The 110,160-nt window shown below is 42.6% G+C and overlaps 1 protein-coding gene across 2 annotated transcripts; it reads left to right on the top strand.

Moving 5' to 3' along the window:
• Positions 1-44,372: 44,372 nt before the first annotated feature.
• Positions 44,373-105,901, top strand: CCDC39 (coiled-coil domain 39 molecular ruler complex subunit). Of its 2 annotated transcripts, XM_069973804.1 has the most exons (20): positions 44,373-44,644; positions 49,960-50,079; positions 52,310-52,456; positions 53,199-53,357; positions 53,805-53,897; positions 58,210-58,338; positions 59,023-59,214; positions 68,377-68,480; positions 69,222-69,354; positions 71,103-71,297; positions 72,886-73,050; positions 74,442-74,579; positions 75,707-75,915; positions 90,570-90,693; positions 91,066-91,225; positions 91,339-91,445; positions 93,946-94,086; positions 103,680-103,859; positions 105,376-105,458; positions 105,684-105,901. In XM_069973804.1, exons 1-20 carry the CDS (start codon positions 44,555-44,557, stop codon positions 105,820-105,822), a joined length of 2,808 nt encoding a protein of 935 aa, XP_069829905.1. In that variant the 5' UTR covers positions 44,373-44,554; the 3' UTR covers positions 105,823-105,901. The 2 variants fall into 2 exon arrangements, with proteins under 2 accessions (XP_069829905.1, XP_069829906.1); XM_069973805.1 differs by lacking the exon at positions 103,680-103,859.
• Positions 105,902-110,160: the final 4,259 nt, after the last annotated feature.

The following is a 110,160-nucleotide window of genomic DNA, read 5'->3' on the forward strand; positions in this document are numbered from 1 at the left end:
GACTTTTGGGGGGATTCTATTCTGTAGACACTACAGGGGCGCTGCAAACGCACCTGGTGCTCAGAAACTTCTTCAGAAAAATCTGCAGAGAAAATGCTAATTGGCACTCCTTCCCTTCTGAGCCCGGCTGTGTGCTCATACAGTGGTTTATGCCCACATATGGGGTACCGTTCTACTCAGGAGACCCTGCGTTACAGATTTTGGGGTGAATTTTCTCTCCTGTTCCTCGTGAAATTGAGAAATTTCAAACTAAAGGAACATATTATTGGAAAAATTCGAGTTTTTCATTTTTACTGTCTACTTTTGAATACTTTCCTCTAATACCTGTGGGGTCAAAATGCTCACCACACACCAAGATGAATTCTTTGAGGGGTGCACTTTCCAAAATGGGGTGACTTATGGCGAGATTTTACTCCGCTGGCACTACAGGGGCACTGCAAACCCACCTGGCGCTCAGAAACTTCTTCAGCAAAATCTGCATTGAAAAAGCTAATTGGCGCTCCTTCCCTTCTGAGCCCTGATGTGTGCCCATACAGTGGTTTATACCGACATATGAGGTACCTTTTTACTCAGGAGAACCTGCTTTACAAATTTTGGGGTACTTTTTTTCTCTTTTTCCTCGTGAAATTGAGAAATTTCAAACTAAACGAACATATTATTGGAAAAATTCGAGTTTTTCATTTTTACTGTCTACTTTTGAATACTTTCCTCTAATACCTGTGGGGTCAAAATGCTCACCACACCCCAAAATGAATTCTTTGAGGGGTGCACTTTCCAAAATGGGGTGACTTATGGCGAGATTTTACTCCGCTGGCACTACAGGGGCTCTGCAAACACACCTGACGCTCAGAAACTTCTTCAGCAAAATCTGCATTGAAAAAGCTAATTGGCGCTCCTTCCCTTCTGAGCCCCGCTGTGTGCCCATGCAGTGGTTTATGCTCACATATCAGGTACCGTTATACTCATGAGAACCTGCGTTACAAATTTTGGGGTACTTTTTTTCTCTTGTTCCTCGTGAAATTGAAAAATTTCAAACTAAAGGAACATATTATTGGAAAAAATTTGAGTTTTTCATTTTTACTGTCTAATTTTGAATACTTTCCTCTAACACCTGTGGGGTCAAATTGCTCATCCTACCCCAAGATGAATTCTTTGAGGGGTGTACTTTCCAAAATGGGGTGACTTATGGTTTTTTTTCTCTCTGCTCACACTACATGGGCACTGCAAATGTACCTGGTGCTCGGAAACTTCTTCAGCAAAATCTGCAATGGAAAAGCTAATTGGCGCTCCTTCCCTTCTGAGCCCCGCTGTGTGCCCATGCAGTGGTTTACGCCCACATATGGGGTACCGTAGTACTCAAGAGAACATGTGTTACAAATTTTGGGGTGCTTTTTCTCTCATGTTCCTTTTGAAAATGAGAAACTTTAATCTAAATGTATATATTATTGGAAAATTTTAATTTTTCATTTTTTTACGGCCTAATGGTGAATACTTTCCTCCAGCCCCTGTAGGGTTAAAATGCTCATTATAACCCTTAAGGTGTCTAGTTTCCAAAATGGGGTCACTTATGGGGGTTTCCAGTATACAAGCCTCCTAAATCAACTTAAAATAAGAACTGGTCCCTAAAAAAAATCAGTTTTGGAAACTTTCACGAAAATGTGGTAATTTGCAGATACATTTCTAACCCCCGTAACACCCTAAAAAAGTAAAATATGTTTATGAAATGAAGCCAGAATAAAGAGGACATATTGGTAATGTGACTTAGTAACTAATTTATGTAATACAACTTTCTTTTTTTAGAAGCAGAGAATTTCAAAGTTCATAAAATGCAAATTTTTTCAATTTTTCATGATATTTTGATGTTTTTCACAAAAAACACACAAAGTAGTGACCAAATTTTGCCACTAATATAAAGTGCCATATGTGACGAAAAAACAATCTCAGAATCGCTAGCATACGTTAAAGCATCACTGAGCTATAAGCGCATAAAGTGAGACAGGTCAGATTTTGAAAAATGAGCCTGGTCTTTTAGGTGCAAATTGGCTTGGTCTTGAAGGGGTTAAAATATGGCAGGGGGCAATCCTGATCCTCTGCATTGAATTACTATGGAAAAATAAAAAGGTTTTTCATTAATAGAAAATCCCATAATAAAAATTTTAATCTTTTTCTATTTTATAAGTAAAAACATAAGAAAAGGAAAAACAAAAACATGGTTTCGCTGCCTGGGTAATCACCCGAACTATTAAATTATATCATTATTGATCTCGTACGGTAAACGTCGTAAATGTCAAACTGCTAAAACTGTAAAACAAAAAGTCAACCTCCTAAATTGCAGATTTTTTTGTAACATAAAATCCAGAAAAATTGTAATAAAAAGCGATCTTAAAGTCGCTCATACGCAAGCAAGCTATCAATAGAAAGAACATGTCGAAAACACGAAACCCCTCAAAATGTAAAAAAAAAATGCTTTTTTTTTTTTTTTTAATTTGACAGTGTAAATAGGGTTCCCCCCGGTTGTGCAGCATATTTTATAGAAAAATGAAGTCCGTCAATGCAAAGTACAGTTGGTGCTGCAAAAAAATAAGGGATTGTTTGGTTCTGTAGGTGAAATAATACAAGTGCTACAGTCTTTTAAGCATGAGGAGGAAAAAGCAAAAGTGCAAGAATGAAAATTGGTTTTGTCCTTAAGGGGTTAAGCTGCTAGCACCACGGAAATGCCACCCAAGGATGAAGGTAAGACATGTACCTTCTTCCTCAGCGCCCCGTGCGCTATAAGGATACATCAATAGGTTACAACAGGTTAGTTTCTTTTCACTCTCACCTGCTGATAGTTTCCATTTAAGAGGTTTAAAGGGGTAGTGCGGTGTAAAACATTTATTCACTAAATAACACACATTACAAAGGTACACAACTTTGTAATGTGTGTTATTTAAGTGAATGACCCCCTTCCCCGTGTTTCCCCACACCCACGCTAGACCTGGGAATGTGGTGCACTATACTTACGTATTCGCTGTTGACCCCGGCTGCCATCTTGTGACAATCACTTCATCTTCAGGAGGCCGACTGGACCATTCCAGCCCTCCCTTATGCCTCTCCAGCGCATCATCAGCTGCTCAGCCGCGATTGGCTGAGTATAACTATGCTCAGCCAATAAGCATTAATCAGGAGCGTTGTAGATGAAGCAGTTTAAATTCAAATCTGCATGGCTCTGATAATGGCCGTTATTGCAGGAAACGCATTGAGAGTAAGGAGCTTGGACTGTCCACAGAACCGGTAAAGCTAGATAAGAAGTACTACTGAATCACGGTAACCCCTGCACTGCATGTTTGTATTGTATATACAAGGACACATTGATGTCGACCTAGGACTGTGCATTAAGGGACCTGTAGTTCATCTGCTATATACACAGAGCTAATACCATATCTGTTGGACTTTAACCCCTTGCCGCAATACGACATTCCGGGACAGTCATGTAATGCAGGTAGTTCCTGCAAAATGACATTCCCGGAACTTCATTCTTTCCCTGCCTCCCCCCGCTGTCCCTAACAACGATTGGGCTGCGAGAGGAGGCCTCCTCCTGCTGCCCCTGCCCGAAGGGAAGCTGCGCCCCCCCCCCCGGGCAGATAACCCCATAGGCACCGCGATTCGTGGGACTGCAGTGTCTATGGGCAGCCATAGCAACCCAGACGCTGCCCACTGCGTCTGGGCTGCTATGGTATAAGACGATCAGGCCCCTGCACTGAGGCAGGGGTCTGATCGTATGAATGAGCTGTCAGGTTCTGACGGCTCATTCATTCTATAATACATTACAGCACTGATCATGTGCTGTAATGTATTATAGATACACCTGTAAAAGTTAAAACACACACATACATTAATAAATAAATACACAAATAAATCAATTAATTAATTAAATAAATAAATAGTTATACACATTCCCCATCCCCCTTTATAAATGATCCCCTATAAATGAGATACATATATTTGGTATCGCCACATCTGTAACGACCCCGTCTATTAATCCATCACATTAATTATCCCACACGAATAACGCCGCAAAAAAATAAAATAAAAAATCTAATCAAAATGACAATTTTTTGTTAATTCCACCCCCTCAAAATGTCACATGTACCCAAAAGGTGTACCACTAAAAATGTCAGCTTATGCCGCAAAAAACTCCATAACTCCATAAAAAATTATTACTGCTCTTACAATATGCAAGACACAAACAGTTTTTATAATAAAAATGCCACAAACTAACAAAAGCTATATAAAATGGATATCACTGTAATCGTACCGACCTGACGAATAACGATAACATGTCATATGTAACGTATAGTAACCGACGTACAAAAAAATGATGAAAAACAGCTGCTAAATTGTGTTTTTTATTCGTACCACCTCATAAAAAAATTTATAAAAAATGATTAGGGTGTCACATGTCCCCCCCAAATGGTACCGATGGAAACGTCAACTTGTCTTACACAAATATTTTGGCACCGCAAGGCCTCTGTGACATGATACAATGGCTAAAAAAAAAAACTGAAATAAAAAAAGGCCCCAAAATTCCCCAGGTATCTGTCTGCTGTCTGCTGCCTGTGGTTGAGTCAGGTGATGCACTGCGGCCACATATGGGGGATTTCTAGAAACATTGGAATAAGGGGAATAAATAGTGAGTGGTATTTCTCATTTAGCATTTGCTGTGTTAGAGGAAACAAATTAATAAAATATAATATCTGCCAAAATAATGAACATTTTAAATTTCCCCTCCAACTTGCTTAAATTCTGCAAAACACAAAGGGTAAATAAACTTATGAAATGTTACTTTGAATACTTTGAGGGGTGCAGTTTTTACAGTGGATGGATTTATGGGGGTAACTAACATACAGGCCACAAATCCACTTCAGAACTGAACTGGTCCCTATTAAAATCAGAATTGAAATTTTCATGACAATTTGAAAAATTGCTGCAAAATTTCGAAGTCCTCTAACATCCCAACAAGTAAAAGGACATTCACCAAATGACGTCACCATAAAGTAGACATGTTGTAGATGTTACATTATTAATTAGTTCATGTGGCATGACTATTTTTCTCAGAAATAGAGAATTTTGAATATAAAGAAATGTAAATTTTTAAATTTTTTGCGCAAATGTGTTTTTTTTTAACAAAAAACTACTGAGTGCATCAACCAAAGTATACCACAAACATAAAGAGGAACATGAAAAAACAATCTCAGAATAACCACGATAGTTAAAAGCATCGCAGAGTTATCACTACATGATTGGTACAGTATAGCACCCTTTGGTGCGTACTTCCTATACTGTAACGAATAGTATGCAGTATTCTACACTGTAAACAAACCTCACTTGTTTAAAAGCATTAAGTTTTCATGTACCACAAGTCTCTTATTACATTTAAGAGGTTTAACCCCTTAAGGACCGGGGCAATTTCCATTTTTGTGCTTATGTTTTTTCCCCCTTGTGCTTAAAAGGTCATAGCACTTGCATTTTTTCACCTAGAGACCCACATGAGCCTTTATTTTTTGCGCCACTAATTGTACTTTGCAATGAAAGGCTTAATGTTTGCATAAAGTACGCTGCGAAACCAGAAAAAAATGTGTGGTGAAATTGAAAAAAAAAAAAGCTTTTTTTTGGGGGGGAGGTTTTGTGTTTACACTGTTTGCCCTAGGGTTTAAAAAATTAAAACCCTTTTTTAAAAATAAATGTTCTTTAAAATTGCTCTAGCGCTTTCATCCTTTGGTCTATGGGGCTGCACTTTCTATCAGTACTGTAATTGTGCATATGCGACTTTTTGATTGCTTTTTATTACAATTTTTCTGAATTTGATGCGACCAAAAATGCACAATTTTGCACTTTTGAATTTTTTGGGCGCTAACGCCATTTACCGTGTGGGATCAGGAAGGAAATAAATTAATACTTCGGGCGATTAAGCACGCAGCAATACCAAATGTTTATTTATTTATTTTTTTTATAAAGGGAGGTGATTCAAACTTTTATTAGGGGAGGGGATTTTTATAAATAATTTTTTTTTTACACACACACTAGAAGTCCCCCTGAGGGACTTCTAGTATTACTACTTTGATCTCTCATTGAGATCTATGCAGTATAGATATACCAGCCCGGTAAAAATGCGGGGATCGCTCCATCGCGATCATGTAGCGGCAGGCGATCCCCCCCACTAGACATCAGGAAAAAGGAAAATACACATTTTAAATGCAGCTGTCAACTTTGACAGCTGCATTTAAAAGGCTAATTAGCGGGCGCGTCGCAAGGGCATACATTTATGGTGCGTTTACACAGGCAGATTTATCTGACAGATTTTTGAAGCCAAAGCCAGGAACAGACCATAAACAGGGAACGGGTCATAAAGGAAAGACTGAGATTTATCCTCTTTTCAAATCCATTTCTAGTTTTGGCTTCCAAAATCTGTCAGATAAATCTGCCTGTGTAAACGCACCATTACCCTTGCTCGTTAAGGGCTAAAATGCTTTTCCTCTTCCAACTCCAGTCATTGTTCTTTTAAATCAGTCATGTCAAACTCTGTCTCGTGGGTCAAATATGGCCCGCGGTGCCATTATTTTTGGCCCGCCGTGCTTTTCCATTTCTGTGTTAAATTTGGCCCTCCTTACATCGCGGCAGATTATAATATGGGTGGTCCGGACAGCTGCTCGGACCGCTCCTATTATAATCTCGTAGGCCGCAGGCAGTTTTTAGCCTGTGGCCTCAAAGTATGTCAGTAGTGCCGTGGTGATGTCATTGCGTGCGTCTTTCACCGGGCGCCTCCCGCAGCCTCAGAAGACACAGGAAGGGTGAGTCCAAGCTAATGGGGCAGTCATGAACAACTACAGCAGGGGCTGGCTTTTATTTTAGAGACTATTCTGGAGGGCTGACTTCTACTTAAGAGAGTTAGGGAGAGCTGGCTACTATATAAGACTATTGAAGAGGGCTGTCTACTATATTAAACTATTGGGGAGGGCTTGCTAGAGACTATTTTAGGGACTGGCGACTATATAAGAGACTATTGGGGAGGGCTGGCCTTTATATAAGACAATTGGAGAAGGCTGGCTACTATATAGGAGACTATTTTAGGGACTGGCTTCTAAATAAGACACTATTGGGAAGGGCTGGCTACTATATAAGAGACTATTGGGGAGGGCTGGCTTCTACATAAGACACTATTGGGAAGGGCTGGCTTCTATATAAGAGACTATTGGGGAGGGCTGGCTACTATATAAGAAATTATTTGGAGGGCTGGCTACTATATAAGACACTATTAGGAGCGCTGGCTACTATATTGGTCACTATTGGGAGGTCTGGCTACTATAGAAGACACTATTGGAATCACTGGCTACTATATAAGACACTACTGGAAGGGCTGGCTACTATATAAGATACCATTGGGAGGGCTGGCTACTATAGAAGACACTATTGGAAGCACTGGCTACTATATAAGACACTACTGGAAGGGCTGGCTACTATAAAAGATACCATTGGGAGGGCTGGCTACTATATTGGCACTATTAGGAGGGCTGGCTACTATATAAGACACTATTGGAAGGGCTGGCTACTATATAAGATACCATTGGGAGGGCTGGCTGCTATATTGGGCACTATTAGGAGGACTGGCTACTATATATGACAGTATTGGGAGGGCTGGCTACTATATAAGACACTATTGGGAGGGCTGGCTACTATATAAGACACTTGGCTAGTATGTGGGGCACTATTGGGGGTGAGGGGCTTCTACATGGGGCACAATTATGGTGCTGCCTACTGCTAGAGGGTAATAATGGGTAAATACCATTTGGGGACAATTACTTTAAGATAGGCAATGCCAGGAACACTGCATGCTGCTCTGACAGTGGCAGAAATGACACATGCACTCTTCATTAAATATAAAGGTTGGCCCGCGACTTTGTCCATTTTCTTATTTTGGCCCACTGTGTATTTGAGTTTGACACCCCTGTTCTAGATGGTGAATGTATGCCCTTGTATCAAATCTCTGGCAGAGTCAAACAGGTTTTTTGTAGAAAGTAGGAAACCAAGACGAAAGGACATCCATGAAATTCCTAGTACATGAAAAGAACCATAACTTGTATATTCAAACAACATGAACTTGTACAACCAGCCATATCCCTTTAGTGACAATATAGAAAATCTTAGCAGTTTATCCTCCTAAATTGAATAATTGTTTATTTTAAGTAGGCCCAATATACCAGATACCAGCATCATCCTCTTTACGATACCATGCGCTATGTTTCAATTGGGCCATCATAGATTTTCAATCTGAAGGGGCTAACATCTCAACTATTACAGGTCTCCACTTCTCGTGGCAGAATAGGGATGTCCCAGCGCAATAAAGAATATTGAAAAATAATTAAATACACAAGGGATAGGAGCATCAAGTTAATACACCAAGTGGAGTTATTTACATCAGTCCAACATGTATGGAATTTTGGGCATCTCCAAAGTCTGTGCAATAGGTCTTCTTTTAGTAGAAGACATTTGGGTCAGCATCTCAAATAATGAGCCAGGGCATTTTTCACTGGGAGATTGAAAAGACATTGAGCCTTATGGAGAATGCTCAGGTGCATTCCTCTCAATTGTTCGTTATTCGTGACATATATAACTGCCCAAAGACCAATCGATAGTTCTGATGAAGGTTTGAATCAGGGAAATCTGATTCCAAAGATTTGAAGACTCCCCTTCACCTTCACCTTCTGAAGCATCTTTTTTAGGAACATCATAAATCTCCCTCAAAGATAAATGTGAATTATTTGATGGTAGCAACTTGCGGAAAGTAACAGAGGGTGTTGTGGAATGATAGTCAATCACCTGGGAATGACAGAAAGGTTTGATACATGTTATGGGGGGACTGGGTAATTGGATGATCACTTGTACAGTCTTGGACTGTGTAGGAGAGACTTCACTTCTTTCACACATCAAATGTAGGTTATGCCACCTACACATAGAAATGAGGAAAAAAGAAAACAGAATCTACAAACTAGGAAAGAAGAAGTGATCCCTTAAACAGACATAAACATGTGTGTACATGAACACCTTACTGAATAAAGGAGAATAGTATGAAATAGGCAAGAAGAAAAGAGGAAAGGAAGGAAAAGTTAAAAGGAAAATATATGCATCCTTTTTACGCTGGAGCAAATATGCTAACAAGTATCAAAAATCACAAGCATAAATATATGTATTAGCTAATAGAAAGCAATTGCAAATATATACTTTTAACTCTCCCGAAAACTAACAAAAATACAGCTACGTGATATCAGAAGAAGAGCAGCTAGCATGGTCAAGTAGATAGTAGAAAGAGAAGATCAGTATCAGGGTTTATGTTGTGCATATTTGAGTACCCTTTTGAGGCCTTTTGAAGTTTAAAGCTAACGTTATCCTTTAACCCCTGCCCACATCAGAACTTAACTGTACACCCTAATGCGGATGGGTGCGACCCTGCTCTGAACCGCCTTGATCTTGGGTGCTACCTGTAGCCCAGGACCGCAGCGCCCGCGAATTATACATTTAAATGCAGCTGTCAAAACTGACAGCTCTATTTAAATGTATCATGTATTCCCTGAACCCTATTTAAATGTATCATGTCCCCCTATCCCTGGTGTCTAGTGGGAAGATCTCCCTCCCCCCCCCCACGATGCGAGATCCCTTCTCCTTACCGGGCCAAGGCTCAGCGTCGCACTGACACTGATCCTGGCTCGGAAATCGATGAATTTGGTCTTAGTAATACAGAGTAAGGCTATGTTCACACTACGTAAAAGTACGGCCGTTGTTGCCATCGGCAACAACGGCCGTACTTTTCACGTTGTGGATACACTGCCTCTGCTTCTATGGGATCCCGACCGGAGCATATACACATCGTATACGCTCTGGCCGGGATCCCATGTGGCGCCGCAAATAACTGAAATGTACCCTGTCAGTTCACACAATGAAGCAAGCGTCTCCGGCCGCTTGCTTCATTGTGAGCTGTGGGAGGTTCTGATGCGGGCGCGCACTAATGCGCCCGCATCAGAACCCTGCGGCCAAAAGATCATCCAGCCGGTACTGCATTACCGGCCGGGATCATCCGTGCAGAGACTGGCCGTTCCGTGACCCGGCTGGGACACTGAACGGCTGGGTTCTTCACGTAGTGTGAACATAGCCTAATACAGAAATGATCTTATCGATCATTGCTGTATTAAGTATACTGCAGTGATCTCTATGGGAGATCACTGCAGTAATAATATAAGTGCCTCAGAGGGACTAAAAGTTAAAGTGAACAGTTAAAAAAAAAAAAGTGTTGAATCACTCCCTTTTCCCTTTTTATAAATAAAAATAAATAAATCAATAAATAAATATGTTTGGTATCGCCAAATGCGTAATTGCCCAAACTATTAAATTCCTGATCATGCACTGTACACTGCGTAAGCCCGCTAAAGTGCAAAATTGTTGATTTCTTGTCACATCAAATTCAGAATTTTTTTTATAAAAAGTGGTTAAAAAGTCGCATATAGGCAAGCAAAGTACTAATAGAAAGAACAGACCATGGTGCAAAAAATGAGACGTCACTCAGCCCCATAGACCCAAAAATGAGTGTTATAAGGAGGGAAAAAGAGCAATTTAAAACACATTGGGGGACATTTATAAAGTCCAGCGTTTTTTACGCCTGGCTTAAAAATGTCCCCTCAGCTCCGGAGCTCAGGAGATTTATGCCTCTACATAAATCCCGACTGCACAGAGCCTCTCTGTGCGAAAATTTTGAAACCTACGCCAGCTCAGAGCTTGCGTAGGTTTCAGTATCATTTTTCGTAGCAAAAAATGATAAATGAAGCGGACCCAGAGTCTGTGCCCCCCATTCTGCCCCCTCCCCGCCCCACTGGCGAAGGTGGCGTAAAATGTCCAGATGCAAATATTTTATTTGCAAAATGGTCATTTGCAAATAAATTAATTCGCATCTGCCCATTTTACGCCAAAAAAAATAATAATAATTTGTTTAATAACTTTCCCCCGTTAAGTTTTTTTTTAAAGGTTTACATTTTTAAAAGCAGTCAGATAAAATAAAAGTTATATAAATTACATATAGTTGTAATCGTACTGACTTGAGGAACATATATAACATGTCAGTTTTACTATAGAACAAATGGCGTGAATACAAACCCCCCCCAAAATGAAAACAAATTTTCTGGTTTTATAGCATATTGTATGATAAAATTAAGTCTGCCTTTGCAAAGTGGGTCTTTCGGTGAAAAAGTGCAAGCGTTGAGGAGGAAAAAACAAAAACGCAAAAATGAAAATTGGCTCGGGAGGGAAGGGGTTAAATAGTATATTTTTTTTTTTGTTACCACAATTAATAAGTAAGGATATTAGCATATGACAGCAACAAGAAACTCATCTCAGTGGGACTTTTATAGGTATTCAGCCACCCACAGCTTCAACCGCTGAGACTGTAGGACTGTTCAATCTTCTACACTTATTGGTATCTTGAGAGATGGTCGCTGTGTTTTGTACACTGGAAATGAAGTTGGTCGCATGTAAAAGTAGTAGAACCTCCATTTCCGTTTAAGATTTTCAGGGTTTCTGGGTATTGAAGGGCTAGTCATAGTTGTGCCTTTACCAACAGAAAGCAGATAGATGCAAAAGCCGTGTGATGTTTAAAAACCTAGAGAAATCACTGAGAAATCATTGAAAAGAACCGATTTGGATCTTGCCAGTCTCTGCGTTTGGGACTTCAGTGCCATAATTTCGTCCCCAGTTACTAACTCTTGCTCAGTTCAGTTATCTGAGCAGTGTGAGTAGATATTTCTGTCTGTATCTGAGTAAATATAATGGCAATTGTGCTCCCAAGGGATGCCTTGATGTCCGGAGCTAATATTTTTGCTACTTCTACTGTCAAAACTTTACATGACAAGTTGAGCCCAGGCAGTATAGTATCGTCTGGTTCTACCTCAGCATACTCCTGCTGACAGGTGATAACAGCATTTAGGGGCAGTTAATCAGCTTGCTGAGGTGCGGCCGCTATCTTGGGTCCTCTTTCCTCATGCTGTTTGTGAGGCATAATGGCGAAAGCCTGCTCCCCGCACTTATGCAGGCATGTGGTCATAAGCAGAATTTGGGAATCTGTGGGCTCCTAGCCCACGGAGGGAGCAAAAGTGCCGGAATTCCACGGCGGAATGCAGCCAGCCTCCGTGTCATTATGACGCTCTATGGGAGGCGCGCGCTGCATCTCTCAGGGTCTTTCCGTGCTGAAGAATGAACATGTTCATACTTCAGCGCCGAAAGATGCAGTGTGCGAGCCTCCCATAGAGTATCATTATGACACGGAGGCTGGCAGCATTCCGCGGCAGAATGCTGATACGTATGCACGGGGCCATAAGAGTTGGTTTTCTGCAGGGAGCGATGGTATTCACGTCTCAGGAATTAGCTCCTCCGGCTGTCTCTTTACATACGTTCGCCAGAAAAGGAAGCCCTCGTTTTAGCTTTTGGCTCATTTTCATCACAAAAAATACCCCTAGGATTACAGGGTCAAATCTGATGCTGCATATGTACTGTACACTAGTCTGCATTTAAAACTTCATACGTGCAGGACATAATATAAACAAGGTTATTTAAAAATCAACCCATTAGAATCTATATTATTGGGTTTAAGGCTAGGTTCACACAGTAAAATAAAATCTAAATACAAGTAATTTTGGATGAAATAAAACAAAGTATGAACAGAAAATAAATCTGTATTTTGCTTAAGCAGGTTGTTAATAATGAGCATGTTCCTTATTTGGACGGTCGTAATGAAATATGGCCATTACTCTATATGGTGTGTGTACCATTGCAGAGCACTGATTAGTGAGATTGGTGTTCTGCTACTAGAGTCTGCCTGAGGCAAATTCTAGGAGCAGATTGCAGATCGGATAACAAGGTAAGTGAGAGACATTATTGCAGTCACACTGTGGAGGTGAGACACTCCTGTCAATGACACACTTAAAGTGACACTGTCACCCCCTTTTTGCATTTTGATTGCTCTCCACAGATGTAAAGGGTAAATGTTACAGCTTTCATTACTTATTTTATATCACACCTCATGATGCTTGTTCTGGTAAAAAGTTTTTTTTTTTTTAATCACCTGTGGATTGGTATATGTGGGCGGGGCCTCGCGGCCTTTGTGCCACATCGCTCCGCCCCTAGTGCCACATAGCTCTGCCCCCATCCATGACGTCATCGCCACATAGGGCCCGCCCCCTCAGCGGCCATTGGAAGGACCAGCCTAAAGCTCTAGGCCCCACCCCCCTAGATTGTCCCACACCAATGGCCGCTGAGGGGGCGGGGCCTATGCAGCGATGATGCCACGGATGGGGGGTGGGGCTAAGTGGTGCTAGGGGCGGAGCGATCTGGCACAAAGGCTGCAAGGCCCTGCCCACATATACCAATCCACAGGTGATAAAAAAGACTTTTTACCAGAACAAGCACCATGAGGTGTGATATAAAATAAGTAATGAAAGCTGTAACATTTACTCTTTACACCTGAGGAGAGCAGTCAAAATGCAAATAGGGGGTGACAGTGTCACTTTAAAGTAAATTTGTAACCGAACTGGGAACACAGCTGGATACAATAAAAACATTCACTACATACCTTTGTTGCCTGTATGTGTTTTTATTTTTTCACAAAATAGAGTCAGAGAGGCAGATCCCCTGGGTCATAGTACTGCTACACTTTAGTATGCACAGTGCTAGGACCCAGGGAACAAGAGGCTTCTTTGACACTTTTCAAATGAAAAATAAAAGTGTTTTTATGAGAATGTAAACACAGACATGGGCAAAAATGGTGCGTTTTGAATGTTTTCAATAATATCTATCCAGCAATGCCACTAGTTTGGTATGTGGTCAGGAGGCTACAGATTTTTTTTTTTAAACACTGCAATTGCAATAGTGGCATTTAAGAAATTTAATGGTGAACATCAGCATGATTGCTGGTGTTCATCATTGTACCAGCTTCTGGCACTTTAATGCACGTGGCGCTCCTCACACTGTCCCCTCCACACCTTTAACGTATATATACATTCCAACTACGCGAGGCATTGGTAGTTGGAACGTATATAGCCATATGGCTAACATGAAGGAGTTAATGACATATTAAATATATTATATAGGGAATAAGAAGCTTTATGTCCTATTACCTTATGGGTAACATATAAATACCTTCTTCTGCATGTTTATTTGAAATCTCCATAGTAGCATTACAAATTCAATTCAGTAATTTCTTAGTTCTTAAACTTAGCTGTTTTACAAATATGTCAGCAGACTCCTACATAGCACTGATTTATCTAGGCTGGGAAAGTGGGGTGACAAGTTCCGTGGAGCAGTCATTGTCCAAGCCAATGCATTAGCCAATAAGGGAAGAAATGCATGCTGATAAAAAAAGACAATTCAAGAATTTAGATTTTTTTTTTCATGTACAAATTTTCTTTAAAGTCTGGATATTTGTTAGACACTTTTCTAGCAGTGCAGAAATTCTCCTTATATGCATCCTATCTACTTGCAGTAAGAATTTACTTGTGCTTGTCAGAATACCTTATGCAGCTCTGCAACACATTATGCTCCCTGTTATTCTCATATGCTCAGCTATGAAATGGCTTCTAGGCTTTAAGAAGTGCCATGAAGCATGAAGTGGCCATTCAGTACAGTGAATGTTGATGTTGAATTTAGCATGGGTGTTTCTAATCAAATATGAGTAATATGTGCCATTAATTCTTGTGTATTTTTCTATACACATTATATATATATATATATATATATATATATATATATATATATAAAATTAAAAAATATTTTCTACATTTCAAGATATACATGGACACTATCATTTGCCTGGAATAATGATATTTCTTTATATAGCACCAACATATTCCAGCACTTTACATTTCAGAGGCTACTCTATAAGGGTATGTACAGTATGTTGCTACGCCGCTCCATACTAGTTTAATAGACTCCTACATGACTTTTAACTTCATTGTTCAAACAGAAGAACATTTCCCCATGTAAAGACATGCTGAAAAGGCTGTTATATCTATTTGATAATGGATTTTACTCAATTGTCATGTACTTCACTCTGCCTAGACAGGCGTATGTTAGCAAAGAAAAAAAACATGCTTTTATGTGTCTGGAACAAAGGGGAAAAAAATAACAGCAAATTTAAAGTAATTTGCTTTTGTGCAAATAATACTAATCTGCTACGGTGTTTTCTAGTTCAGACCCGTGTTTAAAAACATTAATGGCCCTTTTTGTTATGTCTGGAAATGGGAGGATACATTGAAAGATCAAAAATCAAAGAAAGTGGATTTTTTTTTTCTTGCCTTATTATGATTCAGAAGCAGTGGCTTTCTCTCCGCAGGTCCATATTTTTCTGTTCATCCCTTGTTCAGAAATTACCTTCATGTTTACCTTGGCATAAATAAATGAAATAATGTTACATGTAATGTTCCTTAAACATAATTGAATAAATCGTGTTGGGGCAGGAGATCTTTGTATGTTAATAGATTATTGTGTCCTCTTCACACCGCGCATCTAAAGAACTTTGAGTTTTTTCTACATATATAAGAGATATGGAAAGAAAACATAAATCATTTGACAGGAGAGGACTTAGAGTTCACTGTCTATGGATAGCCTGTGGATGAAGGCCAAGTGTCTTCTCATGAATAAGGTCTTAAGCCATTAAATCTCAGGATAACACAGGATATTGGTCATTACTTTCCACATGAAGAGTTCATTTTGCGACTGTACAATGTGATGTGAAGGAGTTTTTGATCAGTGTCTGTCTTTCAAGGATTGATCCCTGTTTTATGCCTGCATCATTTGCTTCTCCACTCTCCAGCTCATCTCCTCCCCTCATTGTGTTTTGAATGCATCAAATCTAGAGAGGCACTGATGCTCAACTGAGCTTAAGAGCCGGGAACAGCCTGCCCAAGTGAAACACACAGATATTGCCATCCTATAATGTACACAAGTGAAGAGGTCACACTTGCCAGGTTTTCACTGAATGTTTCTCAATTCAGATGACATGAATGCTAGGTATATTACATCTCCAATGCTTTTATAATACAAGGATGCAGTTGAATACACACATAAATATTATGTATATGTTTATCACAACTGACGGACTGTGATGGTAAACCAGGAAGGTTATATGCATAACTGCAATATGCCTTTCAAGAACCCAATAATCCACACATTATGCATGTCATTTTAGTCATGTAATCCTGTTGTACTATTTTCTTTAATCATGTAACAGGGCATATGTCAACTGAATGTGATGCCTTATGTAAGGGCAGCATATTACAGCTACAGGTCCGCAATCCTTTTAGCCAAATTGGCGCTCCTCTTATGAATACAGATGACTCTGTAGATTTCATAGGCTGCCCTCACATAGAACAGCATAGTCAACTGGCACATCCACTTTAAGGCCGGGTTCACACGCTGTATGACACCAGCCGTGTCACAGAACGGCCGGTGCCAGTGAAGTTCACCCCGGCCTGTGTGGCAGTACCGTCCGGATAAATTTCATATTTTTAGAATTGGGATGCAGGCCCGCATCCCAATTAACCATAGCAGACAATGCAAATTGCATACTGGCCGCAATTCAATGAATAGCGGCCGCACAGAACTGACATGTCAGTTTTTTCTGCAGCCGCAAGGAATCCTGGCCGGAGTGTACAGAGTGTATACACTCCGGCCACGATTCCATTGAAATCAATGCAGTGTATTTTTTCATTTAATAACGTCCGTTGAACCAACGGCCGTTGTTTAATGAAAAAATACATCGTGTGAACTTCACACGTACAGGATCCACAGCAGATTTAATGCTGTGTTCAGTTATTAAGTTACATTGATATCAAATCTGCTGCGGATCCTGTGCCTGTAAACGCATCCTATAGAAGTAGTTCAAGATTTTTGCTTTTATAATGCAGCATAGGCTAATATTACAGAATAATGTTAATATCCTTGTTCTTACCTGTTTTAGCAGATGTGACAACCATATTGATTCCTATTTTCTTACTGAAATGATAATGCTGCCTATATTTCCTGTGATGCCTCTAGCTTTGCAGTAAAGTCTTATTACTGCACTGCTCTAATAATAATTCCTTTATTTATATAGCATCAATTTATACTGCAGTGCTTTATACCTGTTGTCACTTAAACCAATTCCTCTCCCCAGTTGGGTTCACCATCTAAATCCACCTATCTGTACATTTGGAGTATGGGAGAAAACCATAATACTGAGGAAACCCACGCTAGCACGGGAAGAGCTTACAAACTCCTTGCAGATGTTGTCCTTAGTGGCATGCGAACTCAGGAGCCTAAAAGTGCTAACCAGGACAGAACATCAGTACAGTATCAGCCTGTCTCCTTTTCTCCTTTAGCTATAGTGCATCCACAAAAACTGTTCTACTGGTTGTTTTCCCCTGTGTTGGCCAAACCTCACAGATACTTGTATTTTGTTCTGTAATCATATCGCACAAGATGACTTCAAACACATGTATTTTAGAACCTGACTGGGGCTTTGTAACGAGTGTGGTTTCAAATACTTGTTTGCATGCATGAGGAAACACAGGCAAAAAGGAAATGTGTCATCAGAAAATGAATTTTGTTTAAATTAAGTTTTTATACATTTTTCAAGAATTTTTTTTTTCTTCTAAATTTCCATCTTACACTTTATACTTATGTTGGCTAAACCTGCTGCTTGCCGTAATATCAAGTCCATGGGGGCTTACCGAGACTCTACTGACAGATGATGTTGGTGGAGATAGGGGTTGAGCATGATGGAAAATCATGCTGAACATTTATGAGTATGGGGAGGACAGGTGAGTTAATTGTTGGCCGAATGGTGTATGGCCACCTTAAGCTGAGACTTCCTGCTCTGTCTGTAAAGATCCTGTAAAGTGATCTGTACAGCATTACAGCATTAAGCCCCTATTACACAGGCGACTGTGACTATGTGACTGTAATGGCGCTGGCAGCTTGTTTGCTCCTCGTTCCCGCTTGCTGCCGGCGCTATGACATGCGCTGGCAGCGAGCGGGTAAGTGCAGGGGAGGCACGGGGAGGTGCCCAGGTGATCACTAGATCGTCTGGGCAGCCCACACGGGATAGCGGCGGTCTGCTGACGCCGCTCCTATTCCGTGGGGTGACTGCAGCATATTGTGTCTTCATGTCGGCTGATAGTTGTTTTCTATTACACGGAACGATTATCGCCCGTAACGATCGATAATCGTTCCGTGTAATAGGGCCTTTAAGTGACATTAGTAGATAGCATAAGACAATAGCAGTTCCCTGTGGAATGACCTCTTCAAAGGTCACAGAGGACACACAGTAATTTTTAACATTTACCTAAAGGGGACATGTCCTGTCTACTGATATCTGTGTCCATGAGGCTTGCTGTAAAGCATGTCACTAAATGCTGCTAAAAACAGCTCAGACAAGATAGCAGCCTCCATAACTATGTACAAAAATGAAATAAAAAACTAATTAAAAAAAAATTAACATGTTTTAGTAAAAGAAAGTCTAGTTGATATATTCTTGAGAAAGGTAAAATGTCTCATTTAGAGGTGCATTTCAATTTTGAGACTTCAGAGGCTTGATAAGAGTTTGATTCCTTCTTGCGATCTCTATTTCAAGATTGCGTGATGTTGCATGTAATGTTATTGAATGGTGTTGCATTGCGACATGTGATATAACTCAACTAAGGTGCAACAGTCATACAAATTCTATCCTGGATGGATTTTTGGTGGCAGATCGCAAGTCACGTGACTTCTCCCCATCATTGACCTCAATTCTAGCTGCATGCAATTGCAACAAGCGTTGCAACAAGTAGTGCAACAGCAAGTCATACAAATTATTTTGGACATTGACCATTCAGACCCTGGCTGATCAAAACATTTGATGTCATGCATGCTTTGTGAAAGGATTCTTTAAATGGGCACTGTCATTGCAAATAAATAATAAATATTTTTTTTATATATGAGATACTATGCTATAAATCAGCCACTAGATGTCTCATTCTTGGAAAACTGCATTCGAGGCTCTGTCACTAATGCCATTTGGTCTTTAGTAACAGTTGTCCCTCTGCTCTGTGCAGACTGACTCAGTGAAGATGGGTGAATACTGATTGGATAGTGGCCGTGCATGCCCCTGTGCACTGCTGCAGCTGAGTAAACAAACTGATTTAGGGGTCCGCTTACCAGCTCAGAGTGATATGCAGAAGCATGAGCAGCACTATATGGCAATAAATGGACCAATGGAGCAGCAAAATTAAAATCAAAACAGTCAGCAGGCAAAGCAAGCATTATATATATGATCTGTCATAACAGGTACACCTTATTTGCATCTACTTTGTCTGGTGTTCTGTGGATTTCTGCAAGTAACTAGGCTAGAGAAAAAAGCATTTAACAGAAATAAAAAGCTGACGTTTTTTTTTAAAGCATTAAAGGACAACTCCGGTCAAAATCTATTTTTTTTATATGTTATTTCATAAGCAAAGTTAGACAAATTCCTAATGTACACTAATTATGGGAAATGCACATATAGTGCTATCTCCCTCAATTTAGTAGACCAGACAGGCTACAATTTCTCTAAACGAAAGGTGTCATCACGACCCAGTCTATATCTGAAGGGCCCAGCAGGGGGCACAGCAGTTGTATATGTATAAATTACCTGTAAACAATTGCAGGGCACAAAATTCAGCTAGCTGCCACCCCCCACCCCCCCTTGCCCCCATGCCCTACAGCTCCCCCAACTGCATCCACACCCCACACCCCCAGGCCACCCTACTGCACCAGAAGTACCAGCCCTGCCCTGTGCAGCAGGGTGAATGAGATCCTTGCCGTCTCTCCCCCACTGAATCTGATCATTTATTGCAGCAGGAGAAAGGCAATGTTCACTCCGCTGCAAAGGACAGGGTTGGTGCTTCTGGTGCGATCAGGCAGCCTGGGGGGGAGGGGGGGTATGGGGGTTAAGGATGGTTGGGTGGTGGTTAGCTGAATCTTGTGCCAAAAGCCCAGGAAGGGCATGTAATTTCTACATATGCCCCCTGCTGAACCCTTCTGGTAAAGAACGGGCCGTGATGTCACTTTTTTTTAGAGAAATTGAAGCCTGTCTGATCTACTAAATTGAGGGGAAAAGCACTCTATGTGCATTTCCCATATTTGATATACATTAAGAATTTGTCTAAATTTGCTTATGAAATAACACATTAAAAATTTAATTTTGGCCAGAGTTGTCCTTTAAGCCAACAAGAAATCAAAACAAATATATGTGAAGGAATCCGGTGGGGGCAGGGAACTTAGACTAGATGTTGGGGGGGGGGGGGGCAAAAATGCCATGTCTACATGTATATTGGTGTTTTCTTCCCCAATTTTTCAATATAAAGCCTGGAGTCACATGATAAAGAATCACATTAATTAATAAACTTAATAAAAAATGGAAGGATAATATAAAACAGAATGCAGAGAAAAAAAAACCTACAGTAATTTACATTAAAATGCTGGCAGTTTTCTGGACATTTTCGTGGTGTTTTTTCTGTCACAAAAAACGCTGTGCAAAAGTTGTGTCTGCAGGAAGCGTAAAGGTTCTCTCTATAGTTTGCCACAATATCTGTATTCTTTGTTATAACTTAACGGAATCTCATTGAAGGATACATTTATATAGATGTAAAGATGTGCATATATATGTATAGTTATCGTTTGAAGATATATTAATTGTATAAGAATGTTTTATTTTGAACTATTCAAACTTACAGAAATGTTATGAGTCAGACGTTAGCCCATAGGCTTCAGAAATGCATGTTCAATTCTTGGTAATAGACTTAATAGCAAGCTAGATTGGTCACTTACTATTTTACCTCCAGATATTTTACATTTTCTTCAGGAAACGCATAACTAGGCAAGTGACAAATTGTAATATTCCTTCATAGTTGTACAGTGTGTTAGCACCATCTACTGGATATACATATTCACTGAATCTGGATATAAAAACCTTAGAAATATAGAAAACATCTTGTTTCTAATCTGTTTGCATCTATTTGGTATACATAATGTTTCACTACATTTTTGTAATTTCTTATTCTAAAGACATTTTTGTGCCATGTTCAGCCGAAATAATAAAATTTGTGTCACACTATTAGGGTACAAACACACTGGGCGTATCCGCAGCAGATTTCTCGCTGAGAATTCGCAGCGAGACCCTCTGTGGATCCCTGCTCTGTACACTCTATAGGAAGACAAACTCGCAGCAGGATGGACATCCCGCTGCAAGTTTGTCAGCAGCCCGCCCCGTTAACCCCCCGGCCGCCGGAGCATATACTGGACCCCAGGTCCCCGCTCCGGCTTGCTTCGGGGCCCCCGGTGTCTTCACATCCCGCTCGGCCAATCAGTGCTCTGCGGTATTCGAAAGCTCAAAAATCGAGTTGAATAGACCGCCATACTTGACTATTCGATCAAAAATCAACCCCCCCATTAAAGTCTAAGGGAGAAAAATGCTTGTTTCTTGGAAACCTAAATTTGACAACTTGGAGGTCAGCAATAGAGATGAGCGAACCGGTTCGCCCGGTATGGGATCCGGTTCGGATTTTCCCAAAAATCCAAATCCGCTCCGATTTTTTTTTTCTTGCTTTCTAAAATGGCAGCCGCCATTCTAGAAAGCAGGAAGTGTTCCGGACGGGAAAATCGCTTTCCCATGATGCCTGGAACACATCCAATCAGCAGGGATCTTGTACTAGCCCACCCCCTGTGTGACGTCGGTATTGCTTTAAAAGGAGCGGTCACATGACCGCACCACGCAGTGTGTAGAGGGAGAGAGAAGAAGCAAGCTGCTGTTGTTGTGGTGTACTACAGACTACTGAGAAGATATTGTGGAAAAGGAAAGGAAAGATTAGGAAAGCGGAGAGGAGAAACATCTAGTAATTGAGAGAGAAATATAGAGAGGCTGAAAGATAGATAGATTATGCATTGGAAAAGGGTGCACAGAACCAAAACGTGCAGTACAGATATACAAGTCCTATATATTACAGAAAATACTGTTCTCATCTACGAAGTGTAGAAATCAAAATTTGAATACAAAGCCATGGCACAGCAGCAGCAGGAAACCTCACAAAGCGTTTCAGGCAGAGGGCAGGGCAGAGAGTCTGGAAGTAGCGCAGGAAGAGGGTCCAGTGGCAGGCCTGAGCTTCCTTTGTCACACCAGGGTCGTGTCCAAACGTCTAATTCCACAGTCCTGCAGTGGCTGGCTCATACTTTGACGTCCACAAGGATGAGTAGTGAGACAGCCAGCCAGGTATCTGTGGGTACCTCGGACACGACCCTGACTTGGCACGAGCACGCAGCAATTCCTCCACGTCCTCCATCTGACATCCTCAGCAACATCCCGCTAACTTTTGACCCACCACCTGCAAGGGAACTGTTGGCGTCTATGAGCAGCGAACTGCTCTTTGATGACGATGAGCATGAAGAGACAGGGGACAATCAAGTGCAGGGCATAGCTGTATCGGAGGCGATATTAGAGCAGGCCCATGTTAGGCCTGGCAGGAGAGCAGTAGGCGAGAGAGGGCTGGGCAGGAGCCTGATGAGGATGATAGTATGATTCTGGAACAGGATGATGCTACATCGGATGTTACATGGGATCCACGGCAGGATTTGGCTTTTTCAACGGATTCGTCAACCGGGAATCCGTCCGCCAGCAGGCCACAACTAAAAAGCAGACAGGCAGCAGTAGTCAACTAACAAGTCGGAAGCGTAGCCGGGACAAGCAGCTGACCACTGGGGAAACCTCCTCCACTGCAGGTCCTAGTATCGGCAGCGCCCGCCCATCCTCGCAGCCTGTCGGTACTAGACTCTACACCTCGCCTGTGTGGCAGTTTTTTAAAAAGTGCCCGGGGGATACCTATGTGGTCATCTGTTGCCTGTGCGACAGGCGCATTAAAAGAGGCAAGAGTTGCCATCCTGGCACCAGCACCATGGCTGCCCATATGAAGCACCACCACCTTTCCACCTGGGAGAAGCGGGGTGATAGTGGGTCACAGCAGGCCCTGGCAGAGCCACGGTCAACGGCAGCAGGAAGCAGCAGTAGTCAGGGGGGCCTTTTAGAGTCAGACCTCCTCTTTGGAAGGGAGTGTGGCTTCACTCCCTTCTTCGGCTGGTGGCCCCTGTGTTGCTAGCAGTAGGCAGCCTATCATCAAGGAGCCCCTATAGCAGAGGCAGACATATGCACCCAGCAATCCCGCAGCAGTCAAGCTGAACGCCTACCTAGCCAAGTTGCTGGTGCTCCAGGCTCTGCTGTTTAAAGTTGTTGACTCGGCACCTTTCCTTTGAGTCAACACTACTTTTCCAACACAGCTATCCCGGCCATGTACAGCTATGTTCGCGAAAAGGTTGCTGACTCGCTGAGCCATTCAGTGAGCAGACATGTACATTTAACCACAGACATCTGGAGCTGTAATTACGGGCAAGGGCAGTATATGTCCATTACTGCTCAGTGGGTAAATGTAATATGGCCGGCGGATCTCCAGCAACTTGGCTTCTCCCTTGTACCACTTGGGTGTAGCACGGAGGTGTCACGCTATGCTGAATCTAGCCAGCCTGGGTGAAAGGAGACACACAGGGGAAGAGCTGCACCGCCTGCTCGAGACGGAAATCCTCTCGTGGCTGACTCCACGCCATCTTAAAGTTGGGACGATGCTGAGTTACAATGAGAGCAACATTCTCTCCGTGCGGCATTGAGGAGGTATGAGGCACGCCCCGTGTATGGCCCATGTTTTAAACCTAATAGTTACACACTTTCTAAAGTCTTCATCCCATTTACAGACTGTGCTGTCAATGGCTCGAAAGCTGTGTAACCATTTCAGCCATTCAAGTCGCTCTCACCACATCCTCCTCGACCTGCAGCGGAGGAATGGTCTTCCCAACCATCGTATCGTCTCATTTGCGATGTAGCCACGCGGTAGAACTCCACCCTCCACATGCTGGACCAGCTCTATGAGCAGAGGAAGGCCTTGACTGATTTCCTCTTGATGCAGGCAGACACGGCGACTCCCCTATGTAATCTGGAGCTCGGCCAGTGGCAGCTCATGTGTGACACCTGCCTCTTGCTACGACCCTTTGAGGAGGCAACCTTTCTGGTCAGTGGGCAAGACACAGGACTAAGCGCCATCATACCCATGCTTCATGTACTGGAGCTGATGCTGATGCGAGCGGGAAAAGGTCTTGCCACTGTCGCAGCCTGGGTCGCTGGAGAAAGGCTTGGCGGAAGAGGAGGGAGAGGAAGTTGAGGAGGAGGAGGACCTGAACGCACAGGAACTCTTAGGGGAGACGGGTGGAAGAGAAGGAGATGAGCCTTCCTGCCAGACCAGAGGGGGGCCAGAGGAGGATATGCAGGGCTATGAGGAGGATGGAGGCAGTACCCATTGGCAGTACGCTGTGGAGACGGAGGCGGGGACTCCTTCCCACTCCTTGGTGGAAATGGCTAAGCGCATGTTGATATGCTTTCAGGCCGACCCACGCTTGCAAAGGATTCGTCAACGGGACAAGTTCTGGCTGGCCACACTACTGGACCCACGGTATCTCAACAAGCTGTGTGAATTTATTCACCATTCCCAACGGGAGGAAAAAATGAAATATTATAGAGAGGAGCTGGGTGCACAGTTAGAGGCAGCCTTTGGAACACAACGCTCTCATTCACTCCATTCCCACCAGGGCCACACCAGCAGCGCTGCCTCCTCCACATCTTCCTCTAGCAGTTTGGGTGGCATGAGCAGCGGCACCAGTCTGAGCCTGATGTCCATGATGCACGCTTTCATGCATCCACAGGCCGGGGTAACAGGAGCACCCGCACAGCAACAGGACATGGCGGCACACCTCAAACAGCAAGTCCAGGTGTTTTTGGACTCTACGTTGCCACCTAACGTCCCCGAACCCCTGGACTACTGGGTGGGAAAATTAGATGTCTGTCCACGACTCGCTGAATTTGCTTTGGACATATTCTCCTGTCCGGCCAGCAGTGTGTCATCCGAGCGAGTTTTCAGCGCAGCAGGTCATATTGTCAGTCCCAGGAGAACCAGATTGTCCTGTGATAGTGTGGAACATCTGACTTTCATCAAAATGATTGCCACATGGATAGATAAAGACTTTGTGACACCTGCTCCTGATACCACAGAGTAGGATTTGGTCCTGTTGTCACCAAGATGTAGGACCTTTTCTTCATCTATTATGGCCTATATGTGAACTAGACCTTACTGGTCATTCCACCTTTCCTGCTGCCCTGCTACCTCTCGCCTGTCCATGGACCTCATTATTCTGCTTCTGCTGCTCATGTCACCCCATTACAACTGCTACTCCTGCCCTGGCCTCCATCCTGGCTACTGCTGGGCCTTCATTGGCCTCATAATTGGCTACTGCTGGGCCTTAACTGGCATCCATGTTGACTACTGCTGTGCCTGCCCTTGCCTCATTGTTGGATACTGCTTGGCCTTGACTGGCATCTAGGTTGACTACTGCTGTGCCTGCCCTTGCCTCAATGTTGGCTACTGCTGGGCCTTGACTGGCATCTAGGTTGACTACTGCTGTGCCTGCCCTTGCCTCAATGTTGGATACTGCTGGGCCTTGACTGGCATCTAGGTTGACTACTGCTGTGCCTGCCCTTGCCTCAATTTTGGCTACTGCTGGGCCTTAACTGGCATCTAGGTTGACTACTGGTGTGCCTGCCCTTGCCTCAATGTTGGCTACTGCTGGGCCTTAACTGGCATCTAGGTTGATTACTGGTGTGCCTGCCCTTGCCTCCTTGTTGGCTACTGTTACTCCTGCCTGGCCTCCATGTTGGCTACTGCTGATTCTGCCTAGCCTCCATGTTGGCTCCTGCCTGGCCTCCATGTTGGCTACTGCTGATCCTGCCTGGCCTCCATGTTGGCTACTGCTGCTTCTGGCTGGCCTCCATGTTGGCTACTGCTGATCTTGCCTGCCCTCCATGTTGACTACTGTTGCTCCTGCCTGGCCTCCATGTTGGCTACTGCTGCTCCTGCCTGGCCTCCATGTTGGCTACTGCTGCTCCTGCCTTGCCTCCATATTGGCTATTGCAGATCCTGCCTGCCCTCCTTGTTGACTACTGTTGCTCCTGCATGACCTCCATGTTGACTACTGTTGCTCCTGCCTGGCCTCCATGTTGGCTACTGCTGATCCTGCCTGCCCTCCATGCTGACTACTGTTGCTCCTGCCTGGCCTCCATGTTGGCTACTGCTGATCCTGCTTGCCCTCTATGTTGGCTACTGCTGTTCCTGCCTTGCCTCCATGTTGGCTACTGCTGATCCTGCCTGGCCTCCATGTTGGCTACTGCTGCTCCTGTCTGGCCTCCATGTTGACTACTGCTGATCCTGCCTGCCCTCCATGTTGACTACTGTTGCTTCTGCCTGGCCTCCATGTTGGCTACTGCTGATCCTGCCTGCCCTCTATGTTGGCTACTGTTGCTCCTGCCTGGCCTCCATGTTGGCTACTGCTGATCCTGCCTGCCCTCCATGTTGGCTACTGCTGCTCCTGCATGACCTCCATGTTGGCTACTGCTGATCCTGCCTGGCCTCCATGTTGGCTACTTCTGCTCCTGCCTGGCTTCCATGTTGGCTACTGCTGATCCTGCCTGCCCTCCATGTTGACTACTGTTGCTCCAGCCTGGCCTCCATGTTGGCTACTGCTGATCCTGCCTGCCCTCCATGTTGACTACTGTTGCTCCTACCTGGCCTCCATGTCGGCTACTGCTGATCCTGCCTGCCCTCCATGTTGGCTCCTGCTGCTCCTGCTTGGTCTCCATGTTGGCTACTGCTAATCCTGCCTGGCCTCCATGTTGGCTACTGCTGCTCCTGCCTGGCCTCCTTGTTGACTACTGCTGCTTCTGTACTGGCCTCAAATGACTATTGCTGGACCTCCACTGGCCTCCAATGACTACTGCTGCTTCTTCACTGCATTTGTGACCTTTTTCCTGTATAGACCCTGTAATGGTGAATTACCTGCATAGATCCTGTAATGGTGAGTTTCCTGCATAGACCCTGTAATGGTGAAGTCTAGAAAAAAAAAATTGACTTTGAAATATCGAAAAGATAATGATGTTACTGACATGTTGAGCCCTAAATTCAACCAAATACACTACCCCCGTATCATAAAGATGCTTTAAACCATGAAATCCGAAGAAATCCGAAATTCGGTCGGACCGAACTTTCCGAAAAAATCTGAAAGTCCGGTCGGATCGAACTTTTGAAAAGTTCGCTCATCTCTAGTCAGCAAGTCCTCAATGACACCTCAGAAAATTATGCAAACACCTTTGGAATGCAACTGGGAGAACAGAGGAAGCATGCCTGGGTGCATCTAACATGCCCATGTTGCAGTATTATGCCACTATTACAGTCTCTCAATAATACACTCCAAACACAATATAACCTCTATGTAAAGTGGAAAAAACACCAGGATACCTTCTTTCCTCTACATTAGCATGGACAGAAAGACAAATTTTAAGAAAAATAAACATTTTCATGCACTCCTTTAAATCACGTTGCCTATGACAACTGCAGTCGGCATAGGCAAGGAGGGAAATCAAACGGCACCCACTGCTAACTGTCATTGTGTGTGTTTGTGTGATGTTGTCAGACACGTCTTACTCATAAAGGGGTGTGGGTCTCATGGAAACAATGTAAAAATTTAAATTGAGGCCCTTGAGTAAGGTGAGTTCTTTAACCCCTTCACGTCAGCCATCTGTATATATACGTTCCTATTGCACATGCCCCGTGCAGTAGGAATGTACATATACGTTCCTGACTGACAGGGGCTTTGTGATGAGAACGGGATCGCTGCAGGGACAGCGATCCCGTTCTCATCTGTGTACAGCACCGGAGATAATGAGGATTACCCCCATTAACCCCTTAGTGACCGCCGAAACGGCGGTAACTAATGGGCCGGTGCCGCCGCTGTATTTCATCTCCCCCCACCGTGGATTCACGGTGGGGGGAGATGAAATAAGTAAAAATCAGACCCCAGATCAGCCCCCTAGTGCCCCAGTCACTAACCCCCCCCTCCCGCGGCGGCCATCGGATCCAAGATGGCCGCCGCGATCACTGTGAACAGACTAATGTCTGTTCACAGTGATCAAAAAAGAAAAATGAATGAAAGCCCCATGCTCTCCGCCACCGGAGGTAGCGGAGAGCATGGGGCAGTCATCGGGACCCCCCCTGTGGGGTCCCGGTACAAGCGATCAGCGGTATATACTATATACCGCTGATCGCTTGTGCCATGTGCCGCCGGCACTTTTTATCCCCTGTCACCATGAATGATTGGTGACAGGGGATAAAAAGTGATGTCCCCCCACCCCCCAAGTCGCCCCCCCACCCCCCCTGTCACCCCCGTCCCCCAGTCACCCCCCCTTCCCCATATACTCACCGGATCCACGGAGCTCCTTCCTCCTCGACGTCCTGGCTGGTTATGAAGTGCGCATGCGCTCCACAACCAGCCAAGCTCTGAAAATTTAAAGTGACAGAGACCAATTTGGTCTCTGTCACTGAACTATGATTACTGTGATAGAAAATATCACAGTAATCATAGTAATACAGTGAAAATTAATGTATAAAGTACAAAAAGTGACAAACATACAAAAAAATAAAACACACACTTTTTATTATAGTAATAATTACAGTTTACTCCCAAATTACCCCTAACCCCCCCCCCAGATTACCCGTAACCACCGCAGGTTGCCCGTAACCACCGCACGTTGCCCGTAACCACCCAAGGTTGTCCGTAATCACGTCAGATTGCACGTAACCCCCCAGATTACCCGTAACCACCGCACGTTGCCCATAACCACCGCACGTTGCCCGTAACCACCGCACGTTGCCCGTAACCACCGCACGTTGCCCGTTACCACCGCACGTTGCCAGTGACCCCCTCCAGATTGTCCGTAATCACCCCAGATTGCCTGTAACCACCCCAAATTACATGTAACCACCACAGATTAGCTATAAGCACTTCACTCTATCCGTAACAATTCTAGATTGTCTGTAACCCCTCCAGGTTGCCCCTAACCACCGCAGGTTGGGCATAACCACCGCAGGTTGGGCATAACCACCCCAGATTGCCCGTAATCATGCCAGATTACATGTAACCCCCCAGATTGCACGCAACCACCGCAGGTTGCCTCTGACCACCGCAGGTTGCCTCTGACCACCGCACGTCGCCTATGACCACCGCACGTCGCCTATGACCACCGCACGTCGCCTATGACCACCGCACGTCGCCTATGACCACCGCACGTCGCCTATGACCACCGCACATCGCCTATGACCACCGCACCTTGCATCTGACCACCGCACCTTGCCTCTGAACACTGCACCTTGCCTCTAACCACCCCAAATTGCCAGTGACCCCCTCCAGATTGCCCGTAACCACGCCAGATTACAGGTACCCACCTCAGATTACCTATTAGCACTTCAGTTTATCCGTAACCACAGCAGGTTGCCTGTAACCACCCCAGATTGTCCGCAACCACCCCAGATTGTCCGTAACCACAGCAGGTTGCCTGTAACCATACCAGACAGGGGTGATTCTAGCCTCTCTGCTGCCCGAGGCGAACTATAGAATGACGCCCCCCCCCCGTCAATCCGCCCACATTATAATCCACTACTGCCCCCCCCCCACTGCTGTCCCCAATAAACATAATGTTTGGTCCCTTTCTGCACAGAGGATGTCAGGAGAGGAGGGGGCTGACTTTATAGGAGAGGTCCCAGCAGCACAGAGGATGTCAGGAGAGGAGGGGGCTAATCCTATAGGAGAGGTCCCAGCAGCACAGAGGATGTCAGGAGAGGAGGGGGCTAATCCTATAGGAGAGGTCCCAGCAGCACAGAGGATGTCAGGAGATGAGGGTGCTAATCCTATAGGAGAGGTCCCAGCAGCACAGAGGATGTCAGGAGAGGAGGGTGCTAATCCTATAGGAGAAGTCCCAGCAGCACAGAGGATGTCAGGAGAGGAGGGTGCTGATCTTTTAGGAGAGGTCACAGCAGCACAGAGGATGTCAGGAGAGGAGGGTGCTGATCTTTTAGGAGATGGTCCCCCTCTTCCCCCCTTATAGATGGTCCCCCTCTTCCCCCCTTATAGATGGTCCCCCTCTTCCCCCCCTTATAGATGGTCCCCCCCCCTTATAGATGGTCCCCCTCTCCCCCCTCCCTTATAGATGGTCCCCCTCTCCCCCCTCCCTTATAGATGGTCCCCCTCTTTCCCCTCCCTTATAGATGGTCCCCCTCTTCCCCCCCCTTATAGATGGTCCCCCTCTTCCCTCTCTCCCCCCCCTTATAGATGGTCCCCCTCTCCCCCCCCTTATAGATGGTCCCCCTCTTCCCCCCCCTTATAGATGGTCCCCCTCTTCCCTCTCTCCCCCCCTTATAGATGGTCCCCCTCTCTCCCCCCCCCTTATAGATGGTCCCCCTCTTCCCCCCCCTTATAGATGGTCCCCTCTCCCTTATAGATGGTCCCCCTCTCCCCCTCCCTTATAGATGGTCCCCTCTCCCTTATAGATGGTCCCCCTCCCCCCCTTATACATGGTCCCCCTCTCCCCCCTCCCTTATAGATGCCCCCTTATAGATGGTCCCCCTCTTTCCCCCCTCCCTTATAGATGGTCCCCCCCTTATAGATGGTCCCCCTCTTTCCCCCCTCCCTTATAGATGGTCCCCTTCCCCCCCTATAGATGGTCCCCCTCTTCCCTCTCCCCCTCCCTTATAGATGGTCCCCCCTTATAGATCGTCCTCCTCTTCCCCCCCTACCTTATAGATCGTCCCCCTCTTTCCCCCCTCCCTTATAGATGGTCCCCTTCCCCCCCTACCTTATAGATGGTCCCCCTCTTCCCTCTCCCCCCCCCCCCCCTGCACAGCAGATAAAACAAAAACAAAAAACAGCACACAACTCACCTGCCATCCGTTCCCCCGTTGAGCCTCTCTGGTCTGGTCCCGGCTGATGTGCGGCTGCCCGGGGTGTCCCGTCCTGTCCCCGGCAGTGCGCGCATCAGAGAGCTCCCCGTGTGCCTGTGGCTGTGACTTCCGGCGCACGGGGATCTCTCTGATGCGCGCGCTGCCGGAGACAGGATGGGACACCCCGGGCAGCCGCACATCAGCCGGGGGACTAAGGCTGCATTCCCACGTTCCGTGATCCTGACGGATCACGGACGTGGAATGCATTTACCGGAGTCCCCCCTGCGCCCGGACAGCATCTGTAATGAGATGCTGTGAGCGGGGGGAGACTGTATTCATAAGCGCCGCGCTGTAGTAACAGCACCGCGCGGCTGATTCATTACAGCGCGGCGCTTATGAATACAGTCTCCCCCGCTCACAGCATCTCATTACAGATGCTGTCCGGGCGCGGGGGGACTCCGGTACATGGTACAATCAGTGGCGGATTATAATGTGGGCGGCCGCCCGAACCGCTCATATTATAATCTGCCACTGAATGCCGCCCCCATGAAGACAGCTGGTGGCGCCGCCTGAGGCAGACGACTCAGGTCGCCTCATGATTGCGGCGCCCCTGATACCAGATTGTCTGTAACCACAGCAGGTTGTCCGTATTCACCCCACGTTGCCCATAACCACCCCAGGTTGCCTCTAACCACCCCAGGTTGCCTCTAACCACACCAGGTTGCCTCTAACCACACCAGGTTGCCTGTAACCACCCCAGGTTGCCGTTACCACAGCAGGTTGCCTGTGACCACCCCATGTTGACCGTATCCACCCCAGATTATCCGTAACCACCCCAGATTACCCGTAACCACCCCAGACTGCCCGTAACCACCCCAGACTGCCCGTAACCACCTCAGACTGCCCGAAACCACCTCTAGATTACCCGGAACCACCCCAGATTACCCGTAACCACCCCACATTACCTGTAATCTAATTTTTTTTATTGTATTTTAGTAACTGCGCTATTCTAATAACCATTACTAGCTGCGGTTTTGCTCCAGCAAATTGGCGCTCCTTCCCTTCTGAGCCCTGCTGTGTGCCCATACAGTGGTTTATGCCCACATATGGGGTACAGTTGTACTCAGGAGAACCTGCGTTACAGATTTTGGGGTACATTTTTTATCCTGTTCCTTGTGAAATTTAGAAATTTCAAACTAAACCAACATATTATTAGAAAAATTCAAGTTTTTCATTTTTACTGGCCAATTTTGAATACTTTCCTCTAATACCTGTGGGGCCAAAATGCTCATCCTACCCCAATATGAATTCTTTGAGGGGTGTACTTTCCGAAATGGGGTGACTTTTGGGGGGATTCTATTCTGTAGACACTACAGGGGCGCTGCAAATGCACCTGGTGCTCAGAAACTTCTTCAGAAAAATCTGCAGAGAAAATGCTAATTGGCGCTCCTTCCCTTCTGAGCCCGGCTGTGTGCCCATACAGTGGTTTATGCCCACATATGGGGTACCGTTCTAGTCAGGAGACCCTGCGTTACAGATTTTGGGGTGAATTTTCTCTCCTGTTCCTCGTGAAATTGAGAAATTTCCAACTAAAGGAACATATTATTGGAAAAATTCGAGTTTTTCATTTTTACTGTCTACTTTTGAATACTTTCCTCTAATACCTATGGGGTCAAAATGCTCACCACACACCAAGATGAATTCTTTGAGGGGTGCACTTTCCAAAATGGGGTGACTTATGGCGAGATTTTACTCCGCTGGCACTACAGGGGCTCTGCAAACACACCTGGCGCTCAGAAACTTCTTCAGAAAAATCTGCATTGAAAAAGCTAATTGGCGCTCCTTCCCTTTTGAGCCCCGCTGTGTGCCCATGCAGTGGTTTATGCTCACATATGAGGTACCGTTGTACTCATGAGAACCTGCGTTACAAATTTTGGGGTACTTTTTTTCTCTTGTTCCTCGTGAAATTGAAAAATTTCAAACTAAACGAACATATTATTGGAAAAAATTTGAGTTTTTCATTTTTACTGTCTAATTTTGAATACTTTCCTCTAATACCTGTGGGGTCAAATTGCTCATCCTACCCCAAGATGAATTCTTTGAGGGGTGTACTTTCCAAAATGGGGTGACTTATGGGGTTTTTTCTCTCTGCTGACACTACAGGGGCACTGCAAATGCACCTGGCGCTCGGAAACTTCTTCAGCAAAATCTGCAATGGAAAAGCTAATTGGCGCTCCTTCCCTTCTGAGCCCCGCTGTGTGCCCATGCAGTGGTTTACGCCCACATATGGGGTACCGTAGTACTCAAGAGAACATGTGTTACAAATTTTGGGGTGCTTTTTCTCTCATGTTCCTTTTGAAAATGAGAAACTTTAATCTAAATGTATATATTATTGGAAAATTTTAATTTTTCATTTTTTTACAGCCTAATGGTGAATACTTTCCTAGAGCCCCTGTAGGGTTAAAATGCTCATTATACCCCTAGATTAATTCTTTAAGGTGTCTAGTTTCCAAAATGGGGTCACTTATGGGGGTTTCCAGTATACAAACCTCCTAAATCAACTTAAAATAAGAACTGGTTCCTAAAAAAATCAGTTTTGGAAACTTTCACGAAAATGTGGTAATTTGCTGATACATTTCTAAGCCCCGTAACACCCTAAAAAAGTAAAATATGTTTATGAAATGAAGCCAGAATAAAGAGGACATATTGGTAATGTGACTTAGTAACTAATTTATGTAATACAACTTTCTTTTTTTAGAAGCAGAGAATTTCAAAGTTCATAAAATGCTAATTTTTTCAATTTTTCATGATATTTTGATGTTTTTCACAAAAAACACACAAAGTAGTGACCAAATTTTGCCACTAATATAAAGTGCCATATGTGACGAAAAAACAATCTCAGAATCGCTAGCATACGTTAAAGCATCACTGAGCTATAAGCGCATAAAGTGAGACAGGTCAGATTTTGAAAAATGAGCCTGGTCTTTTAGGTGCAAATAGGCTCGGTCTTGAAGGGGTTAAAAATTCTTGGAGTTACAGGGGAACTGATGACAATACAGTGAATGTTCACACTTGAAATCCTTTAGAGAGTATCTAAGAGAGGGCAAATATGGTAGCTCTAGTAAACCAGGATACCTTTTTATTTTTTAGGCGCTTTTGATAAAAACAAAAGACAAAAATTTTAATTGAATTTGATGGAATTTAAAATTGAAGACAAAAAAAACACCCACTTCTACTGCCTCTATCGACTTGATTGATCCTGCCTGCTAAACAGTGTGTTCTTCCACCTAAAGGTATAAAGAACAAAAATTAGCACTCCCGACTCGGAAGAGCAGTGACAAAAAATAAGGTTAGCGCACCAAAAATAAAGTTTAAGGCCCTTGAGGTGATCTCTCCAAAAATTAATTTTGACCTTGACGACTCCGACTTGAATCAAGTTATTTTGATCATTTCAAAAGCCAATTTTTGATGGAGGATGATTCCATCCTACTCTTGTGGAACCAGCGCCTATCCCCCCCCCCCCTAGAAATTTGGTACTTTGCAACAATAGTGCAAGCTTTGCCCTTCTTGTAAACAATATTGAATCAAGGTCGTCAAAGAACCACATCGAAATGCAGCCCATAATTTCCTTGGGTCAGATCCATGTGCCTCTGGATACCAAGGGCAAAGTTTTTGCTGTGTCAGGCAACTTCTTCATCATCAGTTCCTATTCTCTGACCTAAAGGCCTTTCTCAAGAATTTCTTTTGCATTAGCTCCCTGAACTGTACAGTCAAGTGGATCTTTTCTCTTCTCCTGATGCCAAAATGCCTGACGGTTTAGAGAGCTTGGGCCTTCCGATTGAACCCTTCCAGTACTTTAGCGGCTTGGGTCTGCTTGTCGCCACTCCTACTAGCACAGATATTGAGGCTCAGCTTCAGCATTGGATTTTCCCTCTTAAAACTCCACCATGTTGCGAGATTGGAAGAGCATATACCCATTTTTGAGACACTTTTAATTTAAAAAAATTCAATTAAAATTTTAATTGAATTAAAGTTAATTTGAAATTGAAGATTAAAAAAAAAAAACAGACACAGTTGACTGGATGGCTTCTGAATTTGAAACAGCAACTAAATCCAAGGAAGGTCAGAAAGCATCAAAATTATCAATACCAACTTGGAGGAGCAGTGACAATAAACATGGTGAGCCCTCTAAAAATTGATTTAGAGGCCCTTCAGGTGAGCCCTCCAAAAATTAAGTGTGAGACCCTTGAGGATTTTGACAAGTTAGATTTGAGACCAGCACCAGCAATTCCACACCCTGTCCCTTTGCATCAGCCTTATGTATTGCCAAACTTTTGTACAGTTATTTTTTAAACCTGGCGCAGAGCCAAATGAAACACTGCGACCGTTGCTATCACACAGTAACTAGACTAAACCAGGCGCACACTGGATATATTTGAAGTTTTATGTATGCCTGCTGGCAATACGTTAGAGGTGTTTTTGTATCTTATTTTTTAACAGGCACGGAGCGCAATAAACTGTCCTGCAAAAATTCACCTGTAGGACAAAATAGACAAACACAGGTCTATGGCAGGAGAATTCTAAGCTGAATGCGTGCCTGACAGTCTGTCTAACTAGCTCATATGCTGCTAGTCTATGCACTGTATAGGCTGATGTATATGCTATGCTGTGTAGTAGCCCTAAGAAGGGCTTTTGGGGTCTTTCCTGCCTACAATCTGATAAGATGCTCACTGTCCCTACTGCAATCTCTTACTTAGACTGTAGAAGCAAATAGATTAACTGCAGACAATTCTTCACAGTGAGCAGATGCCTGTCTATGAGAATGAGCTGCAGATGCGGTGGTAGCCGACCTATTCACAGGGAATCACTTCATACATGCTGTGATGTGTATAATTGTAGCCCTAACAAGGGCTTTTGGGGTCTTTCCTGCATAGAATCAGCTAAATACTTACTCTCCTAGCTCCAGCCTCTCTCCCAAACTAGCTACTTGCAGGAAATGCCAACCGCTTATACTCTGGAGGTCACATGAGTAAGCCAGCCAATGAATGTAGACGCTGTCCTCACAATGCCAGTGTGCTCCTAGGGCCTGTCACCCCCCCCCTCGGATTTAGAATATTATAGTATTTGATCAAATAGCTATTCGATCGAGTATTACTCCCTAATCTCTAGTACATACATATACATGTACATATAAAAACTCTTTTTTTTAAGGGAGCCAATCATCTCCCTCCGACACTGTCCAGCAGACTCTAACTGGGCGGTATTTTTAAAATATCAATCTTTAATCCTCCTACTGCCAAAGTCAAAGTCACAGCTGCATGCAGTTATGCTGTCTCTGCCCTCTTCCCAGCCACTCATGCTTGACTGGCAGCTTGAGCACAAGGCTCTTCATTAACCCCTTTAGGTCTAAAGTAGGGATGGTCCGAACCTGCCGAGGTTCGGGTTCGTATGAACCCGAACGCTCGGCATCAGATTCCCACTCTCTGCCCGCTCCGTGGAGCGGGTGGATACAGCGGGAGGACCGCTGGCTATGGCTGTATCCCAGTTTTCCAGGCGGTCCTCCCACTGTATCTGCCCTCTCCACAGAGCTGGCAGACAGCGGGAATCATTACTGAGGGTTCGGGTTTGTACGAACCCGAACCAAACTCAGTTCGGACCATCCCTAGTCTAATTTTCTTCACATTAAATCGAGAAAAAAATTAATAAAAAGTGATCAAAAGGTATCAAGTAAGGTACCAAAAGAAAGTACAGATCATGGGACACCTCACTCCTCACCTCATGGGACATCTCACACAGCCCCATAGACCAAACAATAACAGTGTTATAAGGATCATAATAGAGTAGTTTTAAGGAACATTTAGTTTTGTTTAAAAGGTTTTAATGTTTTAAAAGCTCTCGAATAAAATAAAAGTTATTCAAGTTACATATTGTTGTAATCGTAACGACTTGTAGAACATAGATAACATGTCAGTTTTACAATAGGGTGAACGGCGTAAACACATAAATAGCCTTTTATTTTCAATTTCAATTTTTATTTTATGCAAAAAGTAAGTCTGCAATTACAAAGTACAATTAGTGGTGTAAAAAATAAGGACTCCTGTGGGTCTGTAGGTGAAAAATGGCCTTTTAAGCACAAGGATGTAAAATGGAAGGTGCAAAAAGAAAACTTAAGGGCTCGGTCCTTAAGGGCTTAAAGGGGTACTCCAGCCAAAATCAATATATAACTATTAAATGACCCCACAAAAGTCAGATAACATCTAAATATACTTTCTCTACTGCTTCTGGACGCATAGTACTATATTATCTGCACTTACCACAACTGGAAGTCTTGTACTCCATAGGACAATGCTTTTGTTACGTCTGCTTGGTGGGCCTGGTCTTTGTGTTAGGGCGGGTAAGAGGCTAGGAGGTTGCCTTCAGTCTTGCAAGACTTGGTAACTGCACAGATACTGATGGCCTGTCGGCTACATAAAAACAGTGCACAAAAATATATAAAAAAGGCCATAAAATAATTTTTGTTCCTAATTTTTTTTTATAAAAAAATATATAATTTTTCTTATGCTGTTTTTTTATGTAGCTGCAGTACTAACCACTACATGTCTTTATGCTTTTGAATGTTTTTTATGTAGTTACAGCTGTAGTACTAATTAATTGTATATGCTTTGGGTCAGCTTTTTAGGAGTTAACTTTGATGGGTGGAGTAGCTCCACCTATCTTATTGACATCACTATTTCTTTTTGGTATAAGTTGTGTTGTGTGTCTCTCCTGTAATGCTATGTGACTCTTGAAAAAGGAACCGGTACGGTTCTAAAACACGTTGGGTATTATAAACTTTTATAGTTTTACATTATTCATCTGGTCACCATTAGTCGGACCTGCACTTGTTGGAGGAGTTTGGTGGTGTTTTCCTCATTATTCCCTTGCTGGAGTTCGGGAGTGGCTGCGGTTCGCAGGTTTATACTTTTCATGCTATTCCGAGAGTTGTGCCTCCTGGTCAGCACAACTCTATGAGGTGAGCGTTACAATATTCTATCCCTTCACCCCTTTTAGTTCAGCTGATCCGCACCATGGAGCGATGTCCCTTGTTTTTCTTTCTATATTCATAAAGTGGTTAAAGAAGGCTACAACTTAAAGTGGCAATGTCACCACCTTTTTGCATTATAACTTGTCTACACAGGTGTAAAGGGTAAATTTAGCAGTTTTCATACCTTATTTCATATTATACATCATGGTGCTTGTTCCAGTAAAAAGTGACCTTTTATCACTTGCGGATTGTGCTACCTGGGCCCGGCCTCATGACCACAGCGCCACTTAGCCCAGCCCACATTGCCACCGTAGACTCAGCCCCGTCCGTGACATCTACACATAGGCCCCGCCCCCTCAGTGGCTATTGGTTTGGGCCAACCTAGAGGGGGTGGGTCTAGACCATTAGGCCGGCCCATTCCAATGACCGTCGAGGAGGAAAGGCCTATGCGCCAATGTCGTCACCGAGGGGGAGGGACCTACAGTTGCAATGTGGGCGGGGCTAATTGGCGCTGTGGCCGTGAAGACCCGGCCAGGTAGCACAATCCGCAGATGATCAAAGATCACTTTTTACTTGAACAAGCACTATGCTGTATGATATAAAGTAATGATGAAAACTGCTAAATTTACCCTTTACACCTGTGTAGAGAAGTCATAATTAGAGATGAGCGAACCTCGAGCATGCTCGAGTCCATCCGAACCCGAACTTTCTGCATTTGAAGTGGCTGCTGAAGTTGGATAAAGCCCTAAGGCTATGTGGAAAACATGGATATAGTCATTGGCTGTATCCATGTTTTCCAGACAACCTTAGAGCTTTATCCAAGTTCAGCAGCCCCAGCTAATCAAATACCGATCGTTCGGGTTCGGATGGACTCGAACCTGGTTCGCTCATCTCTAGTCATAATGCAAAAAGGGGGTGACAGTGTCACTTTAAAGAGATTTTCCAAGATTAATGACATAGTTCAAAAAACATCCAGCTATATCAGCTTCTTCTATGATACAGCTCTGTTTACATTTTGGCTGTTTATTTACAAGCTGCTCATTCTGTTTCCTTACAGAGCAGTGGTGGCCCGGGGTGAAAATGCAGTGTATTCAGAGATAATCACATAGATCTGCTTTTGTAGCCCTAGCTTCTTCCCACAATGGGTCTCGCATACACAATTTTACAAAATTCTGCTCACGAACGATGTCCTGGACGGGGTGGGGGGCGTGCGCAATATACTTACTTGACCTTACTGCACTGTTTCGGGAGACTGCCAGTCTGGTCATGTGAACCTGTCGGCCGCAATCTTCGTTCTGTAAGGTCCCACATCCCCCTTTCTTCCGGCTACGCTGATGTGTTTGTGCGTCGTATTCTCCTTCTCATTGGCAACAGAGTACTGAACCCTGATTGGCTGGTACGTGCCACCCAGCCAATCAGGGTTAAGTGCTCTGCTGCCAATGAGAAGGAGAGGCGGGCGCAAGGGCAGTGCAGGTATGGTGACGTAACCGTACTTGCACTGCCCAGACGCTGGAATCCCTTCAGCCCACGTCACCAAAGGAGAGAGGATCCGTGATGTCACAGGAAGCAAGATCGGTGACCGGAGGATTCCGTGACCCGACCAGCGATCTCCCAAGGCAGCCAACTAATGACAGGTAAGTAGATAAAGAAAGGGTTAACCTTATCAATTATGAATTTTCGCTGTAATTCTCCTTTAGGGTATGTGCACCCTTCGGCATCTGTGCGGATAACCCACAACGGATTCTGCTGCTTGCACACAACTCCGCCCTTACCATAGACTCCGTTCTATGCACAGACGAATTCCACTGTTCATCCAAAGAATGAATAGGTACCTTCTTTGGGCGGATGGCAAAATCTGCCTGTGCATAGAAGGGAGTTTATGGAACAAGCGGAGATGCGCGCAGGGGCAAATGGCAGAATCTGCGGCGGTTATCCACCCTGATTCTGTAGTGTGCACATACCCTTAGGCTATGTTCCCACTAGAGATCCACGATATACCGAAATATCGATACTAATATCGATATTCCGGGCAAAAAGAACGGTTCAGTACCAGGATTTCCTGGTGTTCGATACTTTATGTTAAGGTGCCTTATAGTGCAACTTAACACAAAGTATAGCGCAGAGAACACGGCCGGTGGCTAGCTGAGCGCCAGCCATGTTCTCTGTGTTGCCTTCAGTCCCCTAGCGTCACTTCTGCTGCCCGCGCGCACTCTGCTCCCATCAGCACCAAATTCAAATAGCTGGCTCGTGTCGGCTATTTTACATAGTACAAGCCGCTGTCACAACTGACAGCGTCATTTAACCCGTTCTGAGCAGCTCCTTATGCAGCAAGGACTCTGCTGCATATGGAGCACCCCCCCACTGCCAACGACTGTGGCAGTGCAGGGACTTAAGGATCAGGTGATAGTGTCGATGTGGGTGCTGGAGCTGTACAGTGGGATCGGGGGTCTCCACTGCACCCCCCGATCCTGCTGTGAAGCTCCAGTAACCGCAGCGACACTATCACCAGATCCTTCAGTCCCTGCAGCCTCCTCCGTGGACTTTCATGTGTGGCCAGGAGGGGATATTTGTCCCGATATGGGGGCAGGTCAGCGGCGGGGAGTATACACCTCCATGTGCAGCTGGGAGGAGAGTGCAAGTGGTGGAGGTGTGCGCCCAGGCAGAGGGGGAGGAGAGTATACAGGTTATATGCCCCCCCCGGTCTGCCCCATCTCCCCCCCTAGTGTGCCCCTTGCTCCCTCCCCCCGGTGTGCCCCTTGCTCCCTCCCCCCGGTGTGCCCCATGCTCCTTCCCCCCAGTGTGCCCCATGTTCCCTCCCCCCAGTCACCAAGTTTTAAAGGTTTCATGGGGCCCCATGCTCCTAGCTATGTCCCTGGCCCTCATCTGTTGCTGTACTAGTACTACACCCCTAATCTTTACCTGTACTACTACTATACCCCTCATCTTTACCTGTACTATTACTAAACCCCTCATCTGTTCCTGTAGTACTACTACACCCCTAATCTTTACCTGTACTACTACACCCCTTATCCACTATACCTCCACAATACAGTTGTCTCAAACATCATTAAAATAGTATCTGACACTGCAAAGACAAAAATGTTGTTTATTTAGCAAAAAATAAATAAATCGAGATTTAAATTGAGAATTGTCCCCCCAAAAATTTTTTAATTAAGATATTATTTTTTGGCCATATCGCCCAGCATAGCCTGATAGCTGAAATATTACACGACTACAACCCCCAACATAGCCTGATATCTGAAATATTACACAGCTACAACCCCTAGCATACCAATAGCTAAAATATTACAAGACTACAACCCTCCAGCATACTGATAGCTGAAATATTACACAGCTACAACTCCCAGCATACCAATAGCTAAAATATTACAAGACTACAATCCCCAGCAAACCAATAGCTGAAATATTACAAGACTACAACCCCCAGCATAGCCTGATAGCTGAAATATAACAAGACTAGAAGCCCCAGCATAGCCTGATAGCTGAAATATTACAAGACTACAACCACCAGCATAGCCTGATAGCTTAAATATTACAATACTACAACCCCCAGCATACCGATAGCTGAAATGTTACAACTCTCAGCATAGCCTGATAGCTGAGCTATTAGAAGACTACAACCCCCAGCATAGCCTGATAGCTGAACTATTACAAGACTACATTCCCCAGCATAGCCTGATAGCTGAAATATTACAAGACTACAACCCCCAGCATAGCGTGATACCTGAAATATTCAAGACTACAACCCCCAGCATAGTCTGATAGCTGAACTATTACAAGACTACAACCCTCAGCATACTGATAGCTGAAGTGTTATTGCCCAAACTATAAAATGATCACAGTAAACAATGTAAGCGCTAAAAAAGCAAAGTACAAATTTGCTGATTTTTGGTCACATCACATCCCCCAAAAAAATTCATAAAAAATTGTTCATCAAAAGGGTCACATATATACAAATGTGATACCGAATAAATCTACAGATCAGAGTGCAAAAAATAATCCCTCACACGACAGCCATACAGGCAAAATGATAAAAAAAGGTTACAGAAGTCAAAGGTTACAGTAGTCAGAGGTTACAGTACTCAGAGGTTGCAGTAGTCATAGAAGGGCAATTTTAAGCATCTTTATTTAAAAATGTTGAACTTTATTTATTGAGAAGAAAAATAAAATAAAAAGTCCATAAACTGGTATCACTGTAATAGTACAGACCTAAAGACCTTAATGGAGTCAAAACTGTTGGGGTCTGGGGTTATTATATTCGCTGTCTAGGGGGCATTATATATTTCTATTCCTGTAGTTTTTCTCATACTTAAGTATCGAATTGGTATTGAGTATAAGAATAAAAAATCTGGTATTGGTATCGAAGTTCCCACACAGTATTTTGCTCAGTATTTTGCAACCAATACCAGGAGTGAATTAAAAACACAGAAAGGCTATGTTCACACACTGTTGAAATTGAATGGATGACATCTATTTAATGGCAAATAATTGCTGTAATTTTAAAACAACCATTGTTTTGAAATAACACCGTTATTTGCCACTAAATGACATCCATCCACTCAGTTTCAGGTTTGTGAACATAGACTTTCCGTGTTATAGGAAATAGTGATATTGCTTATACAAAAGTATAATACTTTTGAAATATAATGAACTTACATCAGGACCAGAAGCTTAAGGCGACTTTTACACTGAGGAAAACAGGCAGAAATTCCAAACGGAATTCCATGCTGTTCACAAGTCAACTTATTGTCTGCTGAGGTCTGGCATCCCACTCTTCTTGAATGGCGGGACTCACATCATTGAGGTTCTGCGGTACTGAGTTACGAGCCTCTGCATGGTGACTCAGCTGATCCTATAGGTTTTCTATGTGAGGCCCGAGCGCCTGGTCACAGCTGCGCCCCCACAGTCTCCTCTCCACCCGCCACATAGGAAAATTAACTCGGACGTTCTAGCTGAGCTCCACTGGGCCAAGGGCTTCACCATCCCTGTGTCCAGTTCCAAAAATAAAGCGCTGGAGCATAATGTGAGGGCGGATTGTGCGGTCACATATATTTCATTGCCCTACATACAGTATATGTGACTGCTAGGTCATTTAGGTTCTAGAGTACAGTGTTATGAGCCCATGTACAGGTACTCTATAGAATTCAGGTCTGGAAAAAGTGTAGGTCACTCCATTTGAGGTACCCCCATTTCCAGCAGTCTTCCCTAATAACGTGACCTCGATGAGCTGAATGCAGGACCATTTTCCTATTGTTGCTTCAATGTCCAAAGCTGTCTATGTCCCCTGGGAAAGAGATGTATGGAAGTGGTGAGCTGGACTTGGTTGTTGGTTTGGGGGGGGGGGGGGGGGGGGGTCTGCATTTTCCTCAAAACATAGCTATGATGCAAATATTCCATGTAGGGCTAGATTTACTCCTAAGACTACACTATATTTGTGGTATATGTCAGCAAACCAGCAGAACTGGAAATGGACTGTCTGTATTAACTATTATGGTATGTTCACACTTTATAATTTAAGGCAGAATTCACATGGATTTTTCTGTGGATTCCTCCTCTATCTAAACCTACATGGAATCAGGTCACTATTGATTATAATGTGAATTCTGCAAGAATTGCCGTGCGACTTCATGAAGAGGGTTCTGTGTGGAATTATGACACTGCTCCAAATCTGCTTCGACAAGTGTTTTGTCAATATCTCAGCGAACAGGCTGATTATTGCCCAGGCTGTATTCACACTTGGTGTGTTTGAGGCGTTTTTTGCCATTATTTTAATGGCGCTATTCTACCATGATTTATGCAATTGCAGTAAAAGAGCACCAAAAAGGTATGAAAAACAATGTGACTGTGCACACAGCTTTATTGTGTCACTGTGTGTTGCTCGGTCTTGGTCTGAGCGTCCAGGCCGGCACCCATGGTAAGAACAAACCAGAAGACTTTTATCTCCAGAATATAACATGGCGGCACCAGCTACTACAAAGGAATTGCCCCCAAATCCAATGCTTCTGCCCTGGGAACAGACCCTCAGGTGCCTGGTGGCAAATACAGGTGTAGCTATAGGTGTGAACAGACTCTCACTTCGTCCATACATCTGTTTTCCGGTTGTATCCGTGGAATAGGGAGTAAGATGGAGGCCCCATATATGATGGCGCCTGATATAAGGGGCTATTCTCCTCCAGTAATTGTAATACCCACAGCACCTGGCTCAGCCTGCCCCCACCATTACTAGGCGATGACTCTATAACCGCGTTCATGAAGGGTTAATACAATAATAATATACTTATAATAATAGAGATACTGAGAAGCCTTTCTCCCCACACTGTGAGGCGACACCCAGCAGCTCCGTCCTCCTGTAGTGGGAACAGGTATGGCTGGCCGCCAGTGACAACCTCGGCTTCCTGGAGACCTGGTTGCTAGGGGCGCTGAGCACAACACACTGCAGCCGGAGGAGAGGCCCGAGCGCCCGGTCACAGCCGCGTCCCCGCAGTCTCCTCTCCGCCCGCTACATTCGCCGCCGCCGCCGCCGCTTGGGAAGATGAGCCGGGAAGTTCTGTCCGAGCTCCACTGGGCCGAGGGCTTCGCCATCCCTGTGGCCAATGCCGAGAATAAAGCGCTGGAGGATGAGGTGAGGGCGGACTGTGCGGTCACGTATCCCCCACCGCTGTACATATAGGTGACCGCTAATCTGCTGGGCACGCTGGGAGTTGTAGTTCACCAGCACCGACCTATTTGTTGCAGGATTACGGCGGCTATAAGGAATGACGCTGCAGTGTAGAGGGGGGGAGTTGCTGTACTGATGCCGGTGGCATACCGCGGACCAGGGCTGCGGACCAGTGCTGCGGCGCCCCCTAGCTGTAGGAATGAGGCACAGGCTGCACAGTTCTGGTTTGGAAAAAAAGTGACTGGTTTTCTATTTGGCATTTTATGGTAACATGTGTTTGCTGCTGGGGGTCCTACTGCTGGGACCACCAATCTCCATGGGTCCCACTTGGATGAGGCAGTGGTGGAGCATGTACACTGATAGCAGAGTACAGCGCTGCCAGCTGTCCAGCCCTACATTGTCCACGCCGCCCGCTGTCAGCCCTACAGTGTCCACTATGCCCGCCGTCCAGTCCTACAGTGTTCACTATGCCCGCTTTCCAACCCTACAGTGTCCACTATGCCCGCTGTCCAGCCCTACAGTGTCCACTATGCCCGCTGTCCAGCCCTACAGTGTCCACTACGCCCGCTTTCCAACCCTACAGTGTCCACTATGCCCGCTGTCCAGCCCTACAGTGTCCACTATGCCCGCTGTCCAGCCCTACAGTATCCACTATGCCCGCTGTCCAGCCCTACAGTGTCCACTATGCCCGCTGTCCAGCCCTACAGTATCCACTATGCCCACTGTCTAGCCCTACAGTGTCCACTATGCCCGCTGTCCAGCCCTACAGTGTCCACTATGCCCGCTGTCCAGCCCTACAGTGTCCACTATGCCCGCTGTCCAGCCCTACAGTGTCCACTATGCCCGCTGTCCAGCCCTACAGTATCCACTATGCCCGCTGTCCAGCCCTACAGTGTCCACTATGCCCGCTGTCCAGCCCTACAGTGTCCACTATGCCCGCTGTCCAGCCCTACAGTGTCCACTATGCCCGCTGTCCAGCCCTACAGTGTCCACTATGCCCGCTGTCCAACCCTACAGTGTCCACACAGCCCGCTGTCCAGCCCTACTACAATGTCCACACAGCCCACTGTCCAGCCCTACAGTGTCCAGGCCGCCCGCTGTACAGCCCTACAGTGTCCACGCTGCGACAGGAATAGGGCAGATGCAATGCATTGTCTTCTCACCTGTCATGCCACATTCCTGGCCCAATAATGACAAGGTGAAAACAGAATGTTAGAAATCTTTGCTAATTTATTGAAAAGGAAAAACTAATATTGCATAATAAACCAGCTCCATTAGATTGCATGTACTGATCTATGCTATGCCATAGCATAGCATAGATGAGTGTTATCGGTGATCTATGCATAGAGCCTGCCTGAGAGCAGACTCTTTGCACAGATCACCGAATCGACAGGACGGAGGTAAGAGGCTTCCCCCCGTCCGTCAGTACATGCGATTGGGACGCGGGGGTCCCGATCACTCAGTGACAGATTCTTGTGCTGTCACTGAGTACCTTGAGTGCTGTGATCGATATGGATCGTGGCGTTTAAGGGGTTAATGAGACACAGCTTCGGGATCACAGCTGCCTCTCATTACCCTCAGCTCCCGGGACACTGATGTGTGGGACCCTTCTCCCTGCAGTGGTCCCGCACACATCAAACCACTTCAGTGTCAGGAACATTCCTATACGTTCCTGCTGCACTTGGTATGTTCAGCAGGAACGTATATCTACATATGGCTGATGTGAAGGGGTTAGAATTGCTCTATTCACATCCTTATAACGCTTTTACCCTTTGGTCTATGGGGGTGTGTGAGGTGTCATTTTTTTGCACCATGATTTGTTCTTTCTCTTGGTACCTTGCTTGCGTATATGCGACCTTTTGATCACTTTTTATTATAATTTTTCTGGATTTGATGTGACAAAATAATGCGCAATTTGAGGAATGTGATAATTTAATAGTTCGGGTGATTACACACACGGCGATACCAAATATGTTTGTTTATTTATTTATTTTTATTTATAAAATGGGAAAAGGGGGGGTGATTTGTAAACTTTTAATGTAATGTAATGTAATGTATGTTATGTTAGGGAATCGCCCCCTTTCCCAGTGGTTTCCCCCACCCACACCAGACCCGGAAGTGTAGTGCTCTATACATACCTGCTTCTTGCCGACCCCCGTCCGCCATCTTGTGCCAATGATGTCATCTTCGGACAGCCAGCCGAACCGCTCCGACCGTCCTTAGTGCCAGCCGCCTTCTGCCGCGTCATCAGCTACTCAGCCGCGATTGGCTGAGCATAACTGTGCTCAGCCAATCGCGGCTGAGCAGCTGATGACGCGGCAGAGGGCGGTCGGCACTAGGGATGGTCGGAGCGGTTCGGCCGTCTGTCCGAAGATGACATCATTGACACAAGATGGCGCACGGGGGTCGGCAAGAAGCAGGTATGTATAGAGCACTACACTTCTGGGTCTGGTGTGGGTGGGGGAAACAGGGGGAAGGGGGCGATTCACTAACATAACATACATTACAAAGTTGTATAACTTTGTAATGTGTGTTATTTAGTGAATAATTGATTAGCGCCGCACTACCCCTTTAAAGGAAATCTGTCAGTTCCCGGGCCTTACCTGAAGTGCTGACAGTGTGCAGTAGCTGGCAGTCCCCTAGTGATCATGGTGCCTTTTGGTAATTTGTCCGTGCAGTGGACTATACACAATCTTGGGTCTCCTACTGTAATGAAGAGTCAAACAGGAGTTGCAGCTCAGCATTTGTGCCAGACTTCGGCACACCTTACCACTGCTTCCTCCTCCCTTTTCTTCATGAATAATCAATGCTGCCTTTTTTTCTCACATCATTGTTGTGACAATCGTTACTCTCTGGTCACGTCACTGGGGTGATTAACACTATTGAGCTTACCAATCTACCACATAAATTCTTATACTATCCTCTCTAGATGATAGAATTATGCTAGATCACTCACATAGGTCTCCTGCACCCCACTATCTCTTACAACTATTCGCTGCCACCACCTATACTTATCAGGCAATAGGGGCCTATTATGGATATCTCGCTATATCCCAACACTCAAACTAATCCCAATATAACTCAATGGTACAACTAGTCTCAATATAACACTATGGTAACGCTCTCTCCCTTCGGAAATATAAGTTCTATAAGACTACAAGGAAGAAGCTTTACAAAAAATACATACATACAAGCAATGCAAACAGTTATAAAAGAAAAGGGATAAACAGAATAATATCTTACTGCCGAACAGAAGTAGTATCCTGGCTGTGGGGTACAGCAGAAAAAAAAATGGGCAGCCCCTCCAAGCATAATGTGGATCCCCCAAAGGCTGACATAGGTTCAGGGTTGTGCAAGGATTTTAAGCACAAATTTTCCCTCCAGAATTCTGTTGGGTGATGTCACTTAGAGGAGGCCGGTCACATGGTAATGAGGGACACTTCTCTTTCTATGAGTGTACTCTGTGGTGTATCAGTCCCACACTAATCACTAATTTAGAGGATAGGGACCTCCTATAAATATGACATAATCATCAATCACCTGGGCACATCCCAAGCAACTATTTGATACCAAACATGAATGTATACGGTCCACGTTATCAGACGGTATCTAATATCACCTGGTTGCTCTGGGCATATCGCCATGATTTTGACATATGTATGGAGGTGCCTTTCCCTAACCATAAATACTAAATTTGGTAGCTCCAGCTATGAATTATGATGAGGATTCCTTTGTTGTAATATCTCCACTTTGAACTCTCTTTCTTCTATCTTTATTAAGTCATAGAGACATTTCAAAAGTTTTGATTGGTCAGGACCTGACTGTTCACATCCTCATTGATCGTGAGCATGTGACAGGAAAAGACAGCGCCAAGCATAGTCCTCTTCCAGCTCTGTGTCACGTGATGAGTTGGACTCCTAATGTAAGTATGGAGCTCAACTCTTTCACTAAGTCAGAGCAAGGTCCTCTCTCAACTCATTATTTTGATTGGTACCGAGACCAATTAAAACTTTTGACATGTCTCAGGTACATTTTAAATGGGTTGGCCTCTTTATAGTTAAATAGTTTAGTGTTCAGTATTAGTGAGTGTACTCACTGCACTTACTGACAGCAGCTCCCTGTGTACCTTGTAGAGCTAAAGTTAGACTCCCCTCCTCCAGGCTGTGCTCCCCTGCTCTGTGGTCAGTCTGCCCATAAGATGGCTTTCATGGAGGAGCATATGACCATGTTCCACCCCCCAGTGTCCACCACTGAGCCTGTATTTGCCAATGGAGAACACTGGGGGTGGGCATGGTCACATGCTTCTCCATGTCGGCCATCTTATAGGCCGGTGATGGCTAACCTTGACACTTCAGCTGTTGCAAAACTACAATTCACATCATACCTAAGCAGCCAAAGCCATGTTTTTGGTTGTTCAGGCATAATGGGAATTGTAGTTTTTCAACAGCTGGAGTGTCAAGGTTAGGCATCACTGTTATAGACAGACTCACCACAGAGCAGGGCAGCACAGCCTGGAGCACGGGAGTCTGATTTTAGCTCTATGAAGTACACAGGGAGCTGCTGTCACTATATACAGTGAGTACACTTACTAATACTGTACACTGAACTATTTTACTATACAGTGGCCAACTCCTTTAAGTTTCACCAGTTTAGACCAAAAGTAAAGCTTTATTTAAAAAAAAAAATGTATTGCTACAATTCAGGACCTTTCTTTTTTTTCTGGCATAGAATAAGGTGCACACCTCTACTTTTTAGTTTTTAGACTATGTTGGTCCCACTTCTTATTTTTGTTTAAAATACTGACCACAATACTATATATGCACCCAGCTAAATAGTGCATCATTGTTGGCACCTAGACATGGTTATAGGGGATAATTTTGTGAAATGAAAATACCCCTATTTGCAGGAGAAGGGATAACTAGAGGATTGATGAGGGTCAGATCACTGGGACCCCTGCCAATCCTGAGAATGCAGGAACTTTGTTGCCTGGAACAAACAGAGTATAATGCACGTGCGCAGTCACTGTTCTATTTATTCTCTATGGGGCTTCCAATATTACCTAAAGAAGAGATTGTAAAAGGAAGAGGGGCATAGAGGAATTCTTTCCACCCATCTTACCTGTAAGTCCCAATCTGAATATTACAAAAGAAAAACGTCAAACACATGCAATGTAATCAGAATGTGTAAGCATGGCTGGAGGCTTTGCTATCGGCCCTTCTGTATTTACAGCAATGTCTGTTTTTTTCATATAATAAACAGCAATGTAATATTTCTTGTAGTTACAAAGAAAACAGAAGGAGAAGATGAATTTGACTAACATGATAAAAGAAATGGAAGATCGAATTCAAGCAATGTCCGATCACCTTAGAAATGTCCGGCAAGAACTGAACTATACCCAGGTAAATATGCACGTTAAGGTCAGGTTTTTATAGAGGTATTACCAACTTCTAATGCTGTAGAATATTGCCATGATATACCATGTCACTATTCGGATGGCCAGACAATCCTGAGACTGAAGACATTCATACACATTTGTGCTCCTGGCCATTCATTCTCCGGGGAAATATTATTATTAACTACTAGTACTACTTCTCCTCTGGCCTTCATTTTACAGAAATGTAAACAAATGTATTTGCAGTTTAGAATGAAACTTGGCTGAGACATCCAGCCACAACTGCACAGAAATTGTCTTTTATTCTAATGGTCTTAGGGTACTGGTCACGGAGGGACACAGGGAACTGGAGGGAGACTGAGCATCCTTCTGCCATCATCCTCTCCAGCAGCCACAACCCCCACAGCTCTGGGAGTCGGGTCGTGACATCACCATTTTATCCAGGAAGTGAAGCCTTGATGTAGTATTAAGTGCAGGGAAAAAAAATAAAAAAATTCCCATAATAAGTGTGTATTAGTAATTTGTATAACTTTTGGGAGGCAATTCAATACTTAAATAAAATTATTTGCTGGACTTCTCCTTTGAGGCAAGAAATCAACCCTGACACTATTACATGTTGGCTACGGCATGGATCTTTAATTTAACTTAGCTAACAAGCTAACAACAGTACAGTGCAACTCCAGCATTAGATAAAGTGAGCAGACAGGCAAATCTCAGTATATCTGCTGTAATGGTCATTTTTGCTCTGTTTTGTAAATTATGCAAGCGGATCCTCCAGCTTCACTGCTGCAGTGTCTTTAACCCCTAGAGGATTAAGGACGTACCGGTACGCCCTGGAAGTCTGTGCCCAGACGACCCTGGGCGTACCAGTACGTCTTTTCTATGAAGTGCGCTCAGGAGCGGATCGTGCTTCATAGGAGGTGGGGGGCCGGCTGCAGTGAGCAGCCGGCACCTCACCGTTAATGACAGGCTGCAGCGATCGTGCCACAGCGTGTCATTAACCCCTTAAATACTGCAGCATTTAAGTGTAAGTGACAGGGGCAGTCCCCTGTCACTTACCGATCGGGACTGCGGGGGTCCCGACCGTTGTAACAGACTGCCGGAGGTCTCTCACTTGCCTCCGCGCGGTCCAATCGGCGATATGCTCACTGAGCCTGCACAGGCAGGCTCAATGAGCAGATCGCCTATCACACTAATCAAGCTATGCGTATGGCATAGCAGTGATCAATGTGTATGATCTAATAAATGAATGTAAAAGTCCCCCAAAGGGACTTAAAATGTGTAAAAAAAAAAAAAGTAAAAATCATTATTACACTAACCCAAAGCCCCTTTCCCTAATAAAAGTTAAAATCACCCCCCTTTCCCATTATATAAATAAAACATATAAAAATAAATAAATAAACATATAATATACCATAGCGTGCGTAATTGTCCAATTTATTAAAATATAACAAGCGTCATCACTAATGGCGAATGGCGTACACGAAAAGAGGGAAAAAAGTGCCAAGATTACCGATTTTTTTTGTTGCATTATATATATAAAAAAAGTTAATAAAAAGTGATCAAAACGTCCGATCTTCATAATTATGGTATTAATAAAAACTAGAGATCATGGCAGAAAAAATGACACCACATACAGTCCTGTAGGTGAAAAAAATAAAACTGTTATAAGCACCACAATAGGCCCATTTTATTAATAATTAATTGCAAAAAATAAATAAATAAATAAATAACATTAGAAAATATGTGTAAACCTGCATATGGTTGTGTTCGGACTGACCTATAGAATAATGGTATCATGTTGCTTTTACCGTATAGTGCATTACGTAGACACAGGAACCCCCCAAACGTTACCATATTGCATTATTTTTTATGAATTCACCAATTTATATCTTCATAAATAATAATTTTGGGGTTCCATCATACCTCCCGGGTATTTTACCCATCATGATCTCATGAACAGCTTCTGCTGTCTTAATGTTAGTATAAATCTTCATGTCCTTACCTAGATTCTATTAGTTTCCTGAGTGCAAGTTTTGTTTTGTTTGAGAAATGTAATGTTAAAGCCCTATGTGAGCAGTAAAGGCAGAGCTGCTTTGTGAGACGTGGGAAGCAGTGGCGCTTTGAGAAAACATTGACACAAAACGCTTCTTTTCATTCTGTTGTGTTTTATTGCAGAATGTTTTGTATATGCCCAATAACACAGACAGGGGCCTTTAATGTAACTCTTCTTATAGTCTCTTTGTAGGGCTAGAGAGAAAGAAATTGAAAGTGAAGAACACTTTAAGACTCTCGCTGAAAGAGAAATTGGGCGTCTTAAGCAAGAAATACATCGTCTTGAAAATGAGCTGGTGTCCTTGAGAGAAAAGAAAAATAGTCAAGAAGTAAGGTTTATGTGTACATTTCATTTTTTTTCCACATTATTATGTATTCAAGGTAAATACATATGTAAAGGGTTTTCTTTAGATACAGACATTGTATTTAGTCTGTACTGTATGTTACAGTCTGATGTAAAGGAAATCATTATAGCAATAGAACATAATAGGCGTATGAATTGAATGCATTGAGATTTTATAGCTTTCTATAATTGAATAATCTGATGTAAAGAAGAAGCTGAAAAGTAGTCCACTATAATAAATATACTTCTTATACATAAACTGTCTGTATATGTTAATTCAAAATCTTTTATCCAAAATCTGATCTTTCTAAAATTCGGGACTTCGGGAAATCCGCTAATCTCTAGTAAAAAACAGTAGCAGATTTTTTTGTTTTGATACTTTATTTTAGGCTGTCCTTTCTTCCTTGAGACTTTGTACCAATAATTGTATGTAGTTTATTGTTAATGTCATTGAGATTCTTCAACAAACCTTAAATATAGAAGCCAACAGGAAAAAAACAAAACCTTATATAATGTTATCAAACAATTACAATATGTTATGGTTTTGATCCTTTAGGTCCTGCAAATATTGGTTAAAACCAGTACATTAGACCCGATGACTACACTCCAAGTTGTGCGACATTGTGGGCACAAATATACTTATGAATTAGATTCAGATTAACCTTCGCAATAAAGAACCGAGGCTCACTATTCACACATCTGTTCTTTGCATTTTTTATTTTATCTAGAATAGCATATTTAAGGCTACAGAAAAACTAGAGAACTTGAAATGTCAACTTAATTGGGACCAGCAAGCTCTAGAGACCTGGCTAGAAGAATCTGCTCGCAAGGACGAGGATGCTGTGGCAATTCAGAAGTATGCACAAAAGGATGAAGGAAAAATCAAAGTAAGTACTTTTGGAGTAGTTAGCCCAATATAGAAAGTAATTGCATCCCACTAGGATGTACCAATTATTTCTGACAGTGAGACCACAGATCCTAATTTTGCGCTGCAGCCCCTTTATAGTTTTATAAGCACAAGCCTTTGAGTAAGAAAAAAGCCAGCGGCACTCACCGAGTTTCTGCAGCAGTTGTGGTTTATTCAAGATGCCATCATGCAGGTACGTTCAGGGCAGGGAGAGACAGGTTCAAGGGTGCTGTGCCCTGTGGCTACAGCCGTTTCGTGGGCTAACTTTCCCTCTTCATCTGGCCAATTTATAGTTTTATTCTTGCACATCAGCACAGTAAGCACTGCAAGAAAGCTGCAGTCAGCTTAATAAGAATACTCATTTAAGCCCATACATATTTTATAATGTATACTGTTTCTGTAATGTTATTTGTATCTCTTTCTATAGGAACTGTCACTGCATATTGAAAGGTTGACTGTGGAGTCCAACCACAAACGCAAACTTTTGGACAATGAGATGACAGAGACTATCACTACCCAGGTACATATTTGCACAAAAATCTCCCAATTTCCCATGTTTGATTTAATAGATGCGCTGTGTGCTCAGCGAGAATAGGTGTAATATTTATTGAACTGGTTTTATGTTATTTAATGTTCTTTTCTACAATTACATACATAGCTTTTTCTGTGTCGTATACTGCCATTCTGACCAATGCCAAAATGCTTTATTCATGATTCCTTGGCAGCCAGCATGTGGGAAACATGCACTACCAGCCCTCTAATAGCTGCACCTTTGGCTTTTTGGTTACTGGAAATTTCATAGAACTTTGTATTAAGCTTAAATCATAAAAATGAAAGTCTGTCTGTCTGTCTGTCTATAGACTTCCAAACGCCTAAAGCGTTTGACCCCAAATTTGGCCCACAGATACATTGGGTGCCCAGGCAGGTTAGAGCGAAGGTTCCGTCCTTACCAGATGTACAGGAGGGGAGGGGGAGTGGGAAGAGCGCCCCATAGAAACGAATGGGAGAATCTCCACAATGCACACACAGGTGACATAATTAGTGCTGTAGCTCTGCCCAGCAGAAATGGCAGTTGGAATCCTCAGCAACCAATAGGATTACTACTATTTTTAAAGGGAACTGGAATCTGATTGGTTGCCAGGTACAGCTGCCTCACAACAAATCCACAGAAATAAATACAGTAACAGTGTACAGTGTATATACAGTGTATACAGTAAGGGGCTTACCTGCTGGGTGGTGGTGTTGGGGAGTGTATACAGCATGGGGGCTACCTGGGGGGGGGGGGTGTATACAACATGGAGGCTGCCTATGGAGTGGAGTGTATGCAGTATGGGGGCAACCTGCAAGAAGGGGGGGGGAGTGTACATGGGGGCTACCTGTGGGGGGTGAAGTGTATACAGTAGTATGACATAAAAATAAAACACCATATTACTCACTGTTGGAACAATAAATAAAGTAATGTAAAGCAATGTATAAACTAGTATTGCTTTGAACCACTGTGAACTGCTGCAAAGCAAAGTTTTTGTAAATGTTCACCATTTTTTTATTTAATGCATTAAAGTGGTGCTCGGTAGACTATGTCATAGAGTTTGTGGTATTTTCACCCAGATAGACATCCATTCTACAATCTCCAGTCTAAGGGCGGGTTCAGACGACGGAATTTTTGCGGATAAATTCCACAGAATTCTGTCGCCTGTAGGTGCTTATGGCCGCGGGCCTTTCCGCCGGTTCCATAGACACCATTCTATGGGCCGGCTGATTCCGCATGCCACCGAAAGAATTGATTTGACAATTCTTTCGGCTGAATGCGGAATCTGCCGGCCCACAGAATGGTGTCTATAGAGTCAGCGGAAAGGCGCGCGGCCGTGAGCGTGTACAGGCGACGGAATTCCGCTGAATTTATCCGCGAGAATTCCTCAGTGTGAACCCACCCTAATATATCAACAATTTTATTCAGATTAAAAATAGGCACTATTATATACTAGGGTGGACATTTACCTTAAGGCAAGGATCCAAAGACTTAGTTTAAAAGGATACCATGGCCATTTATGTTGTTTTTTCTTTTTTTTGTATATATCACTGCTATATATCATGAAAATAAAAAACACGCTATTCTCACCTAACCACACACCCCCTGGGGTCCTCGTGCAGCGTTTCCAGGTTCCCCACTGAACAATGCTGCCCCTTCTTCCAAGACAAACTCGTCTAGGTAGTGACAGCCTGCTCAGCCAATCACTGACCGAAGCGGGACAGCACCATGGCCAGTGATAGTAACAGTAAAACAGAGTCCTCCACTCCACAACTGGGTCCAACGGGTGCAGGTCCAGGAAAAAAAGCTAGGCAAAATGAAATCCTAAAAATTTATTAAAAAACGACAGGACGTGTTTCAGGATTGCACCGATCCCTTTCTCAAGGTAAGACACTTCAGAAAGGTATCAGTGCGATCCTGAAACGTGTCCTGACATTTTTTAGGGTACAAACCCACACACCGTATACGCAGCAAATACGCAACAAATACGCAACAAATACGCAGCAGTTTGATGGTGAAGATTTAATGCTGAGTTCAGTTATTTAGATCTAATCTGCTGCGTTTTTGTTGCGTATTTGTTGCGTTTTTGCTGCGTATTCGCTGCGTATCGCAGCAGTAAATACGCTGTGTATACGGTGTGTGGGTTTATACCCTTAAAGGGGTAGTGCACCCAAAAATTTTTTCTTTCAAATCAACTGCTGCCATGAAGTGACAGAGATTTGTAATTTACTTCTATTAAAAAATCTCAAGCCTTCCAGTACTTATCAGCTGCTGTATGCCCAGCAGGAAGTGGTATTATTTCCAGTCTGGAGAGCAGGAGAGGTTTTCTATGGGGATTTGCTCCTTCTCTGGACAGTTCCTGACATGGACAGAGGAGGCAACAGAGAGCACTGTGTCAGACAGGAAAGAAAACACCACTTCCTGCTGGACACACAGCAGCTGATAAGTACTGGAAAGCTTGAGATTTTTTAATAGAAGTAAATTACAAATCTCTGGCACTTCATGGCAGCAGTTGATTTGAAAGAATTTTTTTTTTGGTGCACTACCCCTTTAATACATTTTTAAGACTTCATTTTGCCTTGCTTTTTTCCTGGACCTGTGCCCATTGGACCCAGTTGGGGAGTGGAGGATTCTGTTGCTGTTACTATCCTGTTGTTGTTGTCTGGGAGTGGCTGCGGTTCATATACCTGCTGTAGTTGAGTGTTGTGTCTTGTATTAGTACAATAGCATCAGGTGAGAATCTCAATTTTCTCTCTTTCCTGATGCCCTTCTGCCTGATTTCTACACTTTGGAGCACTGTTCATTTTTGTATAGCCAGTTATAGGCTGGGCAGGCTTTTACTGCTGAGACCAGTTTGTCTCAGTAGCAGGTGAGACATTCAGTGGGGCACCCGAAGACGCAATTGTAGGGCCCCAGGGGAGCATGATTAGGTAAGAATAAGATGTTTGATTCTTTTTCTATGCAAGAACAGGAAGCTATGAAAAAACACATAAATGGTCAGAGTACCCCTTTAATAACATTACATTAAGTGTCTCTCTCCCTTTAAAAATGCCTACTGACACAGAACATCAGATTTATACTTAAATACAGACCTTGTTTTTTTTGAGTATTTTGTGAAAGCGTAAGGGCCCTATTACAAGGGGCAATTATTGGCTGATATCATCCTGTGTGGGCTAGCAATCAGGCAATGAATAACTGAATAAATGAATTTGTTGAATGATTGGGATGTTTTGACCCACTTAAAAAATTATTGGCTGTTGGTCACATGTCTCCCCATGTTATAGGGGTGTGCAGATGAAGGCAGTGATGATTGACGATTTACAGACAGGCTCAGGCCGTCTAAAGGTGTGTTTACACAGACAGATTATTTGACAGATTTTTGAAGCCAAAGCCAGGGACAGGCTTCAAAAATTTGTCAGATAATCTGTCTGTGTAAACACACCATTACACAGCCCTTACTCTAATTATGATAATACAGTACATTTTGATAGCTTGAGCGCTGATAATCCTAAATATTATAAAGATATAATGTATAGACCGATACATATGTTAAAGTGCACCTTTAAGAGTAATAAATGAATATAGTGCAGCATTTATCAATTGCCACAATATCACATTGTATGTCTTCAGATGATATTCCTTCTTTGTTGTAATATTGCAGCATGGACTGCTTAGTGACTATGACGCATGGCAATTATATAATGAGGGAGAAGAGACAGAGTGCAGGGTACGTAGTATGGCAAAGGCTCAGCGCTCCTATCGATAAAGTAGCAGCAGATTGACACTCTTGTACTCAACAGAGGAAAGGTACCAGCACTCTGTCTCCACTTTTTTATTATGTAAGTGCTGTGCGGCATGAATACCTGCCAGTCCTCACTGCAGTATTATAGAAAAGAAGAAAATGCTACTGTAAAGAAGCATGACAAAGTTGTTCTAGTTGAGGAATCCAACACTGCTGATTTATCATACCAAGGTGTTCTGTAAAAGTGTAATCAATGTAATTTATGGTTGAGGGAGGGAGTCTCTGTCTCTCTGTCTTATGTCTAATTCCTGCATTTATTGTCAGGGAGCATGAGAGGGAGTGCTTTGAGTATTGTGCCGCCATGTTCTTCATGCTACAAGTGGATCTCACTACTTAGATATGCTAATCTTGATGCTACTGAATTTACTGACATGTAACATCTGGTCACTTATATGGTGTTACAAATATTTTATGTTATGGTATTATAAATACATATTTACATATAAAATAGATTTAAAGTCTAGCCAAACTGGTTATCTAATACACAGGTCTGTCTTACAGATTGAACTCGACAAAGCAGCTGAAGATTTTCGCACAGCCCACTCAGAGAGACAACAGCTAATCCAACAGTGGGAAAACACCATTGATCAGATGCAGAAAAGGGATAGAGAAATCGATCAGTGTACATTGGTAAGTAGAGAGACTTCTTTCCATTAAGGGAAAATGTATTAACAGATCTGGGAATTTAAAAAAGGATGGACATGTAGTTTGGTAAGGCAGAAGATGAGGGGAGGAGAGAAAAGGAAACATAGGGAGGAGACTATGGTGGATCCAAGGAAGCAATGAGAAAAAGGTCCAAAATACCACTGCGGTTATTAGGGCCTACTCGTGTCTACTATTAAAGGAAAGAAGGCAAAGGGAGAACATGCCAGGGTGCACAACCAAGTATAGGGTCAATTCAGCAGGGTCTGGTAGGTGGGAGTCCTTCTGTTTGCTAAGTTGAGCCATAAACTTGAAATAACTTTTGTCTAAATGCTTTTTTGGATCATAGCTTTCCTGTAGATTTGCAAGGTCGGACTGGCCGAGTGTACAGGTGTTCTGAACAGGGAGTGGGAGGAAAGCTTTTCCCAGACACCTCCGGGGGCAGCTTATCCTCAATGAGAACAAAAGGATTTGACATGTTGAAATCCAACATGCCTGAGCCTTCTGTTCCCCTGCAGCAAATGTTGGAATAAGTGTTGGAAGGCCTTCATATGCATAAGATCATCATCAGAAATCTCTGGGTTCAGAAAACATTAATCCTATGTGTGGGTACCTTAAGGATTAAAAACTACATATTTAATCTAATTCTTAAGTAATTGTTTTTTATCTTAGCAATTGGCCCAGATAAAACAAGAACTGCGAGAAAAAGAAAATGTTATAAAAGAGAAAATTCAATTTCTGAACAGTGAGATAGAGAATAACAAGGAATATGAGAAGAAAATTTCCAATGTAGAAAGAAAGGCTGCCAAACTGAGACAGGACTATCAGGAGCAAGAGAGCATTCGAAGTCAACTACAAGATGAGGTATTGTGGAAAAGAAGTGTTATGCGTTATTAACCTTTAGATGAGCTGTTTCACATATAACTCAATGTCTTGGTTGGCTTTAATTGCATGGCTGCAGTCAGGGGCGGGCTGGGCCGGGGGGCAGGGTGGCATCTGCCCCCCGGGCCGGCCTTCCCCAGTACATTACAGGGCCGCGCTGAGGCTGCTTACCGCCCCAGCGCTCTCCTCTCTGCCTGTGCTGCAGGGCCGCTCTGTGATGCCAGTTGCAGCTGAAGCTGCTCCCCGCCCCCGTTAAGCCCCGCCCCCTGTGTACCTCCCATGTTCCTCCTGGCCCAGGACTTCCTGTATTACACAGTGTGGAGAGGAGGAGGCCGGCTGCTAACCTCCAGCTACACAGCGTCCTCCAGCTCCAGGCTCCTGCTCCCTGACCATCCCCCTCGTGTCCTGCTCTCTGCTCAGCAGCTATAATGCAGGTACTTCGGGTTGTAGATAGGAGGGAGGTCGGGACAGAGAGGAGAGGGCTGTCTGCTGAGCTGGGCTGAGAGAGGCAAACACACACACACTAGCATCTGTTCCCCCAACCCCCTGTAGCTGCTGCCCTTTACCCCCTATAGCTGCACCCTCTTCCACAGGCTGCATTGCCCCTCTGCACCTGTAGTTGATATGTACCTCCTAAGGCTGCTGTGTGAGCCTTCCCCCCAGACTGCTGTGTTCTCCCCTTCAGGCTGCTTTGCCTCTCCCCCCCCCCTTTCAGGCTGCTGTGTCCCCCCCCCACACACACACTTCAGACTGCTGTGCCCCCCCCCCCCCCCCCCCCCGTCAGGCTGCTGTGCCCCCCCCCCCCCTCAGGCTGCGGTCCCCCCCCTTCAGGCTGCGGTCCCCCCCCCTTTTCAGGCTGCTTTGCCCCCCCCCCCACACACACACACACATTTCAGACTGCTGTGCCCCCACACACAGAATGATACACACTCATAGAGAACAATATACGGTCATACAGAACCATACAGAACAAAACGCACCAATACAGAACAATACGCACCCATACAGAACAATATACACCCATACAGAACAATACGCACTCATACAGAACCATACAGAACAATATACACCTATACAGAACAATATACACCCATACAGAACAATATACACCCATACAGAACAATACGCACTCATACAGAACCATACAGAACAATATACACCCATACAGAACAATACGCACTCATACAGAACCATACAGAACAATATACACCTATACAGAACAATATACACCTGTACAGAACCATACAGCACAATATACACCCATACAGAACAATATACACCTATACAGAACAATATACACCTGTACAGAACCATACAGAACAATACACACCCATACAGAACAATATACACCTATACAGAACATTATACACCCATACAGAACAATATACACCCATACAGAACAATTTACACTCATACAGAACCATACACACCCATACAGAACATTATACACCTGTACAGAACCATACAGAACAATACGCACCCATACAGAACAATATACACCCATACAGAACAATACGCACTCATACAGAACCATACAGAACAATATACACCTATACAGAACAATATACACCCATACAGAACAATATACACCCATACAAAACAATATACACCTATACAGAACAATATACACCTGTACAGAACCATACAGAACAATATACACCTGTACAGAACCATACAGAACAATATACACCTATAAAGAACAATATACACCCATACAGAACAATTTACACTCATACAGAACCATATACACCCATACAGAACATACAGTACAATATACACCCATACAGAACAATATACACCTGTACAGAACAAAACGCACCCATACAGAACAAAACGCACCCATACAGAACAATATACACCCATACAGAACAATATACACCCATACAGAACAATACGCACTCATACATAACAATATACACCCATACAGAACAATACGCACTCATACAGAACCATACAGAACAATATACACCCATACAGAACAATATACACCTATACAGAACAATATACACCCATACAGAACAATATACACCTATACAGAACAATATACACCTGTACAGAACCATACAGCACAATATACACCCATACAGAACAATATACACCCATACAGAACAATACGCACTCATACAGAACCATACAGAACAATATACACCCATACAGAACAATATACACCTATACAGAACAATATACACCTATACAGAACAATATACACCCATACAGAACAATATACACCTATACAGAACAATATACACCTGTACAGAACCATACAGCACAATATACACCCATACAGAACAATATACACCTATACAGAACAATATACACCCATACAGAACAATATACACCCATACAGAACAATTTACACTCATACAGAACCATACACACCCATACAGAACATTATACACCTGTACAGAACCATACAGAACAATACGCACCCATACAGAACAATATACACCCATACAGAACAATACGCACTCATACAGAACCATACAGAACAATATACACCTATACAGAACAATATACACCCATACAGAACAATATACACCCATACAAAACAATATACACCTATACAGAACAATATACACCTGTACAGAACCATACAGAACAATATACACCTATAAAGAACAATATACACCCATACAGAACAATTTACACTCATACAGAACCATATACACCCATACAGAACATACAGTACAATATACACTCATACAAGAGCCATACAGTACAATATACACCCATACAGAACCATACAGTACGATATACACCCATACAGAGCCATACAGTACAATATACACCCATACAGAACAATACGCACTCATACAGAACCATACAGTGCAATATACACCCATACAGAACCATACAGTACAATATACACCCATACAGTACAATATACACACATACAGAACAATACTCACCCATACAGAACCATACAGAACAATATACACTCATACAGAACAATATATACCAATACAGAACAATATACACCCATACAGAACAATTTACACTCATACAGAACCATACAGTACAATATACACCCATACAGAACAATACGCACCCATACAGAACCATACAGAACAATATACACCCATACAGAACAATATACACCAATACAGAACAATATACACCTATACAAAACCATACAGAACAATATACAGTACACCTATACAGAACCATACAGTACAATATACACCCATACAGAACAATATACACCTATACAGAACAATATACACCCGTACAGAACCATACAGTACAATATACACCCATACAGAACCATACAGAGCAATATACACCCATACAGTACAATATACACCCATACAGAACCATACAGTACAATACACACCCATACAGAACCATACAGTACAATATACACCCATACAGAACAATACGCACTCATACAGAACAATATGCACCCATACAGAACCATACAGTGCAATATACACCCATACAAAACTATACGCACTCATACAGAACAATATGCACCCATACAGAACAATATATACCCATACAGAACAATATACACCCATACAGAACCATACAGTGCAATATACACCCATACAGAACCATATACACCCATACAGAACAATATACACCCATACAGAACCATACAGAACAATATACACCCATACAGAACCATACAGTGCAATATACACCCATACAGAACAATACGCACTCATACAGAACAATATACACATTTTGTAGGGTATTTTGGAGCATATTATATAGTAGTCAGTATGTTGGAGGTCACCCAGCTTTCCCAGCATCTTGTAGTCAGTAAAATGGAGGTCACCCAGCTTCCCCAATATCTTTCACTCAGTATAATATGGTCATCCAGCTTTCCCACCATTTTATACTCAGTATATTATGGTCACCCAGCTTTCCCACAATCTTATACTCAGTATATTATGGTCACCCAGCTTTCCCACAATCTTATACTCAGTGGCTGGTAGCCTCGGGGAGCTGCATAGTAGATCTATACTGTGCAGCTGAAAACCATATCACCACAATTGTGCTAATTGGTTCCCTTTAAGGAGAACTCCAGCCCTTACCTATTATTACCCTCCCCACATCAGTGTAGGGACGGTAGATGGCACCCCGGGCCTGTACTTCTGCCAGCGGCGATGTTCCAACAATTCGGGTAACGTCTCCTTCCCTTCTGGTCATTTGTGACAGGGAATTCCTACTGCTCTGTGTGAAGGGGCCAGAAGTCACCTTGTCAATGTAAGTCTATGGGATGGTTCCGTGTCAGCGCTGAGCCGTCCCATATACTTATACAGTAAAGAGATCCCCGACCCCGTCACAGCGAGCAGTAGGAATTCCCTGTTTACAAATGACTGGAAGGGCTGAATGTGTTATCCGAAGTGTGAGAACATTGCCGCTGGAGGAAGTATTGGAGTGGGTGGCATCTACCTTCCCTGCACTGATGTGGGGAGTGTAATAAGTGAGGGCCTAGAGTGGTCCTTGAAGGATGGGCCGCTAGCCGGCTACTCATGGGCCAGTGCTGTGTGCTTGCCCCCCAGGCTAAAATTTGCCAGCCAGCCCCTGGCTGCAGTTCTGCTGCAGAGCAGGGCTAACCAGTGAGACCCCATGATATGTACAGATCCTAAAGATGCAACAAATTACCTGGTAGAAAAAAAACATGGAAGAATTAAGCAAACAAATTAACATACATTGTTGAATACATGTACATCATTTTCTTGAAAGGTATGGTGGAAGTTTACCTAATTTAGCAAAAACTGTCTGTAGTTTTACAGTCCCTCCTAAGGCTATGTTCACAATGCACACAGTGTATTAAATCATGGATGTTGTCTGCGCAGACAACGATCATGACAATTGATTTTGTACGTCTAAACACAGGACATCATTTTTTAGTTTTTCTACACAGTTTTTCTATTTTAACTATTGTTTAATTATTTTTATTATTAAATTCAATGGGCTTTTCAATTAAAGACACATTCAAAGGGCAATTGGTCCATCTAAACTAAAATAATTTCCAAACAGCCGTCATTGCACTTACGGGTGGCTAAACAGTTAATGATGGACGTCATTTTAAACAGAGTGGAAAAAATGTTGTGTGAACATAGACCAATACTTTCTATGATAGGCACTGTTTACCATAACCATTAGGATTAAAGTTTAACTTTATAAAAAGTCTAGATGACATCAGACATTTCGCTAGAGAGGCACTTTAGCTTTTCATGTGCCTCCAGGAACATGGAAATGTCTGACTTTGTGTGAAGGGTTACTTCATAATGCCCATGGCCACTTCATTTAGTAAATTGGTGAAGGTCCAAGCTCACAGATCACTATCAGTAACAGTTTGGGGCTGGGTTCACACTACGTATATTTCAGTCAGTATTGTGGTCCTCATATTGCAACCAAAACCAGGAGTGGATTGAAAACACAGAAAGGCTCTGTTCACACAATGTTGAAATTGAGTGGATGGCCGCCATTTAATGGCAAATATTTGTTGTTATTTTAAAACAACGGCTGTTATATTGAAATAATGGCAGTTATTTACTGTTATATGGCGGCCATCCACTCAATTTCAACATTGTGTGGACAGAGCCTTTCTGTGTTTTTAATCCACTCCTGGTTTTGGTTGCAATATGAGGACCACAATACTGACTGAAATATACGAAGTGTGAACCCAGCCTAAAGGGGTAGTTTAGCAAAAAAATTAAATTCTTTCAAATCAATTTACAAATTGTGTAAATTACAAATCTTTGGTACTATTAAAAAAAATCTCAAGTCTTCCAGTACTTATCAGCTGCTGGATGTCCTAAAGGAAGTGTTATTCTTTCCATTCTGGAGACTAAGAGAAGTTTTCTATGGGGATTTGCTACTGCTCTGGACAGCTCCTGTCATGGACACCTCTTTCCATGACAGGAACTGTCCAGAACAGTAGCAAATCCCCATAAAGCCAGGTGTTAGACGGGAAAGAATACACCACTTCCTGCAGCACATATAGCAGTTGAGACATATTGGAAGACTTTAGTTTTTTAATAGAAGTAAATTAAAAATGTCTGGCACTTTCATGCACCAGTTGATTTAAAAGAAAATGTTTAGTGGTGAGCTACCCCTTTAAAGGGAATGTGTCAGGGAAAAATAGGTTATTGTTTAACCCCTGCAAGACAGAGCCCTTTGATGCCCGGATGTCCTGATCAAATTAATGCAATGTGTAATTTTTTGCGCCATCTCTAGTTTTTATCATACACCATATCATATTGGTGTAACAGAAAAATTTTGATCGGTTTTTCCTAATTATTTTCTGATACATAATGTAAATAAAATCAGCAATCTTGGTGGGGTTTTTTGTTTACGCGGTTCACCATGCGGGAACAATAATGTTATTTTAATAGATCGGACAATTCCACACGCTACGATATATAATATGTTTAGTTTTTTTATAATTAATTTTTTCTTTTTATAATGGGCAAGGGGGTATTTTAAACTTTTATTGGGGGGGTTTATAACTTTTTTTTTTTATTACATTTTTTTTTACACTTTTTTTTTCTTTCACTTTAAACGACTCTGTCCCCTTAATCTGACCCCCCAAACCACTTGTACCTTCAGATAGCTGCTTTTTCAGATCTTGGATTAAAAGCAGCTATCCGAAGGTACAAGTGGTTTGGGGGGGGGGGGGGGTCAGATTGTGGGTACAGAGTAACTTTAAACATGCAATCATTACAATGCATGTACTGATCTTTGCTATGTCATAGCAAAGCATAGATCACTGTTATTGGCGATCTATGCATAGAGCCTGCCTGAGAGCAGACTCTATCCATAGATGGCTGAACCGTCAGGATGGAGGTAAGAGGCTTACCTTCGCCAGTCGGTACATGCATGGCTGCGGGGGTCCCAATCACTCAGTGACAGCAGCTTGTTCTGTCACTGAGTACCTTAAACACCACGATCGCTATAGATAGCGGCATTTAAGGGGTTATTGGCAGCTGCCTGTCATTACCCTCGGCTCTCGGGACACTGATGTTTGTGGGACCGCTGTCACTGCAGCGGTCCCGCACACATCAAAAGCCCCTTCAGTCAGGAACGTATATATATATACATTCCTACTGCATGGGGTATGTGTAGTAGGAACGTATATATACATGTTACTGACGTGAAGGGGTTGATGAAAGTTTTTATGTTAAACAATGAATATTATGGGATCAGGCGATTTACTGGTCAGAGGGCAACTGAACTTTCCTTTTTGAAGAGTAGTGGTAGTTACCACTGGGCCACCATTGTATATTTCGATGCACTGTGCACTTTTATTGTTATGTCATGTTGAATGATCAACTGGAGAGATTAAAAAACACACCGGGGGCGCACATAGTGTGTTACTGCAAACAGGACATTCGAAAAGAAATGGTGGCTTTGGAGCCGCTCACCTGGATTGGTCGTGCTACGAGCCAGACACCGTCGATCGCATAATCAAATAACGAGCCTCTTGCAGCCAGTCCGCAGGGCGGGGGATCCCGGTGGAGAATCAAAGGAAGGTTATGCCAGCTGGAGGTACAACAGTGCAAGGAGATCCGGGACTTTTAGTGGCGCTAACGGCATCAGATGGACATCACTCCTTCAATGATGGGAGTAGTAGTGCTTGATATAAAATCAAAGCTTTATTACAAGAATAACTCGTTTCAAGGGACAGCCTTTTCATCAGATTCGCAAGCACTACTACTGATGTTGAATGATCAGATAGTCTTGTGGTGATTTAGGGTTAATCTGTTGCCCCAGTGTGATTTTCTGTATATTTTGATACACATGCATGTATTTTGTGTCCTAGCCCCTCCACCTTGTTTTTAAATGTCCTTTTTGTATTTGTTTTTATGGGATTATTTGGAAGTTATGATTTAACAAAAGTCTGTTTATTTACATGAATTTGGCGTTATTTTGGTTTTATAAGGGTTTATTTTGACTTCCACCTGGGTCACACAGCATGCTGAGAGAACTCTACTATAGAAGTGAATAGGGAATAAAGAGGTATTCCCTTCTCAGCTGATATTTAATTTCGTAGGGCTCATCAAGTTATTTCAAGTTATCATCAATATAATTTTGCAAATACATTCATTTAGATAACTTGTGTCTTTTTCTGATATGCTGCTTATTCCCTCCCATTGTTGACAGCTCGTTGTTTAGGTTACCGGCCACCGCTCTACTTTAAAAACAGAGGTCTAGTTGGTGTCTGTATGTATATATAGATATTGTTTACATATGTTTATATATTATACGGTATATATACACTATATTTCTATACATATACATTACAGCTATATATACACCAGCCGCCAGACCACTGCTTTTAGAGCAGAGTGGTGGTCGGTAACCTAAACAATAAGCTGTCAACAATGGGAGGGAAAGAGCAGCATATCAGAAGAAGGCAAGTTTGGTAAATAAATGCATTTTCAAAATACAGTGGTACCTTGGTTTAGGAGTAACTTGGTTTAAGAGCGTTTTGTTTTAAAAGCTCACAGTTTTTCAAAATTGTGACATGGTTTAAGAGCATTGCTTAAGTTTAAGAGCTCCCTGTACTGGGTGGAAGCGCGAGTGGGGGAGGGGCATGGTCTGCATAGCGGGGTGTACAGCCCTGTACTCTGACCCAGGAATTCTCCCTCACCTTCCAAATCATAGCAGATCCACTTCAGGCTGGGGCTTGCATCAGGGGACAGGACTGTGAGGTAATCTCATCATAGATGTTCTGCATGTTTGTGCCCACATCTGCCCTGCTCATTCCTTCATGCTCCCTGCAGTCTCCGTCAGCCCTTGTGTTTCCCATCCTCTCCATTACTGCATAGTAACTTATAATATCACATATACTGCTGTTTCTGAATGTTTGTTTTACAGGTTATTCAGAATAATAAATCATTATTTTTGGGGTGTGGAACCAATTGTCTGCATTTCTATGATTTCTTATGGGAAAATTAGCTTTGGTTTGGTTTGGTCCCAAAACGAATTATGCTCCTAATCCAAGGCACCACTGTGTTTATCTTGACAAGCCCTGCAAGTTTAACTATGTTCGCTGAGATTAAATTATCCTAAGATTTTAGCACACAAATCTTGTCACTCATGGATTTTCTTGAAATGAAATTTACTTTATTGTAATTGTCGTCATTTTATGTAATATGTTTTTGATATTATCTTTATATGTAGCTTGATACACTTAAAGGGACTGTTGATAGGACAGCTACTGAATTAGAAGTTCTGCGAATTCAAGTTAACAACCTTAAGAAAGATGTCCGGAAAAAGAATGAAAGGTATTGTATATATCAGTTCATTTGCAGAAATGGATAGTGTGTAGGAATATTTAACATGTAGTGTGAAAGTTAATAGATATAATGTAATAGAGGTAATAATTTCTTCTTATTGCAGGAAAATTTCATTCAAACCTGAATTTTCCTATTGTAATGATCTGTTATGGGATTCTTAATACTTTCTAATTAAATACGATTTAGCCCTGGTGTTTTCTTTAGCAGACCAAATATATTTATAACTTGTGTCACAGCACTAGTCCCCAAGCACTTTTGCTTATCTGGTTGTATCACCCACATTTATAAGAAATCCTGACCTTTCAAGTTCCAAGTGCCCCACACACTGTGCCCAGTATCTGATAACTGTGCTCAGCAGTTCTGACGCTATGTTCAAATGTTTTCTAAAATGCCAGAAATAGTAGAAAGAAAAAAAAACTTTGAACGGTGCATGCCATCGACACTCGGGGACATCAATCAAATATGACTGAGAAGGAGGGGATGCAGTCAGTGTGACCAGAAGCTGCCTCCTCTCCTCTCTGACTAGTTACCACAAATCTGTATATGACAAGGTGCAGATCACAATTTACAGCACAGTGCAGATCACAAGTGCAGTGGACAGCCGGCAAGGCGATAGTGGTGGGGAATCAGGGGGAGGGGTATTTTTCTATTTAACTGCACGCTAAGCACAGTTATATAGAAACAAAAATAGTGCTTGAGAGTTGTCTAACATTCAAATGATTTTTTTAGACTAAGTCAAGCTAAAGACTATAATGAAGGTTTGGCTGTAAAATTAAAGCTTGTGACAGATTCAGCTCTGAGCATGGAAGAAAGGGCTCAACGTATAGATGAAATGCTAAAGGAACAGGAGACAACAGTCAAGGTAAGATAACTAAAGTAACTAAACATATAGTGCTGACTATTAAAGTGTCACTGTCGTCAGAGAGACCTGTCAAAAGTTTTGATAAATCCAAGTCTGAGTGTAAGAATGAGCAGGAAGAGGACCACACTGCCACGTGGTCCACTCCCCGCTCTGCATCAGTGAAAACAGTCAGGCTCAAAGACTTACATTATAAGGCCATGTTCACACAATGTAAGTTAAGTACTAATCATGGCTGTTGTTGCCGAATTGCAACACGGCCGTGATTAATACTTAACTTACATTGTGCTGCAGCTAAAGGCAATCTTGGCTGGAGTGTATACACATATTATACACTTCGTCCAGGATCACTAGTGGCCCTGCAAAAAATTGTTCACACAATGGAGCGTGCGGCTCCGGCCTCATGCTCCATGGGGAATTCAAATGCGGGCGCACACTGATGTGTCCGCATCCGAATTCAGGTGAAGTTTAGATCATCTGGCCGGTACTGCAGTAGCGGCTGGGATGATCTTCTCTGACACTGGCCATTCTGTGAACATGGCTTAAGTCTGACCGATCACATGACACAGAGCTGGTAGAGGACAGACTGAGTAACTAAGCCTGCTTTGGCATCAAAGCTGCTTTTTTGGGCCTGTGGCATTGGTTAATAGGGTCTCTGGCATCTAGTTTTTTTTTTTACAGTTAAAAGATGTCAGAGGTCTGATCAGCAGACCCTGTGACGGGGGGGGGGGGGGGGGGGGGGGGGGGCTCCATGGCAGCCTTGTAAAAGCTATTGCTACAGCTTGCTACAGGCAGGCTGTACTGGTAGATCACTACATACAGTACACAGTAATACAATAACAGTATAGCAGTATACTGTGTAAACAGTCCAACGATTGCTTAGTCCCTAGGAAGACTAAAGAGGTGTAAAAAAAAAACGCTGAAATCATTAACTTTTGACATGTCTGATCCAACCAAATCCACTAGATTTTTTTTTTCATGGTCAGGTACAGAGAAATGCAACATTTTGACCAAAAATGGGTTTTTGTCAGGCTGGGCAAGATCTCTGCCTGTGCCCCAGATATTAGACAGGCACTGTTTTGAAGACTTCTATTTCCCTGCGGCTATTTTTTCTGTAAATATGGTGCACAATTGCTGATGCATGCAAAGGGATAATGGAGGATAATGGAGGGGGTCAATGGAGAATGGTAGGGAATTCCTCTTTACTGTATAAACACAGGACAGTTTTGTCTTTAGTCTCTTACAGTGGAGAAATTGGGTATTTACAGAAGTACATGATGGGCTGTAGAAGTAGATGAAGAACTGTAAAAGTGATTGGACTATTACATTTTAATCAGCAGCATTCATAAAGAGCTCTGTATCTAAAATGCACCCCATGTTAGGGTAATCTTAATTATCAGAAATGCTAGCACCAGGACAATCTGTCAGTTCTGGGCTATTTTCCTTAGCATTTAGAGGTAAGATACAATAAGCGTCCCATCGGGGTAGCTGCTGTAAAAGCAGACAATCTACATACCAAACTCTAATGGAATTTATGGTACCAGTTATGTTACAATTCAATCTTATATACAATTTTTTTTTGTTTTGTATCCTATCATGACAGACCTTTACACATTAAATAATAAATGTATTATACAGTCTATAAAAACGACACTATTGCCTAAAAGCAGAGCTTAAATAATTAAACCTGAAATGTCTTTTTCAGATATTGTATAGAACTACCATCATAATATTGTCATTTATCTCCACAGGATCTTGAAGCCCAGCTAAAACAGATAAGAGAGCAACATTTCAAGAAATCACAGGAGCTGCATGAGCACAAGACAAAAGAAAGGCACATGATATCAGAAATTAATGGAAGCCAAGTCTCGCTGAGAAACCTTAATAGTCAACTGCAAAAACTTGACCTGCATGCTTTAAAGCAACAGGGGATCATTTACAATCAGGTACAAATGCATGCTGGTTTTCAACCATTAAATCCCTTAAATACCATTGCTGTGATTAAGGAAAGCTAACCACATGCAGGACATTTTTTTGTAATTGAAAAATTTTCTAAGATAGAAAGACAGCTAGAAAAAAAGCTTTGCAGGAAAATAACCAAGTATCCTAAGGATAAGAAAGGGTTGGTATAATCACGATTAAGAATAATGATTTAGATGAATTAGACTAATTACTGTGTGTTTATATATAGTTTATATTAACCTTTGATTATAAAATGTAGTTTTTAATATACAGCTAAATAACAAGTACCAAGTAATGTTTAGAATATCGCTAAACCTCGATGAACTTTAAGTTTGACATCTAAACTATATAGCTATTTTCTCTGAAAATTATAAAGAGGTGTAACAGCCAGTCAGAACCTTTCTACTTTTTTTACCCTCTCCCTCTGACTTTATGGGTGCCTTCACACATACCAGATCCGCAGTGGATTTCACGCTGCGAGCTTGCAGCGAAATCCGCTGCGGATACTGGTATAGTGAAGGCCTATGGGGTCACATACCCACAGCAGAATTTTCATTCCGATACAGATATGTGACCCTGCCCCTTTAACCCCTGGCCGCCCGCAGCCCTGGCCCGAAGCATACATTACCTGCTCAGGACCGCGTCTGTGTGAGGCTCCTGACTCCCCTCGGCTCCCGTGCACCGATTGGCTGATGAGGAGCGAGGAGAGCTGGGAGCGTCACACAGCCGCGGCGTCAAGCAGGTAATGTATGCTTCGGGCCGGGGCTGCGGGCGGCCGGGTGTTAAAGGGGCCGGGTCACATCTGAGGCAGAATGAAAACTCGCAGCGTGAAATCCTCTACGGATCCGGTACGTGTGAAGGCACCCTAAGGGAATTCTGTCAGCAGTTTTGAGCAATCAAACAGCTGACAGCCCTATAAAAACATAGGGGTGGGGTGGCACTGTTTTGGTCATGAAGCTTGTGTTTTATCTCCCTGCTGCTGCAATGTGTCCAGGATGTGGGCTTTTCTTGTTTGGTGCATGGAGCTCCCTCAAGCTTTTCTGGGCTCTCCTCTCAGTTGTGATTGACAGCTTTAGCAGTTTGGACGCTAGAGCTGTCAATCATAGCTGAGTGGAAAGATTGGGCAAACTCAAAACAGGGAGCTCTGTGTGATGAACAAGAATAGTGGACCTCCTAGACATTTGCCGTGATAGTGGTCAAGAAATTAAACAACATTTTTGTCGGTCATGCTAACTGTATGACTGCAACGTAAGATACAGTGCCACTCATCTGTCTCATATCTGTATAGGGCTGTTACCACTTTTGATGCAAAACTCTTTACAGATTCCTTTTAAATTCTGTTGCATTTTTTCCTGCTGTTCTTGTCTATGCATTAGAGCATTTATTGTATTATTAGTTACTAGTGCTTGCAATTTTCAGTCCGTGTGGACATTTATGGAAAGATGTTTCAGAGGTAGTATTGTCTGGCCACAATATTATGTGTATGGTTACCTTTCCAAAATGTAATCCTTACTTTCATATGATACATATTTTTGGTTGGTTTAGTCTGACTGCACGTGTTTGTATGTACAGGATTTCCAGATACAACAACTGGAGCGCAGACTAGCAAGACTGAAGGGTGAAGTCAACACAGATGAAAAACATGCACTGGAAACAAAAGTATCCGATCTCAGTAAAATGTTTGATGAGCGAAAAGCTGCCCTTAATCTCCTAAATTCTCAGCACAAGAAACTCCAAGTAAGTAAATAGATGCTACAATGTAACACATTAGGGCAGAGTTCTGTCTGAACCATGTCCCTGTCATTAGAAAAAAAAACTTTTGACAGTACGCAGAGAAATCACCCCGTCAATCTCAAAAATATGTTAGGAGAAGCACTTGGATATGTGCTTCACTCTGTACTTTCTGTCTTTCTGCATGAGATGAGTAAAGGTGTCCTCATGCAGTGAGATGGAGATGACAGCAAGCTGGGGAACGAACTGCATAACAGCATGCTTCTGTCATGTAATTTTAGAATTTTGTGAAGGTCTGAACAGATGCCAAATGATCAAAATTTTAATTTGCAACATGTCAAAATGTTTTCCTAATGTCAAGGACACTTTAAAGGAAATCTGTCAGCTGTACCTGTTCCTAAGGACTGTAGACACTTTTAGATAGCCATTAGGGTATAAAAGCAAACTGGTATCTTTCCTAGAGCTGATGGTGGTTGCCAAGCTTATAAAATAAGCCAAGTGTCAAGGAGGTTGATCCGAGCTGCTTTAGTGCCACAGCCTGGCACACCACCTATCTTGCCTCCAAGCCCCTCCTCAATTGACATGCAGGGCTCTTTACATCAATCAAGATGGTGTTAGGAGGTGAGAGAAAGCAAGGTGCGGAAAGCTGTGGCACTTAAGCAGCTTGGCTTCACCTTCTTGGCACTTGTCTGAGAAATAAAACGGTGGTTTTATAAGTTTTGAAACCACCATCAGCTTCAGGTTTGCTTTTATACCCTAACACATAGCTAACCGTGTCTTCTGTTCTTAGCAGCAAATGCAGTAGATAAATTTCCTTAAAATTTTTCGCAGAAACGAACTTATATGACCTCTACTGCATTTATTATGTGTTTAGACACTTTTTGAGCATTGCCCGTCAGGGGTAAAGAATAAAGTATGCCAACTAATAGGTGGTATAAAGTTAGACAATAGAGATGAGCGAACCGGGTTTGGGTTCGAATCGATCCGAACCCGAACGTTCGTCATTTGATTAGCTGGGGCTGCTGAACTTGGATAAAGCTCTAAGGTTGTCTGGAAAACATGGATACAGCCAATGACTATATCCATGATTTCCACATAGCCTTAGGGCTTTATCCAAGTTGAGCAGCCACCGCTAATGCCGAAAGTTCGGGTTCGGATCGACTCGAGCATGCTCCAGGTTTGCTCATCTCAACAATGTCTAAACATGCAACAGATATATCATACAGCAAGAGCCATGATAATACATTTTGCACAACTTTGTTCTTTGTATACAGCCTTAATGGAACAGATAGCATATTCAACTAGTTTATTCACTTACATTGTACGTTGTACTGTATTGTGTATTTCTCTTGTGGACCTGATTATTATATGACTAAATTGTATTGTCTTATAAACAGGCAGATGTTCGTAACATCAAACGGGAACTGGAAAAAACTGGCCAGGAAAAGGAGAACCTGATCAGCAAAATGGAAGAACTAAAACTGTTTAATAATATGTCCGATAAAGCATTAAAAAAGCTGAGGACGTCAAAACAGGTAATTCATAGTGGTAAATCCTATTAAAGTTCTTTTGTCAATTTAAACATTTAGATCTGTATTATTTGTGAAATGTCATTAAGGTAGTTTTTACGTTTGGCAACAGCTGGAATAGAGTTTTATCCTGTCTTGCTTGCGTCTTCAGGCATTTAGTGGTATGTTCTTGATACAGAAGACAAATGTGCTCCTGCTCTATTTAAGTATACTTATCCATGCATAATTGTGGATTCCAATGATGTCTTTTCATATGTGCATATAAGATGTAAAAGGGTAACAACAACAAAGCTCAAAGGCATAAATGTTGTTCTCTTCTTTCTTATTATCATCAATACTGTTCCTTTCCTTTATTTTTTTTTTTAGATCTTTCATCCCTGCCGTGCAACATTCTACATCATACATCATACAGAACCTACATTGTTAATAATCGATAAACATAATAATTCTTATGCAGTGAGAAGTACTAACTGTAAATTTCCTATCACTACATGCAAATGCCCACAGTTAACAGTATGTGAAAATAGTGTACAGGTACAAAGGTTTCTTTGTACAGTTAGTCCTGTGGAGAACAATTATGGAAATGCACGTAGATTAATAATTCACTAATTACACTACTTTGTTGCTGGAAATTGAATATCAGTGGTTGCTTTTGGAAATTAGATGTGAATCTGAGAGTGCCTTTAAAGACCCCTATACACTTTAGTTAAAGGTCAGCTGGCTCTGCCAATTTTAGAGGGACCTGACAATTGTCTAATGTGTATAGGAACCTCCCAACCCTTCCCCAACATCATCTGTCAATCGAGAGAAGGGTAAGGCATGTTGGATTTCATCTGCCTGACCCTTTTGGTTCTTGGGAGATAAGTCAGCATTTTAGCTGCCTGATTGTGGCTTTATTTTCCCTTTCTCATTTACATATGTGAACAGATGAGATTGCTGTTGAAGGTCTATGGGGGCTTTTAGGCTTCCACATGTTTGGGTATATGTGCTGTAAATACTCAAAATATTGAGGTAGAGTGAACCCTGGGTTGCCGATATGAGACAATGCTTCCATCAAAGCCCAGGTGGTTAGATAAAGGTTAACTTTTTCCGATTGAACCCTTCAGTAATTTGAGATTGGTTATATTTTGTAGGAGTTCATGGTTGACGACAATATTCTTAAACTGGAAATCAAGCGACTGAGAGACATGCTGCACAATAAAGCAGATGATGTGTTCTCTTTGGAAAAACGCAAATTGCAGTTGGAGGCTGCTATGAAGGAGAGGACACAGGAGATATCTATACACAAAGAGATGCTAAAATCTCAGATACGGCTTGCAGACCAGGAAAGACAGACTATAAGGTAACTGCATTTTGTTGTCTGGCCCCCTTTAACCCCTTTAAGACAGAGCCCTTTAATGCCCTGATGTCCAGGTCAAATTAATGCAATAAAGGTAGCGGTAAGTGTGAGTTCGACTGCTATTGACTTGGCGAGGTTAACCTATATGTTGTCTATACCCAAAAGACAATAGTAGAAATATACTGGAGGAAAAAGGGGGGTAATAGGTCCTCTAGACAAGTCTGAGTGAGATAAATGATGAGATGTAATTATGAGATATATAATGAGATAAATGATGAGATGTAAAGATAGATTATGAGATATTTTTACTGATAGATAAGAAATGTAATATATGTTATGTAACCAAAAGCATAATAAAAACAAGTATTAGATCACAAATGACATGATATATCACGAATAAATAAAGATATGAACCAGAAAAACATGAAAGTAATGAAAAGTGAAAAATAAAAATAAAAATAAAAATGTAAAAAATGGAAAATAGAGAAATAAAAAAAAAAAAAAAAAAAAAAAAAATAAAATAAAAATAAAAATAAAAATAAAAAATAAAAAATATGAAATGAGAAAAAATGAAATAGATGAACAGATAAAAAAAGTATGGGTAAAAAGTTAAAAAATTGTGCACATAATTGGTATACCAAATAAACTCAATTCATCAGTACTATATGTTAAAATTCATAATTCATAATGATATATAGTAAATTAAAAGCTGAGTTCATAGTATGACGGCGCTTTTGTACCACTTGGTTGTGTCACACGTGTGTAGATGTGTGCTACTCCAAAACAGTTATAAAGTCTTGAGTGGTGGTACTCATATGGCGAACTGTTCTTATGGCAAATGTGCCTGATATACAGTCGGCTGGAGTAAGTTGGATGATGATTATTGCGTATATAAAGCGATGAGTATACAATTTGCTGATATATTTGTGTGGTGTATGTTACACCTCTCACCGTTCCTGCGAGATGGATAGTCCCCGGAGCGGCTGGCTCGTATGCTCAGATTTGCCGGTCTTGATCGGGCTATTCCTGTGCTGGGAGCAGATGCCGTGCTCAGATGCTGGGAGCGAGTGTCATCCTCAGGTGCTGGGAGCAAATGACGTGCTCGGATGCTGGCAGCGAGTGGCGTGCTTAGCCCAGGTATTTAGGCAAATCGGCGCTCCGCACATGCGCAGTGAGTTGTGTTGCCCGCGGGACCTCGTGGTAGTGTTAGCGCCAAATGGGTGTTTGCGCCAAATAGGTGTTTGGATAAAGCTGCAAGCGTGCTGAGCTTGTAGGTGATGATTCTTAAGCGAGATTCTGTTAGTAGCTGATAAGATATTGTTAGTAGCTGGACGCGTTTCGATACTTTCTTAGTATCTTTTTCAACAGCAAAGTAGAGAATAATGATCAAATCCTGGTATTGGTGAGTATATATATGTAGCAGACTGGTCCTGATTGGTTAGATTTAATTGTAGTCCGGTGATTATCAAGACCAGGTGCACCAAATATAGAGACAATTTGATGAGTTTTGATCTGGTATCATAGTGAATTGATTATAATTAGTAGTAATATTGTAGATTACAAAAAGAAAAGAAAAAGAAAATTCAAACAGTACAATGGACTTAAGCATACTTAGTGATTGGTGTATTCAAAATAAATATTTAGCAACAAGGAGATATTAATGCAGATTATAATTCATAATGAAATAGTGTTCTAACCAATATAGTTTGAGTTATACATATATATAAAAAAAAAAAAAAAAAATAGAATATACATTGTATCTTCTGTAATCTGTATTTTATGGTAAAATTAATTGTAATATTGTGTATAAATATATTAAGAACTGGTACGGCTTGCAAAGAATAGTATGGATAATGATGGATTTCTACTATATGGATGTGATAACTTCAAGCTTGGAACAAGTGGTAAGGGAGGACCCCTAGGGATCAATCCCAGAGCCCGTCACCGCGCTGATAGACAGCCTTGGCAGGTGACGGGCTGTGAGAGAGAGCCCCAGAGGTCGGGATCTAGAGGAAACCGAAAATTTCAAGTTCTTCATTTAAACCTTTTGGGGATATAGTTTCAAAATCATAAATAAGGCGAGATTCTGCTCTGGACATAGATGCGATAAAATCGCCTCCTCTCCAACTGTGCTTGACTGATTGTAGGGCTGCAAATTGAATTTCGGAGATGTCACTGTTATGAAATTGTTTGAAGTGTGCAGAAAGAGGATGTTTTTCATTGCCTTTTTGTATATTGTAAAAGTGCTCATGTATACGGGTTTTAAGTTGTCTTTTGGTTCTACCAATATATTGTTTTGCACATGGGCATTGGATGATATAGATGATTCCCTGTGTTTGGCATGTAAGTAATTCGGATATGTTCCATGTGTAGTTGTTCACAGTGGATGTAAATTTGGATGTTTTTCTTGGAAATTTGGTGCGTTTACAACAGGAACAGGTGCCGCACCTAAAGAAACCTTGTGTGGATAGCCATGTAGATGATGGTTGTTTGTATGACAGATCTTTGACAGTGGGGGCTACTCTAAGGCCAAGGTTGGGTGCCTTCGTGAAGATGATTGGTGGTTTGGGTGGTAGTAGTGCTGCTAGTGTCTTATCTTGGCACAAGATTGGCCAATTTTTTTGTATGATTTTCTCAATCTGTTTATGTTGTGGATTATAAGGTAGTATGATTTTGGAAATATTTGTGTTACTAGAGATGATGTTTGGAGATAGTGGTATTTTGTTGAAATAGGTGGTTCTATCTGTTTTCCTAATCTTATCCAGGGATTTTTGAATAACGGTGTCGGGGTAGTTTTTTACTTTGAATTGTTCAGACAGAATTTGTGCTTCCTCTTCAAAGTTGGCTTCTATGGTACAATTTCGTTTGAGACGTCTAAATTGGCTCGTAGGGATATTGAGGAGCCATCTGGGGAGATGGCAACTGGAGAAAAGAATAAAGCTGTTTTTTGCTGTGGGTTTGGTGTATGTTTGACACATGAGTTTGTCTTTTTCAGCTGTAATAAGGAGATCTAAAAATTCCACTTGTTGTTTGCTAATATGAGGTGTGAATTTTAGGTTGAAATTGTTGATGTCGAGAGCAGAAATGAAACTGGTAAGGTCTGTTTGTGGGCCTTTCCAGATAAGAATTATGTCATCGATATATCGTTTCCAGACTAATAGATTCGAGTTTAAGTGTGGAGTAATTGTGATGGATTCCCAGAAAGCCATGAATAAGTTGGCATAACTAGGGGCAAATCTTGTGCCCATAGCTGTACCTGTGAGTTGATTGTAATAATTGTTGTTAAAGTAAAAGTAATTATGAGTGAGTATGAAATGAATAGCTTGGAGAGTGAATTCTATCTGATTTGACGGCATGGTTGTTTGTTCCAAAAAATATTTGATTGCAGTTAAACCTTGTTCATGATTAATAATCGTGTATAGTGACTGGACGTCCAAAGTGGCCATAATGTGGTCTGGTTGCCAAGCAAAGGTCTCTATGAATTGAACTACTTGTGTGGTGTCTTTGATGTATGATGTTGTGGTTTGAACTATCGGTTGTAGTATACGATCAATGTAGTTAGATAAATTTGATGTCAGAGATTGAATACCTGATATGATCGGGCGACCGGGGGGATTTTGAGGATTCTTGTGTATTTTTGGAATACAATAGAATACGGGTAATCTTTTTTGGGTTCCTGTGATAAAATCATATTCTTTGGTGTTGATAATTTCTTCCTCAACTGCTGGATCACAGAGATTTTTTAATTCTGTTTCGTATGTGTTGATTGGATCGGTTCTGAGTAGTTGGTATGTGGAGGTGTCGGAAAGTTGTTTAAGACATTCTTCATTGTATTGAGTGGTGTTTAAGATGACTATTCCTCCTCCTTTGTCAGCTGGGCGTATGGTAATATTGTTGTTGGCTTGTAACTCTTTGATTGCCTGTCGTTCTTTGTATGTGAGATTATTTCTAAGTTGTGTATTGTGTCGTAGATTGCGAATGTCAGTTTCTACTGTTTTCTTAAATGTAATGATCTCCTGACCCGCTTCATGTCTCGGATAAAATTTGGATTGCAGTGTACAGTTGGTGTGAATATAACAGTCTTGTTTTTTGTTTTGTAGTTCTAAAGGATTTTTAATGAAGTATTTGGTAAGACATAATTTCCTAATATATTTCTCTAGTCCTATATAAGTGTCAAACTTATTGAGTGAATTGTTGGGTGCAAATTTTAGACCTTTGTTCAAAAGCGAAATTTGGGGATTGGTTAGTTGAATAGAGCTGAGATTGATGATGGAATCTGCTAATGTGTCTTGCCCATTTTTCTCGGTTGATGTTCGATTAGGTCTACGTCTGCGGATTCGTTTACGAGTGGTCTTTTCTTGGGTGTTGTGGTGTCTAATTGTCTGTGTGGGTGTCCTTGTGTATTGTGTTTGGCCATCGGATATGTTATTGGATATTGATACCTGTGTTGAGTTGTTGTCTGGTATCTCGACTGCGATCTGTGTTGAGTTGGAGAGTATTGGTAGTGCCGGGTCTGATAATGGGTGGATGATTGGTAAGGATGTGATGCATGGTGTCGTGGATATAGATTCGGTGATTTGGGACTGTGTGAGTAATATGGTGGGTGACGTGTGTCTGGTTTGTATGGAGGAGGGTGAGTGGATTTCTCTAAAAAATGACGATTGGTGGTTGATGCTAACGGGGCATATCTATTATGGGTCGGGATATCCAGTAGTGGTAATGACGTGGCAGAGTCATGTTTATTTGTGGTCGGAGGAGGTGCATGTGTGTGATTCTCTTGCCATTTGATTTTTCTGGCTTTTTTCTGCATAATCTCCTGTTCTAATTGATCAAGCTTTTTGCAAGCACTAGTTTGGTACCTCGTGTATTCTTCTGTTATTGGGTGTGTCTCTAATTTGTTTTTGATGGTGGAAATCTGGTTGTCTAGTTGGACTAGTAGTTCTTGTCTTCTGTCTATTACCATCTGGACTAAGGCAATGGATTGGGCTTTAAAAAATGATTCCCATTTGTTGGTGAATTCCTCATTTATTAAATCATTAGCCGGTACTTTATTTAATGTAAGTCCTTTTGGTAGTAGGTCTAATTCTAAGTAGTGATTGAGGCTTTTAATTTCCCATTGTTGTCTTAATCGTTTATGGAGTATTGTTTCAAGATCTCTGAATGTTTTTGATAATGAAGCATCTTTCGTGGTGTCGGGGTGTTGTATAGTGTCATTGAATGAAAATTCTGCAATTGTGCGTTTTTTGGATTCTAAATGGGACCAAATGTCCATATTGATGACTATTAGCAGGTACTTCAAACACTAAAGGGTATGGAAGTATACAACAAAGGTAGCGGTAAGTGTGAGTTCGACTGCTATTGACTTGGCGAGGTTAACCTATATGTTGTCTATACCCAAAAGACAATAGAAATATACTGGAGGAAAAAGGGGGGTAATAGGTCCTCTAGACAAGTCTGAGTGAGATAAATGATGAGATGTAATTATGAGATATATAATGAGATAAATGATGAGATGTAAAGATAGATTATGAGATATTTTTACTGATAGATAAGAAATGTAATATATGTTATGTAACCAAAAGCATAATAAAAACAAGTATTAGATCACAAATGACATGATATATCACGAATAAAGATATGAACCAGAAAAACATGAAAGTAATGAAAAGTGAAAAATAAAAATAAAAATGTAAAAAATGGAAAATAGAGAAATAAAAAAAAAAAAAAAAAAAAAAAAAAATAATAATAAAAATAAAAATAAAAATAAAAAATAAAAAATATGAAATGAGAAAAAATGAAATAGATGAACAGATAAAAAAAGTATGGGTAAAAAGTTAAAAAATTGTGCACATAATTGGTATACCAAATAAACTCAATTCATCAGTACTATATGTTAAAATTCATAATTCATAATGATATATAGTAAATTAAAAGCTGAGTTCATAGTATGACGGCGCTTTTGTACCACTTGGTTGTGTCACACGTGTGTAGATGTGTGCTACTCCAAAACAGTTATAAAGTCTTGAGTGGTGGTACTCATATGGCGAACTGTTCTTATGGCAAATGTGCCTGATATACAGTCGGCTGGAGTAAGTTGGATGATGATTATTGCGTATATAAAGCGATGAGTATACAATTTGCTGATATATTTGTGTGGTGTATGTTACACCTCTCACCGTTCCTGCGAGATGGATAGTCCCCGGAGCGGCTGGCTCGTATGCTCAGATTTGCCGGTCTTGATCGGGCTATTCCTGTGCTGGGAGCAGATGCCGTGCTCAGATGCTGGGAGCGAGTGTCATCCTCAGGTGCTGGGAGCAAATGACGTGCTCGGATGCTGGCAGCGAGTGGCGTGCTTAGCCCAGGTATTTAGGCAAATCGGCGCTCCGCACATGCGCAGTGAGTTGTGTTGCCCGCGGGACCTCGTGGTAGTGTTAGCGCCAAATGGGTGTTTGCGCCAAATAGGTGTTTGGATAAAGCTGCAAGCGTGCTGAGCTTGTAGGTGATGATTCTTAAGCGAGATTCTGTTAGTAGCTGATAAGATATTGTTAGTAGCTGGACGCGTTTCGATACTTTCTTAGTATCTTTTTCAACAGCAAAGTAGAGAATAATGATCAAATCCTGGTATTGGTGAGTATATATATGTAGCAGACTGGTCCTGATTGGTTAGATTTAATTGTAGTCCGGTGATTATCAAGACCAGGTGCACCAAATATAGAGACAATTTGATGAGTTTTGATCTGGTATCATAGTGAATTGATTATAATTAGTAGTAATATTGTAGATTACAAAAAGAAAAGAAAAAGAAAATTCAAACAGTACAATGGACTTAAGCATACTTAGTGATTGGTGTATTCAAAATAAATATTTAGCAACAAGGAGATATTAATGCAGATTATAATTCATAATGAAATAGTGTTCTAACCAATATAGTTTGAGTTATACATATATATAAAAAAAAAAAAAAAAAATAGAATATACATTGTATCTTCTGTAATCTGTATTTTATGGTAAAATTAATTGTAATATTGTGTATAAATATATTAAGAACTGGTACGGCTTGCAAAGAATAGTATGGATAATGATGGATTTCTACTATATGGATGTGATAACTTCAAGCTTGGAACAAGTGGTAAGGGAGGACCCCTAGGGATCAATCCCAGAGCCCGTCACCGCGCTGATAGACAGCCTTGGCAGGTGACGGGCTGTGAGAGAGAGCCCCAGAGGTCGGGATCTAGAGGAAACCGAAAATTTCAAGTTCTTCATTTAAACCTTTTGGGGATATAGTTTCAAAATCATAAATAAGGCGAGATTCTGCTCTGGACATAGATGCGATAAAATCGCCTCCTCTCCAACTGTGCTTGACTGATTGTAGGGCTGCAAATTGAATTTCGGAGATGTCACTGTTATGAAATTGTTTGAAGTGTGCAGAAAGAGGATGTTTTTCATTGCCTTTTTGTATATTGTAAAAGTGCTCATGTATACGGGTTTTAAGTTGTCTTTTGGTTCTACCAATATATTGTTTTGCACATGGGCATTGGATGATATAGATGATTCCCTGTGTTTGGCATGTAAGTAATTCGGATATGTTCCATGTGTAGTTGTTCACAGTGGATGTAAATTTGGATGTTTTTCTTGGAAATTTGGTGCGTTTACAACAGGAACAGGTGCCGCACCTAAAGAAACCTTGTGTGGATAGCCATGTAGATGATGGTTGTTTGTATGACAGATCTTTGACAGTGGGGGCTACTCTAAGGCCAAGGTTGGGTGCCTTCGTGAAGATGATTGGTGGTTTGGGTGGTAGTAGTGCTGCTAGTGTCTTATCTTGGCACAAGATTGGCCAATTTTTTTGTATGATTTTCTCAATCTGTTTATGTTGTGGATTATAAGGTAGTATGATTTTGGAAATATTTGTGTTACTAGAGATGATGTTTGGAGATAGTGGTATTTTGTTGAAATAGGTGGTTCTATCTGTTTTCCTAATCTTATCCAGGGATTTTTGAATAACGGTGTCGGGGTAGTTTTTTACTTTGAATTGTTCAGACAGAATTTGTGCTTCCTCTTCAAAGTTGGCTTCTATGGTACAATTTCGTTTGAGACGTCTAAATTGGCTCGTAGGGATATTGAGGAGCCATCTGGGGAGATGGCAACTGGAGAAAAGAATAAAGCTGTTTTTTGCTGTGGGTTTGGTGTATGTTTGACACATGAGTTTGTCTTTTTCAGCTGTAATAAGGAGATCTAAAAATTCCACTTGTTGTTTGCTAATATGAGGTGTGAATTTTAGGTTGAAATTGTTGATGTCGAGAGCAGAAATGAAACTGGTAAGGTCTGTTTGTGGGCCTTTCCAGATAAGAATTATGTCATCGATATATCGTTTCCAGACTAATAGATTCGAGTTTAAGTGTGGAGTAATTGTGATGGATTCCCAGAAAGCCATGAATAAGTTGGCATAACTAGGGGCAAATCTTGTGCCCATAGCTGTACCTGTGAGTTGATTGTAATAATTGTTGTTAAAGTAAAAGTAATTATGAGTGAGTATGAAATGAATAGCTTGGAGAGTGAATTCTATCTGATTTGACGGCATGGTTGTTTGTTCCAAAAAATATTTGATTGCAGTTAAACCTTGTTCATGATTAATAATCGTGTATAGTGACTGGACGTCCAAAGTGGCCATAATGTGGTCTGGTTGCCAAGCAAAGGTCTCTATGAATTGAACTACTTGTGTGGTGTCTTTGATGTATGATGTTGTGGTTTGAACTATCGGTTGTAGTATACGATCAATGTAGTTAGATAAATTTGATGTCAGAGATTGAATACCTGATATGATCGGGCGACCGGGGGGATTTTGAGGATTCTTGTGTATTTTTGGAATACAATAGAATACGGGTAATCTTTTTTGGGTTCCTGTGATAAAATCATATTCTTTGGTGTTGATAATTTCTTCCTCAACTGCTGGATCACAGAGATTTTTTAATTCTGTTTCGTATGTGTTGATTGGATCGGTTCTGAGTAGTTGGTATGTGGAGGTGTCGGAAAGTTGTTTAAGACATTCTTCATTGTATTGAGTGGTGTTTAAGATGACTATTCCTCCTCCTTTGTCAGCTGGGCGTATGGTAATATTGTTGTTGGCTTGTAACTCTTTGATTGCCTGTCGTTCTTTGTATGTGAGATTATTTCTAAGTTGTGTATTGTGTCGTAGATTGCGAATGTCAGTTTCTACTGTTTTCTTAAATGTAATGATCTCCTGACCCGCTTCATGTCTCGGATAAAATTTGGATTGCAGTGTACAGTTGGTGTGAATATAACAGTCTTGTTTTTTGTTTTGTAGTTCTAAAGGATTTTTAATGAAGTATTTGGTAAGACATAATTTCCTAATATATTTCTCTAGTCCTATATAAGTGTCAAACTTATTGAGTGAATTGTTGGGTGCAAATTTTAGACCTTTGTTCAAAAGCGAAATTTGGGGATTGGTTAGTTGAATAGAGCTGAGATTGATGATGGAATCTGCTAATGTGTCTTGCCCATTTTTCTCGGTTGATGTTCGATTAGGTCTACGTCTGCGGATTCGTTTACGAGTGGTCTTTTCTTGGGTGTTGTGGTGTCTAATTGTCTGTGTGGGTGTCCTTGTGTATTGTGTTTGGCCATCGGATATGTTATTGGATATTGATACCTGTGTTGAGTTGTTGTCTGGTATCTCGACTGCGATCTGTGTTGAGTTGGAGAGTATTGGTAGTGCCGGGTCTGATAATGGGTGGATGATTGGTAAGGATGTGATGCATGGTGTCGTGGATATAGATTCGGTGATTTGGGACTGTGTGAGTAATATGGTGGGTGACGTGTGTCTGGTTTGTATGGAGGAGGGTGAGTGGATTTCTCTAAAAAATGACGATTGGTGGTTGATGCTAACGGGGCATATCTATTATGGGTCGGGATATCCAGTAGTGGTAATGACGTGGCAGAGTCATGTTTATTTGTGGTCGGAGGAGGTGCATGTGTGTGATTCTCTTGCCATTTGATTTTTCTGGCTTTTTTCTGCATAATCTCCTGTTCTAATTGATCAAGCTTTTTGCAAGCACTAGTTTGGTACCTCGTGTATTCTTCTGTTATTGGGTGTGTCTCTAATTTGTTTTTGATGGTGGAAATCTGGTTGTCTAGTTGGACTAGTAGTTCTTGTCTTCTGTCTATTACCATCTGGACTAAGGCAATGGATTGGGCTTTAAAAAATGATTCCCATTTGTTGGTGAATTCCTCATTTATTAAATCATTAGCCGGTACTTTATTTAATGTAAGTCCTTTTGGTAGTAGGTCTAATTCTAAGTAGTGATTGAGGCTTTTAATTTCCCATTGTTGTCTTAATCGTTTATGGAGTATTGTTTCAAGATCTCTGAATGTTTTTGATAATGAAGCATCTTTCGTGGTGTCGGGGTGTTGTATAGTGTCATTGAATGAAAATTCTGCAATTGTGCGTTTTTTGGATTCTAAATGGGACCAAATGTCCATATTGATGACTATTAGCAGGTACTTCAAACACTAAAGGGTATGGAAGTATACAACAAAGGTAGCGGTAAGTGTGAGTTCGACTGCTATTGACTTGGCGAGGTTAACCTATATGTTGTCTATACCCAAAAGACAATAGAAATATACTGGAGGAAAAAGGGGGGTAATAGGTCCTCTAGACAAGTCTGAGTGAGATAAATGATGAGATGTAATTATGAGATATATAATGAGATAAATGATGAGATGTAAAGATAGATTATGAGATATTTTTACTGATAGATAAGAAATGTAATATATGTTATGTAACCAAAAGCATAATAAAAACAAGTATTAGATCACAAATGACATGATATATCACGAATAAAGATATGAACCAGAAAAACATGAAAGTAATGAAAAGTGAAAAATAAAAATAAAAATGTAAAAAATGGAAAATAGAGAAATAAAAAAAAAAAAAAAAAAAAAAAAAAAAATAATAATAAAAATAAAAATAAAAATAAAAAATAAAAAATATGAAATGAGAAAAAATGAAATAGATGAACAGATAAAAAAAGTATGGGTAAAAAGTTAAAAAATTGTGCACATAATTGGTATACCAAATAAACTCAATTCATCAGTACTATATGTTAAAATTCATAATTCATAATGATATATAGTAAATTAAAAGCTGAGTTCATAGTATGACGGCGCTTTTGTACCACTTGGTTGTGTCACACGTGTGTAGATGTGTGCTACTCCAAAACAGTTATAAAGTCTTGAGTGGTGGTACTCATATGGCGAACTGTTCTTATGGCAAATGTGCCTGATATACAGTCGGCTGGAGTAAGTTGGATGATGATTATTGCGTATATAAAGCGATGAGTATACAATTTGCTGATATATTTGTGTGGTGTATGTTACACCTCTCACCGTTCCTGCGAGATGGATAGTCCCCGGAGCGGCTGGCTCGTATGCTCAGATTTGCCGGTCTTGATCGGGCTATTCCTGTGCTGGGAGCAGATGCCGTGCTCAGATGCTGGGAGCGAGTGTCATCCTCAGGTGCTGGGAGCAAATGACGTGCTCGGATGCTGGCAGCGAGTGGCGTGCTTAGCCCAGGTATTTAGGCAAATCGGCGCTCCGCACATGCGCAGTGAGTTGTGTTGCCCGCGGGACCTCGTGGTAGTGTTAGCGCCAAATGGGTGTTTGCGCCAAATAGGTGTTTGGATAAAGCTGCAAGCGTGCTGAGCTTGTAGGTGATGATTCTTAAGCGAGATTCTGTTAGTAGCTGATAAGATATTGTTAGTAGCTGGACGCGTTTCGATACTTTCTTAGTATCTTTTTCAACAGCAAAGTAGAGAATAATGATCAAATCCTGGTATTGGTGAGTATATATATGTAGCAGACTGGTCCTGATTGGTTAGATTTAATTGTAGTCCGGTGATTATCAAGACCAGGTGCACCAAATATAGAGACAATTTGATGAGTTTTGATCTGGTATCATAGTGAATTGATTATAATTAGTAGTAATATTGTAGATTACAAAAAGAAAAGAAAAAGAAAATTCAAACAGTACAATGGACTTAAGCATACTTAGTGATTGGTGTATTCAAAATAAATATTTAGCAACAAGGAGATATTAATGCAGATTATAATTCATAATGAAATAGTGTTCTAACCAATATAGTTTGAGTTATACATATATAAAAAAAAAAAAAATAGAATATACATTGTATCTTCTGTAATCTGTATTTTATGGTAAAATTAATTGTAATATTGTGTATAAATATATTAAGAACTGGTACGGCTTGCAAAGAATAGTATGGATAATGATGGATTTCTACTATATGGATGTGATAACTTCAAGCTTGGAACAAGTGGTAAGGGAGGACCCCTAGGGATCAATCCCAGAGCCCGTCACCGCGCTGATAGACAGCCTTGGCAGGTGACGGGCTGTGAGAGAGAGCCCCAGAGGTCGGGATCTTGAGGAAACCGAAAATTTCAAGTTCTTCATTTAAACCTTTTGGGGATATAGTTTCAAAATCATAAATAAGGCGAGATTCTGCTCTGGACATAGATGCGATAAAATCGCCTCCTCTCCAACTGTGCTTGACTGATTGTAGGGCTGCAAATTGAATTTCGGAGATGTCACTGTTATGAAATTGTTTGAAGTGTGCAGAAAGAGGATGTTTTTCATTGCCTTTTTGTATATTGTAAAAGTGCTCATGTATACGGGTTTTAAGTTGTCTTTTGGTTCTACCAATATATTGTTTTGCACATGGGCATTGGATGATATAGATGATTCCCTGTGTTTGGCATGTAAGTAATTCGGATATGTTCCATGTGTAGTTGTTCACAGTGGATGTAAATTTGGATGTTTTTCTTGGAAATTTGGTGCGTTTACAACAGGAACAGGTGCCGCACCTAAAGAAACCTCTATTTTCCATTTTTTACATTTTTATTTTTATTTTTATTTTTCACTTTTCATTACTTTCATGTTTTTCTGGTTCATATCTTTATTTATTCGTGATATATCATGTCATTTGTGATCTAATACTTGTTTTTATTATGCTTTTGGTTACATAACATATATTACATTTCTTATCTATCAGTAAAAATATCTCATAATCTATCTTTACATCTCATCATTTATCTCATTATATATCTCATAATTACATCTCATCATTTATCTCACTCAGACTTGTCTAGAGGACCTATTACCCCCCTTTTTCCTCCAAATTAATGCAATGTTCCTTCTCACCTTCTAAGAGCCATAGCACTTTTATTTTTCCACCTACAGGGCTGGTTGGCGTGTCATTTTTTATTGATATCATATTGGTGCAACAGAAAAATTGATTGCTTTTTATAATTTTTTTTTATATATAATTTAATAAAATCAACAAGCCTGGTGTTTTTTTTTTCCTCTTACGATATTCACCGTGCAGGACTAATAATGTTATATGTTAATAGAGCGGAGAATTCCCCACACTAAGATATGTAATATGTTTATTTATTTTTTAAATATTTTTATTTTTATCATGGGCAAGGGGGTATTTTAAACTTTTATTAGGAGGGGGGTTTATAAAGGTTTTTTTTTTTTATTACACTTTTTTCACTGTAAAACATGCAATCATTAGATTACATATACTGATCTTTGCTATGCCATAGCATAGCATAGATCAGTGTTATCAGCGATCTATGCATAGAGCCTGCCTGAAAGCAGACTCTATGCACAGATCGCCGAACCGACAGAACGGAGGTAAGAGGCTTACCCCTGCCCGTTGGTACATGCAATCGAGACCCACAGAAGCTTGTTCTGTCACTGAGCACCTTAAACGCCGCAATCGCTTTAGATCGTGGCGTTTAAGGGGTTAATGAGACACAGCTGCCTCTCATTACCTCCGGCCCCTGACACACTGTACACATCCATAAGCCCCTCAGTCAGGAACGTATCAGTATAAAAAGAACTTATTGTATGAGTGAAAAAGAACTCATTGTGAGGTTGAAACGTTGCGGTTTGGGCGAATAAAATCACTTTATTTTTTCACTTACTTTCGAGTGCCACAGTAATCTTTTTCGTTGTACATTGGAGCACCCATGGTCACAAGGGCGCATACTGGTTGGCACCACAAATTTTTGGACTAAGGAGTGCTGCACTACACATCTTCTTTGTATATATATATATATATATATCAATTACTGACAGCCAACATAAAGAAAAAAAGTACATTTTTCAACAGGATGCAGGATTCACACTTCCCAAAATCTATGGATCCATATTTCCACGATCAGTAGATTACAAGGACGCAAACCAATGCTAAAAAAAGGACCTAGTGCAGACCTATATTATTTTACCGCCTCTCACAGAAATCAAAGGGATCTGCTATTTTTTACAGATTATATATAACCTGTTTGGCATCTGTACAGATCAGTTATAATTGACATTTTGAAAAAAAAATTAAACATATTTACAGAAATACGGATGCACTACATATACCCAATCCTGATTGTACGGGTGGATAGCAAGAGGAATCTATGGACTTGAAAAAAATACTGAACCTGTGCATAAGGCCTTAGCCTTAAATGCTCCAGAGACCAGAGTCTCCATGAGACCAGTCATGTTTATTTGCATATTATGTATAATTTCAAATAGCATTTCAGTGGTAACCCCTTGCCTCTCTATACAGTCAAGAACTTCATGAGAGAATTGCAAAAGTTGATAAAATGAGAAAAAGATTCGAAATAATTACTGTTGCAATGATGCCACCTGAGGGTGAAGAGGAGAAGTCACAGGCATATTATATTATAAAGGTAAGAACAAACTGCCTGTCCTCCAGCACAATTCTCTAAATAACAATTCATCGCAGAAGTGGCTACTACAAAATACATATGCTGTGGTCCTCTACTGCTCTCCCACCAGCTCCTAGCTCCCTTCTAATATCTTGGTACTGTGCTTTACCAATAACGCAATGATGCACAGGGATGTTTCTGTATCTTCCATTAACTCAGGACCCTTTAATGCACTAGATTGACCAATATATAGTATATTGTAAAATATTTACTGTGACTTTAATGCACCACAACCCAATAGTGAACATGTTATAAAAATTGTTAGAATATTTTCTTGTTTTTACAGAGAAAAGTTGTGAAATTGTTTTTTGTTTAGTGTAATGTCTTTTTAAGGCTGCACAAGAAAAGGAAGAACTTCAGCGGGTTGGTGATGAGCTGGATGCTAAAATACGCAAGGCTGAAAAGGAAATCAGTGCTTTAGAGAACACCCTTCAAGTCATAAATGGCTGTAACAACTCCTATAGGAAATCTTTTAACAAAGTGACTGAAACAAGTACGTTTTATAATGCACTATGTAAATCGTGTTCCCAATGCACCTTTTCAGTGAAATGAATCATGCATGAAAGTGTATATATTTTTTTTAATACATGATAAATGTAACCCTAGGTGAAGAGTATGAAGAAAAAAATCAACTAGAAGAGCAAAAGAAAGCTGCTGAGGAAAAATACAGGTACAAGAGGAGACAGATAAAGGAAATTCAGGAAGACATACAGGTAAAATGTCTTTGTAAAAACATGAATTATCTGACTGATCAAGATTTATGGGACGTGGCTACATTCAGCATTCTTCTGGTTGCTGATGGAAACCATCAACAAGCTTGTTGTCAAACACATCAGCTTTGCTGAGCTCCTAAAATGAATTATGTAAATTAGTTTTACCCTAAAATGGTTACCATATAGTGCCTAATGTAAAGATTATTCATAAGTAAAGATTTATATAAAAAATATTCAGATCTCTGCAACTCAAGGTATATGTACTTATTTAACCCCTTTGTGTCTTCAGGTGTATATGTTTGCCCAATGAGCACATTAAAGGACAACTCCCACGAAAATTTTTTTTGGCTTATTTAACACACATTACAAAGTTATATAACTTTGTAATGTGGTTAAATACCCGGTCTGGCCCCCTTCCCCCACTTTCCGACCCCCAACCCCCCCCCCGGAAGTTAAAGAATGTATATATTACCTATTACGATCGTCACGGTCCTCTTCTCCCGGGCGGCATCTGGTGATGACGACGTCGGGGGCGGTCTGGGTCTTCTTACTCCTCTGCGTCTTCTTTGAAAGTGAATGGGAGAGAAAAGGTTGCTGGTGCACATGCGCACCAGCAGCCTTTTCATTGGCTGGAGCGCATCACATGGCTTCCAGCTTGCTCAGCCCTGATTGGCTGAGCTTGCTGGAAGCCATGTGATGCGCTCCAGCCAATGAAAAGGCTGCCGGTGCGCAAGCGCACTGGCAGCCTTTTCTCTCCCATGGACCCGAAAGTAAGAGACATCGCTGGACGGTGGACGCAGGTGACAGTGAGGCGTACGCCGGGCGAATGGAGTGGCGATCGTCACCGGAGGGATGGTGAGTATGGTGTCTGTGTTTTTTTTTTGTTTGTTTTTTTTTGGGGGGGGGGGGGTCCCGCGGGAGTTGTCCTTTAATATTGCAGTGCAATGTATAAGCAATTCTATAATGAAGTTCTCTAGAATAAAATGCTACCATCAAAACCTTATAGTTCATTTTCAAAGAAGCCCTTACACAGCTCAGTAGATGGAATAATATATGATATGATTCAGATTATGGAGATACAAAACTTTTATTAAAAGTAGTAAACCATAATAACAATCACATACGTAGGGCATGGTTATTATCAGAATAAACATATCAGGTTGACCAAACGGCACAACAATTTTTCAATCTTAACTAAAAAATGTTTAAAATTTTTTTTTTACATTACAATTTATGGTAAAATGAAAGGTGCTATTAAAAATAACAATTGATCAAGCCATCATATGACTCTGCGGTATAAAAATTAGCTCTGTCCTTAAGGGGTTAAGCTGTGTAATATTTTACCTTTCATTCCTCCAATCTTGATGAAATTTCATTAATCACACAGACCATAGTTGCTAATGGTTACTGCAGCCATCCCTCAATAAATAAAAGGGAAAAACCAGCATCCAGTGATGATTACCGCAGCTTTGTTTTTTTCTATAACTAATCAAGTTTTCTTGTTTCATCTTCTGGGCAAAGAAAATTAGTGGGTTAGCTGACAAAATACATTTTTCATATCTTGCTGGGCTTGGTGTCAAAATCCATCCTTACCTACCATGGTCCACTGTAGCTCCTTTCCAATGGACCTTAGTGCTTGTCTCTTCCCTGTGCTTCAGAGACAAGCAGTGACAGCAGCGGGCAGTAAAATTTTATTTTGCCAGGATACTCCTTTAGGGTAGGCTGTTAAGGTAAAGACTGTTTGGCATTATTATTAGAGATAAGCGAATTTACAGTACAGATGAAGCAAATCGCTTTGTTAGCTTGGCAATCTACTTGTCAGCCTGCTGCCTTTGAAGTACAAGCCACTCCACTTTGGGTACCTGGAGAAGCTGGATCCAGTCCTGAGAGAAGTTTCCCAGGACTGGATCCAGCTTTTCCAGGCACCCGGGGTGGAACGGCACTGACCAGCATGGACTTCAAATGCAGCAGGCTAATAAGCAGACTGCCGAGCTAACAAAGCATTTCTTTTCGTTTGTACTGTAAATTTGCTCAAAAAGCCAGGATGCTAGATTGCAAAAGCAACTCTCTAATGTTATAGTACAATTTACAGTTTCTAAATATAAAAGCAATTCTCTAATAATTGGTGTCAAAATACAAATTCCTTTTATACTGTGTATATATATATATATGTAATTGAAAATCTGTGCACACAGTTCTGTACATTGTAAATTCAATTTTTAACCCTTAAATTGTAACTTTTTTGTTGTCATCCTAAACTTCCCAGTAAATGTAGGGCAGTCTTATTTGTCATGTGGTCACACATAAGACTGGAAAATATATTAATATTGAAGTTTCATAAATGATATCTGAGGGCATTACCCATTAGTGCTGTATCCAGCTGTACAGACACACTTACTGATAAAACGTCTTCTTAATGTTAAAAGACAAACCAGACTTAAAAAAAACCCATGACAACAGGCTCTATATGATCTTTAAAGAAACTGTTACTTTATTCCAGATTATGAAAAACACCTTTGATAGCATGATGAAAGAGGAAACGTCGTACCAGGAGAAGGTGAATGAAATGCTTCCCTGCATTACACAGCTTAACAAAGAGACAGAGGATCAAAAGACCAAGTTGGAGAGAGTCATGAAACAGGTTAATGTCCACAATGTTACAGGAGAAACATGCTTTATATTCTGTACAGAAGAGAGATGTGAATTCTTATAAGGATCGGTTTTGTTTCAAGTGATTTTCTGTTCATAAAGGCTCAAACCTGTAATCTTTTCCCTCAGTAACTTTATAGCAATCTTTAGAAAACGCCTTTATCTTCTCAAGTAAAACATACATTAGTATCATTATTTTATAAGTTAATATAAAAGGATTACTTGATGCTGTATTGACAAGCCAGGTTTAAAATGGTGCAATTACATCAGATTCCTAACAGATTCCTAAGTGAATGCAGCTCCTTTCATAATTCTCCTATTACGTGTTTATGGGAAACCCCACCAATGACAAAACATGATTATATAAGCAGTACATTTAAAATGTAGCATCTCTGTGATATATTAAAGGATTACTGCAGGTATAATTAAAGGAGAAATCCAGTGCAAAATTTTATTAAAGTATTGTATTGCCCCCCAAAAGTTATACAAATTACCAATATACACTTATTACAGGAAATGCGTATAAAGTGCTTTTTTCCTTGCACTTACTACTGCATCAAGGCTTCACTTCCTGGATAAAATGGTGATGTCACGACCCAACTCCCAGAGCTGTGCGGGCTGAGGCTGCTGGAAAGGATGATGGCCGGGGGACACTGAGGGACACAGGGTACTGGCTGCCATGATCCTCTCCAGCAGCCACAGCTCACACAGCTCTGGGAATCGGGTCGTGACATCACCATTTTATCTAGGAAGTGAAGCCTTGATGCAGTAGTAAGTGCAGGGAAAAAAAAACACTTTATGTGCATTTCCCATAATAAGTGTATATTGGTGATTTGTATAACTTTTGGGGGGGGGGGGGTAATACAATACTTTAATAAAAATTTTCACAGGACTTCAACTTTAACACATTTACTAAAGCTGTACTAAAGTAAGGGTCCATTTACACAGAAAGGTTATCTGACAGATTACCTGCCAAAGATTTGAAGCCAAAGCCAGGAATGGATTTGAAAAAGGGGATTTTTTACTCACTGTAAAATCCTTTTCTCGTAGTCTTCATTGGGGGACACAGACACCATGGGTTATAGGCTGCTGCCACTAGGAGGCTGACAGAGCTAATTCCGTTTGTGAAAAAGCAGTAGGAGAAGCAGAAACAACAAATAAAACAGTCCAACATCAGAAAAATAACCTGAAATTGCAGGTCCACCAGAACTAGAAATGAAAGAAGGGGTGGGTGCTGTGTCCCTCAATGAAAACTACGAGAAAAAGATTTTACGGTGAATAAAAAATCCCCTTTTCTCATGTGTCTTATTGGGGGACACAGACACCATGGGACGTCCAAAAGCAGTCCCTTGGGTGGGAATAAACAGAGAGCAGAGGCTAGACTGAGGAAGCCACCTCTGCCTGCAAGACCTTGCGACCCAGACTCGCGCCGGCCGACGCAAAGGTGTCCACACGATATAACCGGGAAAACGTATGGTGGCTTTGCAAACTTTAAGGGCCGAAGCTTCGTGGCAGGCACCCACAGAACGAGTGAAATGGGCTCGCAACCTAAAAGGCTGCCCTTACTGCGGTAGGCCTGCAACCCATCGAGCAAGCGTCACCTTGGACGCCGCAGCGCTTTCCACGGACCATCCGGAATGAGGAAAAGAGAATCCGATTGACGAAACGGTTTCGTACAGTTAAGATAAACGCGCAGGGCCTGCACGACATCCAAACAGTGGAGAACACACTCTCTAGGATGTAAGGGGGCCAGGCAGAAGGACGATGTCCTCATTGAGGTGGAAAGCCGAGAGCACCTTAGGCTGAAAAGAAGCCACAGGACGGAGCATCGCCTTATCCTGATGTAAAGTCAGGAAGGGGGACTTGCAGGAAAGAGCTGCTAGTTCTGACACCTGCCGAACGGAGGTGACAGCTATCAAGAACGCCACCTTCCAGGAGAGGATAGCTAGGGGCACCTCCTTCAGCAGCTTAAAGGGAGCGGACTGTAAGGCATTCAAAACCAGATTAAGGTCCGAAGGAGGGACTGGGTGCCAGTAAGGTGGAACAAGATGAGCCACCCCCTGGAGAAAGGTCCTAACCGGAGAGACTGCTAACGGTCTCTGGAAAAAAAACAAGAGAGCCGAAACCTGGCCCTTGAGGGAATTAAGAGACAGGCCAGAGTCTGGAGAAAGGAAAGGATCCTAGGCAACGAGAAGGAAAGGGGAGAGGCGGAGGAGTCGGCACAATGACGAAGAAAAGCCTTCCAAGATCGGTGATAAACCCAGGCTAAAGCAGGTTTACGTGCCCGCAACATAGTCCTGATGAGCCTTTCTGAAAAACCGCGAGACCTTAGGATCCAGGTATCAATAGCCACGCTGTCAAATGTAGGGAGGCGAAATGCGGGTGGCAGATCGGCCCCTGAGACAGGAATTCTTTGCGATCCGGGAGGCGCCATGGGATGTCGGCGGCGAGGTTGACGAGGTCCGTGTACCAAGCGCGGAACGCCCTTTCGGAGAAAAGAGGTAAGGAAGAGCAAACTGGTGCCAAGAGATTACCAGTGCGTCCACGTCCAGCGCTTGAGGATCCCAAGAGCGGCAAACAAAGGTTAGCAGTAGGCCTTTGGTCACCAACCTGCGGCATATTTGGGCAAAAACCTCCAGATGCAGTGTCCACTCTCCTGGGTTCACTCAGGTGCGACTGAGATAGTTGGCTAGGCAGTTTTCCACGCCTGGTATGTGCACCGCGGACAGAGCTGGAACGTTGCTCTCTGCCCAGGAGAGGATCAGCGCCACTTCCTCCATGGCGGACTTGCTGCGGGTCCCTCCTTGGTGATTTATATACACCACGGCGGTGGCGTTGTCGGTCTGCACCCGCACAGGAGACCTTGGAGCTGCGCCTGCGAATGGAGAACAGAGAGGCGAATCGCCCTTAGCTCTAATACGTTGATCGGGAGAAGAGCCTCCTGAGAGGACCAGGTCCCCTGCGCCACCTGACCCTGCCAGACTCCGCCCCAGCCCTGTAGGCTGGCATTGGTTGTCACAATATGCCAGCGAATGGGGAGGAATGAGCATCCCTTGCAAATGCGTGGGGACTGAAGCCACCACTGTAGGTCCCGTTTCAAGGAATGGAGAGATCTGTCCCACCGAGATAGCAGGAAGAGCTGAAGGGGGCAAGAGTGGAACTGGGCGTAAGGAACGGCCTCCATGGAAGCCACCATCTTCCCTGAACCCGCATGCAGTAGCGTATGGGGACCACCTTGTACTCCGGGAGGAAAACCCGAGCCTGTCTCGAGTCAAACCTCATTCCCAGAAACTGGATGGACTGGGAGGGGATCCAGGACAACTTGGGGCGGTTGAGAAGCCAGCCGAACCGAGACAGCGTGTCCAGAGTCATGGGAAGACTCTTCAAATTCTGGATCCTGGACGCAGCCTTGACGAGGATGTCGTCCAGGTAGGGAGTGACCGAAATCCCTCGGCCGAGGCCAGACCAAAGGGGAGGGCCACAAACCGATAGTGGTCCAACCCGACCGCAGAAACCGCTGGTGGTGTGGGGAAATGGTAATGTGCAGGTAGGCGTCCTTGATGTCCACCGAGGAGAGGAACTCTCCCGGTTCCAGGGACGCTATCAATGCCCGTAGAGATTCCATGCTAAAATGGGACAGACGGGTTTGAGGTCCAGGATATGGGGCGCACAGAGACGTCCTTCTTTGGGACCACAAAGAGGTTGGAGTAAAAACCTCTGAAGCGCTGATGAGTCAGGACGGGAATGATGACCCCCTTGTCCAGCAGGGAGAGAAGAGCCTGAAAAAAAAACGGCCGCCAGAGATGGTGAACAAGGGGCCAGAGAAAGAAAAAAGCGCTTGCGAGGAGGGAGAAAAATTTGATCTTGTAGCGCCGTGAGACAATGTCTCAAACCCAGGTGTCCTGGACGTGATGAGTCAGACGCCCCGATAATCCAAAAGGTGCCCCTCCCCCCACTCGAACAGAGTTAGGAGGGTAAAGACCTTCAGGATATTGCAGACTTGGAAGGGCCTAACTAGAAAGAACGATTAGGATTGGACTGACCTTGCCAGGCGGATATGGTTTTGGAGAACGCAGGAAGTTTGTTCTGAGGTGCCGCTCTGTTTGAACGGGAAGGCGGTAGGGTCCGAAAGGAATGAAAAGGACTCAGCTTGCGACGGGTCTTTGGACGCTTGGGTCGTTGTTGGGGAAGATGAGAACTTTTACCCCCAGTAGCGTCCGAGATGATCTAATCCAACTTTTTTCTGAACAAGCGGCCACCAGTAAAGGGGAGGCTAGTAAGGGTACGCTTTGATGCTGGATCCGCCCACCACTGACATAACCAGAGGGAATGGCCACAATGTTTGCCATAATGTTTGCCGCAGCGAAAGCAGAGCTGCTGGCGGAGTCCAAGGAGGTGGAGCAGAGATACTGACTGGCATCCTGAATTTGCTGCACTAGGTCAGCCAGATCATCAGCTGGGGCGCCTGGAAGTATGACCTCCATCAGTTGTTTCGCCCAAGCCGAAACAGCCTTGGACACCCAGGTGGAGGCTAAGGTAGGAAGCAATGAGCACCAGTCGCCTCGAAGGCTGATCTGGCAAGGGTCTCAACACGCTTGTCCTAGAGGGAAGGGGTAAAGCACGTTCATGCGTTTAGGTTTGGAGAACCGTTTATCTAGCGATTTCCAATTCTTGGAAAATAAATTGTCAAACTCCTTGTGACTGGGGAAAGATGGACGGACGCGCCTAGCGCTCTTGCTAAAGAAGACCTCACCCGAGGGGGGATCCTTATGCTGAAAGGTGTCACGGATAGCAGTCACCAGACTGTCTACCATGGAGGACATGTAAGCGTAGTCTGACTCAGAGTCAGAATCTAATTCAGAACCTAAAGCTTAGAACCTAAAGAGTGTGAGTGCCTATGCGAGGCAGACTCACGAACTGGGCCCCGACGGACCAAGAGGCAGAGGAGGAATGGGAAGACGAGATCCGACCGCTTTTATGAGGGCGGCCCCGACTGGAGCAATCTTCTGGAACTACCTAGCGGCCCTGAGAAGAAGCAGAAGTACCTGAAGCAGGAGCAGAGAGGCGAGCCAAGGCTGCTGTAACCGACTGGGAAAGCTGCGCCATCTTAAAGACCAATTAGCAAAGAGAGCGTGCCCAGGCTGGGGCGGGTTCCTTTGAGTCCTGGACCGGTGTGTCATCCGAAGCAGTCAGCAGCGGCAAAGTGGATTGCTAGGAGCAAACAGCGCAGAGGGGCTGAGAATGACCAGAGTAGGACTTGCTGTTACAACTTAGAATTTGCCCCCTAGTGAGCTAGGACTGAGAAAGCTGACAGGCTGTGCCTAACAGGAGCTGAGCTGGCACTGAAAAAGAAAGGTAGAGATTCAGCATGCAGTGTAAGAACACACACAGCAGGGATGGCCCCCGGGGGGAACTTACCAGGGAGCCAGAGACTGAGAGGAGAATAAAATCCCAACGAGCAGGAGGAGAGAAGGATGCTCAGACCCAGCAGGAGCTGAACGCCGGAGAGCAGCAGGTCCGGAGCATGCGACACAGGAGGAGGCGGGGTGAGGACTGGAAGCCGCATAATTCCACCAGGGTGGGAGAAAAATGCGGGCGGTGAAGGACCGCGCAGGATGAACCACCACCGGAAGTAGCGGCACGAGCAGGCAAAAGTGGGCAGTCCGACACACAGCGTGTCTGGCATATGGCGCGGCTGTGACGTCATTGCCTGGCGCGCAGATCAGGAACTGTAGGCCGGGCCCGGGGCTGAAGTAGGCCGCAGATCGGGTCGGGTGGCAAAGGCAGGCTAAAACTCACAGTGCACCCGACTCGTGGCGCGGCTGTGACATACTGCCCGGTGCGCATTCAAATCCAGGAGGCCGGGCCCGCAGGCAGAGGTAGGCCGCAGGACGGGCCAGGCCGACGAATAAAGTAACCGGAGGCCGGGGCTCAGAGGTAGTGTTCTGCAGAGGCCCTGCCCCCTGAAAATGCAGATGCCTGGCAGAATCCCAGCACCCTCAGAGATGGAGAGGATGGGGGAAGAAAGGGGGGAGACAGGAGGAATAAAGGAGAAAGGAAGGGAGAGGGGATACAGACTGCCCAGCAGGAGCCCAATGGGGGAACACAGACACCATGGGGAGGAAGGAGAGACAGAAAGGGGACGGATGGGAATGAACAGAATACTCACCATCAGACGTCTTCGCCGGCACGATGCCACACTGACGCGCCCAACTCTGGGAGGCTGGGTGGGCAGGAGCTGGTGGAGGGTACTCTGCGTTGGCAGAGAAAGACAGCCAGACTGATTTGTCTCGCAGGCGCCGAGTCCGGCTGTTGGCGTCCAAGGGTAGACAGACCCTCTATATTCAGGATCTTCTTCCTGGACGCATTGCAGGGGGGATGAGGGTCGATCTAGGATATGCACCGTGTCCATCAACCTGAAGGGAAAAAGAGAAAAAAAGATAACCGAGAACACAGGCAGAACTGGTCTGGAGCTACCAGACCCGTGTCTGCCTCCTACTGACACTAAGCTAAAACTGAATTAGCTCAGTACCAGTGGGCGGGTATAGCCTGCTGGGAGGAGCAGACTTCTGTTTTGTTTTTTTCTTAGTGTCCTCCTAGTGGCAGCAGCCTATAACCCATGGTGTCTGTGTCTAAGACGCATGAGAAAGGGGAGAAATCTCAGGCTTTCCTTTATGACCTGATCTCTGTTTATAGTCCATTCCGGGCTTTGGCTTCAAATCTTTGGCAGATAATCTGTCAGATAATCTTTGTGTGTAAATGGACCCTTAGACTAGACCAGTGCTTCTCAAACTTTTTCTACTGGAGCCTCGCCCAACAGACCAAGGCAATGCCTGGGCCTCACCAGACTGACCAAGAGGATGCCTAGGTCTCAGTATCTGTGGTGAAAGTCCATTTAAAAGCTGAAAATACTGCTTTCACCCGTCTCCCAAGCTCTATATACTAATAAATTAAGTACAAAATAAATTAATAATGTTGCTAAAATGGAGATTTCTGCAAACGGAAAAAGGACTGAGCAGATCATAGTTACTTTGTGAAAACTGGCTCCTCAGCTGGGGCTCACCAACAACTAGGGGGCGCCTCACAGTTTGAGAAGCACTGGACTAGACAACCTTTAAATGTGCCAGAATTGTCAGGCTGTTTGATAAATCTGTTGCACTTCAAGACTGTCTAGTTTTTTGGTGCAAAGTTAACATGAGCTATTTCTTGGCATGAAGTCCGCCAAAATTTTCAGCCAGATTGGGATGCATTTTTTGGTGCAAAGTAGACCTTGCCCCACTTTTCATGTGGAAAAGTGTGGAAAGGTGGCGGAAAAGTGTCTAAAGTACATAATAAATGTGGAGAGAATTCATATGAGACACTTTTTCAACTAAAATTCTGGCAGAGACACATTAGTAACTCTGGGCCATTGTGTTATTGTATAGCTGTGTATGGTGCATAATTTAAAGAACTGCATTAAGTTTTGGACAAGCACAAGCATCAGGCCCAGCATAGGAATCAGATAACACTGTGGGCCTTATTTATTAACAATCTGTTAATTTTAAGCAATTATGCTGTCCTTTGTGTCAAATTCACACCCTTAGTAAATCTATACATACATTTCCTAGCTAACTATGCCCAGTGCATCCAGGGAATATATCTACAGTGCTAACAAATTGTTAGCATGTACACGTTATGTACACTTTCTGTGTTTCACATATGACACGGACATGGAAGACCTGTATATCCCCCAACCCCCCAGCATTTCAGCCTCTCCAATAAGATGCTGGCAGCAGGGGAACTGTATGAATATGTGCTGTGCTTCATTACAACGCCGCACATATTGATATAGTTTCCTCACTCCCAGCATCAAATTGGATATGCTGCTATGCAGGTGGGGGATTCCACTACAGGCCTTCCACTTCCAAGTCATTTGTGAAACACGGAACATGTGAATAAGGTCTTAAAGCAAATGTACTACAAGGTACATCTTTTTTTGTTTTTTCCACCAGCGTAGGTAAATTTGACTTTTTTTCAGCAGCCCCAGCATTATATATTTTTTTTTTTTGGATTTTACTGCGCTGCAGGTTTAGTTTAGGTTTTCCCATTGAGGTCATTGAGAAAAATATACAATCTTTTTGACACCAAATATTTTAATGCTATGGGTTTGAACTCTGCACTGTAGTTTAGTTACTATTTAACTTAAAGGGGTAGTGCGGCGCTCAGCAATTATTCACAGAATAACATACATTACAAAGTTGTATAACTTTATAATGTATGTTATGTCTGTGAATCGCCCCCTACCCGTGTCCCCCCACCCCCGCACGTGTACCCGGAAGTGTGGTGTGATATACATACCTGACGCGTGTCGACCCCTGTCTTCTGTCGATGCAATCTTCGGGAGGCCGGCCAACTCGCTGCAGCCGTCCCCCCTCTGCAGCATCATCAGCTGCTCAGCCGCGATTGGCTGAGCATAACTGTGCTCAGCCAATCGCGGCTGAGCACAGTTATGACGCGGCATAGGGGGGCCGGCAGGAGCGGGTCGGCCGCCCTCCCGAAGATGACGTCTTTGAAGAAGATGGCAGATGGGTTCGGTCGACACGGATCAGGTATGTATAGCGCACCACACTTCCGGGTACATGTGCGGGGGTGGGGGGACACGGGAAGGGGGCGATTCACAGACATAACATACATTACAAAGTTGTATAACTTTGTAATGTGTGTTATTCTGTGAATAATTGCTGAGCGCCGCACTACCCCTTTAATATAATTAAAAAATAAATACATTGATTTTGTTTTGTTACTACCATAATGCCTCACCTCTACTGCAAAATTGGAGGAAAATTTACTTTTTATACGGTATGTTGCTTCCCATGGCAGGACTAATAATTCCTTCCATACTTGTTATTATCTATTTAGTCTCCTTCCCCCAGTTTTGAGCTGCTGCTCTCTGCTGAAGAAACAAAAATCTCTCTCTTCTTCTCCCCCTCCCTTCTGATATGGCTGATGATTCCTGCAGTCCCTATCTGCAACTTTGTAATGCCGGGATGGATAATCACAGTTCATTAGATAAACAGAGTTCATTAGCAACTTGACCTCGGATTAACCCATCCGGAATTACAAAGAAACTAAAATGTTGCACATAAAGCCAGTCAGGGTTTTGTTTACATCAATCTTTTTTTTGGAAGACAGGAGGGAAGAGGTGTCTCCTGCAGAAGGTGGCAGCTTAGAACTGGGGGAAGCAGACTGAATAGATAATAAGTATGGAAGAAATGTTAGTCTCACCATGGGCAGCAGCTTATGAAAAGTTATATTTGAGTGAAATACCCCTTTAAGTACAAATATTCACCTTTTAGAATATCTTAAGCCAAAGAGTGAAATTTTGTGGACAGTTAAGATCATATTGTAATTTTTTATTTCTCTTATACTTTTTTGAGCTATTTAAAAAACAAGGATTAAACTCCAAAACCTCAATAAGAATAGGGAGAAAAGTGTTTGCACTGGGAAAGAAAAGATTCCAAGCTACAGCAATCAGCCCTGCCTAGTAATAGAAAAAAACTGGTCATGCTAATTTACAGTATTGTTAAAATATTTTATTTCCATTAGTGTTCTAAACTGGTAAAAGAAATCCGCTCTATAAAGAAGAGCAAAGAAGAAACCCAAGATGAACGGGATATTAATTTTCGTGAACTGCGTGACTTTAACAAGTCTATTAATAAGATGTTAGCTCGAGCAATGGATGAACACCCAGAGCTCACTGTACCGTTACAGATGTACTTTCAGCAGGTCGGTATACATTTATGAAACCACTGTGTCTGTAAGCTGTATCAGGGAGAAATGTACCCCAATAAAGTGCACATAATTATAAAAAGATAATTAAACAGGGAACATTTCTCTGTTGTAAAGCACAAATAAAGACAAGCATTGTTGCTGTGCAGCGGTGAGGTCCTGGGCTTGAATCTGATCTACAGCAACATAGAGGAAAATAAATGAAAAGTGTCAAGTCTGTTTGTGTATTGTGCTATACTCAGGAGCTTAATTTTTTTTCTTTTAAATTAAAATAGAGCACGCCATTATATAAGGCATATTGTAAACCTTTTCTCTGTGCCAAAATCTAATTTTCCAGCAGTTTCAAATTGATCATTTGTGCGGTGCAAATTGTATTACACCAGAAAAAATTTTTAAAAAAACATTAAATTCCCTCATACGAATTAATAATGGGTTGGCTGAATCTGATGATTTTAGAGCTGATGGATTGAAACTGCCCTTACTTTTTGTTTTCGGGTGAATAATCAGTCTGATAAACCTGGGACATTAAGACTTTTTAATCCAAGAATAAGAGATTTCAAGTAAATCTGGGCCAATGTGTTTTTAATTGCTGAACATTCATAAATATACTTGAAATAAAAAGCAATGGTTGTTTTTAAAAACATGTCATTAGCAATAAATAATGTTAAATCAGGAGGGGAGGTAAAATAGATCTGTGCAATTTACTGTTTTCTATATCAAAAACATTGCTAAAGCCAATATTCTGCAGTGTTCATACCTTACTTTATAATAGACTTCTTGGTACTTGGTCCAGTGAAAAATGCTTTTTATTACTGGTGGATTGTGCCACTTAGAGGGGTGGGACCTAGGCCGACCCATTCCAAAGGCCACCAAGGGGGCAGAGCCTAAATGGCTTATGAAACGAAGGGATTGGGCAGTGCTGAAGTGGGCAGGCTAAGTGGCGTTTTACCCGTGAAGCCCTGCCCAGGTGGCACAAACCACGATAAACCACATTTTTCACTGAACCAAGCACCAAGAAATCCATAATAAAGTAAGGTATGAAAAATGCAGAATTTAGGCTTTACAGCTGTGTAGAGAAGTCCTCTTACAGAAAGGGGGTGACAGTATCACTTTAAACCTTATTAGGTTAGATTTATCAAAGAGTCTTTTAGTACAACAAGTCTTTGTTGCTCATAGCACCCAATCACAGCTCAACTTTCAAATGTTCTTATTGGTTGCTATGGACAACAAAGAACATTACTACTATAATTTTTCTAGACATCTTAGCCAGTTGCTTTGTGTAACCTTCAGAGAGGGAATGTAACCTATTAGTTACCATTCTAAAAGCAATCAAACTTAATGCCTTGTAATAACAAGTAACTGTATCATTGTGCTTTTACCAGAATTAAAGGAATTGTCTGGAACCTAAACAAATAAAAGAGTAAAACAGTCAATACTTGTTTCTCAAAGCTCTTATTTTGACTGCACTATTGGCAAAGTTTACACCTATGACATATGGAATTCTTTATTTTAGTTTGGTTTACAAATACCAACTGGGAGTTCAACACCAGGAAGCTCAAGATCAGGTTCCTCACGAAGTTCAATATCATCTGTCCGGTGAGTAAAGTTAAACAGTAGGCACTTTATAGGTGTGCCTTTATAGTAAATGTGTAGAACTGTTATGGAATACTACACTTGTCACGTATGTAATGTTTGTTAAAACAGAATTAAACTTATTAGTTCTTCTAAATCAATTGCTGTCTGATTTAATAATTCTAGCAATACAGAGTGAGCTGCAGTAATATATACACGCATTGAAGTATTAATTTACATTGTTTATAGATCAACTTCTTCAAGAGCTTCCACAAGCTCACTTCCATCATCAAGAGTAAATGTAGTCGAACTTGGTCTTCCCATGACTTCAACGGCTCGCAGCTCTAAGCCATCAAGTAGAGGAAGCACGCAAAGAAGCCCAAAGTAACAGATTCCAGAAATAAAAAAAACATGTTTCCTGATTGTGACCTTGTTGATTTAAAGGTGTACTGTTAAATAAAATATCAAACTGGTATTCCGCCTCCTTAAAACACAATGAGTAATGAGTATGTTGGAGACAAAAAATGAGGATAGCAACCACAGTTCACTTTGAAAGTCAAAAGCTGAGCTGTGACTGGTTGCCATCTGAGATAAAAATCTGACATTTTTGTCTCAGATTGATAAATCTAGGTCAATTGTATGTTTTCCCCAAAAGGCTGTTGCAAAAAACAAACACATAGGTTAGGCCCCGTTCCCACTGAGCAAAACTAGCGGAATTCATGTTCATTCTTCAGCGCGGACAGGGCAGGAGCGCGCGCCTCCCATAGACTCCCATTATGAGCGGGAGGCTAACGGCATTCCGCCGCTAGTTTTGCTCAGTGGGAACGGGGCCTTACTGTAGGTACAGGACGTCGGCCCTGTTCCCAAGATTGCAGCTGTTCTTACCAGTCAGGCCTCCTGCGATCTGACATTTATTTCCTGTTCGTGACTATCCGTACTCTTGAAGTTCATTGTAAAGCAGAATAGGTTGGCAGACAGCACTGCTTGACAGGAAAGAAATGGTTAGCAAAACCATCTTTACAAATGTTAAAGAATTAGGTAGTGCCCTGGCTAATTCACATTTCTATTGTTCCATTTGCCAAGCATTATCATTCCTGAGAATTGAGGAAGTATAGTAATGTGAAAATACCCGCTCTGAACAAAAATCAGTGATTTATTCTGTGAAGAGCGGATGCAGGCCAAGCAGGAAGGGGTGGGGGGTGGGGGGCAGCAGGTAGGACACACGACCTTCTCCTGCCCCTGATCATTCTAAGAATTTACATCTGCCTTAGTAACAGTATTTTTATTTATTGATCATAGTCCCTCATTAACTGGTCAGATAAATACACATTCATGCAGATGGCATGTTTTGTAAGGGGCATACCTGGCTAGGGACATATCCGGCATAATTGGCAGAAAGCAATATGTCTAGTTACAGGTGGCATATCTGGCATACCTAGCTACAGGAAGCATTATCTGGGTGCAGTGGACATACTTTGTTGTATGAGTGATACCTGCCTGAAGGGGGCATACCTAGCTACAGGCTGGGCAATACTGGCCAAAAGGAGGATTATTATTGGGGAAGGCAGCAATATTTGACACTAAAGAGGTTATCCAGCGCTACAAAAACATGGCCACTTTCTTTCACACGCCGCTCCACTCTTGTCTCCAGCTTGGGTGGGGTTTTGCTGCTCAGTTCCATTGAAGTGAACGGAGCTTAATTGCAAACCACACCTGAACTGGAAACGACATTCGTGTTGCCCCTGAAAGAAAGAAGCCATGTTTTTGTAGCACTGGATAACCCCTTTAAACATTATTACTGTGTCCTACATGTCAGTCACATTGTTACAGGGGGAATCTGAACTGGAAATCAACTGCTGACAGACTTTATACTTTATGGCTGCAGTGTGATCTCCGCCTTAAGGCAACATTTATAATCGATGCATCTCATTGCATGGGGGTACTTGGTTTGAAAACACTAATCTAAAGCATTGTGGCTCACCCACTTTATTCCTTCATGGCAGTTATTTACCCTATGGCAGACCACCACAAGGACATCCATTGCACCAAGGGTTGTATAGTTAGGGATTGCTTTCAGGAACATATGTTCAGTTTTGTTTTTTATTTTACTTTCCTGGCTGTAACAGCCTCCATATCTTAAAGTGTCACTGTCGTGAATTTTTTTTTTTTGCAGAAATCAATAGTCCAGGCGATTTTAAGAAACTTTGTAATTGGGTTTATTGTCCGAAAAATGCATTTTTATCATGAAAAAGCAGTTTGAAGCTCTCCCCCCTGTCTTCATTGTTCTCCTATGGAGAGAGCTAAAGAAAAGACCAAAACAGGACAACAAAGAGTTAATCTACAAATCCCTCATCGGTTATCTCTTCTGACCATCACCAGTGACCTGTCTGAGCTCGGATTACAGCTGTCACCCAGCTCAGTGCCTGTAATCCTCTGTTATCTGCTTTCTGTTGCCGGCTAACTCCCTCCTTCCTCCTCCCCCCTCCCCTCTCCCTAGAGCAGACAGAGTACGACTCCTGCAGCAAGTCACAATTTTCAGATTTTTTGGAGTGGATGAAAAAGAGGAAGGAGGGGGGGACCTGGGAAAAGGCTTTTTACATGCAGATAATGGCAGATTTGGCTAATAAACCCAATTACAAAGTTTCTTAAAATCGCCTGGACTATTGATTTCTGCAAAAAAAAAATAAAAATACGACAGTGACTCTTTAATCTTTTATAAAGCAGAAAGGCTGTTAAGAGCCTATAAGCAGCTCCATTTAATTTAAGGGCAACTGCAAGAAGCAATCCTGTATACATGGGCCACACTAGGTAAAGTCTATCCAATGATGTACTGCTGCACTCCAAAAGGCTAAAGGATGTCCATGCTACTATGAATGTCTCAAAGTGGCTATAGATGAGCACTAGAGATGAGCGAACCTTGAGCATGCTCGAGTCCATTGGAACCCGATTGTTCTGCATTTGATTAGCGGTGGCTGCTAAAGTTGGATAAAGCCTTAGGGTATAAACCCACACACCGTATAAGCAGCGTATTTACTGCTGCGATACGCAGCAAACACACAGCAGATTATATCTAAATAACTGAACACAGCATCAAATCTGTACCAACAAATATGCTGCGTATTTGTTGCTTATCTGCTGTTTATACGGTGTGTGGGTTTGTACCCTTAGGGTACAAACCCACTTGACGTATTTGCTGCGTGAATCAGTCTTAAAAATAAGCAGGCAAAACGCAGGTTGGCTTTATATAATTGTTCTGCGTTAAAATACGCAATTGCGTATTTTTGAAGCGTGAAGCTACATGCGTTTTTTGCACAGGTTGTTAACAACTGATGCTTTGCTAACAACAAGCTTCACGCTTCAAAAATACGCAATTGCGTATTTTAACGCAGAACAATCGTATAAAGCCAACCTGCGTTTGGCCTGCTTATTTTTAAGACATCAAGTGTACCCTTAGGGTACAAACCCATTTGGCGGATCTGCAGCGAGTCTCCTTGCTGCGTTTTTGCAGCGAGACTCGCTGCAGATCCCAGCCCTATACTTTCATTAGCAGAGAAACTCGCAGCAGGGATGTACATCCCTGCTGCGATTTTGTCTGCAGCCCTCCCCATTAACCCCCTAGCCGCCGGACATTATACATTACCGGGTCCCCGTTCCTGCTTGCTTCGGGGCTCCCGGTGTCTTCACGGCCCGCCCGGCCAATCAGTGCGCTGCGGCAGGGCAGCGCACTGATTGGCCGGGCAGAACGTGCCGGGAGCCGCCGAAGCAAGCAGGAACGGGGACCTGGTAATGTATATCCTGCCCGCCCCCCCCCCCCCCCCTGCAGCCCCGATGGCACCCAGCCCCCGGCCGCATGATCGCCCCCCCCCCCCCGCACGATCGCCGGGGGGTGCGATCATGCGGCCGGAGGGTGCGGGCGGCGATCATGCGGCCGGGGGGTGATCGTGGCTGCAGGGGGGGCGGGCAGGATATAGATTACCAGGTCCCCGCTCCTGCTTGCTTCGGCGGCTCCCGGCACGTTCTGCCCGGCCAATCAGTGCGCTGCCCTGCCGCAGCGCACTGATTGGCCGGGCGGGCCGTGAAGACACCGGGAGCCCCGAAGCAAGCAGGAACGGGGACCCGGTAATGTATAATGTCCGGCGGCTAGGGGGTTAATGGGGAGGGCTGCAGACAAAATCGCAGCAGGGATGTACATCCCTGCTGCGAGTTTCTCTGCTAATGAAAGTATAGGGCTGGGATCTGCAGCGAGTCTCGCTGCAAAAACGCAGCATGGAGACTCGCTGCAGATCCGGCAAGTGGGTTTGAACCCTTAAAGCGTAACTGTCATTTTTTTTTATTGCAGAAATCAGTAGTAGAAGCAATTTTAAGAAACTCTGTAATAGGTTTCATTAGCCAAAAAAGCCTCCTTCTGTTCTCAAGAAGCAATTTCCTAGCCTCCCCCCCTGACTTCTTATCTGTGCATTATCAGGCAAACATGTCTTCATTACAGAGAAGCCAGTGAAGACGGGCTCTGCTCTCTCCATTCTATCCTTATGAAGGGGGGAGGGGCTGAGGGAGATGAGGGAGCAGGAAGAGGTGACATGAAGGTCAGCTGTTTGTAGACTCTCTGGGCACCTAAACTGCAGGATTCTGGGGTCAGAAAGGTCAGTGCTTATCTATGAACTTACTGAGAGAAGATTGCAGGGTGTTGTGCTTTGCAGGACTGCTCCGTGCTCAGTCACTCCTAACA

This window comes from Dendropsophus ebraccatus, chromosome 6, assembly GCF_027789765.1.
Source record: "Dendropsophus ebraccatus isolate aDenEbr1 chromosome 6, aDenEbr1.pat, whole genome shotgun sequence".
NCBI lineage: Eukaryota > Metazoa > Chordata > Amphibia > Anura > Hylidae > Dendropsophus > Dendropsophus ebraccatus.

What these genes read in the sequence shown, in the direction of transcription:
- CCDC39 (XM_069973804.1), top strand. Translation starts at nt 44,555, where the DNA reads ATGAGCCGGGAAGTTCTGTCCGAGCTCCACTGGGCCGAGGGCTTCGCC. An exon ending in TAACAAAGTGACTGAAACAA is followed by an intron (nt 91,226 to 91,338) that starts GTACGTTTTATA and finishes ATGTAACCCTAG; the next exon opens with GTGAAGAGTATGAAGAAAAA. An exon ending in TACAGATGTACTTTCAGCAG is followed by an intron (nt 103,860 to 105,375) that starts GTCGGTATACAT and finishes TCTTTATTTTAG; the next exon opens with TTTGGTTTACAAATACCAAC.